Raw genomic sequence first — 125,758 nt, 5'->3', positions numbered from 1 at the left:
TTTTCTTTTTTCTGTATAGCTCATGACAGTAACTCGTTAGAATATTGCATCTCTTGTAAGTGTATGTCAAAGTTCATCTATAACTGTTTAAACAGTAAAATACCTTTTAATTCGCTTTACTACATTAAATGCGGTTGAATTATCGTGCCAGTTGCGATTATGATGTTAAATGTTCATTTTAGTTCATTTGAGTTCTGTTGCTGGAGGCTTTTCCTATCCATACTGAACAGAACTAATGACTTATCGTACTGATGAATCAGTATGCTTATTCTGATACAGAAGGAGCGATCATGATAAAAAAGAAATAAAAGGAAACTAGTCTAAAGTGATATCTAAGAAAATAAACATTTATCAAACCAATTCATACTTTTAGGACCGACAACATCACCATCTTATTTCACAATTTTACAAAATAATTAATTATTCACAGGCTAATGTCTGCAGAACTGCATCATTCATTATGAATCTCAATGGTTTGTTTATGAATCGATGTGGACTTTTCCGGAAGGACAGTCACACTGTCATCATCAAGATTAATTAAGATGTTTCCTGCATAGCTAATGCATCCAAAGCCATCACCATGACAACTGTTGAGCACCTCAAACTCGGTGTGTGTGTGTGTGTGTGTGTGTGTGTGTGTGTGTGTGTGTGTGTGTGTGTGTGTGTGTGTGTGTGTGTGGATAGTAATGTTGGCAATAAACAGCTCTAACTGCATTTTTCAGACGGTTGAGGTTTCCAGTGGAATTGAATGTAATGATCTTTCCTCCTCCGTGAGCCTTGCCGAAATAAAACTGTCCATTTCTCTTCCTCTGTGGTTTCTTATGGGAATAAACACAGTAATTTGTCTTTCTTTTGTGGTTTTAGTGGAGTAAATGTGAAACTAACATCTGACACCCACCCTGACCCCACTGCCGCATCGGTAGGGAAAGGGCACTACACTAAAACACTTTCTTTTACCATTAATCAGTGATTGGATTTTAAGCTCGCAAAAGAAAAGAAAAACGTTCTGGCTTTCATATGATGTACAAATATAGTAGTAAATTGAACATAGTGTGTGTGTGTGTGTGTGTATAATATTGTACCCCTAAAGAACAGTATGCTAAAAAAGCCTATAGTTTTTGGTTTTGAAAACAACATGTAGGCTAATATTGGGGAATATTCTTAATATTGCAATAAAAAATTTACTTTTATTTTTTTGGTTTGATCACTTCAGTAAAATATATTCAGGAAGATATACAGTATTTCTATAGCCTATTCTTCACTCGTTGGTCTTTAAATGTATACATTAAAATAAATTGTTCTAGTGTTGAATTATATACATTATCATGAAACAATAATTTGTATACATGTATACAAAATGGTTTAGCATAAGAATATGATAAAAAGTGACAGTAAGACATAGGCTAATGTTACAAAAGATTTGTATTTATTATTCATCATGAAATAAAAATGATTACAGTTTCCACAAAATTAATTACAAAAAAAAATTACATTAAAAAAAATATTCAAATTTGTCTATTGAAAATTATTTTATATATTTATTTTATATTGTAATAATATTTCACTATATTACTATTTTCGCTCAAATAAATGCAGTCCTGTTGAGCAAAAGACTTACTCTAAATCTAAAGACTTAAAAAATCTTACTGACCCCAACATTTTTAATGGTATTGTAGATATTTGTATCTATGGAAATAAGTTTGGCCTTTTCATTAATATTTTGACATTATATGTATATAGAAAAGCATAGAAAAATGTTGGTTTAGAGAGAAAAATTAAACACATCAAGCACTGATTGTCACTTTAAATCGTATCGGAAAGCTTCTGCGTCCTGTGTGAACCCTGATCACGGCTCCTGCTGGTGTTGAACGGGTTTGGCTGTGACCTGGTTTGCCTGGTTGCATGCTGAGGACTTATTTTAAGTCATGCTTAAAAACAGCCCAATAACGCCTCTGAGATATTGGGTCATGTTTTTTTTTTTTCCGGATGGCTCCATAGGGACAAAATGAAAAAAGTTGAGGAGACAGAAAGAAAAAATATCTCTTGTACATTCACACATCTGACCTTGCCAGGCTGAATATATGATTAATTGTTGTAGCGATCAAATTGTCAAATGTATTAGAAGAATGACTTAAGGGGATATACTCTGCCAGTTTATAAGTGAACAGCTGATAATGTTTCAGTAACTTACGATTTAGTTGGTTGCGTGTAATTTGCAGCTAGCCTCATAAGTTCTCTCATATCGCTCCACTATAGCATAATATTACATTAGTGAAGTAATTTAACATTTTCTGAAGCTTTAGTATGATGTTATATATCATATTATATTGAAGAATTTAACATTCACATATTGATGGATTAATGAAATCTTTCAATCATTTCTTGGCTAATATGACTATTGTGACATGTGCAATATGATGATTGTAATTTGAGATACCCTCTTGGCCTTGGTACCATCTAATGTCAAATAAATCTCTGGTTAAGTAGTTGGAGTGTCCTTTTTCCAAGATTAATGAGGTTATTGAACTTACATTGTATGAAGCAAACTGGAAGAGAGAGGAAGACAGTGGCAGAGTGATAGAGATCAACTCAGTGGCAAACGCTCGTGATCTGACACAGTCAAGCTATTTAAATTGCATTTCTGTCAGGACCACTATCGTCAAATATGATTGACAATTAGCATACAGTTTGGATTGGCGGTATGGTTCCGTTCTGGGCGATAACCCCCTTCGCATCCATGCAGCCTAGCACGGATAAGAGTAGAGAGAGCAGCAGTAACCTCCCTTGGGGTAAACAGAACGAATGTATATTCAAATGTATTTCATTCAAGATTTTAAAGTACAACATAATTCGAGAATTTATTCTGATTCAAGGGGAATCAGAATGCCAAATCCTGACTGGGCGAGAGGAGGAGCTGGGGATGGAGGAGGGTAATTTGCTCCAGAGAAACGCGATAGTTGCTGATAATACTGAAGGAGCTTATATGTATACGGTGATAGGCGTCGCATTCCTATAGGTAGACGTGGATCAGCTGAGAGTCAGCTGTTGCGAGCTTGACTAACGTGACCTGCCAGAACTAACACTACGCTTGATTTCTCTCAGCTTAAATTTACAGCACTTTTTGGATAAAAAAGATGAGGAAAAGAATTTGAATCACTATATCGGGACCATGGAGGAACTCCATGGAGTGTCAGGCTGGGAAACTGTCAAATTACCATAGTGTGTGATTCCATCTGTGCTGCTGACAAGTCTGCCAGAGATGGGATTTAATCTCTTAATAACCGTGCTAATGTTTTTTTTCTGCATCCCTGACCACATCTGTCCATGCTCACTAGTTAAACACACTTTGGAAGAAGAGAGAGAGGAGGAGAGACCAAAAAAAAAGTTTCACTCATGCAGTGCCAGGAAAATTTATATATATAAGCAGCAATAAAAGCAAACTTTACTTCCTGAACTTGGAACAGAACATATTTTGGAGTGCATTTTCTGATCATCTCTTAAACTTGCACCAGACTTTATATTATTGGTCACAAATAATCACAAAATATAATATGAATAATTGTTAGATGTTTGATTTTGTTTTACATAAAGTCATACTTGTGTCTTGAGTAATAGCTGAGGTTCCTAGGGTCAAGGGCTCCAGCCTTTGAAATGTTTAGTCACTAAAATTAAAAGACATTTTGTGTGTGTTTTCTCTGCATAATATTTCCTGTTAAACAAGATGGTCTTTAGCTAATCAGCTAATTAGAACCCCTGGGTTTAATTAGGGCAATAGAACACATACACTCACATGCACACATTTAGACCATCAACATCTCGCTGCTTTGTCAGAGTGCTTGTTAATTACTTCAGTGTTCATTAGTGACAGAGCCCAAGGCCTTAATTAGGGAACTGGATATAAGAGGCATAAACAAGAAGTATGGTTGTGATTACACGCACGCACACACTTTCACAGTCTCACTCAACATGCATGCACTCTTTGACCATGCATGTTTATGTGTATAAAACATCCATCATGCTGGTTGAGATTTGGTTTTGCTTTGGTTCCTCACACCTTCTTTAGTATATTGACAAACAGATCAGGTGAATGACTGACCAGATGACCAATTGATCGATTGATTTAGCAGTTGTCCTTGGACAGAAATAAATGTCCAGGCATTCAAATCACTGGGGTTAAAATGTATACACACACACGCACGCACGCACGCACGCACGCACGCACGCACGCACGCACGCACGCACACACACACACACACACACACACACACAGACACACAGACACACACACACACACACACACACATATATACTGTAATTAAAATATAAATAAAATATATACAAATTATAACAATTTATTTTTTACGTTTTTACCACAATTTTTTTAATTGTTAATATTTTACTGCTTCTGCATGAAATGACTTATATTGCATTGAAAGTATTTATTAGTTCATGCATTCTTGCAATCAAATCAGTGACTTTGGAATTGCTAGAGCCATTCTCGATTGTTTGAGCTTTAAATGCTGTAAATTAAGAACAAATCTGGGCACAAGTTCAAAGCAGAATAGACCATAAACGAAAAATTAGTTTATAAATAAGAATAAATTATTTTATGAGTACATTGTTGTTTTTCTCCTGGTTTATTCCCTTTCTTCAGGTTGTGTTATTCACAGCTATGAATGAGTTAATGTGCTCCTATGGACATGTATGCAAGCTAGCATCTGTGCTCATAGGCCTTTATATGAAAGATGTTCAACGGAAAAGCTGGACAGGTGGGTTCTGTATGTGGGAGTCCTGGTCCGTGTGTGTGTGTGTGTGTGTGTGTGTCTGGAGCTTTGAATTCAAAGCCCAGTGATAAATCATTCAGAACCTCCCTCTGTAATCACACACACACACTCAAGAGTTGTGATGTATGAGCCATGTCAAAATCAGAGGCCCCATGACACACACACACACACTTCACAAAGAACACAGGCGAACACACACACTCACACATGGTGTAAGAAGCAAGTGAATCCGCAGTGGTGCTTGGGTCTCAACAGGCCTCAAGCTCTCTCTCTCTCTCTCTCTCTCTCTCTCTCTCTCTCTCTCTCTCTCTCTCTCTCTCTCTCTCTAGTTTACTGTCTATGTCTTATTCTTTCTCTTCTCCTCCATAACTTTCCTCTACTCTCAGAAAAATATGAAAAGCACCACAATCAAGCTGTCTTAAATAGAGATATAATTGCCTTTGCAAGCTATAAAATCTGGCATACTTATATACTTATATACTTGTATAGAAAATGAAAATGTATTGTAGATGAAGAACCACGGTTGACAGAATGATTTCGTCTTCAATAGCTTTAAGTTTTGTCTCAGATGAAGGTCAGTTTGCTTCAACATACAGTATAACTTTTTAAAATTGATATATGGTAAAGGTAAGGTGCTGAAAAGAGAACACGTAACTGGTTTGCTCATTTTATGGCCTCTTGGTTTTTAGGCACTTTTCACTTGCCCAGGCTTGGAAACCTAGTGACTGTCCAGAGCTAAACAACAGCTGTACCAGGCTGGGAAACCAGTTTAAGATCAACAAACGTATAGGCTGATTTAAGCAGGTTTTCTTTTTTCAACAGTGCAATGACTTGTGGCAAAAAGTAGTTGAATAAGCTCTGCGAATTGCAAGAGCTGATTCCAAATCATCAGTTCTCATTCTGCTACATACAGGTGCTGGTCATATAATTAGAATATCATGAAAAAGTGGATTTAATTCGGTAATTCCGTTCAAAAAGTGAAACTTGTAAATTATATTCATTCATTACACACTTATTGATATATTTCAAATGTTTATTTCTTTTAATTTTTTTTGATTATAACTGACAACTAATGAAAATTCCAAATTCAGAATCTCAGAAAATTAGAATATTACTTAAAACCAATACAAAAAAAAAGGATTTTTAGAAATCCTGGCAACTGAAAAGTATGAGGATGAAAAGTATGAGTATGTACAGCACTCAATATTTAGTTGCGGCTCCTTTTTCCTGAATTACTGCAGCACTGCGGCGTGACATGGAGTCGGTCAGTCTGTGGCACTGCTCGGGTGTTATGAGAGCACAGGTTGCTCTGATAGTGGCCTTCAGCTCTTCTGCATTGTTGGGTCTGCCGTATCACATCTTCCTCTTCACAATACCCCATATTTTCTATAGGTTAAGGTCAGGCGAGTTTGCTGGCCAATTAAGAACAGGGATACCATGGTCCTTAAACCAGGTACTGGTAGCTTTGGCACTGTTTGCAGGTGCCAAGTCCTGTTGGAAAATGAAATCTGCATCTCCATAAATTCGCTAAACTCGTTCTCGCCGCCCTGCCATCGACGCCGTGAGATTCGGGGACTCTCTGGCGCTCTGACGTAGATTTTAGAATGCGTGATTTTTTAAAAACTTTATTTAAAGGAGCCGCAAAGCAAATAAGAACTGAACATAAATCATTATCATATTTTGTGCATACTGGCTACACGTAGGGTATAAGTTAACCTATTAAAATCTTTTAAATGTGAAAGTAACAAAACACCAACAATTTCAGACACCTTTTTCCATTTGTCGTTCTTTTTATTAATGTCCCTGTATGTAAACAGGGACACGTCGTACAATAACGGGAAACCCTCAACAGAAATAATTAACTTTTCCTCCATTTTCCTTAGGAAGTAATGTGGTCGGAACCAAAGTTTGCAGGATTGTGTTCTCTGGTATCCTCTCAGGCGGAGGACTTCTACATTCCGATTGGTTGCCGCCGAACCGCGTCATAGCTTATTATAAAGTTGACAATTTTTGAACTCTTCTCGCCGCTCTCGCCGCCCAAGACGCGCCGCGCCGCCCTCACCGGAGCTCGCCGCCGGCTCTCATTGAAAATGAATGGCTTCCGGCCAATTTGACGCTCTCGCCGCCGGCGGTGTGAACGCACAGTTACCCCACAGGGTTCAAGGTTGCCTTGGGAGGGGAGATATCCAAAACGCATTAGCTGGTCACCAGGGTACCCCAGGGATCAGTTCTTGGACTTCTCCATATACACCATATAAACTAACCTGGGTGTGCTCTTTGATACCAATCTTTCATTTGAAAGTCAGGTGTCTAGTATCTGTAAAACCGCATTTTTTCATCTAAAAAATATATCTAAATCACGTCATATGCTCTCAATGTAATGCTCTACTGGGTGGTTGCTCAACACGCTTAATAAACAAACTACAGCTTGCCCAAAATGCAGCAGCTCGAGTTTTTACCAGAACCAGGAAGTATGACTATATTAGCCCGGTTCTGTCAACACTGCATTGGCTCCCTATTAAACAACGTATACATTTTGAAATATTGCTGATTACTTACAAAGCACTAAATGGTTTAGCTCCACAGTTGCCTACTTGAGCGAGCTCTTAACTTATTATAGTCCTTCACCTCTATTGCGATCTCAAAATTCCGGCCAGTTGATAATACCTAGAATATCAAAATCGACTGCTGGCAGTAGATCCTTTTCCTATTTAGCACCAAAACTTTGGAACAATCTTCCTAACATTGTCCGGGAAGCAGACACACTGTCAGTTCAAATCTAGACTAAAAACTAGGGCTGTAACGATTAATCGCGATTAATCGAAATCCAAAATAAAAGTTTGTGTTTACATAGTATATGTGTGTGTATTGTGTATAATTATTTTGTATATATAAATATATATATATAAATAAACTATTTTATATATAAATAACACATTTTTATTAAATATATACATGCATGTGTGTGTATTTATATATACAAAATAATTATACACAATACACACACATATATTATGTAAACACAAACTTTTATTTTGGATTTCGATTAATCGCGATTAATCGTTACAGCCCTACTAAAAACACATCTCTTTGGCCTAGCATAAACATAACACATTATAGACTTCTATAATTCAATGTTAGGCTGCATAGTTTAGATCAGCCGGGACCGGGAACACTTCCCATAAATCCTGATGTACTTGGTACATCATAAGAAGGATGGTGTCTATGCTAATATTAGTCTCTCTGTTTATCCCGAGGTTTACCGCTTTCTGCCGGATCCAGGCTGTATCCAGATCTGATGGCGCCAGGACACGGTGACAACGCAGTCCTGAAGTGTCAGCTAGTCTCTCCCCTGTGAAGACCTCCTTCCCTTTACCTCTATACAGATAAAACGTTGTTGGGATAATTCCGGTTTGCGTGGCTACGCAGACAGGTCACATTTCTGAATTATACATTTTTAAGGCCTAACAAGTAGTTTGTTGAGGGTTGATTTGTGAAGGATTACATGCCTGCGCACATATATATTCAAACGCGCATTCACATTCACATTTATGCATTTGGCAGACGCTTTTGTCCAGAGCAACTTACTTTGCATTTCAGGATGCACATTTGCATTCTTGTCGGTTCTTGCTTTCCCTGGGAATCGAGCCCATGTCTTTGGCGTTGCGGGCGCCAGCGCTCTACTGTTTTAGCTACAAGGAAGCTTACCTATCGACCCAACACGTGATGCGCATGCGCGCGCCGTCTGCATTTGCGTTTTTGAGGTTTGCGCAGAGAAACCAGATAATCGTTTGCACCTTCAAGCCTATTTCGGGGAGTGCGTTCTTGAGACACCAGGCACTTTCTGTTATGCGGGCCCACAATCACAAAATCGTCGGTCTGATCAATAACCAGAGTTTATGGCTAAAGCAGTTTGACAATGCTTGCTATTGTTAAAAGGTACATGTAGCCCCCTGCAGTTGCCTACATAACAACTTAGTTAAAGCCCAAACAATAACCGGAGGTTATGGCTAGTACATTAAGATAATGCCGCTCCAATGCTTGCCATTACCTCAATAGTATTTTTTATCTATAGTATTTACCCCCTATAGTAATGTTACTGCATAACAACTTAGTTAAAGTCAAGCAGTTGGTCATAAATCTAGAATCCCACCTGATGTGCCTTATGCTCCATTTAACCTGAGTTCACGAGTTCACACTCACAAATAAGTCAGATGGAATAAATGGTATGCATATTTGGCGTGCTGTCCGAGGAGAGGGCTCCGGGCTCGGTATTCGGCCCGAACCCAGAGTACTCCCCCCGTATTGCTGGTTTAGGAAGTAACCAGGCGAGTGTGAGGAGACGGGGTGGTGGAGGGATGCTGAAAAACTGTCGAGGAACGTTGGTGAGTCGAGTGAGTATTTATATAGGTCTGCACTCATGCTGATTGGATAGAAATGTTGATTACTGATTGTTGACAGCTGGTTTGAATGATGTGATAATTGGATCAATTATTTGAACGTGCTCCTCCCGAACTTTGTTTTGGCAACTTTGTATTAATAGCACTTTTTGTATTTATTGCTAGATAAATCATTTGTTTTATTCCTCAATTGTAAGTCGATAATTGTAAGTGGATAAAACGGTCTAAATAAATAAATGTAAATGAATAGTGTTGAATAAGAAAAAAAAGGATGATGTTATGTTCTTATTCATGAACATTTTTTAAAATGTATAAAGGTTAGTGTGTCAAAAGGAGCACAAGGCAGACATGTTGACTCATCAGAGGAAGAGAGAAGCTATCCATGGGGACAGAAGTTCTTGGTCAGCAGTTTCCATAGTGATGCCTGGGAGAGGAGGAGAGTCTGACATGATGAATAATTTAAGATTCATGCTGCACACACACACACACACACACACACACACACACACACACACACACACACACACACACACACACACACACACACACACACACACACACACACAGGAGTGGAGTGAAGGACAGGAGTGTATGCTTGCTGACCACCAGAAAAAAGAGTGCATTTTGGGAGTGCACACTTCTCTCACACTAGCTACCTTCTGTTCAAAGGCATTCCATGTGACAAATCTTTTGAAAATGTTTTATATAATACATGGCTGGAATATGAGAGAGTCTAAAAGGTGATAATACTGGCTCACTAAGGCTAAGTGTCTGAATCGAATGTAAACAAAATCTTTCGGTAACACTTAATTAGGGCCCAAGCCCTGAAAGGGCGCAGAGCCCTATTGTTCTTCTAAGGATTTTTTGTTCTTCTTCTTCTTCTTCTTCTTCTTCTTCTTCTTTATAATAATTTTTTTTCAAGGTTTTTGCCACTTTTGGGGGCCTTAATTTGCTCAAAAACTCTTGAAACTTTGCACACGGGTCAGAACCTGCGGCCATTAGAGCCGGACTGAAGCTGGTACCCGGGCGTGGCAGGGGGGCTCGACAGCGCCCCCTGGAACGAGGTCCGAAAACTTGGTCCATAAATCAAACACGCTTGCGTGTAATAATATGGAACTCGGTACACTTATAGATCTCACCGGTTCATATATCCTTCATGCTCTGACTTTTTACCCCAGCCCAACAGGAAGTCGGCTATTTGGGGTAGTTAGAAAAATGCATTCAATGGAATTTAAAATACTCGTCCTAGACGATTCAACCAATCGCCACGAAACTCGGTGTGCATGAAGTCAAGACATTGAGGATGATAAATTGCCAGGGGATTTTTGATATCTCGAACGGTTTGGCCGTGGCGAGGAAACTAATTTATGGCGAATATTGGAAACAGGAAGTGTGTTATAACTTCTGCATACATTAACTGATCTTGATGAAACTTCAGCAGTGTGTTCGCTGTAAGAGGCCGATCACATGGATGTGACTATTGTGAGTCAAAGTTATAGCGCCACCAACTGGCAGCAGGAAGTGTGTCACTTTCAAAATGCTTTGAATTCTCCCTCTTTTTTTTACCCGATTTGCTTCAAACATCATCTGTATAATGTAAACACACGACAGATGTAGACCTGTGAAAGGATTATTGATATCTTTAATACTGTCGCCATGGCAACGCTTTAAACTTTTATATTCTTTTTGGATGCATTTGAGGCTCTTAACATACTTCAAATTGCATGAAACTCAACATGCATATCAAATTTATTGTCTAATAGACATGTGCGAAGTTTCAGAAACGGGCGTGGTAAGGGGCTCAGTAGCGCCACCTTTAGTCAAAAATGGGGTATTAGTTTTACCTACAGTAACCAAACTCGGTACGTATATTCTTCTCTTCGATCCGGACAACTTTCTAATTTACAGTCATTAGCTCCGACCAACAGGAAGTCAGATATTTTGGTTTGAATGTGTACTGTTTGGAGCATTTTCCCTCTGCTCCTCTGTGTGTGTGTGTGTGTGTGAGGAGGGGGGCTAGTTTAGTTTAACCCTTTCTCTGCTGTGTGCAAAATCTCTGGCACTTTTGAGGGCCTTAACGTGCTCGAAAACTCTTGAAATTTTGCACACAGGTCAGAACCCGCGGCCATCAGGGCCGGACTGAAGCTGGTACCCGGGCGTGGCAGGGGGGCTCGACAGCGCCCCCTGGAATGGGATTCGAACACTTGTCCGTATATCAAACACGCTTGCATGAATTAATATGAAACTCGGTACACATATAGATTTAATCGGGCCGAACAACTTTCCCTGGGTCAAGTTTTACGCCAGCCCAAAAGGAAGTCGGCTATTACGGGTTGATTGGAGAACGCTTGCTCTCGCATTTGAAACACTTCTCCTAGAGAATTCATCCGATGACCACGAAACTCGGTCAGCATGAAGTCAAGACATGGAAGATGATAAATTGCCAGGGGATTTTTGATATCTCGAACGGTTTGGCCGTGGCGAGGAAACAAATTTATGATTAAAAAAGGATGCATAAAGTGTGTTATAACTTAGTTATAGTTTTACCTACCAAAGCGTGTGTATTGATCTTATCAAGCCGAACAACTTTCTAATTTACAGTCATTAGCTCCGACCAACAGAAAGTCAGATATTGTGGTTTGAATGTGGATTGTGTCTCTCTCTGTCTCTCTGCCATTCTGTGTGTGTGTGTGTGTGTGTGTGTGTGTGTGTGTGTGTGTGTGTGTGTGTGTGTGTGTGTGTGTGTGTGTGTGTGTGTGTGTGTGATATTTTGGTTGGGTGACAGTTGTAGGTTACAGTTTGACAAGAGTTTATAGTTTAACAAAAGCACAATGTTGTGCTTTATTGCGAGTGTACACAAATATAGAGAAACACTTTGAATGATGTCCTGTGTGAACAAAATGACGGAGTATGTTTTTATGTCTCCATTCGATCGAGCCACACACACACACACACCACACACACACACACGCACACACACACAGCATTCCAATCTTGACATTGCAGCATGTTCATTATAGCCTTAATAAAATTTAATAATAAAATAGTCAACCTAACATAAAAAAATGACACTGCTCTGTTTAAATAGTCAGTTGTACAGTTCGTACCGTTCACAGTAAGCACCGCTCCACTGTGATGTTTCCAAGCATATATATATATATATATATATATATATATATATATATATATATATATATAATTAAAGCTGCAAGCAGCGATGGAGGGCCCAAGCCGGTAGCACCGCCACCCGGTGCCTTTAGTGCAACTAAAGGCACCAGGGTGGCGGTGCCACCGGCTTGGGCCCGCAATCGCTGCTTGCAGCTTTAATTTTTATTTATTTTTACTGTTACACATGTTATATGTAGTTACTGTAGTAATAACTATGCATAACAACATGCAATTAACCCTAAACCAAACCCTCATCCTTACCCTACCCTCAGTACTGTGGAATCGATACTGTGGAAATGTATAATTACACTGTAATACTGACAACTTAAAATAAAGTGAAACCAATATTTTTTTACTGAGACATCATCATATGGTTGTTTTTTACAAATGGAGCAGATGTGTCCTTGGCTGTCAATAATACATATAATCCAGTGCATGTGGTTTAAGGTTAAAAAAAAGAAAAAAAAAGAAACATGCAATCTGACAGAATGGTTCATTTATAAATGTAACTTGTTTTATTATTAGGGGCCAAGCACCGAAGGTGCTTCATTAATGTTCTTCTCCTCTTTGGAGTCTATGGCAGCCCATAAAACCTCTGGCAGAAAAGTTATGAAATTTGGCACACAGATAGAGGACAGTCTCAACATTAACCACAGTGATTTTGGAGTCTCTAACTCGATCCCTCTTATACCACCAACTGTCTAAATTTGCACTCACATTTATGCTAATAATTATTGAACCGTAAAGGCCATTGCACACTGAGTCCGAAATTCGCATCCGAAATTTCCGCACGTTAAAAAATAAATACGACCTCACGTTATGTCAATCACGTTTGCACACTGCCTCCGAAACTTTCGCCCGTCATAAAAAAAATCGAAACGGGTTCGATTTTCTGCGTTTTTCGCATCCGTAACAAGCAGTTTGAATGGTGTTTGAATGGTGCTTTGACAATTCAGAGCCACCGAATCACGAATACGAAAAAACGCATACGAAAATTTCGGACTCAGTGTGCAATGGCCTTAAGGCCGGTTGAAACATTTTCTGCCATCTTGAATTTTCCAAAAAACCTCCTAGGCTGTTCTTGTTTTCGAATAACGCGCAAATGAATTTGAATTCAAAGAGCACGACAAAATAGATGTGAGGCTATGTCTCCGAGACGCTTTAGCATATTCAGACAAAGCTTGGTGTGTGTTATGACAACCATGACTTGAGGGTACCTGCACAATTTCGTCACAGTAACACCTAGTGGTCAGGAGACATGATTTTTTTTTTTTTTTGCTTATAACTTCGGAACGATTTGGCCAAAAATCACAAAAGTCTTTAGATTTCATTTTGGTTGTTGGCCATTCTGAATTTTATCGTAAAATTCTATATTTTACAAACACATTGATGTCTCATTATGAACCTCAGTTTTTGCCATTGCCACCATGCAAGGTACTCAAAAAGTTTTGAGACAGCGCCACATTGTTATCAAAAGTTGCTATTAGCTTTTGATTAATTGTGCCTATTGTCCTGCCAAGAACATACCAATTTTGCCATAGTTGGCCAAACTTCTTGTCCACCATTTTAATCTTCTTTAAAAACCTACTTTTTATAACTCTTCCTAGACCGCTTCTCTGATTTTCTTCAAAATTCGAGTCAGATCATCTTCCAACCATGATGGCGAAAAGTTATGGTTTAACAAAGTGGATGGCATAATGACTAAACGACTCTGAGGCTGTATCTCTGCAATGCTTTGGTATATTGACTCAAATTATTATTAGGAGATCATGTGTGAAGGAGATCTTTTCAAAAATACCGTCAAATTGGCTATGGTAATTTACTAGTAAGGGAGGTTGTGACATTACCAGTAAATTACCATTATGATGTTGCGTTGTGAAGATTACTAGTATGAGCATGTACAAAGTCAGAATGCGCTGACGTAAGAAGTTTGCTTTGGGCCAATCATAAAGTTCTTATGGAGATGATGTGATTACTAATCAACAGTTTATTATAAATAAACAGTAGAAATAATCAAGGCAGGGTGGTCAGACGGTATAGTGCAGGAATGGTAGCAGGCCTTGGCAGTGTGGATACTGCAATGGGCTGGGATGCAAGCTTGCCGGTCAGCCAATCAATGATAATCCAGACACAGCCAGGCGGTAAATAATCCAGACACGAGCAGGAATCGAACACACAGGAACAGAAGACCAGAGAGGTGCTGATGAAAAACAAGACGGCAAGACCAGATCAATCTGACAATGAACACAGCAAACACAAAACTACATATACAGTAGGGAACGGTACACCACCGTGCGGCTGGTCAGATTAGCTAATCAGCGTAGTTAGTAGCAAGGCAACACTGACAAGCAATCAGACCAGTGATAAAACACAACAAGACAGTCAGAATTTACAGACAAACCTGTGAACCGTTACATTACCCCTCCCCCGAAGAGTGCCTATCTGGCGATTGTAATCATCGATAAGGGAGTGTTCCAACATGTCTCTCGCAAGAACCCAACTCCCCTCCTCTGGACCGTAACACTCCCAGTCCACCAAGTACTAGAATCCGCGCTCCCTCCACCTTGAATCATAATACTGGGGCAGGCGGATTAAAGGCAGAATGAAAACCGGGTTTTAATTTAGAAACTTGAAAGACGAGATGGATTCTCCTGTACGCACGGAAGTTTGAGGCGCACTGCCACCAGACTAAGTATCTTGGTGACAGTAAAGTGCCAATGAATTTAGAAATATTCGTAGATGAAAGCCACACTTTTTAACCAACAACATAAACGTGAGGTTTCGACCGGTGGCATTCGGCCTGGACTTTGGTCCGCAAGCCCACCAGGAGGAGGGTCTGACTGGCCGGAAACTGCTACTTCGGACTCCAGACTCTGAAAAATCGTGGCTGGTAACCTAAGCTACATTCAAACGGAGACAGGTCTGTGGACGATGCTGGCAATGAGTTGTGAGCATACTCAACCCATGAGAGTTGCTGACTCCAAGAGGACGGGTTCTGAGAGACCAAACATTGCAACACCCTTTCTAAATCTTGGTTGGCCCTCTCCATCTGACCGTTGCTCTGAGGATGGAACCCAGAGGAAAGACTGACATTCACCCCCAAGAAATGACAAAATGTTCTCCAACCTGCACTGAGGCGTTATCCCATGTAAGGCCGTGCAGACCTTCGACTCAATCTCCAAAGTCAACATCGAAAGTTTATGTGACAGGATGGGCTTGTGAAAATGCGGGCATTCAGATTGGTCAAAAACACGGGACAACGCGTCAAGTTTGATGTTCTTGGAACCAGGAAGTTGGGATATGGAAAATTCAAAACAACTGGAAAAAAGTGCCCCCCAAGCCTGCCTTTAGTCGTTTGGTGGATCTGATGTACTTAAGGTTCTTATGATTGGTCCAGACGATGAAAGGTACCCCCGAACCTTTCAACCAATGATACCATTTCTCCAAGGCAAGCTTGACTGGAGAACGTATTAACCTATTTGCGTTCAGCGGGTGAAAAACGATGAGAAAAATACACACAAGGATGCATCTTGCCGTCTGCGGAAGAGCACTGGGAGAGCACCATGCCAACCCCCACCTCTGATGCATCGACCTCCACCACAAACTGACGGGAAGGATCAGGGGCGACAAGAATGGAACGAAGCAGCTTTTGAGTTTGGAGAATATAGCCTGGCTGCCCTGGACCACCTGAACGCTGTTTTGGTTTCTCTACCAACCAATGAAGCACTCGTCCGACGTGCTGAACATGTCCCTAAAGAGAGATGGAGAAAATAACAATATGTCATCCAGGTAAACGTAAATTAACTGATCGACCATATCTCTCAACACGTTATTAACGAGTGCTTAGAAAACGTCTCTGAGAGGGAACGAGACGCTGCGTTGAGACGCGGTGGGAACGCCTTGCGTGATTGCGTCGTGAAGCACATGTAAAATCAGTCCAATGGAAACGGGAGACGTCATGGGCGGGTGACGTCACTGACCAGGAAGCTATAAAGCACTCCAGCGATCAGAAAACACTAGCTTTGAAAAAAGCCTGAAGCAAGATGATCACAGGCATGCTGGGAGTATGGCAAAGCAACGCAGCATCTCGTTCCCTCTCAGGGAACCAGGGTTACATACGTAACCTTAGACGTTCCCTTTCAAGGGAACTCGAGCTGCGTTGAGACGCGGTGGGAACCCTATACCCACGACGCCATATGACAAATGCCTGTACTGTATGAAGACCATGCGCACACAAGAAACAAGCCCCCTAGACCCTGGAGTGGAGTCTAGGTCCAAGTCATAAAAATAGACAACTGTATGCGGTAAGGACCATCCTGCCGCATTACAGATGTCGTGGAGAGAAACTCCTGAATTTAAAGCCATACACCAAAGGTGAAGGCTGTCCAGCCGCTACATAGGCAAGTGAGATAGCCTCAACTACTCACTTGCTCAATATCTGTCTTTAGCTTTTCCTGATTAAGGTGGAGGACAGAAGGCCTGCAGCACAAATGACCCGCAAATTGAGTAGGGACCTAGGAATACAACCTGGCCTGGGGTGAAGTAAGACTACCACCATACCAGGTGCAAATCCAAGTACATGCAGGCCTCAGCCTCAAGTACCAAGGAGAAGACGACATACGGATCTCTCCTCAGAGATAACCCAGCAAAGAAACATTCATTGCAGAAATCAAGTACTGTACCATAGGGCAGATAGCAAGATTCAGGTGTTCTCCGCACCAGGCAAAGAACAGTTTACATTTCAATGTATATTCAGTCTTCTCGTGGAGGGAGCTCTAGACTGGAGTATGGTCTCCACGACCTCAGTCGAGAGACCTGAATCTATGAGCTGGCCCCCCTCAGAGGCCGAGCCCACAGTATCCATGACTCCAGATGAGGGTAACTCCCGGGAGCAAAAGATATCGGGAAATGCGTACAGGTGTAGCCTAGACCACACCTAACACAATCGCATCCAGTCCAAGCGGAGCTGGATGCGTCAGGGATAACCACAAGGGCAAAGTTTTAACCGAAGTTCTCCCAAAGAAGCTCCACCACCTCGGGGTGAAGTCTCCATTCCCCGGGCCTCAGCCCCTGCCTCAACAGGATATCTGCTCTGATATACGAGACCATCAGTGTGCTGTCCAGAAGGACAGGCACATGGTGACCTCTCGGTTCTGACAGGAAGTATTGAGATTCTCGGAATACCACCATCACTTCTAGCCAATTATGTGCCAAAAGGAGATGGTCCTTTTGGCACATAAAGAAGACCCTTCGCCGAGTGTCCACTCATGATCACCCCCACTTGTGAGGGAAGCATCCGTCGATAGCATAAGCGTCGACAAGAAGCCCCCAACACTGGGCCTGGGCGAGGAACCAAGGTTCTTTCACATGACGAGGCACGTAGGCATGAGCTAGGATCAACCAATCGTCGATAGTATAATACGCAAATGTGCTGGAGTCTCAGAGGAGCCAGAGCTGCATCCACGCATATTGTAAAGGTGTGGGGTGATAAACCTAGGCCGAACGGAAGAACCCGATATTGGTATGCTTCGCCCCCGAAAGCAAACCTCAGGAACCTCCTGTGATGAGGATGGATAGATAAGCGTCCTTCACGTCTATTGTGACAGACCAGTCCTCGGGCTGAATCTGTGACACAATCATATTAGCGTAAGCATACTATGAACATGAGATTCTGAAACCTGCCGTTTAATTGACGCAGGTCTAGAATAGGACGCAACCCCTCATCCTCTTTCGGAACAATGAAGTAGCGGCTGTAAAACCCTGACTGTCAGCTGGGAGGAGGAACCCCTTCTATAGCTCCTTTTTGCAAAAGTGTCAGCACTTCCTGCTCCATAATCAGAGCCTGCTCGAGGTCCACCACTGTGGGAAATCTAGAAATCTGGGCGGACGAGAACCGAACTGGATTCTGAACCCTTTTCTATAGTGTGCAGGACCCACTGAGAAATATGTGGCAGTAGTTTCCACGCTGCCAGAAATTCTGCTAAGGGCACCAGTCTCTCGAGACTGGCCTCTGGATTTGGTTGAACAGTCACTTCAGAGCCCTGAAGCGGCGAACCGGCAGGGAACAACCGAACTGACCATTCTACAACCCTCCTCGGAGGATCGTATGGGGACGCTGACACCTCGGGGCCCTGAACGGAGGACCGGCAGGGAACAACCGAACTGGTAGCGGTGCGACCCTCCTCAGAGAGTCGCCCCCAGAGGGCGCCGAGGAGAAACGATTTCTTAAAATCGTTCCTGCCCCGGAGGAACCCTCAGAAGCCTGATAGCCTCAGCGTCAGGACTTCTTGTCTAAGTTTCATTAGAGATAACGACAGTCCTCAGATCTTGCCTACCTCTAACTATCTTAGTTCCAACGACCCTCCTCGGAGGATCGTTGGAAAAAGCAGGCACCTCGGCGCCCTGAAACGGCGAACCGGCAGGGAAACCGAACTGACTGCTCTACGACCCTCCTCGGAGGATCGTTTGGGGATGCTGACACCTCGGTGTCCTGAAACGGCGAACCGGCAGGAGAACCGAACTGGCAGCGTTGCGACCCTCCTCAGAGAGTCGCACCCAGAGGGCGCCGAGGAGAAACGATTTCTTAAAACCGTCCCTACCCCGGAGGGGACCACCCTCAGAAGCCTGCAGCCTCAGCGTCAGGGCTTCTTCTTCCAAGCTAAATTAGAGATAAAACAGTTCTCAGATCTTGCATATCTCTAACTGGCTAGACAGCGACCGCCACCCAGGTCCCTCTCGATTGTGGATGAGCCCGAATGGCGACGCTCTATTTTGCAGCATTTTATGCTGGGAGGAGCTTTAGTAGGCTGAGACTGCTCCCGCCCAGCAGTCTCAGGAACATTAGATCGGTGAGGAAGACACCTCTGGAACGCTGCTGGATAGTTTATATCTTATTTTTTGAAGCGAAGCGTTCAGAGAACAGACATATTTTTTCTTTATTTTTCTTTACATCAGAAAAACGTATATATATCACTACGTGGCCACCAGCAGGAAAACAACCGAACTGGCAGCGCTGCAACCCTCCTCAGAGAGTCGCCCCTCTATATAAGATTTATCTATTATTTATGATGGCTGGTGGATAACGTCGGGGTAATGATGACGCCGACTCGGGAGAGAGATAGCTAGTAAGCATGTCTTTAACCCGAGGCACTGTCATACTATGACATTTAATACTCAAAACATTACTTTAGTAAAAGTTTTGGGGATAAACACAAAATAGAAACACAAAAAATTCCACGATCTCAACTCCTCAGTGTGGAGATAGGGAAAAAAACCGGCAATCCTCGACGAGGAGGCTGAGATATAGAGATTTACTTATATATTCTCACTCTAATAATGTTCAGCTCGCCAGAAAACATTTAACTTGGCAATCAGCACAAAATAAAACCTCCTTTTATAAGCTCCTCTTTATACAACAGAGTTATGAGCTGACTTATTTATTTATTCATTGAAAACTCACATCTGCTTTAATCACATATATATATATATATATATATATATATATATATATATATATATATATATATATATATATATATATCTTTTAAACACTAACGATCACCAATTCCTCGGAACTGGAGATCGCAGCACGAGTGTCTCATCCCGGGGAGAAGAAAACGCAGCGCGTGCTTCTCCCCGAGATAAGCCACTGGATTTAACACGTGAAGGCAGAGATAGGGCGCGCCCGTCTCAAACCTCGCTGTTAGATCCATTTGCGCTCCCCAAGATGCGCGTCGCCGCTGTGCCTCGGCAGCAGCGGGACTCGCGCCTCGGGAAGCGCGCACCAAACGTCCTCCTCGAAGAACGCCCGGCGGGAGCGAGGTGATTAACAGACAACCTCTCGCAACTCAGTCAGCCCCCTCGAAAACTGACTGGGTATGCTCTACTCCCAAACAAGCAACGCAAAGCTGATGCGCGTCCCCACCCGATATAAAACGAGGGTAGGGAACAACACAACGTTTTGAATTCTTGTTTCTCCATAATATGTATCTAGATACTGAGACAGACAACAATAAATAGACATGGACAGACACAGAGAGCACTTGCTGAAGGCAACAAAGCTAGTGTTTTCTGATCGCGGGAGTGCTTTATAGCTTCCTGGTCGGAGACGTCACCCGCCCATGACGTCTCCCGTTTCAATTGGACTGATTTTACATGTGCTTCACGACGCAATCACGCAAGGCGTTCCCACCACGTCTCAACGCAGCTCGAGTTCCCTTGAAAGGGAACCGCAGGGGAGTTGGACATCCCGAACGGCATAACAAGATATTCAAAGTGCCCCCTGGGGAGGAGTTAAAGGCAGTCTTCCACTCATCCCCCTCCCTCATGCGGACCAAATGATAGGCGTTGCGAATGTCCAACTTTTTGAAAAGGGAAGTTCCCTGCAATCCCTCGAAAGCCGAAGACATCAACGGCAAAGGATAGATATTCTTTACTGTGATGTTGTTCAGTCCTCGATAATAAATACAAGGATGCAGGAATCCATCTTTCTTTTCCACACAGAAGAACCTGGCATCTGCAGGAGAAGAGGAAGGGTGGATGAGTTTGTTTGCCAGAGAATCATAAATATATTTCTCCAAGGCCTTCCTTTCCGGAGTAGCCTGGGTTTCCCCATACTGCCTTTGTGCACGCTGAAAGGCAGTCTGGATACCATGGACCAGATTTTCGCCTCATCTAGGGAACCAATCATAGAACAGGGAGGGAGCAGCAAGACGATGACGACATCTATGCGACAAAACTAAGCAGTTTGTTTATATCCATATATACATTCGACCATCATGTTTATCTTGCACAAACGGCAATAGTCGCTGAACGTCATTGTTTACACAAAAATATCTTACCCATCGTCTTCTTCCTTGTCTAATTTCTGTCGCTCTACATACGTCATCTGGTATAATGGAAACGATTGACTATGAGCTACGTACAGGCGCATTTGATAGACATTCTTAGCACCCAATAAACGGCACCGGGCATTCGTAAACCACGCCTCAAATACGAGAAAATGCACATGTGGTTCCCAGACCCAAGTCTCAACGAGAATTGGGTCTGGCGTTAGCCAGGCTATTTCCGGAGTGGAAATCGAGGATAATCTGCTCATAGGTGGAGACTTACGTGGCAATAAGTCTATAATAGTCACTATGTGACTATGTGGAGGAACAGAAGCAGCTCGAGACTTACTGAACACTTCCTTCAGGTCAAGGTATTCGTTGGGCACGTTTGACAGGTCTGTATGTTCATCCTGCAACTCAAGACACAGAGGAATAAGCAGACAACAAACAAAAAAGATGACAATCCTCACTCCAATCCAAATCAGTGTTCTGACGCCAGTTTATGTGAGGGTTATGCAGTGTGAGCCAGGGACGACCAATGTTGACTGGAGCCAGGACAGAGACGATAAACAAAAAATGAATGTCTTCAGTGTGGTTCCCTGATTGGGTAATGGATGATAGGGGCTGACCGTATCAATGGAAAAGGCAATGGAATAATTTTCCATGGTTGGATTATCCAAGCTTGTTGATCTCGACACTGCAGCCTCGAGTCTACTTGGATTGCTAGATCAATCAAACCATCTAAGGTCGTAGGTAATTCCAACGCGTAAATCTCATTTTGGATAAGGTCGGCCAACCCATGCAGAAACATGTCCCACTACGTTCCAATTACATTCCGTGACCATCGTGTGGAACTCGATGGAATATTCAGTAACCATTCTGTCACCTTGACGCAGGTCTGCCAACACTCGGGCCACCCTCTCTTCCTGAGACTGCGCGGTCAAACACCTTCTTGAGTTCGTCGTTGAAAGCCTGAAATGATGAGCAACACTGGTGTCTTTGTTCCCACACCACTGTTCCCCAAATTGTGCTCATCCAGATAACAGCGTTATCACAAAGGCCACTTTAGACTCCTCAGTGGGGAAAAGGGTCGAATGGAGAACATCTAGGTTACGACTGTAACCTCTGTTCCCTGAGAACAGGGAACTAAACACTGCGTCGATTGACGCTAAGGGGAACGCCTGAGGCGTGACAGGTATCTGAAATCATAATCAAATCATGCCAATACTATTGACCGGCGACAACCTATGAATCATTAACGTGCGACCTGGAAGTATATAAGGGTGCCTTGCAAACATGATAATCACCTTTTCGTCTGAAGGGACTGTTTGGTAGGCAGACCCCGAGGCTTGGCGAAAAGACGCAGTGTCTCGTTCCCTGTTCTCAGGGAACAGAGGTTACAGTTGTAACCAAGACGTTCCCTTTTGAAAGGGAACTCGCACTGCTTCGATAGACGCTAAGGGGAACGACATACCAATGCCACCATGCTAAGGGGAGTACATACCCATTGGTAGTGACAACTGTCAAAACCAGCAAATTCAAATGAAATGCCAGAACCACTTACCCTCGGGTCACACTGGGCTGTCAGTGACAGCATTCTCTACGGTCGTAGCCCAAGCTATACGTTCCACAGAAAAACCTCCATAAACATTATTTAATGAAAGTCCTACCAAGGTCTGCTCAAGGGCCAAGGGCCACAGCTTCAAATTTAGAAGGGGTCACTTCTAAGGGAATGTGGCAAGGGATCCCGAAGGAGCGCTTATAAGACTATTCAGGGGAACATACTCACCCGAAATGCCACCAGGAAGGCCTGAACTGGTGTCACTTACATTGGACATTTCAGTCTGGCCAAATTCCTGTCTGTCCGAAGACAGTGCCTCTGGACACTTGCCTTTAGATAAGGCATCCAACCCAAGGGACTGCGAAGCTGACAGTGAACCACTTGGCCCAGATCTCAGAGACGGGGTATCCAGGAGAGCATGACTCAGCATAAAGCTTACAACCCTTGTCAGCGAGGGGAGTTTCTCTGCTCGATTCAAAGATCTACCCAGCGCTTGTTTTTCAAAGCACTGAGGAGGCCTGAAAAGGCCTAATCAGTTAGACTGATCTAACTGGGAGGCCAAACGAGAGGCCTTCGACCGCCTGATCGGACTCAGGAGGCTAAGTACTCATACTGACCCTCGGTAGGCAAACCAGGCTGTAAGTTAGATAAAAGAGGTTCTGGGAGGGAACCAGTAGCAGGAAATTATCATTAGTCATGCTAGGGCACAAGCTTGCCTTCAGAAGCTACCTGCTAAGGCCAGCTGAACTTATAGCAAGCGGCCACTAGCTGCCAGAACCCAGTGTTGCTGGGAGACCACTTACAAGGAGGCCTGGTGAGGCCTACTACCTGATAACCAGAGGGCTGGCTACCTAGTACCCGTATTTGGGAACTCTCCTTTAGGGAGGCCTAGTGAGACCTACTACCTGGCAGCCAGTACAGCTAGCTGTGCAGTTGCCCATCCTTGGGACTTCGCCTTCAGAGAGGCCTGATGAGGCCTACCACCTGCCTTCAGGGAGCCCTGGAGAGGCTTACTACATGATAGCTACATCCTTGGGAACTCGCCTTCAGATAGGCCTGGAGAGGCCTACTACCTGCCTTCTACCGAACGGCACAGCCTTCGTTGGCAGATAAGCTGTTTACACAGCGCCTATAGCATCCTGGTACCTAATCACATTGCCCATGGCAGTGTACTCAGCAAAAAACGCAAACCCTTTTAGCAAGGGGAGTACAACATACACCACTCTGCCTCAACGAAGGCCAGAGTCTGGGGCCTACCATCTGTACACATGGGCGTCAGCTCATGGCAATGCTCTGGTTTCACGGGAGCGTACTTCGAAAACCAAAAAGTGAAGGTTAGAACTTTCCACTCGACCCGAGCCAATACAGAACTGAAAGTGAAGTACTCAGACCTACCCTGCATCACACCTACACCTCACCCTGAGATTTAACAGCGCCGCCAGCGACTCTAGAGGTGACAGAACTATCTGCGCCCAGCCTAGGGGAGTGGGGTTTGCTTGTAAGCCACCCATCTAAAACCCGACGCTCGAGCAGTATGGATTTGAGCGAGGTGTGTGGAGCCTATAGAGCTGGTAAGTCCCGCCCCCTCCGTAAAACCCCGCTGGACCTCAAAGTTGAAAAACCGTCAATGCAAGTGAATGGGAGAAAATTATTATTTTCTGGTCCCGTTTGAATTGTGCCATGAATGTGAACATATGTTGTCTGTGAATTTTTTATATAATATTTTATGTTACAAGTTTGACAGTATATGGTATGATTCGTCGGCTAGCAGTTGTGGAAAAGACTACATGTCGCCTATGTGACGTCACCCCATAAAGTTGACTTGCCCGTGGTTTTCGCCAACCTCAACGATTTTGTCCTCTCCCTGAAAGAAGGCGGTGAAGTGCACCAAAGACACAGCCATGTCTAGCGGGATCCGTGAGCTAGAGCCGTGAGCTAGTGGTGTTGACGTTTCAAACGCGCCGAAAGCAGCGAAGAGTTGTAGTCCACAAAGTGCTCTCACACAAAGTCTACCCGTAATCAAACTTCTACCCGCTAAATTGTAGCATTTTTCACACGAAAGATTATATAAAAAATTCACAGTCAACATATGTTCAAATTCATGGCACAATTCAAACGGGACCAGAAAATAATTATTTTCTCCCATTCACTTGCATTGACGGTTTTTCAACTTTGAGGTCCAGCGGGGTTAGCGGAGGGGGCGGGACTTACCAGCTCTATTCTAGTGGCCCAAATCCATATGCTTGTTCTGCATGGTGGGGTCAGGCAGACAAAACCCAGTCTTTTCCTGAGGCGAAAGACGGCCTAACCATACTCAAGAAAGATCCATTGTACCGAGTAGGCCTTATTGAGGCCTAACCCATGATCTTAACCCATGAGGGGACGGGCCTTGGCCTAACGACTACCATAGGAGGAGGCTGTCATATAGGGATGCTAAAAGTCTACATTCACAAATTGCAGGGCAAGAGACAGAAATGCTTTAGCAGAATGCCTCCACTATCCCTAGTATAGCCTCGCCCAGCTACAGAGGTAGCTGGTGAGGGCCAGGCTGTAAGCATAGATCTACCTGAGGGCTCGGAGGAGCCTCAGCCTTAAGATAAATGATTATATATTTTTTTCATACGAGGGGCTGCAAAATCGCTCAGTCTACTGAAAACCCAAACAGAGCTCAAAGGGGCGTAGTACTCAGGACCAAAAGATGTCAGATGGTCCTGTGGGCCAGACATAAGATCTGTCTGAAGCTCCAGCGTTAGTCTATACTCCAAAAATGTATTTATTTTTGGACAGAGACCAACTACTGTACCCTGAGGTGCCTAATAGCCCGAGGGCTAACACAGGTGTGTGTAGAAGAAAAACAAGCGGTAGCATAAACAGTCCCTTTCTTCTTTCTAGAATTATGCCACTTAACTCTCCGCTGATAACATACTTCATATGAATGAGTGGCGGACTCAAATGCTCTCATCATGAGAGGAAGCCTAAGCTATAAACATAGTTTTATAACTAGAATGAGCGGTGGCACACCTCGCTTTATCTTATGACAACACCGGAAGCCATCACATACTCACAAAAGAAGCCCATACAACTGGTGCTTGTCTCTATCGTTCTAGCCACCTGACAGGGGAACTTCAGGGCCCTAATACCAAAAAATGTTACCTTACCGTATGACATTGACATGACCCCATAACTCTACACAGGGAACGAGGTCTGTAGAGAGATACATTTTAGTGTTAGTTGCACACAAAAATTACTCTTAAAGAAGACCAACTCAGCTCTCCTGCGTCGTGCGAAGTGAAGACTCACAGGACAGTTCTTTATGAACATGGGGTCTACCACCTTTACATGCCTAAAAAAGGCACTCTTCAGAACATTGTTCTCACCATGGGCCCAGCCTCAGGCCTGATGTAAGAAGCGTCTGGGGAGTCGGGGAAGAGAAGAGAGGGCTAAGATATAATCACGCCCTCAGGGGAGGTGATCCATCACCGACGCTGTGTGTGTTTGTGCTGGATCACCTCCCTCAGATCCCTCTTCTTGCGGGAGTCGCGCCTCTTCTGCGACCTACTCCTCCATGGAGGCCGTGCACGAGAGAGGAGACTGGTTCTCTGGCCCTGTCTACGGTCCTCGGACCATGATGGGCCAGGCCCTCCTGTCTGTCTGGGGGCTGGATACGGATCTCAACGGTATACATGGTCCTAAATGCAGCTGAGCGCACCTTCGCCTCTCTGAACTTTCCAACCACTGCCTCCACGGAGGTGTCGAAAAGCTCAGAGGGCGAAACCGGCGAATCGAGGAGAAAGCTTTTCTCTTTCTCCCCTATGTCGACGAGGTTCAACCACAGATGTCTCTCCATGGCCACTATCACCGCTATCGACCGGCCGATCGCGACAGCAGTCTGTTTGGTGCCCCAGAGAACTAGATCTGTGGTGTGGCGCAGCTCAGTAACCGCCTCAGGGGCCTCACCCCCTGGTCAAAATCCCCCAGCAGATCGGCCTGGTATAACTGCAACACCGCCATGGTGTGCAGGGCAGCACTAGCCTGACCCGCTTGCTTGTGTGATCTGCCATTCAAACTGGTAGGGTTGGAGCTCTCAGTGTGAATGTCCACTTTCCTATCACCTCAAGAGACTTGCCCGCTGATGTTGGTGGGTACGAGCAGAAAATGGGTTCTACCATGTCCTCTCGATCTCAGTGTGGAGATCAGGAAGAAATGGAAGGCTCATCTGAGCTGGTGGTTTATGACCGGGGAGAATCCTCTCTTATCGCGAGCTATTTCTCCCCCAATGCGCAGCCATGGCAGCTACAGCCTGCCCGCGGCACGTTCCATAACACCAACCATGCTCAGCATACACGGGGCAGGGTGGCTGAGAAGATTCAGGATCCATCCGATTATCACCACACCCTCATCAGCCATCTCCTGTTCGTCCAGAAGAGCACTCGCTGCTGGACTAAGTTCTCTTTTTTATAGAAAAACTTTCATCATCCACCTGCAAGCTCATCCTCGTCAGCCGCCAAATCGTCTGATAGGATTACACCCCTCTCAAGGCGATCGTCGAGCTCCCCCCATAACGCACAACGCATCAATCCTATAAGCTTTTAAATAAACATTGTAAACTGGAGGTATAAATATGCAGCAACCCTAAATCCAAGATAAAGCCAATAATTTAAATACATTTAAACAGCATATTCCGTGTTTCACAAACTGGGCAAATAATTGCATTCTATTTCATTCTTTTCAAACATTTATTCATCCAATTGATCACTGAACCATTCGTGTAATTACTACAAACACCTATAGGGGTCAGTGCTAGCAGCTCCTGGGTTAGCCTACTTTCTTTTTTAATTCCCTCAGTTGTGAAATAGGGAAATTTGGCAAAGTTTAAAGTATAGTGTCCTGACCCTTCTTTCCACTTTTTACATCATCTATATCCATATAGCTGTATAATAGAGGTGAAATGGTTTAAAATAAAGCACCATCTGTTCTAATTCCACCACAAATGAAAAAATTGACTTGTCAAAAATTGGTTGTCAAGGTAACGTGCAATCTGGGGGGACAGGTGTAATGGGGCATTTTATTAGTGTTCTAGGTTTGTGTAACTGAGGCAGTTTTGTATCAGTGACAATGTGAAGCCATTTTATGTTGCTTTCACAGAAAATACATTTACAGAGGTGATTTGTTCATTTGCTTTGAGATTAAAGATTTTTTTTATATTTTAAAGAGGTATCTAGTGAAACATTGTGTTACATTGTTAAACAATTTCAAGGTTACAGGCTTTAAAAAAATAAAACACAAGAAAAATTCATACAGATACCAAATATACTAAATATACTATTTATAATGTCTTTTATTTTAATTTTCTTATGTTTGTCTATTTGAGCATAAGTGGCAGGTTGCCATAGCAATGCCCTGGTACCATTCCATCACAGCTGGGATGAGAGCAAAGACAGGGGCCTGACCCCTGTTTGAACCTGGTGGGGTGTGATGCCTTCAAAACACAACCCGGTCACTTCACAGTATGGGCCAACATATGTGTTCCAACCAGCCATAGGGGAAGAGCTGGAATATAAACAGAGACTGGTCCTTTACAACCTCTGTGTGTCCTTGACTTAAGACATAGTTTTGTTATTTAGATAGAGTGCATCTAAAGTGTATTTCAGTTTATTTGGTATATTTTTTTACTTCAGTGTCACATTCTGGTTTTCATATTATATACAGGCATGTATATTATATAGGCTACACAAGATGTGTTGAATTTTATTTCACATTATCATCTCGGGCTCTTTTATTCTCTCTCTCTTGTATGCAAACACACACCTGGAACTTATCTCTATTTACACACACACACATGCACGCACACATGCACGCGCACGCACACGCACGCACGCACGCACAGACACACACACATACACGCACACACGCACGCACGCGCGCGCGCGCACACACACACACACACACACACACACACACACACGCACACAGATGGTGGGCTTCCATAGACATAATGAATTTTATTCTGTACAAACTATGCATTCAATCAGCTCACCATAACCCAAAACAAAACCCTCAATGCATTCTGCGTTTTTGCATTTTCAAGTATGATTTATAAGCACCACCAGATCAAACATTTCTGGTAGTATCCTTATGGGTACATTTTGTCCCCATAATAGGGAATACCTGAACCCGACACACAAAAGACAACATCCCGTTCGTAAGATCAAGGTGTCTACCTCTATGAAACCAATATCAATATGGCTTACAACAAATAATATTATGGGTGAGAGGATGTGTTTGTTGATGAGATTGAACATGTAGACATATCCGACTTGTTAGCCTGTTACCATTTGCACCACTTCACCTGTGCAGTGTTTACATGCAGCATAAAGTAGATGCTTCATTTACAAAGCACACACACAAGCACATTCAAAGGATCTTTGCCATTATGATGTATTGTCAACACAAGGGGCAGTATTGCTCTCTTTGTACTCTCTTCCACCCTGCAGTATTTTAGAATAGAATTTGAGAGAATGTTTTAGAAAATATCCGATGTTCTGATGGTGTCTGATGGTACCATAATTAGCCTGAAGTTCATAATTTGCAACTTGAAGCCTAAGTTATCATGACACGCTGTTACAGTAATGTTGGATATACAATATCAGAGACAACTAGTAAAGTACAGCCCCTGAAAACATTTATACACATTTGTATATGTTTTTAATCCTCTTTGTTTGTATATATACGAAGCAGGCTGGTATAATATAATATATGGAATAATATTTCTTTGTCAAGCATGATGTTATGTAAAACTTTGTGTTATCTCTATCAACTGGTATTGTTAGAGGAAAGAAAATGCAGAACATTTTTGTTCAGGTCATGACCCACTGGAGTGATGACCTCTCATGGTTTGCTGAACGCAATGGATATCGTTCTTACAAAACAATACCCTCATGGATACATGCACACACAAAAAACATGCTGGCAAAGCACAACAAAACATTTACATATACTCTGATCAAAAAAGGAAGTGGAAGAGCAACTGTAGCTCCGGGCTGGTTGACAATAATTGACTTGATAATAATTTCTGCATTCCAATTCATGAATAACTGTACTCAAGATGTATAAGTAATGTGTCATACGAGTGTGGAACAAGAGAAAAGAGAGAGTATGATACACTGACAGACGATGGAATCTGCACTGAATACTGATATTAGTGAAAATTAGTAGTATATGAAAGTAATGAAAATGTTAGAAAATACTGGACAATCCCCTATATATTCATGATGGTCTTTACTTGAGCTGAAACAAGTAAAGTACAGTGAAGAGATGCATGAAAACCACATCAAGGAATAATCATTCAAAAGACAAAGAGGGGTTGAAATGAGGCATGTCCCTAAGGCATCAGACATCACAGCTGCAAACTTCAACAAGAGTCACTGTGGGTCACCAAAATGTATGAAACGTATTACCTCCATCTCTGCATTACATGTGGCTGCAGGGCTTTGAAGAAATTCCCATTTGAAACTGGTTCAGAGGTGTGGGGTTGGTTGTTCAGTGAATAGTTTAGGAGCAGTCAATCATTAAGATGTTTCCTATATGAGGAAAAAAATGTAATTTAACTCTCGTGTTGACCTGTCACACAAAATCAGTCTTGAGAACATGAGCTATTTTGCCTTCCACTAGTATACATTAACAGTGAAAACTGTGGAGCCAGCAGTAAAAACACCCAAAGCTAATTTAAGCATTGATGCATTCCTTTTGTTTTGCTCCTTTTCCCTTTAAAATCTTGTGAGGACCTGTTATCTGGACACAGACAACACTGGCAATTGCCTTCAGCATCTTCTTATGGGGAAACTTTTGGTTGTTTGAATGTGTTTTGTAAATTAATGTTTATTTATTAATGTAATGACCGAGCTATATTATTGATAAGATTTGAATCCAGGATGTTGTAACTGCGGAGTGTGAGGGGAATATCTCTGCCTTAACCTTCTTGTTTAACTACAAATTGATTGCCTTTCCAAAATAGGCCCTCTCAATTGTGACGTGAACCTGTGACCTAAGGATGATAAAAAAATATCCTAACCTAATGAGATGTTGGTCATCTTGGTCAGCCCCCTGAGACATTGGGAAAAGATTAAACCGCTGTTTACGTCGCTAAGCTAACAGGCTAACACCATGCTAATCCCACTAAGCGGCTGTTTATGTAAACGCTCGAGCCAAGGAATCCCTGATGAGGGCTTTATTGACCCAAGGCTCAGACATGTGCGCGCACACCTCCACGCATTTAGATCACTTCACAGTTCCATGGACGTGTCAATGGAGGGATGGACAGATGGTCCCAAAGGTACTGAAATGGACACACACACCCTGTCCGTTCCTCTGACCCTCATCCCTATACAAAAACAGAGAAAATGAGACTAAGTTAAAGGGATAGTTCAACCAAAAATTAAGAGACCTTACACAGAGAAGATATTTTGAAGAATGTTGGTAACCAGACAGTTGACAGTATAGCCAATGACTTCCATAGTAGGAAAAATAATAATACTGGAGGTCAATGGCTGTTTGGTTACCAACATTCTTCAAAATATCTTCTTTTGTGTTCAGCAGATGTGGGTGACCTATCCCTTTAAGTTAAGTTGTTTTCTGAAAATCAGGGACATTTGTAGTTCAGTGATCAATATAACAATATTGAACAATATAACCAATGTCATTGTGTTTAATAGTTCAGGGATCAATAAATATATAACTTCGAATGTCATTGTGTTTAAAAAAGAAAGACAATTCAGATTTGTGTACTTTGACCATAGTAAATGTACGGTGCTGAACTTTGTTATATCATACATGTAGTCTTAATATTCAACAATGTTATTGATCTGCCTGCATTGACACCATTGTATGAGAACTGAACTGAGCTGGACGATGACATCACTGTTTTGTCCAAACAATCTGTATTGTATAAAAAGCGTTATATAACGGTGATTTGACTTGACTTCATCAATGCACACTAGTTCAAGACTGTTTAGAGTTGTTCATAGAGCACTTTTATTCCCCCTCCCTAACCATTTTTGCTCAAAGAATGTTTTAAAAATGTTTATGGTTATGTAAAATGTATTAAATATGAATTCATATCTGTGTCAGAAAAACACTCCCTGCAATGTTCTGGAAATGTTAATTCACTTGGGTTCAAATAATAATTTTTCTGTATATTTTATTCGTTTTTTTTTTTGGAAGTTAAATTGTAAGTAAAATATTTTACTTTGTAACAAAATTATGTTTATAATATTTTCTGTCTATGCCATCTACTTCTATCTACTTTGCAGACAGATTGACAGACAGCCATCAGCCTCAGTAATCTTAAATATGAAAAAAATCTAATACTGATCTGTAACTTTAACTGTAAGTTAATAAAGACACATTATTAGTTTAGCATGATTACATGTCCTCTTCTTTAACCTATTTAGGCAGAAATATAATAGACTGTCCTAAAAATGACCTCTTGATAGTGCTTAATATATTATCAAACAAATGGTCTCTTTTGAACAATATGCATTTGTATGTGTTCAATTTTTAAATAATACTTTTTGAAGGTTTTATTTGTATTATCTCCTTCAGCAGCCTGCTGCCAGTTGGCTATTGGCGCTTGTGTCTTCAGCCTCTCCCTGTCCTGTCTTAGTATTGCCGTGACTGCGTTAAGTTCCTGTCAGGATATTGGCTGACGGAGTGTTTAGCATGCACGCTGGGGTCTGGTGTCTAAACGACCAAAATGCCAGTCTATAGATCATGAGGGGACTAAAGATCACATCACCGGCCACACAGACACATGGGTGACACGTCACGCTCCGATGGAATGATCCCTGCCAACGTCCGGCAGTGATGGTCAGGGTAAAGACAGCTCTGTCATTAAATGCTCGCTTGTACTGGGAATCACTTAGCCGCTGTTGCACAAATTATAATGCGGGGAGATAATAGTGCCCAGGTGTGAGCCTAAAAGCCCAAAGAGGTCAGGATCTGCAAATAGACCTAGGCTGTCTATGCAAAGTTTTTCAAAACGAGGAGCCTACTGAGGCTTTCTGGTCCAACACTAAACAAAACAGCAGCAGAGCATTAGTTTACTCATCCTCATGGTGAGCTGAAATACCTAGAACTAAGTGACAAAACAAGGGAAGGAACTGCCAGAAGGTTTCTATTAATCGCTGACCTCTCAAAAGTTGATAACTTCATATTGTCATTAGACATATTCCGAGGATCATGGCGGTCAATGGCCAACAATATTACAAGCTATATATATTTACTCCCGTATAATACCGTAATAATGTATACACCCATTTACTCATGCACCCTCGTGTTGTCCCAGCCCCGTATGACTTTATTTATTCTTTCGAAAGCAAATAAGATTCATCAGAATATCTTGTGTGTTCTACAGAAAAACAAAAAATCATACAGGTTTGGAATGACATGAGGGTCCGTAAATTATGAAAGAATATGTAACACTTTACAATAAGGGTTATTAGTTAACATTAGTTAACTACATTAGTTAGTAATAAACTGCACTTCTACAGCATTTTTTAATCTTTGGTAATGTTAATTTTAACATGCACTAATACTTTATCAAAATCTTGTTAACATTTCTTAATGCACTGTCAACTAACATGAACAAAAAATCAAGATCTTTCTTTTTATAACTTTAACAAAGATTAACAAATACAGTAACAAATGTATTGCTCATGGTTAGTTCATGTTAGTCAATACATCAACTACTGTTAACTAAAGAACCTTAATGTAAAGTGTTACCAAAGAATTTACTTTTTTTTTGGGTGAACTAGGAATCCCTCTATTTGTCTTATTATCCACTTGTCTATCACAGCTGAACTTGCAGACTTAACCAGTTTAATGTCTCTAGTGTCCTGTCTTCCCAGTCTAGATCAGCACCTGGTGATGATTCAGCTTATAACCTGTCCATCATATCCAAGCCATCAAGTCAACTATGAACACCCATTGCCTCGTGGGAGATGTAGTTTGCATTTCATTCCGGTCTCATGCAGGTGTGTGTTAGGTGCGACTTGGCTTTGCCTAGAGGGGACAGGCAATAATTACTCTAGCATATCTTCACTGTAGATGTCTGACAGCTTGTCTATCTTCGCCTTTCTCTGTTTTGTAAAAGACATTTAGTGTGAGAGTGAGTAGGCGTGTGAAAAAGACATGATGTTTCAGTTCATAAACAACATATAAGTGTCACCGCCTCCCCGGGTTTTATTTCCATTCTACTAAGAACAAGAATATCATTATTACTCAGACCCTGAGCGCCGTGACTATTGTTGGCATTAATGGGGAGCAGAGAAGCAGTTGTTAAAAAAAAACTATGATGTACAAATGATAACACTAATGTGCCTCCAGCCCACGGTCATTCTTGTCATTGAAGACCATACCTTAAAATGAGCATATCTGACCGTCATTTTACTGGTCTTCGTATTATTTATATGATCTTTATGAAAAAAATGCATTTCCTGAAGCTTATCTAAGTCTATGTGTATATACATATTTATTGAAAAAGCAAGATATATGCTTTTAAATGGATTGATTACCCTTGTGATGAAATCTCAACATCTCTATACATGTACGACAGAAAATAAAATCATCAAATCATCAATTTGTCACACAGAGGACTAATTGCACCAAATCCGCAAACAATGGTTAAATGGTAGGCCTGTCAAAAGGCGTGTGAGCGCCATTTTTCATTTTGATCTTGTATGCCTTGTGTATGTGTGTGAATTCTTTGCAAGGAAGGAAGACTATTTCCTCAGGGCTAATTGGTGCAGGTGAGCTGAACTTGAAACAGAATCAGTATTATCTGATGATCTTTGGTTTTGCTTGTAGGGAAAAACTGACTATGGAAATTTCCCCCACATTTCATCACCTATCCTTTTTGTCCCCCTCTTTCTTGCACTGAAGGGCATTAATAGAACAGAACATTATATTATATTATATTATATTATATTATATTATATTATATTATATTTAAAGTTGCTTATACAGGCCCTTTGACTGGACTGTTGACTATTGTAAATATATTTAGAACAATAATTTGCAGAATCTCCTTCAAACACATTTAAGAGCTCTGTGGAGTTTTGGTTTCAAAAGTTTTATATAATTTGGAAAATCAGAAGGCTTTAATTCAACTTATTGTCAATTCATGATTACTCCTCTCAGTAACAGGCACATTTTGCCCTACAGCCATTCTTATGCCATACATTTAAAAAAGCATCAAACAAGTTTATTACTAAATGTATGATCGGTTTAAGCATGAACCTTTCAGATCAGAAATTTTCTAAAATGAATAGGCTATTAGTTTGTGTGTGTATGAGCGCTCCCCCCCATATGAATGGTTGTGTTCTTATATGGATATGATCTAAGATGCTTTGTGTATTTAAGTTATTGTGGGTCTAGTCATTTCAATCAAGTAGTGGCACTCACATCAGTTAAGTTGTAGCGAGACGTTCTGGGAGGTGTTGACAGATCGCACAAAAAGAGCATGCTAAAACGTTCAGTCCATCTCCACGGTTACCCGATCTCCTGCACAGAGGAGAGGTGCCTCATTGGCTGCCAGGCTGGGGTCACCGTGAGGTTAAGACAGTGTGATGGATGGACCTCTCTCTTTCTGTCCTTTTTACTCTGTCTGCCTCTCTCTACCCCCCATTTCTTCCTCTTTTTCTTTCTGATTCTCGCTTGAACACCCCTCTGTAATGTTCTTCTTATATCAGCTTTGCTCTCATCAATTTTAAGGCTAAATTATAGGCTGCATGTATGACAATGAGAATATGTCTATGTCTAATATGTATATTCTGTGTGTGTTATCATTACACAATTTGTTTTACTGACAGGACGGTTACGTAATCACACGAACACTAAGGAAGACTGTAAAAGTTAAGGTGTTTAATGACCTGAGACAACATGTCTTGTTCATTGCTCTCTAGCATGCGGTTTCCATTGTCAGCTGCCTGCAGGGATGGACATTTGGAGATGTTTTCGTATATGCTATTGTTTTTAACGCAAGTCTGAAGTTTGAGTTGCACAAGCATCTTTTAAGAATATACTTGCCCAACTAGGTTGTTTTGCTGGCTGAATTTTATGAATCTTATGTTGCTAAGAGTGTGTCTGATCAAAGTAAGACCTCAGGAAAATAAAAGGTTTTAGTCTTGATTCTTCAGGTTTGCCTTATTTACACATATGAAAACAAATTGATTTAGAAATTTGGGCTCATTTCCATATAGAGTGAGTACATTATTTTATTTAAAAAAAACAGAGGTAACAGATTAGAACTGAGTGAAATGTAACTTTTTATAAACCAAACACACAGACAAAAAACTATAGCACTTTTTGAGGTTTAGAGCAATAGTTTTTTTCATAAGAATGAATATGTTTTAGGATCAGTCCACTAAGATAAAATGAATTCATGTTAGAGATAAGTTTTTAACGTCAAACCCACAACAGCGTCAGCATTAGACGACCTTACTGTTTTTTTCTCCCTCTTGCACTCTCTTTCTCTCTCACGTGCATAATCCAAAGTGACCAATAGGTGTTCCACCTTCAGAAACATGCCCAAACACAGACAAAGAAAAAGACTGTAGAAGACATGTGATTTCAAATGGGCCAATGCGTGGAGTATGTGTTGCAGTGTTGTTGTTATTTATTCCTAATTCAATGGTCAGTCACATAAAATCTTTTAGTTTTCAGTCAGATAGAAGAGAATGTTAATTGGCAAATATTTAATTAAATAGGAAAGGGTTTATGATTATATAAATATATCTATATAATAAATAGGTAGATTTTATTTATTTACAGGTATCATATATATTTAATAGCTAGAATCATTGATTGCCATATAGGCCTATATGGAATTCGTCTCCTTGGGATTATAAGGTTCTATCTGACATTTTTGTCAAAATTGAGTTATTCACATATTCGTATTCTGTGACAACTTATTTACATTATGTGATGTTGTTTTCTAAGTTGTGTATATTTTGGAACTTTTTATTTAGAAAATAAAATGGAAGGTTAAGAAATAACCTTTTTAGAAAATAAAAAGGTTATTTCTGCACAGTCGAATGGAATGTAAAAACTTTAAAGCTCAATATCTCAAAACCAGTCAGAATGCAGATAGAACCTTATAATTCCAAGGTGGCGAATTGCGTTAAACGTGCCATGACTTTTCTTTTCTTTTTCTTTTTTTGTTGTAAATTTGAATTCCTTGTATAAAGAGATGTAAATTACGGCCTCTTTCGCTTGAAATAGCCTATATTATGGTATGATAGCACTCACTCAGTGTTAAGATCTCAAAAATGTTATCTCTCAGTGACCGATAGCCTAGGCTAAATGACCCCGGGGTTTTCTTTCGAAGGTCAGGTCAACATTTAATGCAATGCCACAACAATTATTCTTTAAATAAATATCCACGTGAAAGAATCCATTTTTACCGAAATATATATATTTTTACAAAACAGAAACATTCTTATTATATTAGCTAATGAATAGAGTTGAATTTGCTCTTAGTTTAAAAGAGATCTTTAAATAACTCAATTAATAAACAAATGTACCACTTATATTATAATAGGCTAATAATAATCGTGTCTCATTTTAATTAACATTTCAGTTAAATAGGCCTATTTCAGTTTTTAATCCTTTGTTATCCGTCAAAATAACCTTTAAATGTCGCAAAATTTGACGATGTATATAGGCTATGATGAAGGTAACACAAACGTTTCTCACTTTTTTTGTAGCCAGTTTTTTTTTTTTTTTTTTTTGGTCATTGGCGTGCCTGAACGGAAATGATCGCATTTATGTTTTCACAGTCACGAGCCTTCCTCCTTAAGTCTGGCGATTAGAGACGCGAAAGGAAGACATTTAAATCTCATCATGGAGATAACTTGACTTTAAATTGACTTGGCTTTATTTCCTCAGATTTTTGCTTCGGTTTTATATAGCTAGGCCTAGGCTAATTGTAGCTAAATTAGGCCTATTTGTCAAATGTTGCTTTTTATTATTTATGGTTATTTTGATCAAATGATTTGGGTAACTTTGTTCAACTTTAACACAATGCAACCATAGCCCACATATTAAATATTTTACTATTGGTAATGCATAAAAATTGCAAAGAGGGTTATATTTTTGCGTTATAGTTGACTTTAACTAAAACACAGATTTTTTTTTACAATTAATATAAAAAAAAAGTTACATTAATATTAAATATTTTAAAATACATTAATACGATTATTGTTTTAAACATAGCTACAAACACACGTCGAGTCTTAGAAGAAATTACGCAACCGGACTAGAACATATTTAGGCAACCTTCATGTGCAGGTGGTTTTAAGGTAAAGGTGAAGCTCAGTCAAGACCGTTGTGTCAGCCTGTTCTCACGTAAATGCGTCTCTATAGCACGCAGTGTGTTTATCGCGCAAATTTGTATGCGAAAATTAGTTTTTACGTGAATATGATACGCAGTTTTCGCGTGCATTTGATACGCACTTCATTGCGTGCAATACACACGCACCCCACACCACTATTCCCAAACATAATACACACGCACCCCACACCACTACTAAACCTATACCCAACCAACCCATGCGTATCCTATGCGCGTAAAAACTAATTTTCGCGTATAAATTACACGATAAACACACTGCGTGCTATAGAGACGTATAGTGTGATCGGGTTGCAGCGTGCGTAATGTCGGACTGTCGCGCTCACTGTACTCAAGAAAGTAAATAAGATAACTAAACGAATTTTTTAAATGTAAAATGCAGAAAGTTTTGTGTGATGTAAGTGAGTAAGTTTAGGGGTAGGGTTAGTGTGTATAAGGACATGGGTAGGCTATTACACTGGTATTACAACATGAACGTATGGTGACATTTCCAGAGTCCTCGTAATTAAAATGTCTTAAAAGCACCAAACAATGTTTTATTAAAAAATTAAAAATTCTGAACGTTTTCTGTGATGGTTCTCAGTTTAGGGGTAGGGTTGGTGTGATAGAATATACAGTTTGTATATAAAAAAAATTGAGAGAGAGAGAGAGAGAGAGAGAGAGAGAGAGAGAGAGAGAGAGAGAGAGAGAGAGAGAGAGAGAGAGAGAGAGAGAGAGAGAGAGAGAGAGAGAGAGAGAGCGAGAGAGAGAGCGAGAGAGGGTGGGCAGATTTGTTGGTCAGACTTTTTGCTCTTTATATTGCTCTCTTACTGCTTCACTCGACACACTGTGAGCAAAACTGATATGATATGAGGAAACACACGTCATCAACACGGACTCATTCTTGTCGATAGTTGAGATGATTTAATCGATGTTCACCCCCCTGTCCTTCTTTGCCTTCGATAAACTAACAGGTCAATCGGGTTGTCATCACGAATGATGGTGACACCACTGCGCATCTTCTTTCGTGGATAAACATGCTTACCATGTGCCAATATATTTTTGTCCCTGAGGAAGAAACAACGCGCGGACGCATACATCAGTTACGGAGCCAGAGAGTTAGATTATGCAAATCGATGACTCAAACATAACAGTCCAGCCAAAAAAAAACTCTATAATGAACACATTTATCTAAACGTTAAATATTGTAGATGGTCGGGTTCAAATGTAGCCTATAAGCTAAAGGTAGCCTTGTCATGAATAGGTTTTTGAAAGTTAAATGTGGCTGTGTGCGGAATATGACAGGCATTAATAATCAAGAGTAAAGGACCAGTGTTCAAACAAATTGTATGATCATTTTTAGTTCACACTTTTAATTCACCCGTATCTTGATCTTTTTCTAAAGCATGTTTCTAACGGAGACTTGTGCTTTCATCTCCGACTGATAAAACTCAGTATGACCAACGACAACTTAAAATAATTGCGCATCATGTTCTCACAACACATTCACAACATCAGGGTTAACACTATGCACGGTCCAGAAAAGTTGCCAGTTTCTTCAAACAAGCAATTGCCGAGAGTTACAGTTGATTAATCTCTCTTAATAATTACTTAAATATATTGCACTAGGCTTATTTCTTTTGGTTCTTGAGGTAGGCATTTTGACAAGTGGTGTACAAGTCCGACAAAATACATGTGTAAAGGTGCAGCATTTGCTACTGTGCACGGAAATGCACAATCCACTTGATAGGTGCTTGACAAGGTGCCCAATACTATTAACAGTCATTTCACAATAACACAAAATAGCACGTAAATACACTGAGTGGTCAAAATGGTCCAGGTCGAAACAAAATTGTGCAATGGTCTCTGTATGTCATATGATGATTTTGACAATGACCTTGAAACAAGAGTAACAGTTCTGCAATAACAGGTTGGCAGAACAAACGCCGTTTAATTCGAGGAGTAGGCATCAACAGGCGGGGAAGTGGGAGAGGGCGTGGAAGGTGCGGAGACGGAGAGCGACTTTTCGGATGCGTCCTCGGCTTTTTCGAGACCATCCTTCAGTTCGGAAGGAGATTTAGGCAAAAGACCTTCCTTTTCGCGTTTCTTTTGCTTCATACGGCGATTTTGGAACCAAATCTTCACCTGAGTCTCGTTCAATTGGAGCGCAGCCGCGATCTCCACACGCCTCGCGCGAGTCAAGTACTTATTGAAATGAAACTCCTTTTCAAGCTCTGTCAGCTGTTTTGTGGTAAAATTGGTGCGTACAGTGTTTGGCTGCCCACCAAATCCATATTCCCCAGCTTTTCCTGAAGAGAGACGAAAACAGATTTTAAAAATGAGTGCGCATGCATTTCACATCAGTCTCTCAGTCTAGCCCCCCCAAAATTTTACATAACCAGGGTGTGTTTGGAAAATACTTTTCTTTTTCAATCGAGCATAAATATTATACCAGTCAAAAAAACAGACATTGACATTTGAAAGTTCTCCAGGCACTCACCTGTTTTTGGCGGGTTCCGTTTAACCTTCATCCAGTCAAATGTCTGCCCTGTGGGCACACCATCTGATAGAGGTGAACAACATGCATCGTGATGAGACACATGCAGTGGGGACAGCGGATTTGAGCAGCCCGCCACAAACGTCAGGTTCGCCTGATCTGCACTATTACCATATGAGGCTGAGGCGTACTGGAACTGGCCATGGAGGTGAACGTTTCCGCCACTGTAACCATGGCGATGGTGACGATGCTGCACAACAGTGGAGGAAATATTTCCAGAGTAAACTAAAGGGCCGCACTGGGGAAAGCTCACAGACGAGTCCACATCCTGATTTAGGGCATAGTGACTGTATCCGGAGCAAAAACTTTGAGTCCCGTAACTTGGATGGGCGCTGTAGGTAATTGACAGAGTCCCGGGGGACTGGTACGAGGCGGCTTGATGTGGCTGAGGGTTAATTGCTTCTTGTGATGATCTACTGGACATGAACCGCTCGTCCCCACTGCAGCTGTTTACCCTAACAGCACACGATGACTGGAATGTTGAAAGTCCGTGGTCGCCATGGAACGCTCTGACTGAGCACGAGCCTCCGCCACCTCCGTCTCCACCACCACTTATGGACGAGAAATCTAAGAATGTGCTCATTGTAGCATCTTCCTGTGCGTTTCTGCGCGTGGCTGCCACACTGACAGATATTTGGGCCCCGGGACTGATTAACGTCTCACCACTCACCCGGGGTTGTGCCGAGCCACCCTTCTGCCTCCTTCAATCAGTCGTGAATTAGGGGTGCCCGCGCGCTAGTGATATGAATGACCAGTGACAGTCACGTGGGCTGGGTCAGCCAGTGATCAGTTGCTCTGTCTCATCTTGATCTTAAGTGGCCTTGCACTGACAGGTTGTCGTTAAAGACCAGACTTATGTAAATGCCGACCTCTTGTCGATCAACATGACGTAGTCCAACCTTAACCCCCAATTGAAAGGATGGATTCGCTGGCAGAGGAGCAAGTGTCTCACAGACAAACGTCCAGGCAGCATCAACATACTGTTGTGGGGAAATATGTTGAAGACATGCGTAAGGTAGGATGAACCACAGGAAAATAATGTAAAGGAATGTCTTTTTTTCCTTATGGTTTATTATCCAGCCTGAGTAAATTGCGCTGCTTTGTGAGTCTGTTAGGCTGTAGCTGCATCATCTTTTGTCAAAAAGATAAAATGCTGAACTGATTAGGCTACCTGATTGTATTATTTTTGTTTACTATCTTTTCATTACAATGTTTTCATAATTTAATAAGGCTGAGCCTTAAAAGTCTGTGCCACTGTAGCTTATTACTGCTAAGCGATTGCATAGCGTCTTATGTGAATTTCAACTTCCGGCAAAAAGGAAACGGACTTTGTTACAAAGGCTAGGCTACTCGATAAGATAAATTATCTTTATTGCTTGTTTTGCTGAATGTGTGTTTTGTGATCAGTGGTCAAAAAACGATCAGTTATCATAAGCAAGAGAGAGTATAACTATATATACTAACTAGCCTGATGGAGCAGGAAGACATGCGCCCCCTGTGGATGAAAAGGGGAAAATTTCTTACAGATGTCCAATGTTTTTTTTATCCTCAAAATGGCGCTTTCCACACGCTTCCGACGGCCTAGTATTTCTCATCCCCTCTTTTTAGCACTCTTTTTTAAACTCATGGTCCTTTATAAACGAGCATTCCAGAGTATAGAATAGAAGAACATTAAAACAGCTTCACAGCCAATGGATTAAAGCAAAAATGTGACTACGAATCCGAAGTAAAAAAAAAACAAAAAAACAAGCCTAGCCTAGGCTATTGCAGTCAATTCACATGAGACAATATTTTTCTGGAATATTTTTGGGAACATAAAAATACTGCTTTTATTATAATTAGGCTATATTTGGTTAATATTAAACTATTTTTGAAAAGGGTTTTTTGTTATAAACCATTTCTATCACAATATTTCAGTCAGGTTAGGAGGACAAGAAAAAAAGCTTAAAAGAGACTAAGACAAACTGCGTATGGCACGCACAATGAAATAGTTTATGAGTGGTTTGTGTAATCCTAATGCCGGGTGTTAAAACGGCAATAAAAATGAATTATTAACCGTCCACGTGGGTTGTACTTCATGATCCAAAATCTTCTCAATGATAAACAGAGAGTGAAAACGCTTATTTGGGTAGACGTTTCACATGCAGTGATTGTCTTGGTGCTGTCAGCTTGCCTGAAAGACTTTGATTTATGAGCTCGTTGTGGAAAGAAACATCCTTGGCATTTCCCCGCGCGGAGCGGAGAAAAGAGTCTAAAAAAGACAAAGAGAGCGCACCATTGGCGAAGAAGCCACACTTGAACACGGTTTTACGACTACATTTGAAAGTTTACACCAGTATAGGCTACTATCACATGTGATGGGAATAATTATAGAGCTAATAATAATTTGCATTGTTTAAGGGGAAAACAAAACAATATAATTTACGTAGCCTAGTGCACATTCATTCAGAAGATTAAATAAACAATTACGTTTATTAAATAAAAACGAAATAAAATCGCCTAAATAAATAAAAGTTTTCTAGCTCTGATTTCATGGCCCCTAATTACATCGTTGCAGCATGTAGTGTAGAAAAAAAAGTAAATATATAAAATCAGTGTGCATTTCACTTGTGTGACTTTTCTTCACAAATTATCTGTATTGTCTGCTCGGAACATTCAGACGTGAATCTGGTCATTCATTTTAATTTGGTTCAAGTGTAATGATTATAACGTGTTGTACGCTATATACTTATACAAATAGGCCTATAGACTAGTTGTTGCTGTTGCAACGTGTGTGATTTTAAAATAGAATAGGCCTATTGTCTTGAAGTATTTACAAAGAGTGTTTATTCTTACAAAAATAAGCAACAGACAACATACAAAAATACAAGGAATTTAAACCCCTTCTGATATGAATTAGGCCTTTGTAAAATATTACTGATACAGCGCCCAGGTCTTATATCTTACCTTCGATATGTTATCTTGCAAATAACAACAACAACAATAACAACAAAAACAACAAAAACTCCTGAATTATCCGTCCATTTGTCCACTGATCCACTTTGGTAATCAGTATAGTTTGCATTTTGTAAATCAGATGTGGTAAATTAATCCGTTAAAAAATAAAACCCCGGGTAGCCTATATCACTATGGACTTTCCAGAGACTTATTGAAAAGTGTAGGCGAAGCTGCATCAGACAAACGTGAGTCGGTCGAAAAAATGTTGAAATCCTGCACAGCCGCGTCCATTAGCCTACATGCGGGGAACCGCAGTTGTCCGGTCTGGCACATCGGCTGTGTGTTATTGTCCCCTTGCCCAGAGCAGTAGGTGGCTGACTGGGATAGGTTTCAGACTTCTTTCCATAAAGCTGTTAGAAAACATTTCAAAAGTTTGCATGTCGTTATCATTACAGGACTGCCCGGACAGTGTTGACAGGTCGTTTTGAAAAGAGTTCGACTCTCCTTACACCCAGTCTACCATGAAGCAGGCCACAAATAGAGGCGTCCTCGTCGCTCAGTTCACCACTATCATCAACGACAGTCGTCTTGCTTAGCTCCCCATAGATGTCCGAGGTAGGCTATGGGTCTGGCGTTTATGTTTCATCCGTCGGTTCTGGAACCACACTTTGACTTGGCGCTCTGTAAGGTCGAGCAACGCGGCTATTTCCACACGGAGAGGTCGGCAAAGGTATTTGCTGTAGGCTAGTAAAACTCCTTCTCCAGCTCCAAAAGCTGTGTGTTTGTGTATGCTGTTCTCAAGCGGCGCGAACCTCCTTCTCCACTAGACAAGCCGCCCTCGGGAAGCGCGGGTGAGCCTGGAAAATAGTCCAAAAAAGAACACACGAATTATTTTATTACATAGTCAAAAATATGTACAATAACAAACAATGCGTAACATGAAAATACCTAGTAGCCTATTTGTCTATCGAAATGTTAATGTAATGTACCTGTAAAATGCGACAACAAGCTGATAAACTAAATAAAGTATTGTGAAAAACACTGTAGACCACAAACAGCATCGCCAGTGTGTGCGTGGTAGGCTACCGACCAGCATCTTCTAATGAATGCCTGAGCGTCCCTTGCGCAACAACGGCAATCTATCATTCTTCGTTACACGTCAGACATCAGAAAGACCTTATTGATTCGAATTAAACTAGATAGTCAAACATTTTATAGAATTTTCACACATAGACTGTGTAGCTACGAGGTAAACAGCGAGAGGATAGTGCAGATGTAAGGATATGACGATGCTATTTTTTTCTCTTGGACCTTAAATTACCTTATAGTTCTCTTTTCGGTTAGGTTTTCCTGAACTCACCTTTTGGAGATAAACAAATGACTCACTGTAGTAGTCAAAGAGCCGGTTGGTATAGGAGGACGGTTTCTTTTGTTGGTCTTCTTTTCGCTCATCCGCAGCTATTCCGGGGTCAGAGAATTGGCGTATAGTGGGCTTCCCCCATCTATGCTATACCGGGGCCCTACATGGCTTGGCTGACTCCTGAGGCTTAAGCTTGGGGTGGTGTGTTAGGAGGTAGGCTAGGATAAGAGGGTAAGGGTTCGTGAGCGCTGAGCTTTTGACTGATGACTTCTGAAATGAGTCGTCAACAGGGGGGAAAGAAGACACTCTGCTAGCGATGGCTGACTGTTGATGAAACCCGTCTCGCGCTCAAACTCGTAATTCATTGTAAACCTGTCGTCTCTTGCCCCGAGAGCGCGGGTAGGGAAAGTTTGGCTTCGTTTAAGTCTATGATTTTTCGCTCTCAATTAAATTATGCAGGCTAATTGAAGAAAACAATAACATTAAAACTATTTATTTTAATATAGCCTAACTATTCGTGCCATGCCACTCATCGCTTACTATCGACAATATTGAATTAAAAAATAGTCTGGAAAGTCTGAAAAGTCATGTCACATGATTACATCTACCCAATGAAATTTGTTACAAAAGGATCCAGCTTGACAGATCGATCCCAAGAACTTCTTCAAGAAACATAAAGGTCACTGTTATGTACATCGGTGTCATGGTGAAGGCAATGGCCCTGAAGCTTTTTAGTCAGACTCAAAACCGGTTGCGGGTGCGTAGGGTCTCCCTTCTGCCTTCGTGCATTCTATCTGTGTATTCGTATGTGTCACAAAAGTAGCCTAAGTGGATCAGTCTTGTTCCAATACATTAGCCAAATAAGTTACGCCTTCTATGTCAGATAAGTATATTTTTATTTATCTCATGTGACCTGAAAAGACAGCGGTTTCAGCCCAGCTCCTCTTACCATTAATACTGCACATAAATGCATTGGAATCACATATAGCCCTCCCCCATGCACCCAAATCTATTGACGTAACGTTCCGCCTATCGATTCGTAGGATACACTGGCTAGACAACAAACGTACAGCTTCATATTTAACAGAACATTCTCTAAGATGATCGCACTGAAATATATTCTAAAATACATTATTATCTATCCACTTATTTATAAAATACCGTGCAATATAAAATGCCAATTAAAAGTCTGTATATACGTTCTCTAAGATGGATACCAAAATATTTCATAAAGAAGCTTTTTCTTTTCTTTTCTTGAAAAGAAAAAACAATGTTTGAACAGTGTGGACAAGTAGGCTATACTGTAAAATAGTAAATACAGTAAATAGGCTACTAAAAACGTAATATCACAAACTCTGCATAATCTAGCTCATTCTACTAACCTTACATTATCTATGAATATTGTTGGCTTTCTGTGAAGTAAAACTTTAAATTATTATTATTTACTTTTGTTGTGTGTGCTGAATACAGCCTATATGCGGATTATGTTTAAACTTTAGTAAACGAGTAGCCTACTTGGTCGTTTGTTTTAGTGCTTATATACTAAACAAAGAGTTCTAGAAGCCTGCACGCGATCAATCTTACTTGCCAAAGGGTCTGACAGCCTCATGCCCCCAAAACACATTTAAACCTTCTAACTCTACGCGAATCAAATCCTGGTACGGGAGCCATTATATAGTTTTGCCTCTCTCTCATAAACACAGACTTAAAGTCCACATCCACTTTCGAGAAACAGTAATTCGCTATCGAAGAGTAAGTACTTTTCTACATTGCATAATTTGATAAAAGGACGCGCTATTTTTGTTGTGATAACAAACAAGCTTGGTTTTATTTCTTAAGTAATCAGGATTTTGAGAGTAGAAAAGAGGTGAGTTGGCACTAACTCCAAGTCAGTGAAAACATGGACCTGTTTCCCCCATGAAACCTATAACTGGCTACATCTTTAATTTCCTTAAATCGATCAACTTTGTTTTTCATACGGCGTGAACTAGATATCCCCAATGTCTCGCGCAAGCTCAAGAAAATCAGTTGTTCTGACTTGTCTTGCTGAACCATATTAGGGCATTTTAAGCCATATTTAACCATATTAAGTGTTGCAATGATTTATAACATTACATCGGACAGTCATGTATAGGCTTAACATATAAGCTAGTGAAAAAAGCTCTTTGCCTACCAATATTTTCTAAAATTACACTTTTTTAATATTTGGAAATTAAAATTGTTTCTTGGAATTTTGTTAGTGCGACCTGTAAGTGTACTGCACAACAATGAGATTGTTAATCAATCGCCTTTTCATGCAAAGTGAAATTACAAAACTACATTTTTGATATTAAAGAAAGCGTCTCTGCTGGCTTAAAATTGTTAACTGGAATAATTGTGTATGTCTGTCTCGAGTATTTTTACTGATGACTAGGTTAAATACAATTTCAATTGAATTGTTTCTGAGACCTCTGCGTTCTTATTAGCATTATTTAATAATAGCTATATCTTTTATTCAGTATCTGTCTTTTATTTTTCTTGCACTGTTGTTGACCCAAAAAGGGGCTGGACTTGAGCATTTCAGAGTTTTAAATACTTGTTTTACTCCCACAGGCACTGCTGGAGGCCTATCGAGAGACTGCCACATACAAAGGATGGAATTGGTTGCACTTTTCACATACTGCAAGACTGCAGGAAATGACGGTTCACCACTCATTAAATATATGCAAAAGTTGCTTGTTTGTGTCCTTTTTCCAAATGCCGTTCAGTTTCAGTCATATTTTTTTATTGAAAAATAAGTTTTACATTTTACTTACGTGACGTGCATTATGCAAATGATCTGCTGATTATGATTATTTTGATTGCTAATTGTCTGTTTTTGTTGTGTAACCCATTTTCTACTAAGGCAAATACATAAGCTCGTCAGTTAGTTTATTTTATTTCTTCAGAAGTGGAGCAGCATGGAATGTGTGACATCAAAGATTCGAACAAATAAAAAAGTATCTGATCGGATGTCTCTTTCGACTGTTTGAGCAAGACATGATTAACATTCGCAAACATTGATTAATATACGAACATACTGACCTTTGATAAACAGTCTTGCCTGTTAGCACTTGACAATATGTTTAAGCGCTGACATGACTGTGAAAAATCCCCGGATGCATTTTTCCTTTTACCTATTTCTGTATATCTGAAGGGTTTGGGCTACATAACACAAACAATCTACTGTCCATGGAAACAAATAAATACATTTCAAGGACTGAAAGAAACGAGCTCACGCTGTATAACAAAACTGTTGGAAAAAAAAAACATGTTCATATGCATCCTTCCTCAAGTCAAGTGCAAAATGCAAAACAGAAAAGAAATCGTGGACTATAGGGACAATTAAAAAACTTTAAAATCGAAATCAATTTAAATACATCATAAAACTGTGTTCTTATACCCTGTTTCAGATTAACTTAAAACAATTCAAATAGCCCTACATATATACCATGACATTTAGCCTACGGTTTAGGAACTTTAACTTATTTTTCTATATATGTAAAGTTGAACATAAAACAAGATCGTTTCAACTGAGGCTACGTCAGGAAAACTAACAAAATGGCAGAAAACGCAGTCAGAACGGGGACGCAAATGTGTGCCGTGGACGGGGAGAGAAATACATTGTATCAGCACTATAGATGCGTCAGTTTGGGCGCTTCCTGAATTCTTCCCTGAGAATAGTGCGGTGTAAGGTCTGTGAATGTGCATGGGTTTGGTTCGCACCCTCCTTGCTGATGGCTGTTTCCCATGGTGATAGCGCCATTGTAGTCTATATTGCCTTGAGGTGGATGGGGTAGATGTGTCAGGCCAAATACCGAGGCCCCCATACCTACCAAAGAATCCGAGTAGCCTCCACCGCCACTGACATAAACTGGGCTACCCTGCACTTGCGTTCCGTAATTGTTGTTGCCTTGAAGATGATGCGTGTCGTATTCAGGCGTGGCTGTGCCAGCCCCTGGATACCGCTTCTGAGGAGGCGGGCAGTTATTCAGAGGAGGTGGATATGACGTAGGCAGGCTATACGCATTAGGCTGGGGTTTGTTATACGATGCTGGAGAGGGTGAGTCGTAGGGCACGCTGTTAACCAGAGAATGCATTGAACTTAAATATGCAGTCCCACCCCCTCCTCCGCCACCAGATGACAGAGCAACGGGACTGTGAGGGGACTGTGCTCCAGGAGAGGGCATCATTCCAAGCCCCTTCTGGTCCTTTTTGTACTTCATCCTGCGATTCTGGAACCATATTTTAATCTGCCTTTCCGTAAGGTTGAGCAGATTTGCCATTTCCACTCGTCGCGGGCGGCAGAGGTAACGGTTGAAATGGAACTCCTTCTCCAGCTCTACGAGTTGAGCAGACGTGTATGCAGTACGAGCGCGCTTGGATGCGGCAGAACCTGGGGGACTCTTGTCTCCAGCGCAGCTCTCTACTGTTGAGGAAAAATGCAAAACGAAAAGCGTCATTGTGTATGTCCCACTAAATGGAGCTCACTGTAAATCATTCATCAATTAAAATATTATAGAGTAATCCTACCAGGATATCAATGGTAAAACAAGCACGATTACTGTATTGAAAACATAATTGCTTACTTCTTCGCAGCAGGTATATTCTACACATAGAATATTCTACACATAGAAGTATAGAAAAGTTTGTTGAAAAAAAAGTCTGTAGAAAAAAAGTAGAAAAGTCTGCTCCGGAAGTGGGGCAGAGCGAGAGTGCAATCACTAGGCAACTTGTTTTTTTTTTTACACAAATATGTTATGACTGAACTTTTCAGCACTTGTGTTTGCAACTCATAGTATAGTAATTATCAAATAAAATGGTTGCCTACAGAATGAAAGTAAAGCCGGTAGACATAGGCTGTGTGTGTGCACAGAAGCCTTTGAAATATGCTAAGCTCTGAATTGTCACTTGGAGCCAATTAAAAGTAGAAAATGCTAAATTCCATGTAGCATACAGATGCGTGTTGACATATTTTATATGACATTTATTTTAGTTGGCATCATAAGAAAGGAAAAAAACAAAACAAAAAACAGAAAGCTGCGAATACTCATCTAATATTAGATGGTATATGGCTCGTATGAATTTGCATCTTATGTTATAACATTTTATGTTTAGGCTATACATGTAATCACCTGAAATGGTACTACAGGATTTCTGCTTTGTGTTCTGACGGGATTCCTTCATCCACGGAAAAATGTGTTTCCTTGTAGCTGGCGTTGGAGGTGAGTGCCCAGGATTCTCGGTGGTGGTATCATTGCTCGGAATTTGATTCAGGGCACTAGGGGATGATGGCCCGGAAGGGGCAGTAGGGGGCTGGTTGTTATCGGGGATGTCTGGTACTGGGGCTTGTGTCCCGTTACTCCGTTGGCAGCCCTCGGAAATTTCATTGGGTTTGTGCAGAGCTGCAGAGCCACCAGGGGACTGCAGGGAGCAGGCCGGTCGATGGTACTCACTTTCCACATGAAGGGCCTGGAGATATTGCTGCTGATTGGCATCATAACCTAAACCGTTTGCGCTTTGATAGGGGAAGCCACTGTAAATTGCCGAGCCGTCGCAGTAGGTCGCTTTTTGCATCTCGCCGTTTCCCAATGTTTATTTCACTTTCTGACAAGGTCCTGACACCTTCGTAGAAGAACATTGGCTCAACGTAGTCACGTGACACCTCTTCGCCAATGGGCTCTACGGGTGAACCTACAGTGAGAGAAGATACGTTGAGCGGGTGAAATAAGGCCTATCCATCTTACTTTTCAAAGCTCAGTTGACACTGTGGCGAGACTGGGAGAGCCGGTCACCACTTACCTTATGGCCAGCTGCAACAATAGCCAACATAAGTGAAGAGAACTGAGAGCATGATAAAAACTGCTTGAATTATTAAACTTAATCACACTGTCCAATCAAAATAAGATAGGCTATATTCAATATTAACAGGTTAAAATAAATAAACAAATTAGCACATAACACTAATATTTCCTGTAAAAAAGAACATTGTGTTAATGTAAATGAGTAGTGTGAACCGACATAAAGTAGCCAATTAGGGCAATAAATAAGCAACAACCATTGCCGTGAATTTAATGCGACCTTTATTCCAACACGATCTCCTAGTAGGCCTACTGCGTATCTATAGCACGCATTGTGTTGGTCGTGCTATTTATACAGTCCAGAAATTACTTTTTGCGTGCTTGTGCTGAGTTGGTCTTAGATAGCATTTTAATTTTAATGTTTACTGTAAAAAATATGAATATATATATATTCTTAACAAAGGTCATTAATCAAGTTAATCTGTTCTTAAGTTCTTAAGGTGTTCCAGAACGTTTTAGTCTACATAAATTCAAGCCCCTGCGTGTATTGTTTGGGTTTGAAAGTTGTTACAAGAAACCTGAAAAACCGGGCAGACGCGCGTCTCCATAACCACACTGAACCCTTCCTCGCCGACCAAAAATAATGGTGTTAACTGGCATCAGTGGATGCACGAGGAGTCGTCAAGCCGGGAAAATGCTATCGCCATGCACGGCCCAGATCTGATGCAGAGCACGACAGTAACCACTGAAACGAATTACATTCGCCTGGTACAATGTTCAACTCCGAAGTTTGATAATTGAAAAGTTAACACCCTATTAAATATATCCCACAATTCGACACGTTATTATATAAGAAACAAAACGAAGATAAGATCACAAGAAAGAAAACCAAAAGAATCATGATCTACTTTGCGCACAATAGCTACAAATCATGTAGCCTAAATCATGGACTATTTCAGGAATTACATCGTTAATAATAACAAATAATACCAGCAACGATAATAATAATAAAATATACCAATACATTTCGGCTCAATAAAAAAAAAAAAAGGAAACAAGCGTTTTTTTTTTATTTTTTACAACCACCGATATAACTGTACTGAAATCAGGCCAAAATGCCATATCCTACATGAGACCACATAATTACATAAAACCAAACCAACAGGCCTCCTTATTTTCTAGATTAGCCATCCATGTTTGACTTCCAATAATTCACTCTCTGGCACTATCACAGGATAGCTAAAAGAAAAGCCACTAAAGCCACAATGCAGGAGACCCAGCTGCTGCACGGGAGGAATCTGGCTTGACTGTGAGTGAGTGTGTGTATGTGCGAGTATGAACTCTTCCTGAACCGAGATTTCAGTCGCGCGGTCATAAATCACAAACTCGCCATTTAACAGCCATGCGAGAACTCTGCCTCTGTCCCGCTTACCTTCCTCTCTGACGAGCAGCGCGCAGCACGGCGCGAGCTTCTCTCATTCAGCGGCAGAAATCGATCAAACAGCGGTCCAGGGTAAAGCTAAATCGGGAAGACAACAAAGCCAGAGCTGCACTTGCAGGAGTCATGGGACGTATCTGCAGTAAAGCTGCGACTCCGTCGCGCTCGAGGACTCAAATTCCTTCCTTCTGTCTTTTTCTCTTTTTGACGTAAATCAGTATAGCAGCCAGATAACGAAAGTTGTCTCGTGCGCCCTGGTCGTAAAGATTAAGCACCTTCACACATACACACATATTACATACTACTTAATGACCGCCTGTGTTCTCGGACCTATACTAAATGCCACCATGGGCTGCGCTCTAGTGAGTCTTTCGTGTACCACTAACGTGCACAAACTAGCACGTTAACACATACTCATGCACACCCCAGTGAACTCCCTCGAAACAGAGCGTCACCGTAGACAAGAAAAATTATGCAAATGAAGCGCCTTCTCAAGCACAGAAAGCTACTTTACTCCCCTGTGAACACAGTCAGGATGGAATACATACAACTTCACAAAATATTTATAACTAGCACCAGAACTAGACTATTTGTTGAAATTATGTCAAACCCAGTCGTAGCAACACTTTCAGCTATTAAAGCATTCAAAACTGCAATACAGGTATTATACTGAAAAAAATTAATTGCTAATTACTAATATAGGCTACAGTAATCACAAATTGTTTAAGGAGATTATAAATCACAGCAGCAAACAACCCAATAATCATAATAAAATTTTTTAATAATAAATAATAATAATACAAATAGCCTAGTAATAGTAATAGTTGTAGCAGTATGTAATAATAATATACTGCAACATTTCAATACACTATTTAACATTTAACAAAAAAATGGGTCACGAAGACTGAATCAAGGTCTATCGGCAATAAAAAGCAAAGGATGCTTCTTTTTTTTTGCTACACAGAAAAAGGTAATAAAACACCCGGACCTCCAAAGTAGCAGGAAGAAAAAAAGGGAGCCGCGAGCTGGGGACGGGAGGTTATGGATCAAACTCTTCTGCATACGAATGAATTACCAACATCAGCTTGTGTATTTTCTCGGTCAGACGCGAAGATTTATGTCCTTACGCAGCACGGCAGTAAACACAGAGGCAGATTCCTGTTCTCGCGCGGCCCACTGGGTTACAGATTGCCAAAACTAAAGAGAAAAGAGCGGGCGGCGTGGGTTGGTGAGTGGGATTTAAAAAATCGTTGTGTATGCGGTTTTCCTACAATTTCAGCATTTTGAACATTTGCACCATTGTTTCCTTTTTTCTTTCATTAAAACGATGACTAAGGGGTTTCATTAATGGCGCGGAAACCGATGAGACATAGATTAAATGATCGGTCGTTTTTGTCAAACATTTCAAATAAAAAATATTTTAAATCACTGCAATTTAACTTCTTATATTAGATGTGTCTCACAGCAAAGCATGTATTAATCCTTATGTTAATCCGTAGCCTTTTAAAAACATTTTCCTCACGTTAGCTGAAGAGCATTGAGTCCTTTATAATGACAATTGGACCATAGAAACGTGGCAAGAAAGAAATTATGTGTCTTCATTTTACATGTATAGCCTATAGTGTGTGCATGCGTGCATGTGTAAGCCTTTAAATAAATGGAATGATACTAAATAATATAGCAAGACATGGTAGTTGTGAAATGCAATTGAGAGCTCACCTTAAGCAAAACACAGTCTCTTGCAGGCTTAGTGATGGGACACATTCATTTATTTGGAGATCTACGACAAGAAATAAAAGTATTGTCAATTTTTTGTATTTTCTCATAACAATGCCTTTGTTTTGTGTTTTCTCATATCAACAAGAACCAGGAGAAATGTAAATAGTTGTTAATGTCAATGACACTTAACTAAACAATTCAGTGGGCGCACTGTGATACTCTCTAAATAAAATTAGATTAAACTCTCTTGTGTTTGCCACTCATTTATGTATTTTTATATTTTATTTTAAAATGAGTATGTAATTCAAAATAATTTAGACGATAACAACTTTTTTCTTTTCTTTTTTCTTTCAGCTGGGTTGCACTATATTTACTCTAAATCCATTTGCACTCATTTCGAATGGTTACTTTAACTTCAACTTATATCTGACACAAAGAGCGTACATAATTAACTGATATTAATAAAGAGTATTAGGCTACTACTGAAAACGATCTTGGTAACGTATCCTTAAGGTTTGCATAAACATGAAAAACAAACAAAAAAGCTAAAAAAAAAAAACATTAGTGCTGAATATCAATTTTAAAATGTAGGCCTATTATTGCTTTGCTAATGCAATTAATTACACTACTAATAGATCAAATGCATATAATAAAAATAGGTGGAAACCCCTAAGATTAACAGCACAAATAAATCAAATTAATGAATGCATTTTTACAGTTAAAGATAAATATTGATGCATGTGTGAAAATAAAAATGCATCATCATTAGGAATATCATAAGGAATAAAACACTCGGGCAAATGCATCGAGTTCTCCTCCATTGTGTTTCCTTCCGAGAGGATTTAGATCGAATAGTCATTAGCTCTCAAGCAGCGGCCGCCCTTAGTCCCCCAGCCCATAAATCAAGACTCGAGCGTCGTGACCTCGCGAGGCAGCGTGCTTCTGGATGATACTCCTTATATTATATCCTCGTTTCCCATGCGAGCTCCGCTACAATCCGGCCGCCACTGCTCTGTTGAGTTTTATTCGCTGTCTGGTGATTTATTCTTTCTGGGAAAACCCAGTTTACACACCCTCACAACCTAGAGAGCTTTACAGCCACGCACAAGTGTTGCCGATTTGAGTCCACGTGCAATACAAATATATTATCATGAATCATTCACACATTTAAAAAACAAAAAACTATAGGATAAAAATTAATAGTTTTATTCTGAAAAACAAAAAATAAATTAAATCATAATGGTGTGAGAGAAAATGTTTTTTGTTTTTTTTGGGGGCTGCAGACAAATTTTGAAATGTTTGAAATGTATTAGAAACTACATAATAGTCCATGAAGTACCATTTAGTTACATTTATATTAGGCTACATTTATATTTTATTATATACATGCAGACTAGTTATTGATAATAAACATTTGTTCCTCGGGATTTGTGAAATGAAGCAGATTCATTCTGATTTATATGACTTTAATAGCCTACATTTAATAATATTTAATACAAATTCAGTGTAAGTTTCTTAACATTTTTAAACAATATTAGTTTTGTAAAGTGTTGCTTAAAGCAATGTAACATTCGTGTAAATATTTGAAACACAAATAGATGTACATTTACGAGTGTAATGGTTGTTTCGGTGCCGGTTAAGTGATGAATAAAAGTTGATTCTTTAATATGCTCGAAGTTGAGTTTATTTGAATGATCTTGAGGTACTAGCTACTCTCTCCTGAGTTTATCCGCCATTGTACGGTAACTGACCTTCTCTTTGAGCCGCAAAAACTCACTAGAGTAATGAACAATCAACGGAAATACCTCAAAATAAAATCCATCCTCATGGTGCGCAGGGCTTTCTGTCTTTTTCTGTGTGGAAAAACATATCCGTTCATGACAGCTGTATAACATCATCCGCAAAACGTACCAGGCTCTTTCGTTCTTTTAATTTTTTTCTCTCTCTATCTCTCCGGCTTTCCAGCAAGTCCACAATGACCCAACCCCACTTTAGTAAAGTAGGCTAGCGCTATCAGCACAGCAGCAGACCGGGGTTCGCATGCCATCCACCCCCTTCATCATAATATCGCAACCATATTATGCGCCCCACTCACGTGACCCAGTGTCTATTAAAAAGGAAACCTTTTTTGATCAGTGAATCATTAATAGAGACTATTGTTGGGCCCCTTTGAGTAGGATCACAAAGATGGAAACGATGGAAGTCCTGTGCTTGGACTATAAGTCGAAATGTAAAATTCTAGTCTTTATTTTGGGCCTTTTTTTTACCAAAAGACCGCATCACAGATTAGCTGAAACGTTATGAGATTGTTTATCCGTTGCATGTGAGAACATTTGGTGTTTTTTGGGTTTGTGGGGTGTCCTAAAAGCATACCTCATAACATTATCAGTCTGCTTGTGTGTCAGTGTTACTTCCTAGGAAATACATGGATTCGCAGAGAACAAATTAAGTTCTTATTTCTTACTAATAATAAAATCAGATTTCCCCCCTCTCTGACTATCTATAAAAAAGGCACCATCCAAATTCTTGCTACCAACTAACTACATATATTAAAATCTAATACACCACTGTTATCCTGCTAAATAGCCAACCTGTAAAGAACTCGTGTGTGCAAGGTGGCCCTCTCTCGGTGATTACGGTGTATCAGTCAAACAAGACTGCGAATGGAAGTTCGTGTTATCAGCGGACCTACCAAGCATCTGCTCTCTCTGACCTTATAGAGTTTGCTCTTGTCAACTCTGCAGTACTAAAAATTACAAATGCGCTAATAGTGTATGTGTTAATACTAAGTTACTATTGTAGACATCATAAACTTTAGTTAGCCTACAAGAGTCATAATCGCTGTAAAGTTACATCTTTTTTTTCTTTTTTTTACAGGACGGTGATCTATCAAATCCATACCTCAACAAACAAAAGAAAGAAGACCCGTCCCGAAAAGAGGCCTACTCTTTACACCATTTGGTGCTTGTTTTCCGGCAGCAGAGTGTTTACTGAAAGCTCATCCACCAGACGTGGTGAAGCCTTAGACAATTAATCACCTCAGTCAGGCAGGACTGCTTCTCCCCCATGCACCGATGCTTTGTTCTCTCTAAAGCTATAACTTGAAGGAGTGCAAACTTTTTTTTCCAGATTTGAACATGAGCTGAACTTTGTTATCATTTTAACTCCATATTCATACAATAAGAATCTTTGGACAGAAGCCAGCGCAGTCCGCTTTTGAGTGAACAGTGCAAAGGCGATGCATATAATACGTCTTCATTTTGATGTAGCTGAGTTACTGATGTATGTGCTTTCAAGCGTGACTTATGAAAGTCAGATATTTTAAAGGAGTAAACCATTTTTAGTCGTACTTTTTTTTTAGGTGTAATCACCTGCCTGTTATAACTAGAAACCCTGGGGTGTTGCGAGACCCAACGCGAACCTGCTGATGTCCCTGGTGCTGTCTGTTTGCCTTGATACATATCAGCATGTCTCCATCCTACCCGAGCACCAAGTGCACTACGAACGCTTTAAAATAAGGTCAAAGCATAAGGGGTGCAAATATTCTTCGAATATTAAAAGGCCTATAATTTTGATAACATCACTTATTTTTATATGACTTTATTATTATTAAATGATTAACTGCATACAAGCATAAACATATTTCAACAATTTAGTGTGTTTTTTCCCCCCTTAACAAAGTGGCTTTAAAGAAGCCAACTACAGGCATGGCTGTATTTTCACTCTAAATGGATCGTGGAGAATCGCCAGGGGACAGAACAAATCTGTTCTCAATGCTGACATTTGGAGCTCTTCAAGCAAGCTAAGATTAGGCTACTACCACACGCAGACGAAGATAATAATTTTCCTTGGATTTACCGTGGTCATCATCAAAGCTAATAATGACGTACAGCTCAAAGCAGTTTGACCATGTTGCCAGTGAAAACGGCAATGATCTATGACCGCTTATTGAATGTAGCCTATGAGTTCGGATGACGTTGGTTGAATGTGAATGGAATAAAAAAAAAGTTGAAATATATACTTACGTTTCTTTGTATCCTGTGTTTTGTTCTTAATAGAAACAAGACATTGACACATACACAGTGAAATAATTGTGTGGCATACGAACAACACATTACTATTATCGTTAATGGTATACGTTGCACTGTTTACAATCGCCTTGTATATGAGTGGAAAACCACTAGGCCTACCACTAAAATAAGATTCACTATATAACGTTTGCAAATAAACTGACCATCTATAGCCTACTTGACCTCAAAAATCTCAATTATTTAGGGAAAAATTGCCATGATAATTGTTGGATAATGAGAAAAAGTTTAGTTCACATCAGTACAAACAACATCTGCATAACCTGTACTTCAAAGTTTAAACATGTTCTGCATAGTTTTTCATTCAAAATATTCGCTATATTTAAAAAAAGATTAGATTACTTACTCCAAAACCCGTTTTTGAAGACTGACCGGAAGAGGACCAGCTGGTCGGTTCTGAGAGGTCTGGCTAAGTCGACGGTCAACTGCGAAATGAAAAATCCTACCGAACCTCCTGTGTCTATTTCTAACCAAGATGTAGTCTATCTATTATTTAATAAGGTCATGTGAGCCAGTCAATTAAATTTTAAGCATGGTAGATTGAGAGGTGAGGTGCTAGTGTCATGATGGAAGTTTAAATTTCCTGTCTGTCAAGATCTGAATCAATGATGACGGACTGTGACTCTCGCTGCAGTTTAGGGGTTTTCTTTCGAAATCTGAATATTTATACAAACATGGTCATCTTTACTGATTTCCAAAGCCACAAACAGACCGCAACATATCATAAACATATCGTAAAAATACCAGCTACTGTTCAAATTCAAAATCCAATCTTGTCTCTGTGTAATATTAGTAGCCTATAATTAATAATTATATATTCTGGTGATAATTACACATACAAATTATGAGTGCACTTTAGATCCCTAAATTGGTATTCTTAAATGTCGATCATTCCTTTTAGTTTCTTCGATCTGTCTGTTTCATGTTGAAGTCTATTTCTTGTGTTTTCTATAATAAACCTTTTAGATTATCTTGTTCAATGGCGACACATTTAGAAGATTTGAACATTAAAGTAATATTTTGTCAAATATGGCACAAAGTAAACACAGAGCACGGGTTTGGTCTCCCCTAAATGTTCAAATAGGCCATTTTCAAGTTCCACTACTGCCCCATGCGTTTGAGAAATAAAAGGACCATGGTCTGTGAGGGTGCTGAATATGGCGAGGTCAGAGGTTAAGGGGTCGTACACAGTGCTTCAGTTTGATGATTGGACAGCTCATTTGTGTCCTTTGCTTGACCCCAGCGGTAGTTTACACCGGTAAGTAGCCTACTGTCCGTCTCTAATTTATTTCAATAGACTTCTATGGGGGAAAGAGTTAATGATATTTGTTATTTAAATAGCCTACATTTGGATTTTAGAAAGTGACTGCAAAAGAGATTTCGCTACAGTTAGGATCGAATTGAAAAATGTCTTTGTCCTGACAAATAAAAAGCAAAAAGATTGGGTACACAAACGAGGTCTGTTTGTATTGAAGATATCATTGAAATATAATAAGTGAAATCACGAATTAGTCAAATTTAAAACAAATGTATGGTATTTCATCACAATACCCTAACAGTTTGAATATTTAGAAAAAAATACTGCATTTAATCATATAATTCAACAAACAGCAATGGAAGCTCAGCTGTCGGAATTTTGTAACGTTTTATCGTATAAATTAGCTTGCAAAGGTGAATCTAAATATAACCATTAAAGCTTTTTAATTATTTTTATAAACAAAACCCCAAAATATTAGTCTACGTGAATAAATAAAAAACTCATATGTTTGGTGGAAAAGTAATTCGATTTGTGAAGTGCACCTTTTTATATAATGTTATAATGTCTTGAAAATCAAATTAGCAAACATAATACCTTGGTCTACACAGTATTGGTCTCGCAATATGCGTAATAAAAAATTCGGAGGCAAGCTTTTAGTCCAATGCGAAAATTTCCTTTCAGTGTTATATAAAAAGTTTTGTTTTTGGTATGGATTATAAAAATAATTGGAATAAAACGGTATTACGCCTCAGTCAACAGCTAAATAACAAAGGCCACCTTAGTCCTTTCTATGGATTAACCTAAAGGGATAATGCACAATAAAGTCATATTTATTATTTCCACGGGTAGCCTACAATTGCATACAGGCTTACTAAAACAACTTGACATCATTCACCAATATACAAATAACCAAATACACGAATATTCACAGCTTTGATGACGTAAATACACTTAACAATACTCTAAAATGTGTAACTAAGACAAATAAGATATCTACTCCAGGAAGATTGTTCCTATACTTGTGCCTTCATGTTAAAATGTCAGTTTGTACACGCGTCACTATAGCGTTGATCTTCACAAACAAGACTCGGTATGCCTCGGTTAAAGACAGAAAACGTAACGATCCATTGTCCAAGTTAAAGTACATTCTACTGTTGTTCCTTTAAGGGAGAAAAAAACTATTTTTACAGGAAGGATGTGATTTCCATCTCAAATCAGAGTGGAGGAAGAGGTTGGGAAGGCGAAGTTAGGTTGCCTCGTCGGACACTGAATAAAAAGTGACCCTGTGAAATTCCGATCCTAATACTGCAATGTGTTCTTCTTTCTTGTTCAGTTCCGTCTGTGTCGATTTGCTTCTAGCACTATAGGTTCGAGGAACACGGCGTGGGAAGCAGCGTTTGCTGCTGCTGCTGACTGGCATCCGTTTTCACGTGTTGGTTGGAGGGCGCAGAGCTCGAGGAGCGGATCTTTGTATTGGGCAGCTTGTGGTCTTTCTTCCACTTCATGCGGCGGTTCTGAAACCAGATTTTCACCTGACGCTCAGAAAGACACATAGTGTGTGCTATCTCCACTCGTCGACGTCGAGTCAGGTATCGGTTAAAGTGGAATTCTTTCTCAAGCTCAAGAGCCTGCTGTCGTGTGTAGGCGGTGCGAGACCTCTTGGGCACTCCTCCAGAGTAGCTGGCGGTCACTAAACACACAAACACACAACCAAGCAGGTGTTATTGACATTCTCAGGTATAAGTGAGATGCCGGATAATTAGTACACTTACTGAAATTTTCGAAGAGCACTAAACGAGAATATGAAACAATGGATAGGCGCGTCGTTCGCCGACGACAGAAGGCTATTCCATTCACACTCAGACTTGATGTAACTAATTTGGTAGCATTGCAACATGAGTCAAAGCCTATGGGAAAATAGCTCAATTAAAAGGCCTGTTTGGTGTGAATATGGTCATCGATAAACTTTCTTTTGATTCATAAGAAACAAAAGGCAAATGGCCCGGGCGGAACATCGAGGGAAATCAAATGTGCGAGAACTCCTTATCACCGGGATCTCGATGGCAGTAAATCCTCTAAATGAGCAATTACAACTGGGTATGTTCCCAACATGCCTTCCGACAAATGCCCTCCACAGGGCTCCTAGAGCTTTTATTGCCCGTGCACATTACTTACCAGTATTAACATGGACTTTTTTCATCCAGGGATACACCACCGGCTCTTTACCCTTCTGTGCGCCTGGGAGAGCCTCTGACACGAGGCTACAATCCTTGCTCGCAGTTGAACCAGCACAGCTCTCTGTGGTGAGGCGGGGTCCATGATTCTGCGGAACGGATTGAGGTTGCGCGTGATGACGGTCGGTGAAATCGTTGAGGCCGTTGGCTGACACATTACCGTAATCATAGCTCGGCTCTTGGTAGTTTGATCGCGGGTATGATGTCTCCTCGTGATGGGGGAAGCCCGCGTCTTTCTGCCGCTCATAATAATCAGAGGACACGGGCATGTATCCGTTCTGCTGATATTCCTCGCAGGGTGGGAAAGAAGGTTCGATGTAATTTGAATTGATCAAGTAGGAACTCATGATCATTAATTTGAAAAGTGCAACAATTCTAATTTTTATCGTGCTGTCGTTTTTCTGATCTCTCCAAAACCCACCTACTCCTCTGTCAAATGTACAAAGTTGGTCGGTCACGTGAGAAATGCGACCAATCAGCGCCTCCTGTGGGCATCGTGTAAACAAGCACCAATAGCAGGCCAGGCATCATCACAGCAAAAATGTGTTCGAGCGGTATGCGTCTCTTTTTGTTATCGAATTAAAATATGAGAAATTAATTCGATATAGTTACCATATACATTGAATAGAAAACGAAACAGCTGGCTGAATGTATGCGATCTATGTTAAAATGATATACAGTGATAAAGGATTGAGTGCAACAGAAGACGTGATTTATCACGAAAGCATCCCCTTCCAGTGTTAATGCCCTTTCTGATGACAAATGTACAAAAAGAAATCTCGTTTGTTGTGTACCACGACCTGCAGTTCTGTACCCTACAGGGACGTTCAAATTTCTATAGGTTCCCAAAAGAACCTTCAAGAAGGCCCATGCCATGACCACTTTCACAAAGCAACTAACACAGTGATAGTATGCACCTGTTAATGAATAGGACAAATACTATTTTCAAGCCAGCAACAGCATCAACCAATAATTTCACACGTCTTTTGTAACAGGTTTTACAGACACAATAAACGGACTTAGTTTTATGGGTTCTACCATTGGCATCGTCAATTATTACGAAATATTTGTGCAGTCAATAAAAACGAATGCATTCACGAGCCTTTTAGTTGCAAAAATTTGCATCTTTTGATTTTGACATTATTCTTAATAAAGAATTGGAATAAGAAAAACCCTCACATATGTCTTCATTAAAAGCAAAAATACATAAATGGCCTAGTCTAAATAAATAAATATGGCATTCTTTCACACACACACACACACACACACACACACACACACACACACACACACACACACACACACACACACACCCCTATATAGGCCTATAATTATTTTTTTACTAACTGTCCAGTTAAACTGGACAACTTAAAAATAACTTTTATGTTCTGCACAATAGCTTATATTCAACTATGTTTGAAGGTAGCCATTACTTAGTTGTATCAGTTGTGGACTATTTATTGCAGCAGGCTTTTACTATAATATACAGCAATAGCCTAGCAGTCTTGATGGAGTTATATTTGTATGAATGTTGCTTAAATGGTAATGAAAATACTTAAAAATCGTTATAATAATGGCTGCAATGTCACGTTTATGGTCTTGAAATATCTCTCTGGAACGCATCTCAATGTTAAGAAGTGTTAACTTAAAACTATAGGCTACAGATTTTAGTATATTTCCCCTTTCCTGTGAAATGCACAACAACGATTCTATTCCATAACTTTACAATATTTCTATTGGACTTGTTGAATTTCAATGTTTATATGAACACTAAAATATGAGAAGGCCTACCTTGTTTAAGTTCGTGAGCAAAATAATATTCCTGACATTGAAGCTGATAAGACTGCCCAGATAAACTAATATACAGAAACATCCCTCTTGCACAGGTAGTTCCACTGTAATGCTTCTTTATCCTTAATATTTCCATTTAGTGGTTCACCAGCCACCCCGAACGGAAAACTCCTGCTCAAGCATCCACGCAAGATTCTCGTTATTAGGACCCACCGCCTCAGAACCGCTCTGGCTACCTTTCTGTAGCTACACAGAGATAACTTCGGTTTGACCTCTCCGTGACTCAGCGTCCATTTCGTCCCTTATTAATCTTGTTCATTGACAGTCTTTGTTAAACAACAAGGCGTGCCCCGTGAAAAGGTGACATTTTCATATTTGTTAGACGCAGTGACCTTGCATTTACCCCGGCCTTGGACTTCATTTAGAACAGGGTCCTTATATAAATATATAATGCAACATTTATCATTAACTTAATTTTCAACTTCATTATAACAACATATTTAATAATAATAATAATAATGATAATAATAAGTGTTACTATTATTATAATAAATGTTATCATAAAGTAGTAGTATTTTATTTAACGTCTTGATAAAATAATATTTCTAACGTCTAAAAACTTTTACCCGCAAGGTTTTAACAAAAAAAGAAGAAAAAAGAAAGCAAAGGCTTTAGATAGGCTACCATGTCGTCTGTTATTCATTATAGCTACTTCACTCTATTGTGTAAAAAACTGGAGACCTAAAATCAAACACCAACACGCTGCAGTATTTACATATTTAAAGCAGGTAAAACAATAATGTATCAGAGGATCAGAAGAAAGAAAACCCTTATTATGGAGATTTAAATCTTACAACTATGTTATTCATTGATATATGAATCAAATATAAATAAGAGATATCGTGGTTAGTTGCCACATTTTTTACTCCAATGAATATCTATCTGAGTATTGAAAGTCAATTTCAGAAACGGCGTATGGTCATATTACATAGAATTATAAGTTGCCAATAAATGGACTATAAAGAAGCTTAAACATTAATCAAATTAACAGTGAATGAAACACGAAAAATATTTTAACACCTTCAGTTTTAACCCGTTAACAAAAATTATTGTATATTGTATATATTGCAATTTCCGATTTGAGGGCAGAATTCCAACATAAATATTCATTTTTATTGTTGTTTTGAACTTAAGTTGGCTGAAACCAAAATAAAATGAAATATATAAATAATATAAATCGTGAATATTTCAGTTATTGGACTTTAGACTCAAAACCTTATATTTACAGAGATCTCCGCAGTTTCTCCGTGTCACAACTAAAAGGGGAATTTTCGGCTATAGCAAGTGTCATCGGGTCTTCTGTAAACCGAAAACCTGAGGTAAGACCCGTAAATTAAGCTGTCTAAATGAATATAACATTGGACAAAATTATTCGAAATTACTTTCATTAAACAAATTTTGCCGATACAAATGTGTGTGATACAGCTAAATGAATCATCATATCATTATTACTATCACTAATGCCGTTTGTTGTTTAAAATTTCTGTAGGCTATTACACAATTATAGGCCTACTTAAGATTGTTTTTCAAAAAGGTCAGATATTGCACAAAATATAGCCTATGCATTCTTAAAAAGAAAAGAAAAAAAAAAGCACTTAATAGGCCTATTAAATGACCCAAAGACATCCAATAAAGATATTCAAAATTGAGGCTTTAGATATGAGACTAAAACAGAAATATAGAGAATTAAAACATATGGCGTCGATATCCAAAAGGAGATGGGGCTAAGTAGCCTACTAAATAAAATTATTTGTAAGACAATTCCAAGTCATTTTATTACAAATCTAAATACAATATTGGCCTATTTTATCCATATAACCGGTAAATAATGCTAGACAGATTATTTACCTATTTTTTTCCTTTTTTCTTTTATTTAATTAAACTAAACAAATGTTTGGTTTTCAAGAATCCAGACAAAGAGAAATCAACGCTTCAGAACAAAGAAATGCTCATTGCCTGAATATGATCAATCCTAAATGCAAATGTCCAGCAGAACTTTGAGTCATCAAATGCGATTTATTCAAAGGAAATTCACCAATCAAACCCCTTAATAAAACCTGAATGCTCAATCTCTGGCATAGGCGGAGGAGGTAGTCTCTTGGGGATGCTAACCCAGGGTCACCCAGCTTGCAGAGTTCATCGCGAGGTTAGACCAGAACTCACGGGATTCACAGCTATTCCATCTTTTGTGCCATTATAAAAGTGGCACGGCGCTCTACAAGAACAGATGACAGCTACTTGTTCTGCAGTAAACTTTTGACCCCGGCCCTCCCCCCTACCTTTAGAATCGCACTCTCTCGCTCTCTCAGACAAACAAGCACAAATAAACAGATGGACACAAACAAGCCTTCGAGCTCATCAACTTTCTTTTTCCCTTTCTCTCTCTCTCTCCCTCTCTTTCTATATATGCTATTGTTTCCCCAATGCACCTTTTATATCTTCCATTTATCATGACCCTTAATATTAGGCCAAATCTATTAATATGGCATCAAACAACCTTTATATCTGCAGACAGCTTGGCCTGCTGTAGCCATCAATTTCGTTCTGCTGATATCCATCCATGCTGTTAAGATTTGTGAACCATTTCTATTCTACTGAGAGTCTCTGCAATTAAAGGTGTGTGCAGGAGTTATTTTTCTTTCTCTTTCTCTCATTTCTATCCTTATATGGAAAAGGGGCGCCAATGCGGGTGACACTGAACTTGGCCAAAAGCGAGCTCTGCTGGTGGTTTACGGCGTGCGCACATTCATCTTCCTGCCGCCGCTGACCTCACGGTGAACCAGGAGCGAAGACATTTTTCTTCAGCACGTCTCTCTCCTTCATTGTCTATCGAATTCTGTCTATCTCCCACTCATTCTCACACATCGCTTTAAGAATGTGGAAGTTATATGCGCATTTTCTCATCTCATCTGCATTAACGTTTTTATTTTTCGACAATAGCCTACTGCGTTTTATGTGCCGTTAAGGTAAAATAAAACAACATTGCTGATCATGATAACGACAGTGTTCCTGAGCAGTAGTGTTGCTAGATTTCGTTGAATAATAATTACTCATTTTTAATCACAAGATTGTCAGTTGGTTAAAATATACAGACATATTAACAAATTATCCACATTGACAGTATAAAATGATCTTGCTAACAAACTAGGCAAAATAGCTTATATTTTTGCCATTATAGATAGATAGATAGATAGATAGATAGATAGATAGATAGATAGATAGATAGATAGATAGATAGATAGATAGATAGATAGATAGATAGATAGATAGATAGATAGATAGATAGATAGATAGAACAACTCCCTATCCTCTCTTTCAAAACTTTTAGGCAGGTCTGACAGGCGGTACATTTGTGCATTAACATCTAGCCTACCAAAAAGTTTTGAAGGGTGTGGCTGATATAGAGAAACTGACAAAAAAAGTTACCAAAAACGTCTTTACAATTCATAATTTTATGCAGTAGGAATGAAGCAATTATACAGTCTGTGAGCAATGTCCCCTATATCTGCCGGACAAGCAGGTCTTCACATACAAACCAACCCTCATTAACACAGTTGAAACTGAGTGCATTCATGTTCTGCTCATTGTTTCACTGAGGGCCTAAAGTAAATTATATCTCTTAACAGAACCGAAAAACCGAAACAAACCAACTTGAACTTACCAGGAACTGACTCTCGTCCACCCGAGTGAATCCGGTCGACGTGTTTCCAGTCCATAGCAAACTGGTGTGTCAATAGAAGTTGTGGTAAGCAGTCAATGAACACCTCTAAGGTCTGCAGAGAAAGAGAACGAAGCTCCACGTCAGTGCGATTAAACTTTATATGCGATATAGTGTCGACTCCCCAAAACCATAAAACTGACTTTAATTGCCACCACGTGACTGTTTTATGGCCAGTGAGCCTATCTGCCGTTTTACGATCTAATTCGTGGAGAAAACCTCATTATTTATCTTACCCGCCAATGTCACGGATCCAGAATGGCAAAGGGTCTAAAGTTTGCCGCTAAAACCCTTTTCAGATTTCCAGAGAAGAGAAGAGTGCGAGAGACTGGGCGTGGACGCACACTCATGTTGAGAAGTTGGCAAGGGGAACATAAGTACCCTTTCCACATTGGGTGAGTAAAGTAGTGATTAGTGCGTCTCATACCTGTTGAACCACTCAGACTTTTACAGAAATAAACAAATTGTAGAATTTGAAAATGTATTGCTACGTATTTTATTTAGGTTTAGAAAGTGGAAAAGCTGGGATTTTTGCAATTTAGGACTAATACTCACCCTTACATCAATAATCGAACAATTATGTGGCGCATTTTGTATTTGTATAGATTCACCTGTCTCTTTTATACACACACACACACACGATCCTGATAGGACAAACCTGACAAAAAAATTAGATCTAACATTTTCGGTAAAAACTTTATTATTATGAACATTGCATTTATCGTTGGCCACATTGTTTTCTGCACTTCCAGTTATCATTCAAATTTCACAAGAAGGTAAATTAAATAATTCTAGTTGAACAGTTCAGTAAAACACACAAACATATTCAAGTATAAAAATGAGGACACGACAAATATACGGACAAGTTTCAACATAACGATTTTATCAATACACAAAAATGACAGCAACACGAAAAAGAAACAGTCTTCTACTTCAGCTTTACAATTAATTAAATACAATCGATATTTAATATCGAATTAAAATAAATACATTAAATACCTACATCAATTTATATTTACAAACAGGAAACATAAAAAAACAACAACAAAACGCATTTAAGTTATGCTTCATTTAGCAAGAGTCAACAACTTCTACAGGTTGGCTTACCAAATGCACCAAACGTAAAGCATTTTTCGTCAAAACGTGTTATATTAATTGACACCTTTATGTGGCTTGTCTAAGACAATGCAAAGGTCTATCCACATTAGCAACATTACATGAAAACACAGAGGGGAATTGTTTGAATTACTACTATCATTATTATTCCGACAAAGGCCGCAGAACAGGGCGCAACACTCTCTCACGACCAGTGGAAAGTTCTTTTGTGAAAAGGGAAAAAACTTCATCCCCTTGTAAAACATACACTTAGACGTGTGCGCGCACCACACGTATTGAAACACTAACAGATTTAATTTATTCGTTATATGCACTTTTACAATATACACATTTTCAGGGCCGGTATCCGCTTCCTGCTGCCACCATATTCATACTCTTCAATTTGTTGTCCTTTTTCCATTTCATTCTGCGGTTTTGAAACCATATTTTGATTTGTCTCTCTGAGAGACACAGTGTGTGTGCAATCTCAATTCTTCGGCGACGGGTCAGGTACCGGTTGAAGTGGAACTCCTTCTCAAGCTCAAGTGTCTGGTAGCGTGTGTAGGCTGTCCTGGGCCTTTTCCCCTCCGGTCCGGTCAAATTGTCTGTTATACACAAAAGTGTGACATTTTCACTTTTATAATTTAATGTAGCCTACTATAATACATATCATCTAATCACAACAACACAAAACATGGTTGAAAGGACATGCCTCATCTTCAAAGTATGCGTGCATGGCACGCTCTCAATGACAGAAAGCATAACATTTAATTCGTCTTATTTCCTTAAATGATCGCAAATTAAATCAGATTTATAAAACGAATTTAATAGCACAGCCAATTCATTAATGGATAATAGACAGGGCAATTAATAATAGCTACAATTGGGTTCTTTCATTTTAATGAAATAAAATCTATTTTATATTATGTTCCGAGACATGGAGTCTGTAAACAACATGACAGCATGCTGAAGGTGACTTATTTCGATTTAACTGTCCAAAACCAAAGTAAACTACTTTATTTGCATTAGACGTCCCCAACTGAATTTGTGTAATTTGACAGAGGTTCATTCACACCTTATACTCCATCTTACTCCAACAAACATAAAAAAACAGAACTTTGTTTTCCATTTACCATGACTTAAATGAAGTTTTCGCATCCATGGATAAATCTGCGGCGCCTCGGATACATTCTGTGAAGCTGTCTGCGCACTTCCCGGCGCCTTTTCTTCCTCCATGGACGCTTTAGAGACGTCCTCGCGACTGAGAACCGTCCCGACGCTGTTGGTCGCAGAGCCAGCGGTGCTCGCTAGTGAGGTTTTCAGGGCGCGGTGTGACTGCTCGCTGACAGGAGAGTTGGCTAAGGATGAGCAGGGGAGAGGGTCAGAGGAAGTCTCGGCGCTGCTCGCGGTAACCGGTTGATTGTACCGGACAGACGTCGCAGTTGGACTGTCTGTGTAGCTTTGAGTTTGCTCACCAGATGAGAGAAAGTGTCCGGTGGTAGAGCGCCCGGTGCTGAGATCCATTCCATTGTAGCCGTAAGCATACCTGCCCGAATGCATGCCCGTAGAATCTCTGCATTGGCCACTAGAGCTGTGGTCTCCATAGTTATGTAAGGGATAGTCCGCGCCATTTGGATAGCGACCGCAAAATGAGTTCACAAAATAAGAGCTCATTGGTTGACAATTACCTTATAATTATTTTTAGTTACTACAACTACCTTGATGGAGGGAACAATGCTGCCGTCTGTGTTTGATTTGTATCTCTTGGTGGTTTTGAGCTTCTATTACACCCTTGCACAATTTATGATGAATTATGGAAATGAGTGAGACACAGACTTAATGCTCCCTTACGTAGGCTCCCAAATATGGGGTACGGCTTAGAGTCACGTGTTTTTGTTGACCAGTCGTAAATCCTATTCCGTGACCTCCAGCGGTAAACTCACGCGTAAGCAGGAAATCAGGGTGGAATTGTTTGGATACGGGAGCGCGCAACAAGAGTTTTGCCGAACTAGCTGTTGTTTGCCCCGCGAAAGATTGGAGCCGCGCGCCACCCTCTGGTTAAAAGCGGGACTACATAAACCATCAGACTGGAGGCGAGCACGCGATGGGGTCATTCAGAGGGTAACGACTCTGCGGTAGAAAAATTGTATCTGGTGAAACAATGCACCGTGACCTGCACACAAAACACGCACCAGAATGTCTAATGGATTCAGTAGATCCAAAGACAAATGCATCTAAAGGTTTGAAATAAAGAACCGACAAGGATATTAAATATAATACCAAAGGATACCATTCTTAGGTCTATAGCTAGCATAGCCTACCTACTTAAAATAATAGCCTAAGGAATATAAGGAAAATAAACAGTGGTTTATCAAATAAAGAGTTTGTGTAATACGAATATGTATCAAGTAGACCACACGCTCTTATATTATCTAATTTTAACAAATGGTGCATGATCATAATTAATAGGCTAGCTTATATTATAAAACAAGAACATGGAAATTGTCAAATAGCCTTGAGCTGTGTGTGTGTGTGTGTGTGTGTGTGTGTGTGTGTGTGTGTGTGTGTGTGTGTGTGTGTGTGTGTGTGGTCCATCATGCTCAAAGATGGCAATACAATCATTTTTGACCTTGTGCCGTTGACCTTTTTTTGGTTCCTATGAGGGAACAAGCTTATAAATCATACAGAATTATATTTTTGGAAAATCGAAAATAGCACAGCTTTCTCTAATGGGGTTTAGGGGTAGGGTAAGTGTAGGGGGATAGAATATACATAAAGACCACTGCTGAATTAAAATGTTTAATTATTCTTTTAATACTGTTAATTGATGGCCATCTGGTCTGGTTAAATTAAATTCACTTACATTTACTTTTTGTTGTTTGTATGCCAACTGTGATTCTATGAAGTCCGTGTTATTATGCAGCAAACTTACTTTCCCTATGGGGACAGATAAAACTGACCACTGATTTTTCAAATATGCTGCCCAATGGCTTCAGAGGGAAAATTGAACTAATATAGCTATATAGCTACAATATAGGGAATAAGCACATTCACGAAATGACAGTTTATTTGATGCTGCAAAAGGAGAACTTTCATAGAAAATGAATAGGCTACGTGTTTTCTACCGGTTTCCTTAACAAGCTGCTAATACCAACATGCAGGAATAACATTAGCAGGATCTTATGATGATGAAAAGAGCAAAGCGGTGACAAAGTAGATTGCCCTTTTATGCTTTTTGTAACATTGTAACCTCGTAATTAACGATGCACGGCACTAGTGCTATATGTCGTTATAATTCACCTAAAAAACAACTTGTCTTCTCCGCAGCTGCTGGTTCTGCATTATATAAAACCGTATTTAGGCCTCCTTTGACAAAATGACAAACAACTGCAGTGCTGAGATATTCATATTCGCTTAAGTTTCGGCTAGTTCAGCATCTTAAGATCGTAGACATCAAGCAATCTACTTACTGGTTTTACGGTGCTCGTCGTATGATTACGCACGAATATAGTTCGACCTTGAGGTCGAGATTCGTTAAAACACATTGTTTTGTCTTTGGCTGAACTTCGGATTAATTTAGCTAGCTTCAATAATAATGGAAATGTGGTGATAAAGATTAACTGTGAAATGTGGCGTGAAACTGTATAAAACTCAATAATAATAATAGCCTAAGTAATAATAATAATAATAATCATTTAAATATACTTAGGCCTATTTACATTGTATGTTTATTTTAGGCTATACTTGTTCTTCCGAAATTCAACATGCAAATTGTGACATTGTGGTAACACAAGATGCCTGCACATTCTGGCTATTCGAATAGGATAGATCCAGATGTTTCAGGCAACCCGACACAAGACCGTTCTCTGTATAAATGTAATGCTGTTACTGCTATGAAAAGTAATGTTTTTGAGCTGTATGCCGTTTCACTTCACATTTCAGTATGTTACACTGTAACAGCTTGAACAAGTGAACTTAAACCACTTGCTTGTGCAGCCAGTGAAGTAGATCACCATCTAGTGGTGGTTTTGATGTAACCATTATTTACCTCGTCATTCGTTCACAATTGAAGAGTTGTAGAATTATGCATATATCTTATGAATTGTCTTCGTTTGTAATAATAGATTGGGAAAAATTAAACATCCTATAGGTTCCATTTCCAATTAGGATAAATGCTATAGCTCTTCAACTCGTTTTGGGGAGATTATTACGCTTTGCTTGCATTGTTAACGTATAGGCTACTGAAATAAAAAAATAAACAATTAATATGAAATAAAATTAAAATAAAAATAAAATCTGAAACATTTAAAAGTAGGCTACCATTATAGTCTACCCATAGTATTGTACGAAGGCTAATCCGTTTTTTATTGAGGTGTAATTTTGCGGTTGTCCTACAGGTGACGGCATGTAGGCTATGCCTATATCATTATGTCTAGGCTACTTTAGCACTCGTACGACGATTTTCAAAAGTCCTAATGATAATAGCTTTTAATTAGCCTACTGTATTTCTAATGTATTAGGATATTCGTATTAGCCTTCCGTTGAAATACCTGAGACTTATTTTTAAGAACATGATCAATCTGATTAATTAACCTACTATTAAATTATTACAATAATTATTACTTAAAACCTCAAACTTTTCTGAAACGAGGACCACACCACATTTCTTGCCTTAACATGAATTATTACGCAAAATAACATAGGCTACTGAAAAGCAGGCTCTTATTCGAATACAAATAGCTTATGTAAACTTACTCCAAATAGGAAAATAATAATAAGCTATTCTTATCAAGTTTTTATCAAGACATGCCGCAAGACATTTTTTTCAACGTTTAGGCTACGGGCTACTGCAGTCAAATGACATACCCAACAGTTTTTAAGGAACAGCAGACATCATCTTGTCGTGGACAACAAACAACAACACAGCAGCCGCAAACAACAATAGCATCATCCAGAACAACGTCAACAACAAACCTCATTTTAAAATTTCCACAAAATATGTGCAATATTAGCTACATCAAAATCAGTTCGATAGTACAAAAACAACCCAAGTCCTTACCGTTCAGAGTGTCTGTTGGTCGACGAAGGCAAGAATCAAAAGCTGATTGAAATATACTTCACAGATTTTCGGAAAGCTTCTCTATCATGCCACAGTGTGCCAAACAGGATGAGCAGTTTTCTCTTTTCCGTCAGTCAATGCTCTCTTTGATGGCAGAATGTAGAATATTACCTCGAAATTGAAAGACAAGAAAATCACAACGACGAAATTGTGTGTAAAAGCAGAGGTAAAAGAATGCTAGACAAAGCAAGGTCAGAAGAAGTATGCTGCTCTATTTTGGGTAGGGATACATTCACATAAAAAGTTAACGTTCATGTGGCCTCAGGCACGTGACCAACGTGGCAGCCAATAGGAGCTAGCGGCAGCTCATAAAGTTGTATGGCAAAGTAGTAAATTTTCATAAACAACAACAGATTTATAGCTTCTCCAGGGAATAGGACAGAGGTGGGGGCTGGGAAAGCAATGTTTTCAGCCAGGCGCCATTTTACAGAGAGGAGGAGCTCACAGGAAAAGTAGCCTAAACTCTAAACACGTAGGCCTATCCGCAGTAGCTACAGTAGGCTATATTAACAACTTTGTTTAATCAATTGTTGAAATTGTCATATTGCTATTAATTTAACCATATAGACACCGATTTATTATTATTAATAATAAAATAATTTATTTATTAAAATAAAATAAAAGTAAACACATTTTGAAATCATAACGGAAACATAAGGATTTAAAATAATCCAAATATTGTGGAGGATAACAGATATATTCAGGTGTTTTTAAAAGAGAAAATAGAAGGGACCAACATAAATACATAATTTATAATATAATTTAACACATAGGCATGTCCAATTCAATTAGGGTAGCTATAGGTGCAGGGTTACAAGAGAAAAGGTGAGAAGATTTTGTATTATTTAATGGAAAAACCATTGTGCAGCGCAGTTGTTAAGTTTCCTTTATGCTCCCAGATTTTAGAAAATTCATATGGATGTTAACAGAGCAATAAAGAAGACGAGTTAACGCGTTAATTCTTAAATTGTGACCATTTGACTTAGGCTATATGAATGACTAACTGAAGGTGTTGCGACAAAAGCATCAAAATATGCAACACGATCTCATGAAAGTGCGTATACCACGAATGATATTTCTCGTGCCATTTATACGCCCCAAAAAAAATTTTCTTCGTGCATATGCTACGCACTGCAACCTTAGCGGTGGGGAGTGCGTGCATATTAGTAGCCTACACGCCATAAAGTGCGTATCATATGCACGCGAAAACTGCGTAGGCCTATCGCACGCAAAAACTATTTTTGGTGAGAAATAACATTCATGGTATAGATACGCACTTTCATGAGATGCTTCACATTTGGCGTTGGGTTGGGCTTTGTGAAGTAGCCTACCGCAGGTTGGTGGGTGTCATGTTGTTGGCCTGTCACCTTGTCAATACAAAATGATCGAAATTTTACGTAAAATGCGTAAATACGTAAAATAATCTAAACATTTCTAGATTTAATCATTTTAATCTGCACGATTACTACAAAGAGAGACACTCACTCTTTAGCCTTGTATTAGGGTGTCATGATCATATCATCGCTCCTAACTAATGAAAATAATTCTTGGTTTTGTGTTAATAGATTAATTAGCCTATATTAGGCCAGGCCTACAGTTTAAAAGTGTATATGCCTGTAAGCTGTAAATAGCCTAGTAGTTATTCGATTATAATGTAGCCCTCTGTTGCAGTAAGCTATAAGGCACAATAACATCGGAGATAGAATAGTTTCTTTAACCGAGTAGCCTATGCTATAAATCTTGCAAGCAGACACAAAGAGAGAAATCAATTATGCAACCAGATACGCATAGGAGATCCTCTAAATTAAGACACACTGAGTAATTAATTTATTACCACAGAGCCAAGACATTAAAACGTTTACGACTTCACACATGCATGAACAGCTGCATCGGCGGCTTTGGGTATGCAGTTACAGGACACGACTCCGAAGCTTCTGACACAATAATATAAGAAAACCTGCACAAGATAGACTGTACAATCTGTCTCAAACAAAAGTGAAAGTCATACCTTGCGTTCTCATTTGAAGATACACATCCGACTGGTCCGTGCCATATGAATTTGGGGCGGGATATATCCAAGTTCCTTTCTAAATCCCCGATGAGCCACAGCTTGGCCATGTCATGTGTAAGTAACATTTTAGAAAGTAATTTCCTCCTCCTGTATAGACGACCATTTGTTTTACACAAAGCAACATTTCTGGCCAGTGCTGAAGAAGAAGAGTGAGTGAGTGCGCGCTGCCCATGCCTGTGACAAATATTCCAATTTAATTCAAATTCATATTTTTTCATCGTGCAGAATTGTTGAGCAGGAATCCTTGCTGTCGTTTTTACGAGCCAGGGTGATATACAATCCCATTACAGCCAGAGTTCATATTAAATACCACTTCACTGGCATTGGGTCCATGAAGTCACATGATTACTTCGCAAGCACTTAAACAGCCAATAAGCATTGCTTTTGGCTTTTCTTCAGCTTGCAAGAGCAGAAGTTAATTTCCAAATCAGTCAATGATCCGCTGAAAATTATCATGGTGCGTTCACACCGGACGCGAATAGCGCGTCAGGCGCGAGTGATTTCAATGTTAAGTCAATGCAAAGACGCGTTACGCGCGTAAAATGCGTGTAACGCGTCTTTGCATTGACTTAACATTGAAATCACTCGCGCCTGACGCGCTATTCGCGTCCGGTGTGAACGCACCATCAGAATTCTTATGAAAATTAGTATTTAAAAATAAATAAATACTAATGAGACTTAAAAGAAATAAGACTTTCGATCATTTTTGACTAGGCTAGAAAACAGTCTTCGAAAAATCCATTGATTTGGCCGAACACGTTACATTTTAATAGGCTAATCATTATTTTTTTTTTCTATTTCCTTTTTTATTAGAAGTAGGCTATTTTACAGGTTCAAACCATTAAAAGGAGAAGTTTTTTTATATTGTAGTAGGCCTATTCTGTATTTAGTTTTATTTCCTTGTTGTGAAATAGAAAGGAGGAAAAATAAAGTATAGGCCTACAGGATGTTTGCATAAAATGCTATTTTATTTTAAAAGACGTGCCCTGAATAGGCTACACGTAACATATAACAATATAATAGAATTAATTTATAATGTAGATAATTCTGCCAAAAAAAACTGTTTTTGAATAAAACACAGGGTGTTCCAAGCAAGGACTAAACCTACTACGCTTGTAGACTATTTAAAGTAAAAGTTCATCAGAGCATTTTCAAAAGTGCAAAAGTTTAACGTGCGATATTTAAATGAAAACCAGATCTACACTCCAAAAACGCCGGCTCGAGCGTGTTCGTTTTTTTCCACAGGAGAGCACACAAGGTAATGACAAATAGCCCTCTTACGAATTGCTGTGATATTGTTTTGGCAACACTGTGTATTTTTATTCGACGTCACTTATACGTGAAAATTGGCATACAATTTCATAGCCTTGATCCTCAGATGCCACTGATTTTATATGCTCCTTTCCCCTCCGAAAATTTTGCTTTAATGCATTTTGTAAGACAAAGAAAACTTACAAAATAATGATTTCAATTACCAGTTATTAAGTGTCATTTTGGCTATGCATAGTAGACTAAATGTTAGTCTAAATTGTAGATGAATTTTAGATTAACTCAATGTTAGATCGACGTTAGTCTCAGAAGGAAACATCTTACAGAGATATAATGTGGAATTGTATTATTAACATTAAAATAGGTCTACTTAAATGCAAAAATAAATACATCTATTTCGGTAATTCAATAGCCTACATGACTAATTAAAAATAGAGAATACAAAACAGGCTTAACTCATAAACCAGACAGTGCTCAAATGATTTAGCTTCACTGTACAGTGTAAGTTGTAATTATTGCTTTACATTTACAATAGAAATAGAAGAGAGAGCATCAATAATTTTGTTTTGTAATTTATCAAACAAAAATTAAACAAATGAAACCATAAAAAAACAGAAACATGGAAGCTCCTATTGGAAATAGGCTAGGGCCACTCAAAACATTTCTCAATTATGAGGTTTTACTGACATCAAGTGGTCAGACTGTATAAAAATTCAAGCAACTGTAGGCCTCCGTGACCACGATATAGTTTCATTTTTTGCTTGGCGTCCACAATTAAACATTGTGTTATGGCTCAAATAATTCCCTCAAGAGAAAGCAAGAATGTATTTATTGTTTCATAATTTTCATTTTATTAGCGAGTAGCCTACCGTTTTTGAAACTTCTTTTTGGAGAATTTGCACTGACGCCTCCATTTTACCATGTATAGGACTACACAAAGGGTGCCGTGTAGGGTAAACTGCAATAAGAGACCAATAAAACTAGATTATTTCCGCTGGCTTTTTGTGCACGAAGTCGAGTCTCCCTGAAAGCGGAGGGTAACTGAAGAAAATAACAGTACCTCTCCAAATGGGTGTCGGGCCTCTGGAAACGGTCTAATTGTGTCTGGACGGCCATAAAGCCATTGAAAACGGAATGCCAATGTCTGTTGCCGCGTCTGCGATTCATTGCCTTGTCTCCATGAGGAGGCCTTTGAAGTCAAAGTCCATCCGCCAACCTATATCTGTGCCACTTATGGGGCTTCCTCCAGGCTATAGCCTAGTAGGCCTTACATATTCGTATTTATATTTTACGGGTTATATATGTTTAAACAGACAGAATCTAAGATAACACCCCGAACTCCAATTACCTCGTCATGGAGGTTCTGTTCTTTTAATTCCACAGATTCATGCACACATGGTGCGTTGTTCACTTAGTCCAGCTGTCGAGTCTCATAATATCTCTGTTGTGTTGCTTTCTCTCGCCTCGCAGCGCTTTGCACACCATAAACGGTTATAGCTGTAATTGTCTTTTATGGCATCATGCAGCTAACAACCTCATCTGCCAGGCCGGTCTACAAGACTGCTCTCCCCGACTCCAAACTCGCCCGGCAAACCCTAGCCTCAGAGAACATTCCTCAAGAGCTATAATGGCAGGTCTGTAAAATGGTTTGAGTATAGGCCAAAATTAGCGTATAAGACTTTAAGGTTTGAACACTCTTCTACTTATTTCTTCTTCTTCTTATTATTATTATTATTATTATTTTTTAATAATTTTAACGTTTTGCGTTTTTTTTTCTCTTCCAAAAACTAGGCTATAAGAAATCATCTTTCTCAATAAATCCTTTTAATTAGGGCTGTTTACACAGCATCCATCAAAGTAAAACAATAAACCAACAGCAACCAATAAAAATAAAACAATTTCAATAATTATACAAAAAAAAAATCTAATAGGCATAGGCCTATTTCCCTTCCCTTGATGCAAAATACAACTTTACGAAAAAGTCTGAAAAGGAAAAGCACAATAAAATCTACCAAAAATGACACAATTAAAACTTTACATGTAGCCTACAAGCAATGTATTATTACATCATTACATTACAACTTAATTGTTGTTGTTGTTGTTTTTTTAAATGTCACGAGGAATACAAAATATAAGGGAGACTTGTTTGGAGATATGAATTGCTTTTATTATTCAATAAATAAAATCACAAATTACATCTGAGAAAATAGGTAAACAAAACAAAAAATAACACAAAAATATGACGGTCAACAGACCATGAGGTATTTGTAAAGTTGCCTACAGTGCTTTTATATCTACAGCTCAGTATCTAATACTTGTTCCCTGAAGTTCGCAGACTTTTTGATCGAAAATTTTGGTCGATTCAAAACAAATAGGTAGTGAAGTGACTAGTGGTAATGTCATATTAAAAAAATAATCTAAGGTCACATGATCTCAAGTGATCTCTATTACCTTTACATAAAACGGGGCCCAATATTTCTAAGCAAATTATGAAGAGTTACAGAACAAAAGAAAATGTTAATTAGCGGTCTGAAATATCAAATACACACCTACAATCGAAGAGGAATAGCACATATAGCTCCGACATATTTATTAATTTCTAATTTATTAAGTCTAAATTAAATAGGCTACAGATTGTTTAAGGCTGCATCAGCGAACGTCTGAAAATGGATTTGTGCCGTATTCATTAAAATGGATCCATATCAAATAGCCTATAACTCAATAACACAACATAATCCCAGCATGCTTTAAGTCAAATGTGGTTTGTTTGAAAAGAATGACACCTAATGTAAAATCCCACGACAATCATTTCAGTAAAAGGATGCATCATCTCACATCCTCACATATACACGAAGTGCTTCATTCGTCCTTCGTTCCATCTCGTTTAAATTTTTTCATCTTCATCCTGCGGTTTTGGAACCAAATTTTGACCTGTCTCTCCGTGAGGTTCAGTAGACGGGCGACCTCGTACCGCCGGTCGCGCGTGAGGTAAGTGTTAAATAAAAATTCTTTCTCCAGTTCGAGGATCTGGTGCTTAGTATAGGGGCAGCGTTTTTTACGCGTTGAGCTCGCGTGAAGCCAGTTGGACACAGGGTTGTCTGGGGAAAGGTATAGAGGCATATGGGAAGGAGGGTTTCGAAATCATAAGCGAGTAGTGAATAGTTTTTACACAATACCCAATCTAAAATCCAGACGATGGCATAGCCTAAATCACAGTTACCCAAACATAGCCTATGTCTCAGAGCCTCGCAACAGTCACGTCTAAAAAACAATGTAAAATATTTCGCTTTAAAAAATATTACAGCAGTTAACTACGAGAATCGTGTTAAATACATAAGAAAGGTGCATAATATAAGTTTAATAGCATTGTACTATCGCACCATCTGGTCAGCCTTACCTGGATGAGCGCCCGGTTTCTCCTCGATATCGCCTCCCTTCTCAGCAGTCCGGCCAGATACTTTCTCTTTGTCGGTAGAACATCCTCCGTTGATGAAGCCTCCGGGAGGGAGTACAGCATGTGAACTGGCCTCTGTGCCGTCCTCGTTCGTTCTATTTGTATCGGGTTTGGTGTGATAGTGATGATGTACCGTCGGTAGCTCAGTGAAAGGCAGCCCACATGCAGAGTCCAAAAGCCAAGACTGCACGTAATCCCCAGGTACTGGAGGCTGTGTGTGCGGCTGATACACTGACGGTACACCACTGGAGAAATGCGTTGGGATGGGGCCCCAACCTGAGCCACCATAAACGGCTTGCTTTGCCGGGAATGTGCAGGGACCGATCTCTGTATGATCTGTGGGTAAAACGGAGGGCCTGTGCTGAATGAGCCCTGAACCTGAGGGAAAGCGAGTCTCCTCGATGTCCGGCATAACAAGAGAGTCAATATAGTATCCTGTCAAAGCTCCAGATGTCGACATGGCAGGCACGCACTCTCATGCATACACACACATAAAAACATTCACACACACATACAGTAACACGCTCACAAAATAACAATCTGTGAAAATGGAGAGGCAACTTCCCCCTCGCAAAGCCCCAGTCAGCTAATAAGTTGAGAGCAAACTGCCATTTGATTGGGTGAGGTACACACGTGACCATTGGGACGGCACAATAAAAAAAAAATCAATGGAATTTCTGGAAAAAAAGAAAAGAAAAAAAAAGATTTTTTTTTTTTTTGCATTGGTTCCTATTAAACTCTTCTTTACCCGTATAAACCACAATCGAATAAGCTTTACAAAGAATATACAAAAAAAAGCTATACAAAAAAAAGGGTTTTCTTTTCTTTCTTAAGACAAAAGCCACGAGCAAGAGACATTGCCAGAAATGTATATGTAATCTGACTGACACTATATGCTGTTATTTTTATTAATAGTATTCATATTAATAAAAGCTATTTCATTTTTCATAAGTGGTCTTTTCTACCAAGTCAGTTTGAATGTTATAACCATTTTGACTTTATTGTCTATTGATTGAGTTGATTGTTAATATAATAGGCCTATTTAATATAATGCATATAATGTATAGCCATTAATTGTCAAATAGTATTTTTTCCTGGTTCAGTTTGTTGATATTCAATAAATTTGCAAATACAGAAAATTCTGGATAATCAAGTTATCTCTTTTAGTCCACCATTACAGTATATGCTCATTCATACTGAACATTTTGGAATAATGTACTATGTGAAGAGTATAGCCTATATTTTAATGCATAAAGGACACACATTTCTTTACACCAGCAACAGCTTGCTGTTGAAAACCAAGTGAAAATATAAATGACCAGAGTTAGCTGACCATGGTAGCTTCCCGTTAATTCAGGTCGTTGTGTACATAACAATACATCAAACAATGTAACAATGTAACCATTTACTAACAACTGTAACCATTTTATTTTAACAATAGTGTAATCCCTCTAAATTTCTTTGGTCAGTAAAATAGTAAAGGTAACACTTTACAATGAGGTTTCATTTGTTATCAATCAGTTAGCTAATGCATATGAACTAACGAAATATTATTACAGCACTTACCTTTATTAATGTTAATTAATAAAAATGTTCATGTTCATATTAGTTCACTGTGCATTAATTAAAGTTTACAGATAAAACATTCGATCTTAAAAATGTAGCAGTAAATGTCGAGATTAACATAATTAATAAATTAGGTATTATTGTTCATTGTTAGTTCATGTTAACCGATTTAAACCTTATTGTAAATTACAATAGTATAGTAGCCTATTATAACGATGCTATGTTGTTGTTATTATTATTATTATTATTGAAAATTATTATTATTGATAATGTATAATAGGCTATAGGTAATATATTATATTAAAATATTATTATTATAAATATTGTTGTTTCGTGTACGTTTGGTGTACGTTTTGTGTACGTTTTAATCGGAAAAAATTGCCCATAAATAGATTATATTGTATACATAGTATGCTTTAGATATAAATCATGGTAGCCTAAAGAAGAAGAAGAAAACAACAACAACAGAATTACACGTTTAGTATTTAACGGCAAAAGCAAACAATAACACAAAATGCGTAATACAAGAAAACTCAAGTAAAAACGAGTGGCCTAATTAAAAAATGTTCAACCTTTTTTTCTTTTACTTTTTAATCATGTGTATTTTCAACAGCCATAAGTACAAATCAAGAAAGTATAATGTGCATCGGCTTAGTATTATGAGCCTCGTAGGTCTAATGACAATACAGACAAAGGCTAGCCTATTATTAAAACAAATAATATACACAATAGGCTATGTGTGTGTGTGTGTGTGTGTGTGTGTGTGTGTGTGTGTATTTAATATATATCCTTATATATTAAATAATTAAATAATTTATCGCATTGCTTATTGGTCCACCAGTGATTACCAGAAGGGTATTCAGAAGCATTTTACAGCAGGAAACACCACTACTTTTCAAAAAAAGAAGAGAGAAAAAAAGATACGGAAACAGCATGGACATTTGAAGCCGTAAACTGCGATAGGGTGTTTGTTAACACAACCGAGTTTTACCATAGGCGCTATTCATGCTTTTAGGTCCTTTAGCTGTACTGGAGTGCCACCATAAAACCAATCTTGTCTTTTGTGTTCAGCCACTTATACGGCGCTAGGCGGAAGCCAGGAATGCAATTTCTTTAGCTCAGTGGAACGCCACCGAGGTCGCTGTTGCTTACAGCAGACGTGGTCGGTTACGGTGTATTGGACGTAACCGAGGCCTTGTCACGGCTGTCTACATTGAGTTCGACAAATCAGTGTCTGCCATCAGCCCGGTTCACTAGCGAACGATACATTTTTCTTTAAAAAACCCATGGCGATTATGTTCAAAAGGAGGTTGCATTTCGTACAATTGAAAAAGCAAGGCTGTAAAATGTATAGGCCTACTGATCATTTAAATGCTTTGGGTTTCGATATCCGCAAAAAATATCGTAGGATAGCTACTGACGAATGAAACTGGGGCAATTAAGACAGTTTAATGTTGTAGGGTTTAATTATACAATCCCAACAACATGAAACTACCTAAACCACTCGACAGTCTTGTTCAAATCTTCAGAAAAAAAAACCCCAAAAAAACAATGGTAGGCTATCTAAACAAATATCCGGCATTATCTTCAATTTAATCTTTATAAACAACTATCAAACAACATGCATTTTCCGTACCAGCCAAGACTAGTAATGTCCGAATAGCACCTTACCTGTTAACTTGAAAAAGAATTACCAAAAATTGTCTGTTTTCCAACGCCTGAAATCCGAACGTCTTTATTCCTGCCTCTATCCAGTCTCTACTGAGGGTATAGTCACTCAGAAAAGTGACGAGCCTCATAAAGTAGCCAGCAATAAAATGTCACAAAAGCGGACTAAACTCGTATAGACGGTGTCTATACATGTTGTGGCCGGTCGCAGAAGTAGCCTATGTTTAAATACATTTCCGCCGGAGAAAACGGGAAACGAAAAAAACAAAAAAATATAGAACGTATTAAATGTTGAAAACCCTATATGTTCTCAAAGCGAAACTCAACAAATGTCAAGTAGCCTAAACACAAAGGTAAAAACACACACACACACACATTGCAAAAGCAACATTAGCACATTCATTAGCCCACTATTCAAAGTCAGACCCCCCCCCCCCCTCCCTTTTTTTGTCGAGGGCTTATGTCGTTCTTAATTAATTTCATAATTCGTCGTTCAACGACCTTGGTATTTTCTAGACAGACAGACAGACAGACAGACAGACAGACAGACAGACAGACAGATAGATAGATAGATAGATAGATAGATAGATAGATAGATAGATAGATAGATAGATAGATAGATAGATAGATAGATAGATAGATAGATTATATATAGATATTAGCTAGGCCTAGGCTAAATGATTCTTTGCAAAAAAAATGCAAAGCCTATCATTATACAATTAAATTCAAAAATAGACACACTAAAGGCCTACATTAATTTCAATATAATATGATCTTCAATTAGGCACTATATATTTTTTTGTTTTTCACAATGCTGGGTGCTGTAGGCATATTGCAAGAACAAAGAGAAATCGTTTACATTCCATACGTTGGTATAGGCTTTGAACCACATGATTACCATCCTCGAAAATCAAATACCAAAATCTCGAAGAAAAAGAAGATGCAGAAAACAAGAAGGCTAGCCTAAAAAATATGTCGCTGGACTTGATGAAAACTCATAACCGTGGTAGAGTTCGCGGGTCTTTTGTCTTTTCGCGGGGAATTTCTCCACTTTATGGCGGCTCTAATGGGAACTATTTTGACTTGCCTGTCGGTCAGGTGCACACTGCAGACAATTTCTAGGCGGCGCTCCTGAGTCAAACTACATACCCCATAGAGTGTAGAGGAACCTCTTCTCCAGTTGTAAGTTTTTTTGTTTAGTAAAGGACTGCTCTTCTTCCGGGAAGTCTTCCGTTGGACAGTTTGTTGAACACTCCTTGTTTCCTGTATGAGATATAGAATTAGTAAAGTAGGCTACAGCTGAACAAAGTAGGCTATCAATATTTTAAATCACGATTTTTAGAAGGCTACATGAACTAATATCAATAATCTTCAGTAGCCTACCTATTGGCCTGGATTAATAGCATGAATAGCCTATACAGTTTATCTTTATTTCTGTATAGCCTAGATGGCCTATTATAGAATAGCCTAGTTTTAACTAAAAGTGACGTTCTTTTTTAATGCATTTTACTTTATTTATTTTAGCAATTTATTAGCCTATGACATGATTTAAACCCGCACTCTTTCAGTTTAGTAGGTTTTAGTAGATAGGCTATCTAAATATTTTTTCTTGAGCCATGCAGATATAGCATGTCCGACATGTTTGTTGTTTATTAGGCTATATAGCCTAGGCCTATACCTTAAACTAAATAACTAGAAATATATTAGGCCTAGCCTAGCCTACATTTAATTAAATAAATTCATTATTTTCTGCACCATTCATACATTAATGCCTTTAAGTGTAAAGTTAAAGGTATGGAGAGCAGACCAATAACAAACCGATTACCTTACCTTTGTCACATTACACCGAACAAGGCTAAGTAGGCTATCGAGTTATAGGCTTGACATATTTCCCAAACGTGCTTTGTTTCTTGTACTTCTTCCTCGTCGTTTTCTTCGGCCGTTCTGACAACACTATTACCATCTCCATCTTGTCCCTTGGTAATACTAGCCTATAAGCAGCCATAGTAGAGACAGGATTCGACATATGGCCTATCTGATTTCTGCAAGATACCATGATAAAGTTATCGGATGTATAAGTCCGACGCATCCCGTGAACCATAATCCTCGATCATTGTGGCTCGCTGCTTATTTAGTGCACTTCCGCTACTCGAACAACATGCCCGTCTTCTTTGATGTCCTGAGGACAGAGGTAGAATCTATACAAGATGCGACACGAGCTTCTCCAGACCACATCACTATAGTGATCACAGAAGTGGTTTGGACAGCCCTTTTTGTTTAGTTTTGTTGGTTTGTAAAATTATCTTCCAAGTCAGATGCAAAACTCTAGCTGCTGATGATGGTCAAGCTGTAGGTTCAGTCCGCTTATGAATTAAAGAATCCAAATGACGCTCACTCATCCCCGCTAACTGGACACGCCATTACCGGAAAGTGTTTGGAGATGAGAAAGGATGGGCGTCATTTAGGCTATACTTCGTTTGACAAACTGGATGTAAAAAGGTGCCCTCGTTCAATTCAGTGCGCACATTTCAACCAGTGGAAACCTAGAGACACGAAGCCACACCCCTTCCATGCCTTCGTCACCTGTCTATGGTGTAGCAGCACATTTTGGACTGCAGAGAAGACCATGTGGGACGGAGCTAGATTCTCGAAGTAGCCTAGAGCTAAAATGTGTGTGTGGAATTACGGGTTGCCACAAACTTTTTTTCAGCATTTTTTAGAGTGTAAATCCGACCAAACAGCTCAAATGCACGCTAATTTTAGAGATTATTTTAAAATATTTCGGCCTAGCCAAATCGAAATCGGGAGAGTCAGTTTACCATCAGCGTGAGCGTTACTACAAATTAAATATTAATGTCGATTATTTCATTAATATTACAGCTATTTGTAGAATTATGTATGGGACAAATTTTCTGGTGCACAGTTCATCAAACTTGGCCAGAATAGGCCTATTATTAATTTTCCTTAAAACATCCACATGCTAAAATAAATAAAACAAACAAAACACTGACACAATGTTTCTGCAAAACACACCCAGTCCGAAATGACACTGCACTCTAAAAAAAATGCTGTTTCAACCCAACTTTGGGTCAAATATGGACAAAGCCAAACCGTTGGGTTACATTTTTAAATTAAAAATTTAACCCAACGTTTGGGTTCGTTCATATTTGCCCCAAAATTGGGTTAAAACAACCCAGCATTTTTTAGAGTGACATTGGCTTGTTCAAATTCAAGTAAAAAAAACAAAACTTGAAAACCCCACCATTTTATCTCTCTTTCAATATTTTAAGTTGTTTTTACAATAAGGGCTTAACCTTTATTAAGTAGGCTAAATGTAACAGTGTAATTTAAGGAACTATTGGTATTAATATAATATTCTTTTGCTTTCCTATTGTGCTCATTCTTCCTGAACCACTTATTTTCTATTATGCCCTGTAAACCTTTATTTTGGGGATAGGGTTATATACAATTTTTATTATTATTATTATTATTGATTATAAATTATTATCATTATTATTATAGCTATACACTCTAAAAAATGCTGGGTTGTTTTAACCCAAGTTTGGGTCAAATATGGACAAACCCAGCCGTTGGGTTACATTTTTAAATTACATTTTTAACCCAACGTTTGAGTTTGTCCATATTTGACCCAAAATTGGGTTGAAACAACCCAGCATTTTTTAGAGTGTATAGCCTATTGTTTCCATTGAGTACAGACCATATTTAATACACCATCCTAAGACAATAATCTTTGGAAATTTGTCGTAGGTGTCACATAGTGGTTAGATTCGTGCAGTCTGGAAAATAAATACTAGGTCTAATAACATAGTAAGGCTTAGATTGGGGACTACACACACTTTTAGGCATTACTATTTCAGGCCTCATCAAAATAACAACAGCTGACCAATTCCTTCTTTAATATTTGTCGATCTAAATCGTATATTTGATAGGCTATGTCTTTTAGTTATAGGCCTGGGTACCAAAGTTCAAATGTCAGATAAACTCAGCCCTTTTGCACGTTTCTTTATCCCCAAGATCGAGTTCGCTGTAAGAGAAACCTAAGAACAAAAATCTCTCATTTTATTGCTATCAGCGGAAGCATTTATTTTGCACCAGAGACAAATAGTCCACACGCACTGTAACACTACTCTCCTTTTCATGCTGTTACTGAATCCCTCTTGCGGAAAGTCGCGATAATGTATCACAATTACAAACACCATTTGCAATTTGTAAACCGGAGAGAAAAAAAGAAATGTGCAGACAGCATAGGCTACTCACTGTTATATTCTCCAGTTAATGTTCAATGATCGCTGAAAGCTCGAATGAAAATGTACGTCATTTCTGAGGCCACATTAAATCCTTGATTACAGCTGGCAATAAATCACCAAACCATTTTTGTAAAACATTAATCTAATCATTTTGGCTAAAATATAAGTGAAAACGCATATCTTTCGTATCCTTAATGGATTTCTTAAACGACGGAGCATAGTTCATTTGCCATAAACTTTTTGATTCAGTGGTACAAGTGAAATGTTAATGCCCTCATATTTTACCCTATCATATTTAATATAATAAGAACAGAAGACGTTTAATGCGTGTTCTGGATCCAGACAGTTAAAGTTGTGGAATGTTTTAGTGACTTGCTGAATTTAAGGGAGTTCGGTTGGAACACCTGCAAAGATCTCAAAAGATTTGAGTCTGCAGTCGATGATCCACGGCCATGACATTGATCTCACGAGTGCCTCCCAATGGAGGCCGTTTGAACATGCTCATGATGGGACAGTTATTATTGCAAGTGGCTAAATATAGACAAAATAATTTTCAAAAAAAGGAAATGAAGCAGATGAAACAGCACAACGCGTCTCAGGAAAAAAATAGTGTTCAATTAATACTAACAGATAGAAAGCACAAGAGCACTTTGTAATGTCGCCCCTCAATATCTCTTTGCTGTCCCCTTGGAATCGTGGCTAATAACCTTGGTTCTCAGACAGTTTATGGCACCACACTGCAATTGCCCAAATGCTCCAGACACAGACAGCTTTTATGGTCGTGTTGCTGAAGCAACAAGGAGGATGTCCCCGTAATTAGGCGGATATACCTCAGCGCCTCAAAGGATGCGCCAGCCAGGCCAAGTCGCTCTGCAGCAGCAAGCAACCATAAAGCTCAGTCTTTCTCTCCCCCTCTTATACTTTCTACTTTCTTTCTCCCTCCCTCTGACTTAGTTTATTGCTCGTAGGCTGCCATATATGAACGCTACGAGTACGGCCATAAACATTCAGATGATAACTGCAAATACTGTAACCACAGTGCTATTGTAAAACTGTCAGGTAACAATTGCTTTATCCCATAGTCCGAGAGAGTTCTTGAGAAAAAAGGAGAAAAAACAACAAAAAACATTGTTCTTCATGAATGCACATAATGCACATGTTTATGCTCATGCAAAATTTTACCTATATACAATTATAAGAAAACGGTGTACTACAAATATACTTTGTAACTCTTTGGTTATTTAATTTAGGAAATATAGCCTATGTTAAACAGATGATTTTCTGAATTACAATCGGCCAAACCTTATTTTAACCCCGTGAAAATTTACATCACGGTGTAGTAGAACATGGGCAAATAAGTGTCTTGTGAGAACAGTTATGTAAAGAGTCCACTTCTTAAAGATGAGCTTATTCGAGTCCGGAAATGTTGTTTAAGACTAGGATGAGATTGAGCGAGTTTGCATTTTCCGTGCAGTCAACGAGCTTATTGTCTTTGTTCAGAGTTTGCAAGTGAAAACTTTGGATATAACGAGTAACCTACATAGTTGCTTGTAATGAGTTTAAATGTACAATCCCGAGACGGCATGTAGAAGAAAGTGTTATTGCTTAAAGTGTTCACTAACAAACAACGATGGTGGAAATTCCATTTGCAAGCAAATCAAATAAATAATTCGAAAATTGGGTGCAGTCTGCTTCTGGCACTTTTTCTTCTATTTGGTCACACCAAAGTCATTAGGCCAACTTGCACAACATTCCTCCACCGAAATTAACACGCCACACGAATGGCATGTCAAAAGTCTTTCCTTGTTTAGACCCATATATTTCAGCCATTTGCACTCAATCTTCGCGTGTCCATCATAAATGCAAGGGGGAAAGTAGCCTACTTGTTTAGTGTGTATCACGAGCTAATAATTAAATAATTTCTGTTGGCCACAAAATTGTAGGCCTATACGTTTATTTATTACGAGCATAAAACAATCCGTATACTTAAATTATGTGAATTTAAATGTCATAGGCCTATATGCTCTCTGTAATTGTATACAAGTGAATGGTGCCTTGTCAGTCACGAACTTGAAGTTAACCGCTGAGAGTCTATAACGTCTCGTATGTGATCTCATTATTGAAGCTGTTGTATATTATCTGTTGATATTTCCTTGTTCTAGAGCAGTGGGTTGGTGTAGTACTGTAACCGGTCCCGATTTAGTTTCTTTTCCTTCATGCGCCGGTTCTGGAACCATATTTTTACTTGGCGATCGGTGAGGTTAAGCATCCGTGAGAGCTGAAGTCGTTTCTCTTTGTTGATGTACACGCTGAAGAAGAATTCCCTCTCGAGCTCCCGAATTTGAAATTTAGTGTAGGGACATCTCTTCTTGCGTACCCTGGGTCCACCTAAGAGACAATGAAAAAAAAAAAGTCATTGCTCTAAATTTAGATTATGAAAGATAAGAAAAACCTATATATAAAATATTGGTTATTGAGGTTATTAATGTCAAATATATAAATATAGGCTAAACTAATCTATTATTTATTATTATATGCAATATTATTATATATTATTAGCCTATGATCATTATTAATAACGGTTGTTTAATACGAAAACAAACAGTCGAACCGTTTTATTCTAGCCTACAAGCGTTGTAAAAAATTATATATATATATATATATATATATACACACACACACACACACACACACACACACACACACATATACATATATAGGCTAAAATAGCATATTCTTATTTTTTTTTAACCAGTGGAGAAACATGCATGAATTACCAGAGATATACGAGAAGCTTGCTACTCTAAATGTTGTACGCATTCCTGTGAAATCACTGCGGCCACTTAAACGCATTTTAAAGTTCAAGTTAAAATTGCGCTAGCTTTGAGTCTTTTCATGGCCAATTTCAATTCCAAGCACGTGATTCTCACAGTTTATAAGTAGCATAGGTTTTGTTGGGAAAATCTCAGGCCCTCTATAAACCTTATACGCTTATAAAACAGCATATAAAAATTTAACAGGAGCGGCAAGATTGCAAACTTTCTCGCATGACAGTCTCGCTGAGCTCATAGCCTACTTACTGCTCGCAGCGCTAGTCTTTTCCTCATTGTTTCCGGAAGAAGATTCGGGACTACTGGTCTCCTGTCGTTCCTTTCCTTCGGAGTCCTGCTCCGGCGCGGGCGCTGGCGTTGGCTGTTTGTTGGAGTGCGTTTTATCCCTCGCTGCAAATTCGCTGTTCGCTACGCTCTCCGAGCCGCCGTAAGCGTTGTCGAAAAACTGGTCAAATGCTTGAGGAAGCACCCCGTTTCTTCCAACACTGCCGTAGAAATTGTGCGCGGAGGTCGAGTTCGATGTAGAGTGATAATACGCAGATGCGTTATTTTTGGGGAACATTTCACCAACTGTCGTTGCCGCTGGTAAACACTCCCTGTGTACAATGTCCTCCGACGGATAACACTGAGCCAGTGGACCCCGGTGAGGCCATTTACTGGACGCGTCAATAGCATAGTCACGGAATGTAACCTCCCTGACATGCTGTACCTGAGGCAGGTTAGAGGAGTAAGAGTAGGTGACGGGACGAGAAGACTGACTTTGAGATAGAAAAGAGGGCAACGTGGAGAAATCAGCACCCGGAACGTAATAAGTGCAGCTGGGCAGATACATGTTGGAGCCAACGGAAACCCTCTCGTCAAAATCCATCATTGTACCCGCGCAGCGTCTAGCTTGGGCTAGCGAGACCTATACGCAACGCCCACAACATGCTCTCATGTGCGCGTGCCTCTTACCCGCGTTGTAGGGGTATCGAGACGAGGCAGAAATGTTGAGACGTAAGATGACGTGGAAATTCATCTCTGTCCACTCCAACTGAGGCCAGGGTCACGTGATCTGGAAAAGAAATTAATAGATCCTCGCTCACTGTTTGTATGACGAGAAAGCTATATGAATTACGAATGTATTTGTAATGTCTTTGCGAAAACTAGTTTGTGAAGATTAAAAAAAAATCTCTGTTGAGGCGGCAGAACAAATAATCAGGATTGTGTTCAATTGATAGGGACGTATGAATATATTTTAAACTGGAAAATAGACGTTATGATGTAGGCTATTACTGTTTTCTAAACGAAATTCTAAAAAATAAAGTATCCGCAAATAGCCTGTAAGCTTATAAGTTTATAAGTCAGGAAAACATAGTTTGTGACTGCGAGCGAGCAATGCTATTACAAACGGCATCAAAACTAAGAAAAGCAAACAAGTATTTTTATAGCCTAAAGGCTGTAGAGAAAAGTGTGGTTTCTTTAATCCAGAAATCATATAAGCCTTAAACAAAACATTTATAAATGTATTCACTATACCTTACAGTCTTTCAATCATTTTTCTTATTTTGTTTTCATTAAGTTATTTGACACAACAAATGCGAGCAGTGATAGTAGCTAGCATGACATTTAACAGTTAATGATTATGTATATAAATCTGAACACATGATTATTCATAATAATCAGGCCTAGATCGTCAGTATACTTCTCTGTTCAGTTTTTGCAATACTCATTCCAAGACCAATTTATGTATAAAGTACTAACGAACTACCTTCAGATGCGTATCACCGCGGCCACTTTGTAGTTAACGCCATAGGCCTAAAGTTTTGACAGGCCTAGGTCTACTAAAGAAGTGATACATTTAAACTTCAATTCAATAATTCCACAGTAGCTATATACCGGGACCTTTTCTGACAACTATCTCAGATTTCAGAACATTGTTATTGTTTTTTTTAAATATCATGTGTATGACATTTTGTTTTGGCAGGCTCTTCTAGAAAAGTTTTTTTTTTTTTTTTTTTTTTTTACTTTTACTTTTGAAAGACCCGAGAATAAACAAGTTTAACCGTAGTTTTGAAAGCTGGATTAGGCCGGTTTAAAGGCCTCGCTATTCCACAACACATTACCCTTAATCCCCATACGTGCCTCCGAGGAACGCAGAGGGAGGTGAGAAACATGAGCCTCGTTTAGTGCAACGTTCATAATGTTTGCACGGTGATTGTCCGGCTTTTTTTAAATATTCTGATACGATTCTATTACCAACAGTAATAGGTTCTTCACGACAAATAGCAGAATGACACAAACACAAAATTGGTAGCCACGAGACCAGATGCTCCGCCTCTTCGTCAACTCATGACACATTCCGCGCCGTGTGCTTTAAAGCTTCCAGCTTTTGGGACCCGAGTGCAACGGAAACCTGCGATGGGCAAGCAGATATTTTGATGCAATTTGTACGATCTATATAGTGCGACCCCTTTACATCTTTTTTTTTATTTTTTACACAACAGAACTATGCTGCTCAGCCAAGATGAATGAGTGGCACTGAGGCATATCTCTGCTAAAGACAGCTATTTCTCTGTAGCTACTACAAAAAAGTAAGTAACGACTCTATAGCGAAGCGCTACAGTTTAAGAGCAAGGTAAGATTAGTTTAGACAAATTACCTATTTATAATAACAGGAACATGGACTGAAATAATAAGAATATATGAATAATACGATATAATGCCACACGGACATTAATATCCAACTACAGCATACATTTAGTAAGAGATTATATCAACTTGCTATTATATAAAGTTATGACATAATGTCATTCTGTTGCTCTTTTGGCTTTTTCTTCCCCAGTGATCTATGTCTAGTCTGATGTTGCGGCCCGCACCCCCTCCCTCAGGGTCGACTTCAAGTTCGGGGAGGGGGACGGGCTACCGCCCACCGCGCAAGTCTGAAAAAGAGAATGAACAACAAACGCCACGCAAGCCACTCTATACCCCGGATGGAGATTCACAAATGTCGCTTTCACATAAGGGAACGACAGAAAGCAATATAACGTGACAAGTAGGGGAAAACAGCCACTTGAGGAAAAAAAGAGAGAACGGAACCACAATAAAATTGTATAGCCTAGGCTACAGTCTCTCTCACACTAATAATGCCACAAAGTAATTAATTACAAAAATAGAATAGGCCTATCACACGCAGCAACACGCCGTTTTTAGTAATCGTAAAAAAAGAATAATCAATGTGAAGCTAAATAATATTTAATCTAATAAAAAGAAGGAAAAAAAATAATGTTTTTGCAGCCAAACTGGATTTGGAAATGTATGGAGTGGACGATCCCCATGAAAATCACTTTAGGTACGAAAAAACTTTGTCAGTTGTATTCTAGAAATCCCCATTAAACTCAGCGAAACATTGCAAGAGCAAGTCTATCAAAAATGCAGAAACAGCAGAACAGTTAATGAGCCCTTTGCTTTTTTTTTTTTTTTGCTTGGGCATGCGGGCGGAGAAATAATGGTCTGCAATTAGCTTCAAATTAGATTACAAATGACTTATTTGTAAAATGTTCCTATATATTAAAATGCATGCAGCATATTACGATAATTTCTATTACATTACCATTGTTTTAAACAACAGTGTAATAGCCTACAAAATAATTACCAACAATGATAATAAAATAAATAATTTTATTGTCGTCAAACAATTGCAAATAACGCTAAATAATGCAATTTAGCGTCTCTTTACTTTGTACATTCCACTGAGGATCAAACGAAGCAATAAAAATTAATACCAAGATGGAATTAATTCTAAAAGGTTTCGATTCTATTTGGAACTAAGCTACAAAGGCTTTTGAAATTGGCATGCAACACCCGCTATACCAAACATCCTAAAACTACAACGGATTTCATTTCACTGATTAGTAACTCCTGTGTTATCTACAAAGCGTAGCCTATATATTATCTAGATAGATTATGCGTAATTTCAGGCTAAAGTGACCGCTTAAAACCTGTAGCCTATCTTTGTATTTTTTGACACTTTTAAAAATATATTGTCAAAGAAAATTGTTTTGAAAGTGCACGACAATTCAGGGGCTGACTAACGATGCAATAAATTCACTTAAACACATGTAGGCTACATTTTCTAGTCTAGAATAATATATAGGCTATAGACTAACTATTTGTTTAAAATGGTTAAAGCAAAAAACATTATACATTATAGGCTATATATAATGTTATTAGGCTATATAGAATAACATTATAAAACCTACATATTTACATGTATACACATTTACATATACACATTATGGGATTTTAAAAATTGTAAATGACTTTTTCAAGAGTTATATATTTTGTTAGATAATGTATTGATATTCAGTGATGTTGTTTTTGAGAACAAATTCAAATAAATAACGTTTTACCACATGAAGCGCATTTTAAGTTTTTTTCTGTGTTGTTTAGAATTGGGATAATTTATGTTTGAATTTGGATATTATGACCATCTCCTTCACCATTGGAAGTGTTTTAAATACGATATTTAAGATATTTAGCAATATTATTTGATCGAGTCGTGTTTTAAAAAGGAGCGCGATAAATGAGCATGCATCTAAGAAATATATCATTGTATCTAACAAAGACTTTGCGTCATGAAATTCTACATCAAACACATTGTCAAGAGAGTACTAAGGAACAGTTATCAAATATAAAATAGACATATAGGCCTATTTTTAATAAAATGTATAAACCAGACGTAGCCTACGCTTGAGATATTGTATGTGGCCTTGGCTTTCATTGTCTAGACGACCACCCCGAGCTTTAACCCCTTCTAATGGCTCACAGAATGAAACCTGAGAAATACCCGCGCCATTTTACCAGTCATTCACAAATCTCTAACAAATCTCTCACAACACATTCCGACATTCTCTCCTGAAACATTCGGGTGTTTGAGCCAAAGTCTTGGGTATCGCCGAATTATAGCTAAACTATATTCAATATAGGGCCTTTAAAATAAGTTGTCTATATTAAAATCATCTTCATCTATAATGCTTTCTATCAATACGGACATGTAAAAGGGTTTTATAGAACAAATCACATTAAAATGATTAAAACAAATAAATGTTTTATAACAGGTCCGTTTTAGGACTGAGAGAGAGAGAGAGAGAGAGAGAGAGAGAGAGAGAGAGAGAGAGAGAGAGAGAGAGAGAGAGAGAGAGAGAGAGAGAGAGAGAGAGAGAGAGAGAGAGGAGAGAGAGAGAGAGAGAGAGAGAGAGAGAGAGAGAATTACCGATTAGGTGCAGTTCAATTTTTGTTCTGTAGATGGCGCCAGAAACCAGATTTACTAGTAAGCAAAGGACTCGCGAATGGTTCAAATGCATTCACTCTTTCGAGACTACGTGCGCGCACTTGAGACATTACGTCAACACAACAGACCTTAAACACACAGACAGGCTGACGCAGAAAACTGAAACGTGACTTTGGAAGGCATAAGCATCTTTTCATCACCAGCGTCAAGTCAGTTTCCTACCTAATTATGAAAATCTAGCTAATATATAAAGGTCAATATCGGGTGTTGTGTAGACATGAGGGGCGTCGGGACCATACCATGGAGGTTGTAAGATAGGCCTATACATATATAGGCTACATGTATATACAGATAAGCTGCAAAATAAGGAAATTCTGGTTTGTATGTGGTTAAGAAATGTCTTAAGTTAGGCTACACCAGGGTGTTATTTTATTTTTTTTTTACTTTGAAATTTGCTTATGTAAATGTGCCAATCGCGTGTTAAATTAAGGTTTAAATATTTTTATAATTATCCAATATTTTGGCCAACAGACAAACCAGTTGTGTGATAACGATTCAGTAGTCAGCCGAATTTTCTTGATAAAATCTTGATAAATCTTGACCATCTTGATAAAAATTACTTCCTGTTAAATTTTGATCATAAGACACTACAAAGGATGGTTAAAATAAATAAGTTAAAAAAAAACTTATTTAACTTTGTCTGTCTATTTGTGTGCGTCCTATTTGCCAAACTAAAAAAAAAACTAAAAAAAACATGAAACCTGATCTAAAAATAATTCATGACATGATTATAAATAAAGTACTACAACAAAACTATACTGTACTCCAAAATGAAAAGCCAGAGCATTACAACATAATTCGAGAGTATTCAGCTGCAGTCGTTCTATTATAAAACAAAATGTATTCCAAATTCTATAAGCTTTCTAAAATTCTTTAAAGTTCTAAATTCTTAAAAATTAAAGAAATTGAAACTTAACATCACGTTAAATTAAATTACACGTTCTACCTTGTAGCTGTGTCATTAGAAGCAAGCCTGAGCAAATTGACAGTTTTATCTTCATGTTGTCCTAAATGTTCGATGCACATTAAAACGCCAGAGGCTTATAAACACGATATTCTTAGAATTCGTCCTCCTTGTCCGGCATGTGTAATTTGCACAAATTGACATTTATCTACAAGTCTTAATTTCAGTCTCAATTAATCAAATTAGTCTGCAACTTAGATGTTTCATGTAGGCCTATATAAAATACATAATTATGCAATCGTTAGCTACATTAAATTTTCTTGACCGAGAAGCAACGTGAACAGATTCAAGCGTTCTCAAAATAAGATGGTAACACTTTATTATAATTGTATGATACATTTGTTAAAAACAATATTGTCCCCGAGATCGCTTTTTTGTATAGGCCTATATTTTAATTATTTTGAGTCCATAGCCTACTTGTTTTTATTTTATAATATTAACCAATTTGCATGCGCTCTGTGGAAATTATGCGCCAAGATGCAAAATTAAACTGAATGAGTAATAGCCTACATTAATACATAACAGATCATTATGTGGGATTACAATTTGGACAAATGTTTCCTTAGGCTTTATTCATTTTAATAAGTAAAATGAGTAAGACCGGCTTGCTTCACTTACAAATGTATATCAGAAGATGGCGCAATTGCTCTATCCTACGGCTGAGGTACGCACCCACCTAGTTTTACATAACTCAAGAGCAAATCCGAATACATCACTTCTTGTTACAGCCTACGGACAGGGGGGAAATCATAGAATATGCACGCTGAAGACATGCGTCTTTTACAGTCCATAAAGTTTTGGATACCATCCAACAGGTCAATTACTTGCTTGCATCAACTGCTGCATTTACAAAGATTATTGGCGTGTTAAATGCAATTCAAGTTCAAGTTTTGTAATTTTGCCATTTGAATGGTTCATTTTTGTCATGTGGTTTGATGTTGCAATACAAGGGTATAAATTAATACGTCGCCATACATATTTTTCTTAAGAATGGTTTATTAGGACGGATTTTGCGCAAAACTATACAACGACAAAACACATATAGGCTACTCTTTAACACACACGTAAGTTTATAGTGTATATTATTTTGGCACAAACATGACCACAGATTGTACATGGACCTGATAAACTACAGGCTCCATGCCTCATATTCTCCGGCATGATACGAAATTCCATGAACTTGAGATTTCAAGCAAAGTATATATATATATCAATTATAATCGACAATGGGGGTGGTAAAAAAAAAGTCGTACCACACTGTAAAGAGTTACAGTATCACAATTTAAATATCCAATGTATTTCTCTTCATTAGATATTTTGGTGAGCAGTAAATAATCTCAACAAACAGACTTATCTTTTGGCCCTCTTTGTCCTGAGTTGGGAATATGGCCATACACCGTTTGCAGCGCAGAAATGACGCACCGCGTCACTATCACCCCTGTCCGATCCAAAGTGATCACTTCAAAGCAGTAGTCCAAGGAAAACATGTATTCGTTCAAACGTCTATAATTTCATAGCTTTGAGTGTGTGTGTGTGTGTGTGTGTGTGTGTGTGTGTGTGTGTGTGTGTGTGTGTGCCATCACTGTTTACAATTGTTCGCTTGCATTTACAAAAGCTAACTGCTGCTTTTCGATTTGTTGACGACTTTTTTCTCCTTTACCCTTCGGTTCTGGAACCAGATAGTGACCTGTCGTTCAGACAGGTTGGACTGAGCGGATATCCGCCTGCGTTTGTCCTTGGTGATAAACTTGTTGGCGGCATACTCCCGTTCCAGCTCCTTAAGCTGCAGCTTGGTGTATGGAACACGTTTTTTCCTCCCGCGGCGGAAGGAGCTGACGTCTGCCCCTCCATGAGACACTGCCTCTGAAAAGAAAATTGCAATAAGAGTATTGAAATGTGTTTAAGGATGAATGCACAGTAGCCTACTACTGTATGCTTTGTATGAACACACCGTTTTGATACGCTGGGGGGGGGGGGGGGGGGAAGTAGTAATAGGCTACTGTATAATACTTTTTCTTCCTTTTTATTTATTTTTTTGTTGTTGTTGCGCTATTCTGACAATATTCTGCCTTACCTGGTATAGAAGACTTCCACACGTTTCCCGTCTGTGGCTGCTCTTTGGTGCAGTAGACCTGCCCGTTCCAGCCACTGGTTGTGATAGCCCACGGTTGGTAACTCTCCATTGGTAATAAGGACTCATGTCGGGGCTCTGCAGGCCCGCTCACTGCCTGGACTACAGGCACATCCAGATAGCTCGGAACCGGCTGATACGGGCTCGAGGCGTAGCTCGAGTAGAAGGCAAACTCCTTGGCGCGCGAAGTGGTATAATCTTCCCCTGTAGAAGCGGACGTGTCCATGTATTTTTCCCCGTAAGGTGAGGAAGAGATGGGGGATTGGGTGCATGGCTTCACACCTCCACCGCCCCCGTGGTGGTGGGACATTCGGCAAGGATAGTATCCACCGCCACCGAAATATCCGTATGTAATTGAAGCGCTGGCTGAACCCTGGACAGCTGAGCATGGGCTGCATTGCTTACCAGGCTCACCCGCTCCAGCGGCAGCCACTTCGCTTGAGGGATAGGCAGCGCTGGGCGCAAGAGAGGCAGGGTGAGCCATCAAATTCCTGCACGGGCTCGGCGAGAAGTTACCTCCCGTGAACCCTTCCATATTCTTGCCGGTGTCGTCCAAGCAGCCACCGTTATCATAGAGAAACATGACCGGGTCAATCCAGCGCGTGCGGAGAAGCAGTGACGTTGTCATAGCCCGTCGGACATTGAGACGTGTGGCTCTTTTTTGAGAAGCCCCGAGACTGAAAAAGAGGAGACAGTCGATTCCGCGAGAGTCAAGCGACTCTGACGCACCCTGCGCACGTCCAGGATCACGCCTCGATTGGCTCAAAACTGGTCATGTGATATGTAAACTAGGACGATAATCACCTCAAGTGCTAACAATTAAAGCGAGGAAAAATGCCGTGATGTGAGATGACTATATGTCAACGAATTTTACCCGTTTAAAGATGTTAAAGAAGGTGAATAGATTAACGGAAAATGGTGAATCCAGATGTGGTCTTTCATGCGATTTCATCTCTGTATCCACTTTCATGGAACTAGAACAAAAAGGTTCATTAGTATACTGTTTTGTTATTTAAAATAGTCACGAGCGCTGGAGTAAACATTGAACGAATATTGTGTAATTGTAGCCTATAAGCGCACAAGATTCCAGTCAATTTTTTGCAAACAATCCATTTGTGCATGACCGCAATTTGTGAGCGGCTGCCACTGTTTAGCCTTTGGTGGCCCTGCAATCAATTTGAAGATTAAGATTTCAACAGAACTGCGTAAGATTTAAAATAATAATAATAATAATAATTGTTATGCTGTTAACTACTCAATAAAGAGGTTTAAAAAGTAGACCTACTTAATTTTCCCAAAAATAGGCTGGGCTACTCTCTAAATCTTCGAATAATTTTTACATTCTCAAACAACAGGCTATAGGCTACTCGTTCATCATATACAAGTGTGTGCTACAGCAAGCCAGGTGTGCCCTTTAACGGCTAACAACGAAATCTAGGCTACAGGTTATTATTATTTTTACAATACTTAGAAAATTGGTTGCAAGTAATGGCAGTTAAAGAAAAATGTCCAATTTTTTGAACGTGGCATGAAGTCCTGCTGCGATGGCTTCCGTTTTGTTTACAAGATGCGGAGACAGAGAACACCCCCCGTATTCGACTGTGCGGTTTACGTGCGGAGCTGACGCGTCTGCAGGCCAAGGTCAAGTTGAAAGTTGTCGTCTGACCGCGACACTGTGCCTGTTGGCCTATTCAGACTTTGATGGCTAGTCTCAAAGCTTACAAAGGAGAAGAGTCGAATGGTGAGAAATCTTTGGTGAATGAGATGCGTCACAGAAGCCTTTTACTTTTACTGGCCAGTCTGGCCTGCGACTTTGTATCACAAATGTTAGCAGATCTGTGGAGAATGAATAGCCTAGCCTACAATTTAATACGAGTTCATTTCGATTTTGTTTTTGGAAGAAAACGATGTAGCCTATTTATGTGAGAAGGTTGAAAAGCGTCAAACTAAATACCAGGCGGGCGAATACAATGTTTTCTGAATGATTGAATGCAGGAACAAATTAGTAGGCTATATGGTTCTGATGTTGCATGAAAACGAAAAATAACCCTGTTAATCTGCAGTCCAGAGCGCGCGAAATTTTCTTGAATGTAATTCTACATAGCCTATTTAAATTATTCTGATTCACAAAACAACATGTTTTTTTAAGTGTAATTACTTTCTGATGTGTAAACTAAGCGATTTTTTGTTTTCTTAGTAGCTCGAACATTGAGAGTTTGACACAATCGCATGATCCGATATATTTTCTGTGTTTTTTTCGGACAAAATAAAATATGCGTAAATAGGCTATTAAGAATATAGGCTACGTAAGGCCTAAGTATTATGGTGAGCGCATATATAGCCTATATAACACATTTGATTATTATATTACATATTTATAATTTCATATTTGATATATTATTTATTTATTTATTTTCCTGATTATTCCACATGCTCAACTAGAATGTTTTAATATGAAAATTCAAAGATTTAAAAGTGAACGAATTTGCCGAAGCGGCTTTTGAACCTCAACAACACAAAGCCTGCAGAATACTCATTCAGACTTTTTGTCCAGAGAAACACACAGCACGGGCAACAGTATTATTATTATTAATATTAGTATTATTAGTATTATTATTTGTAGTAGTAGTAGTAGTAGAAGTAGTAGTAAGACAATAGTAATAGCTACTAGTATTTAAATATTTATAAAAATAGATAATAGATAAACAAAATAGATAACACCGAAAGGCTTATTTTCACTGCAAAATCAAAATAATATTTTTATAAAATATTTGTTTAATATTTATGCATTTTAACTTGTTGGCCTCGACGTCTACTGCAAGGAATATTTAAAAACAATAGGCTGAATATTTTATAATGATTATTACGAAATAACAGAGGTAGCCACATGCAACATACAAATATGGAAATAAGTCTTTATCATCATTTGTACTGGGTCAATTTTCAAATTGTAATATTTAGCTGCATGAAACGCGTGCATTGCATTGCATAGCATTGGACATTGCTCAATCATCAAACATTATCGGTAGTTTAACATTTCTTTTTGTGTATAATGATAACGTTTCAGTAAAGATGAACACAGAAAAATAATGTTAAATAATGGTTCATTGCACAAGGCAAAAAACATTTATTTTCTCGATTAGAAAATCTAAAGATGCTGCCTTTATACTTTTACAAGTTGTATCTCAGTTGCTATGTTGCCCATGAATGAACAAATATTTAAATTGAAATGAAATTGTTTTTATATTTTAAATTAGCATTAAATCTGCATTTGTATGTTGAAGCATCCTAGAGAACGATAAAAACGACATTTCACAGTTTACACACTCGTTCGTCGAGTTAACCGTTGTCAGGCCCAAATTCAAGGAAGGCCTTGAAAATAAACCTGGTTGATAATTTCCTAATTGTGTAATAATCAACACATATACATTGTTTATATTGCATATATAGCCTATCACTTGTTTATATCACATTTTGTGATAGGCTATAAACGATTTATTATTAGGCTATACTTCTATACTCCCCTCGCTCTAATTTTTAACCCAGCTTTTAATTTCCTTCGAAGTTTTCAAATTAGAGACGATATTTCTATATAATTCGATTAGTCTTGTATGTATTTATCGACATTAATTATTTACACAAGTCATTTACAGGCCTAAACAAAATTAGCGCGTAAAGACCAATTCAAAGCATTTATCAAATACAAAATTCATAACAAAAAGCGTTACAAAATTCAGAGACAGACGATGAACGTCTTCAAATATATTTAACGCACATACAGGCCAGTGAGATTTCGGTTAGCCTACGGTTTAAATTTGGACAGCTTCCCAAAGTAAATTATATTATGATAAATGGAAATTAATGTGCACGTGTTTTGACATCCGTCTCTTCTGGTAAGCGTCCTTTAGTTGGCCACTGGATCACTGCAGATGTAGAGGGTGTTTTATTTAGCCTAATTTATTTAGATTATGTACTTTTTGTGCAAAAGGTCTGCTTAAAAAGTATTACGTGGGGAAGTGAAGTTGTAGTGGAGACTATTCTGTGCGCGTCATGGTCAAGTTCAAGTTGGGCACTGTTGTTAAACTTCTAGCGGAAGTTTGGGAAGCACTATGGGCGGACCTGTTCAACGCGCGACAAGGCCTAAAATTCCCCTCTGATCTGTGTTCACACCAGAATTACAGAAACCGCAACATCTTATGAGTCCATTTTGCTTTTTAATCCTATACTTAACATGACAAGGAAAGAGACTTGTCAAGAAGAAACCACGATAAACTAGACAGCAAGTTGAGTTCAGTGTTCCCATTTGACTAATAGATCACTTAAACAGTTTTAAAAACCAAAGAAAATAAACACTGTTGCGTGGTGCGGGAGCAAGGGGTGGATGAAATCTCTTTCAATGTCATTTCATTCAAATAATTCAGAATAATTTGTCGTCTAATCAATAAAATACGAGACGAGTTTAAATATTAGGCTACTGATTTATTACTTACTGGGCCTATTGACATGTGATGTACATCAGTTTCACACGCGTAGCTGAAAGCGAATGCTTTCGAGAGAAAAAACGGGAAAAAAACACGTATAGGCTACTTAACAGTAAGCTTGGTGGCAAAAAAAAGTGGAATTGGGATTACACTACAAAAGTATAATGGTCAATTTAAACTTGCTAAGATACGATTTCTATAGAGGAAACTTTGTGTTAAAATTTAAATCGTTCGAATGGCAAAATAGGAAGGAAAGATTCTTAATTTAAGAATGTGATAATCATTACTATTATTAGTTAGAGAATTAGTTATGATAAAATGCCAAAATATTGAACAGCAGCGTAAAGTGTGTCAGGAATTTATGCAACCAAAGCAAACAGGCCTAACCTCAAACTCGATATTTGCGAATTTGTCCATTGAATTTAAAGATAGGGTTGTGCAAAAAAGACAACAAGATGCAGCCTGTGCTTTCCAGGAGAGAATTACAAATATATGATTGTTTAAAGTTCAAGGACGCCTGCAAGGACTGCCCACAAAAAAAGTTTATTGGTGGTGTAGGAATGTACACAAAATGAGACATGAGGAATGTAAATCAGGGTCCATGTTGTGTGAGCCATAGTCAGGCCAAACATATACATTTATTCAAATAAAACTGTTCCGTTTACATCATTTTAATCAATTTAGGTTTGACTTTTATTCTCTACCTTATGACCTTGAAGATCGGATGGCACCTCTTGTTAAGAGATTTGATAGGCTACTTATTGTCCCAAAGTATTTGCACGGCCAAAAGATAGCCTAACTTGTGGCACTGATACTTAAATATCTTTTTGCAAGGTAAAAACATGACAACAAAAGGAGCGATACACAAGTTTACAAGGAATACCAAGAGAGAGAATCTACAATAAGAGAGAGAATGCATTACCAACTTAAGTCCCGGTGTTTCACTGACCACACTAACACTGGACACGACCACACTAGAAATGGACATACCCACACTGCAATCAAAACAGACAAAGCCCAGTTGGTTACACTTTATTTTCAGGTGACTTAGTTACATTGTACTCAGATTAATATTAATTAACTAGCTACATGTACACGTTAGGGTTTTGTTTAGGGTTAGTTACTTGTAATTATGCATAATGTACTGTTATTACTAAAGTAAGTACATGTAGTAACATGAAGTCACCATAAAATAAAGTGTTACCGCCTACTTTTCTGCCAAAATTCACAAATGACAGAATCATCCAGTAAATGTTTAAACAGATACACTGCACATTTGACAATCTTACAGCGAGAAACCCTCAAGGGAAACACAAGCATGCTGTGTGATTGTATGTCGGTCAACCACAATACAAGACAGTAAGTGATCTGAATCGGTCTCCATTACTAAACATGCTAATTGAAATGTAATTCGTCTCTTTTAAGTTTGGATTGCTCAATTGCTCGGGCAATTAATATTTCTTCTTTAAATTAATTAGCTTTTTCTTTTTTAAAGCATACACATTTAGCAGAATTGAAACCAGGACCTTAGGGTTGATAGTGTTATCTAACATTACTTTTTTTATTTGCATTATCAACATTTCATTGTAAGCAGCTATCTCCTGAGTCCTTGTCAAGAGAGAGAGAGAGAGAGAGAGAGATTTGCAGTGCTCTTATCTTTCCTAACAGGCGAGGGCGCACGAGGACAGCTTTGATGATTCAGAGAACTGTCACCGCGGCCACATAAACAGAGCGTCTGACGTCACTGCACAACATGCGCGTCCCATGCACTCCAGGCGCACCCGAAGCGCTTGTAAAACAACCCCGGATTTCCCATACGCTAAACCAGAGGAGAGAACGTGAAAGAAGACTGATGAGAAATGAGACGACGGAAGCGTTGAACTGCATACGAGATAATAATCACTGAGACAATAATCACTGTTGACAACAAAGCCTTTGAAACGCAAACTTCATAAACATAGCCTACTCTATAACCACCTCTTAACCTGATATGGTCACTTAGGCCTACTCTCTTGGTGTTTTTTTTAACGAACTAATGAATTCTTTTAATTAACTTAATTAAAATGAAATGATGTATTTTAATAAAAAACATTTGGGCAATTTAGCTTCTTTTTTTGGGTTTTCTTTAAGAGAGATGGGTGGTTTGTGTGCAATTAAGATACAGAAGTCGAACTAATTACATCCCAGTGGGTTATGATTCAATTGCTGCCTATGTGATGTATCAACAGTGTTACAAGGTTATAAGGAAAAGCCACACACTTGTAGCAGGTTATATTACGCCACCAAAAACGATGAAAGCCATTTGGTTTGAGAAGCAATATCAAGTTTAAAACTACTGAGGCATATTCTTTAAAGCTATTGAACTTCATCACAGCTTTGTTGCGATTTTTTACTGCCCGAAATCCGACATCAAAGCCTCCTCCCTGAAAGCAAGCAGTGCGCTAGGTTATCTTTGCAGCCTATATAATATACTCGACAGACTCGTCTCCTGGAGCCCGAAACTCATAAGCCTCACTATCATTAAAGTGTTGGTTTTGTCAACGACCAAGAGACAGAACAGGATTTTGAACTTTGTCCATTTCAGTCCGCTCATGCTTTCAACTATCTATGCTATATGTGAGACATGCAGATAAAAATACATCAAAATAAGTCAGAAATTAAACAAGACAATGGATTCTAAGATGTATTAAGAACACACTTTGAAGAATATCATAAACAACATAGGTGCAACAAAACATTTTATAATGCAGGGGAAATAACTAATTTGCATATTGTAATGATGGGCAGGATTTGAAGACCAATATTTTATATAGGCCTGTTTCTTCTTAGTTTATATTGTGGTTCATTTTATATTGGAATACGTGGAATTATAACATTATTAGAAAAAATGGGTAACACTTTATTTTAAGGTGACGTATTTAGGATCAAGGACACGTTTTTACATAGGTTACTATAATAATAACAACAGTAAATTATGCGTAATTACAAGTAGGCTAACTAACCCTAACTCTAATCCAAACCCAACCATAACTCTACGGCTACATGTTAATTATTATTAGGCTACTCAGTACTTAAGTTAGTAGCATACAATGTAAATACGTCACCTCAAAATAAAGTGTGACCAAAAAATGTACGTGTTAATAATTGTGAATATAGAGTCTAATCATCTGAAACCTAGAGTTCAAATTGAAAACATTCCAGAAATAGAACGGGAAAGCTGCTTCCCGCAAGCGGTGAGGGTATATGCATTGTTGGCGCGGCTCAAACAAATCTAATTAAATGTCAAATAGCCTGTTATTCTTACTCCTGGTCACGGGGGCCTGACCTTTTTGCACTTTACTTGACACCACTTTGGAAGACCGAGTTAGGGCGGGAGGAAAAGCGAAGGGAAGAGAGCGTGACTGAGATGGTGCGTTGAAGAAAGGATGGAACTTGTACACTTCAAATTACGCCACTGGCAGAGAGACAGCCCTCCTCATCTTTGGAATATTCCCATTCAGTCTGACGTCCTCCAACGCGCACTGACTGTGTTGATCGGTGAAGAACATGTGCTAATATATTCCGAAAGGCTGCCATTATGACTCCTTCCTATCCAAGTGGGCTTAAGACAGGGAGATAATAGATAGGGTTTTACCATATCTGCGTTCTATCACATTATTCCAACCTTGACTGTCCTCGTTAATGGACATTAGTTTTTTTTTTTAAATCCATCAAAAAGCCCTCAACCACACTTTCTTCTCTAATGCGAGAAGATGATCTGAGTTCAGTAAAACAAAAATACCATTGGTATTCTGGTTATCATATTGGTACCACTGTGGTCATTGTAATTAGCCTAACACAATAATAACATACACATTAAATTACGACATTTCTAAGGGAGAAATATGAACAATGCTGAGTCAAACACTTTATAATTATGACACAATCATAAAGTGTGAACATCTTGTAATTTAAACGTGTTAAAAAGGTAAAGCTGTTGCATCTTTATTCGGTGATGTAGCCTTGAATTCACCTCTGTCTCTGCTAGACTACTCTCCCACTCTGTTTATTCACTCTAAATCGACGCGTGGCGTCACTGAGCCTTCTATTATGACGACTGCCCTATTAACAATGACAGCGCGTGAGGAGAGAGAGGGCAATGGTGATCCCTCCCAGAGTTCGTGCAGCACTCTCGAGCGCTCGCATCGCACAGCTCCTCGTCTGCGTTTGCTGCTCCAAACTGTCTTACCAATCTCCGAGAGATCTGGCCGTCTGCTCTCGTCTAACGGTTATGGACAGCGCTAAGGACTTGCTGATGCGCGCCGAGGGTGGTCAGGTTGGCGCACTCTCTGCCAAAACTGGCTCCAATTTGACGGAAGCTACCGGAGACCTCATGCGCAAGTTACCGGACAAAAAGATTAACCAGAACAGACTAAGCCCAGTGCCTTATTCGCAAAACCTAGTGGATGACGCGACAAAGGGACACCGTAGCGCAAAGTACGGAGATGTGACACTTGCTTGCAAGCCCTCCGCGCCGGACAGAGACCTGTCAGACATTCCCAACAAAGAGGCCAGCAGCTCGGATGCGGAATCAGACCTCTACGAGGAGATAGATGTCAGCTGTACCCCAGAGAGCATGGATTACCCGGGTGGACAAGGTAAAAAAAAAAAAAAAAAAACACGGCTCATAGTAGGCTATTCTTGTTTTATTTGTATGTATTCATTCAAATTGTCTTCTCATGTTTGTAAATTCTCGCCGAGAGATAACACACGCGAGCATATTATCACGTTTAATCGATCTGCCGTGTAGCTCACTGCTTGTGAGCGCGTTCGATTGTCAGCTCCTGTAACGTTATTGCAAGCTTTTTGAATTAACGAGTCAATTACAAGGCCACTGTGTATCTGGGGTGTTGTCTGGGCTTTAACAAGTTGTTAAGTCATTTTACACCAATCTCTAACATCTCATTAACTTTTTTTCAATTTTTTTAAAGAATGTTCTTTGAAAATACGATTGCATTTAACTATTCAGTAGCTAGCCTACATAATACACTTTAAAATTCTTACGAAATCTCTCAATTTATACCATTTCATACTATTAAACATTATTTAAAGAAATAGTGCAAATATTAATGAAGGATATTGCTGTTTATTAAGTAGGCTATGCATATAATCCACAAATGAATGATTCAAATAATTTTCCTCGAATGTTCACATTATTTCAAATGAAATGCAATATCAAAGTCGAGCGTTTGTTTAGTTTATATTTTGAAAATAAATCATAATATGTCCAGAGATTGAGAGTGCATGTTTTATTCGATTTTCTACACTGGAGATTGATCAAGAAAAGCTAATAAAAACATGTAGTCTTAATCTCTGAAGCTGTTATGTTTTTTGTTGTTTTGTTTTTTGTTTTTTTGCGCTATCGTTTGTCCGAAATGATTCAGTTGCTAATATTAAAATATGGAACTGAATTCAGACTCATCTTAGGCTATATTTTTTTTCTGGGTTATCATGCAACCAAAAATCATTAGCAAGTGATGAAGTATGAACTCTTAATTAATACATCCATTGCAAGGTTTCTGCTTACCGATTTATGTCCTAAAATCACTGTTTATTTTCTGTAAGGACTGGCGATGGGCTCGCCGAACCACGGTAAAGAAGTCGGTGTGGACAACAAGATGGGCTCAGGCCCCGGTTCTCTCAACTATGCTTCTGACCAGATGCGAAGGTATCGAACAGCTTTCACGAGGGATCAGATATCACGACTGGAGAAAGAGTTTTACCGGGAAAATTACGTGTCCAGGCCACGTAGGTGCGAGTTGGCGGCTGCCCTAAATTTACCGGAAACAACAATAAAGGTATTGCTTTGCTCCACCGATTCTATATTGAAAACTGATTGATAAGGCTACCAACGAGTAATGAGTATAACAACTCTGCCAAGATTGCTCCAATCAATCAATGCGGGCAAGCTCATCAAACAATAAAAATGGTTTAAAATTACGATAAGAAATACGATCACAATTCTATATGAAATATGCATCATAGCCTACTTGTTATTTGCTTATGGGAGCATTCGTCTTGGTTTATTTCTTATCCAAATTGGCTTTGCTTATATGCACTAGGCCTCAGTCATTACTATTATTTTACGCCTGCTTTGCTGCTTTTGGTTACAGGTTTGGTTTCAGAACCGTCGCATGAAGGACAAGAGACAGCGGCTGGCTATGACTTGGCCGCATCCTGCCGACCCCGCCTTTTACACCTATATGATGAGCCATGCTGCAGCTACGGGCAGCCTGCCCTATCCATTCCAATCTCACCTTCCTCTACCTTACTACTCTCCACTCAGCGGTGTGGCTGCAGGTTCAGCCTCTGCTACTGGGAGTCCATTCTCCAATCCTCTGCGCTCGCTGGACAGCTTTCGGGTGCTTTCGCATCCATACCCGCGTCCTGAGCTACTGTGCGCCTTCAGACACCCATCACTGTACCCCAGCCCGGGTCATGGGCTTGGTCCTGGGGGAAGCCCATGCTCTTGCCTTGCCTGTCACGCTGCCAGTCAATCAAACGGGCTCCAACATAGGCCCAATAACGCAGACTTCTCGTGTTCACCCACGACCAGGACTGAGGCCTTCCTCACGTTCTCGCCAGCAGTCATCAGCAAATCAACTTCAGTGTCTTTGGACCAGAGGGAGGAAGTGCCACTAACCAGATAAGACGACAGAAAGAGGCCATGGATTCTTCGTGTATCCGGATCAGCTTTGGGCACTTTGGCAGTATTTAACAAGTCAACGCATGAACTACTCAAAGCAGCTTGCACAACACAAAAGCAATCTGCTTTAGTTAAGGTTTCGAAACTGTGGATGTTTTTCCAGTTAAGAAGCTATGTGTTGTGCAGAGTCTTATTTTAACACTGTCAGGTCACGGACTTTTAAATAATCTTTGGAGAAATTAGATACTGATAACAGAGATATCATATTAACTCAAATACATTTTAAGTAGCCTACACCCTATAGACACAAATGTGACAAAGGAGACAAGGACATGTATTTGTAAAAAATGACTGAAGGATATAGCGCAAGAATCTATGATAATTTATACTCTTTCATAACCATACAAATTGACCCACATGCAGTTTTTCACATTAAAACGATGTTTTTCATCTAGCTTTTTAACAAGGGGATTTGTTAACCGAGCACGGTTGGCTCATTATTCCTCCTCCACGAACATCCGGTCCCGGTAGCACACCGAAATGTGCAGATGCGAGGGAAATTAAGGAGTGATGTATTCGGAAAGGAGAAATTTTGAATGTTGAATTAATGATAATGCTGCACGCTCAGAGACTTGTCTGCCAAACCGGTAACAAGGCGCCAGGGGAGCGGATTAAGAAGCTCCATGCGAGGCTTGCTGGCTTGACGGGAGAACATGCGCTAGAGATCCATTGGACAATCACATGCGGCAAATTGGGGCGAGCCAGAGATGTCTGTCTTACCCGCATACCGTCAGCTGAATACCATCCCGTAGCCTACCGTCTCTTCCCGGCCTTAATGTCGGCTTCCTTCACCTTCACTCTGAGACACAATAGCCTACAATAGCCTAAATATACACACAAGTAAAATGGCAAATCCCGCAAAAATAACGCTAATATTTATGGACATAATCAGATGGCATTATTTATTGATTTATTGACCATGATGTTTTTCCATTTATGTATTTTGAATTCAACTCTTGGATCAAGTTTTCTTTTATGTATAGTTAGGCTAGATAGGCTACTCCTATTCTGCTCAGTTAGGTTGATTTCGGGTTGTGGAAAATGCGCGAAAAATGGGTCAGTGTTCTGGTTAAATTGAATTTCATAATAAACAATTTCAAACGAAAAGTGACGAGTGACTAATGTTTATTCTTAAACCGCCAAAGGTGTCATTTGAAAATATTTGATATTAGTGATGGAACACTGTAAGTAGGCTAAGTTACTTTCTTCCAAGATTTAGATGAATTTATTTTATTTTGCAAATGTATCTTTCTAGACTTTCTGAAAGACAAACAAGCGCCAAATCATTCAGATGTGAATAGGCTAATATGAGAATGAAAATGAATGAAAACCGACAAGTAGGCTATACGACAATAAATGCAGAACTGCAGCAATCTTAAATATGACACAACTATTACTTTCAAATTACAGTTTGTCACCTTTATCTCTTATAGCCTCTATTTTTCATCTGAAACACTGAAATTATCTAATAGCGTGGACATAACTGAACAGCTTTATCTGAACGAGCTGTTAAGAAGTCCCCGGGCCGGGCACCGTACAAGCAATATCCCGGCGCTGTTAATAGAAAGATTGGAATGGAATGTCTTGTGGAAATGTTGGAATGCAGAAAGATCGATGATGCCTCCACCTTACCAATCAACTCACGTTAATTAGCTGGGTTGTCTGCGCAATTGTGGCACCTGGAGCGGCAAATTGAAGCTTTCTTGACATAATAGAGAAGGTTGGATATTGTGTTTAACCATCACATGTCTAACTGCCCAAGCAAAAACTAGAATATAAAAATATATATAGGCTATATATATATATATATATATATATATATATATATATAGCTATATATATATATATATATATATATATATATATATATATAAAGAACAATAGTGACGGCCCTGTATCAGTAAAAACAAATAGACAAACTAAAAGGCATTACAATTTGCAGAATTCCAGTTAGCTATTTAATTATTTAAAAAAACAGAAAATAATAATCTTGTTTGTTTGTTTTTAATTAACCGTGTATGGGTTATAGCATGTTCAGTCACTTTTAGGCTATATGTTTTAAAATAAGTATTTGTTCTATGTATGATCTTCTATTTGTTTCCATTTTGCTTTTTTCATCTGATATGTTACAAACAAAATGTCAACAACTGCTTGTGATCGCTTGCCCAAACAATTTACCTCCTCCCACACTCGAGCCCCCACCAGAACGTCCTGGTTGCGCACGTGATTGATGGCCTTATTAGAAGCAGTTCTTGTAAGTGTGACCAAGTTGATTAAAATGCATATGTTTGGAATAATACGCCATTTAAACCAGAGCAGTTAACTCAAAGTCGGATTTATGTCCGCTTGTTACATTAAATTACCAAAGGCAAAGGTAAGAAATGGCCAACGACTCAATTGACAATTAATAATAAAAGGTAAAAAATACCACATGGGGCTGATAGTTCACCAACGTCTAATACATTTCCGCATGTTTGATAGCCTACTTAAAATGTGACATTTTATGCGCGTAACCAACGCCGGTTTACCTGCACCAATGAGCATGTGGGATAAAAAAATAAAAATAGGCCTAATAATAATAATAAATAAAATAAAACCTATGTCCGTTCATATAGTTATTTTCAGTCTCATACAAGTATAATTGCTTACTTTCAGCCCTCGGACTAATTAATCTGTTCTCTGATGTAACCTCTGCGCATGTCACCTCTCCATCATCTTAATAATGTAGCCTAATAATAAATGAAAACAGTCAGATGATAATATCACACACCAACAGTATGCTACTACATCTTTGAAAAAGAGAGTGTTGAACATCATATGACTGTAATAGTGAGAATAAGGTTTGACATCTCGTTTCCTTTTTTCTGGAGCGACAATACTCCGTAGGCAGGGGCGGTCCCGCGCATCTGTCCGTTAGAGCGCATCTCAAGGCGGCGACTGTTTAAAAGGCTGTTTACGTTCTAATTTACAGCAGGCAGAGCAAGGCGTGAATGGACCGCTCACTGCCTAATGATGATGAATGGGGAATTAATGCACAAGTGTACGGGACAATCTGAGCCTTCATCTGGTTAAATAGGCATCCAGTGGTATTAAGAATGTAGAGGTCACATTAAATCAATCGGGTGTGTGAAAGTCATATTCCTCTGGCGTCTATCCGCGTTATTTACGGTGCACCGAAGACAGGCCAGGCTGAAGAAACAAAGCACCGTCAGTTGCGCCAAGAAAAAAAAACTGTCCGTTGTAATTTTCTCAAAAGGGAGCAAGCATGATGAATACCGTTGTATTGGTAACTGGTCTGGTTATTTAGCGTAGGCCTATGTTTTTGAAGTGCATGTCTTTATTTATAGCATTTCAGCACAGCTTATTCTGTTCATTTTTTTTTACCAAGGCAGCCAAGATAGGCCTGAGATTGGCTTCTACTTCAGGTCAATAGCGTTGCTTAGTATATTAAAATTCCTCCTCCCAGATGAAGAGGGAAGCTCATGTCTCAAAAGCAGTCTTGATCGGCTAACTCAAGAATCAGATTTTGTTGGTCATTCCTCAAATTAGCAACCTCCTTGCATATCTGAGAACATTTTCCAAAAATTAATCGTATCTTTCACAGCATGATCATTTTAATAAGATTTGTTTAATTAAAAAAATAGTATTAAGAGGATGTCTTGAAGAATATTAAATGGATCTGCACCATTTACTGTAAGACCGTTTTCCCAACCCTTCTGCTTTAGTCTTCTAGCCTCATTTGAAATGTGAGTTATCTTGCAACGAGATAAAAACTAAATATTTCAGAAACATCACTGAATATTAGGCATTCAGCACTGGCTATTCAGTCCGTCAAAGAACCTATCTTATTATATGGATCTGTTATATTGGTAACAAAGCACTCAAACCTTGGAGAGCTCAAGGACAATGTTGTAGAAACACAAAGGCCAGAAGGAGTTAAACATTCTGATTATTAATACCTGAACAAATATTATGATTTCAAACAATAGTGCTGTGGTACATGTTCACTAAGGTGAAAAACGTTTGTGCAATTTAATTTAATATCTTAGGTAATCATTAATATCCCAAGCATTTCTTTGTTCTTTGCTTTTGCTCTACAAGGGAATGTAATAGCACTTCCTCTCAAGCATATGAGAAAATCATGTTGCTGAGGTGTTTTCCTGCCTTCAGAATGTAAATCCAAATCTTACTGAGCACCCGAATTATCATTTCAAACATTGGTTTTCAACCTGGGTACTCCAGCATTGCACAATTTAGATGCATACCTTCAATACCTGAATTGGATGTGCCCGATAGGTGGAGATATCCAAAATGTGCAGTGCCAAGGTATAGAACCAAAAGCCAAACCTGATATATTACAACATACTTAAATGTGAGAAGGTAAACATTGTAAAAAATAAAAAATAAAAGATTCTAAAAAAGAATCTAAATGTTTGTCAGCCTCTTAGCATAATTGTTGACAGTGAGCAATATTTTTTAGGAATAAAATATATATTTTTTTTACTTTGAGAAGGAGACTGTAAATCCCAATGATGATTACATTACCTCTCTCTCTCTCTCTCTCTCTCTCTCTCTCTCTCTCTCTCTCTCTCTCTCTCTCTCTCTCTCTCTCTCTCTCTCTCTCTCTCTCTCTCTCTCTCTCTCTCTCTCTCTCTCTCTCTCTCTCTCTATATATATATATATATATATATATATATCTACTGTGTCCATCAGTAGATGCAGTAGTAATAGTGGCTCTGTCCAGCTCTTCATTGCCTATACTGATGGATTCCCATATCAAAAGAGCGTCCGGTCGATGCCCCCACATTCTTCATTTACCAGTGAGAGAGAGAGAGACAGAGGCCAAGCAATGTGTTTAACCCGGTCAATGCTCAGAGCTGAGATGAAGCCAGAATCTCTCCTGCTAGGGTGCAAGATGGACCACTGGATCTTTGGCTCTTGCTTAGAAGGCTGTTATTAAACTATCCAAAGTGGACATATTCCATGTATATCTACTAACAAACCTCAGTAGTAGGGCTGGGCGATATGTCCAAAAATATTATAACAATATTTTTTTCCATAACATTCGATATAGCTATTTATCACAATATTAATTTACCATTAATTGGGAAGGAAATGCTTTCCACATAATTGTTAGACCTTGTGAATGCATCTAAACGTAAACTTTACAGCACCGTCCACAGAATATACTTTTTAATTTAAGGCCCCATGAAAACCATTTTATTTTCCCTTAAATTCTGTTTTCCATTTAGTTTCCGTTGTATATGGATTTAATAAAAATGCAATTAAGCTTTTAAATTGTAATCAAATGAAAATATAACAGTTAATTTACAACAAAACAAAACTTTACATTTTTATTTTTTTTGTCAAATAAGATACTGCGCATACATTTAAAATGTATGAAAAAATATCCTGGTTGTATAATATTCTTAAAGGGACACTAAGTATCTTTTTAGGTATTTTATTAACTAAAATCAATATTTTTATTCATAAATATGTCCTCAATGGTGTACAAATACCTCGGCCAATTATCTGACTTATCCTTATAAATGAAGAATTTATTATCTTTATATACATGGGACGGGTAGGTCCACGGAGGCTTCCATGTAGTTCCGCCATCTTGCAAAACTATAATAGCAGAGAGGGACAAAAAGTACTAAGCCAACGCTTTTCCGCAACGCGTTTTGCGTTCAGAGCCAGCCGAAACCAGCAGAAACGCAGGTGCAGAGCAGTGAGAGGCGCTTGAAACTGCACCGGCAAGTTTAAAAGTCTGGATTGCATTGTTATTATGGACCATACATATGCCAAGCCACAGGAGAAGAAAACATCGTCGCCAAAAAAGTCAAAAATAGAACGTAAAATGCGTGGGATTTCCCCCTTTCTGGTCAATGTATCCCTGCCTCTGCTTAATTATTTTTATCCCAGGTGGGGATAAATTTATCCTCCCCTCAAAGTGATCATAGTGCTACTACATAGTGGCGAGACGGATCACAACTTATCACGGATCCGTGGTTTGATTAAAGTCAATTTTATTTTAAAATGATTACTCACTCACTCTTGAGCGTCTGGCGCGAGTGATTTCAATGTAAAGACGCGTTTATGCGCATCTAGAGGTCCTGCGGCGCGGTGTTTAGCGCGGCGCAGTAAACGCGCAAGCCTCATTCTACTCCAGTTTGCGCGAATGAGGCGAATTGCTATCACAGATAATGTCTTTTCTATCATTTCACTGAAGCTCAGTATCGCGATGTAAAGTTAACGTTATTGCATGATCACAGTTCATATGTGTGGGGAAAGATAAGCTATCAGAGTAAAAATATTGCGTTAGGCTACTTCAGTTAATACAAAAAAGATTTTACAATTCCTGCAAATGCAGTGAAGTTCATGTTCTCATGATTTATTTTTATGAATAACAATGTTTCAAAACATCTGTTTTTTTTCACAAATCGCACCCTGGGCATAACTACAATATTTCATGTTTTTCACAGTCAGTAATTCATACTGTAACATTCGTTTGTTTGTTGTCATGTTGCAGTTTGTTTGAAATAACACACCTGTTCACCTGAAGGAAAACTCGACGAAGTGCTATTAGAAGACATCCTGTCAAAGCTTTTTGGTACATATCGCCTACCGTAGATGCAATGGGCATTTGAAAAAGCGAGGTGCTGGAGAGCAAAATTAGTTTGAATGCAAAATACAAATTCACCACTAGATGGGAGTAATTTCTACTTATTGTCCCTTTAAGAAATAAAAATAGTATTATTATTACTTTAAGAAGTATACACTGTTAAACATTTTAGTGTGAAATTACAGTATATTCTAGGTTAATTTCTACGGTATTTCTACAGTGCATATGTACTATGAAGGTACCCAGCATGCAGTGCGGCATGAGTAGATTATGCTTTGGAGTTTCTTGATTCACATTGGTTTTGTGCTGCTGAACTTATTTTTGTTTCCCTTTAGAAGTTTGTGTTGTTGGTAGATTTGGTAATGTTGGTTTATGTTGTATAAGTGTTTTCATTATTTGTTTAGTGTCACCACTGTTGTGTTTTGTATGTTAAGGTTTGATGTCTATGCATCATAAGGTGATGCTTATAAGATGATGTCCTCTTTCAAAGATGAATCTCAGCAGTTTCTTCACTGTTGTGAAAGATCATTTAAAAGTTATGAATTTGAAAAAAGTTTTTGGTAAATCATCATGCTTAAAGCTGCAGTCCGTCGTTTTTCCTCTTTGTCGCCATCTCTGTTAGAAATCTGCAATTGCAGTTATTCGTGGAATTATTAACTGTGCGTGGGTAGTAAATCGGCATGAAACAGCGCGGATGAACACAATGTATTGAGGAGAACCTGTCGCTGCCGCGTCGCTGTGGATACTGTACTGTCATCATCAGCAATCTCAGAGTATACTTTTTGAAAGTGTCAACATTAGAATTTTCATCGGAAAATGTCATCTGAACAAGTAAGTAACATTCACTTTTGTTCTGACCAAATTTGGGGGGTGGGGGGAAGCATTGCAGTAGGCTATATCATGCTGATTAAATCTAACGATTGCTTATATCACGTCAAAACGTGAAAAATATTTTTTTTTCTGTAGCCACTCTGAAGTCCGAAGTCTTTGGGTTTTACAACTGGTGAATCTCTTTAGTTGACACTGGTGATTGTCTCTTTAAACTTTAGGGGTCCGCCATACCAAGTGCTAAGCTAAATCTCCACCATCATCCACACACGCTAGCCGGGGACTCCTTCTCTCTGTGTACAGAAGTGACGTAATGACGCAAAGACATGCTCGAAATTCCCGCGGAAATCCACCAGTACCACTGGAATTAAAATCATTATTACAAGCTTACCGTTTTGAATCGAGGGAAGGCAAGCAGATCGTTTTGAACACTGGCTGGTTAAGTTTTTTTTCAAAAATGTCTTTTTTTATATTTTTAAACCCCAAAAAGTGCCGGACTGCAGCTTTAAATAATACTAAAACAAAATCTTCATATTCTTGCTAAGAATAGTTTGACTGAACTATTTCATATTCTAGCTTGTCATCCTTTTAACAAATGTTTTTGTTTTTTTAATCACATATTTGACTTGGGTTTGAAACAGAAATTTGAATATGAATACAGATGCCAAGACCCACATTATAATTTGAAATCACAGTAAAACAAGAGCAGTAAGTTACTGTAATGTTAGCATCCTTCTGCATTTTATTCACAGTAATTTGTAAGAAAATGATCCCGCGTGCATTGATTTCACAATACATTTCTGACTACAGTAATTTATTGTAAAACAATTCTTTTTAATACAGTAAATTCCCGGCAACTTTTTTTACAGTGTACATTTTAGTACACAGTAGTGATATATTTCTGTCATCATTTGTTGAAGTTAAACTTTTATTTTGACAGTTTGTCGAAGATCTTCCAGTTTTAGTTTCAGTTTCAATGAGTATTTGACACTTGTTTTTCTCTGTGAAAAGCTTCTGACGTGACTCTATAAGCAGCTCTGGAGATGAAGTTCATGTGTTGACATGAGACGGCAGACGCTGAAAACACGGGCGGCACAAGTGTGAGTTTGTGTATCAGACGAATCCGCGCTGTTCATTCACGCAGAAGCACATATTAGCGAATTGCACTGACGGGCTTTTGTCGCGATCATTTCTGCTGTGTGATAGTCCGTTAGATTATATCGAATACAAATATCCAGAGCTTATCATTGTTATTGATGTAAATTTTATCAATCTCGATATGAGCACTAAATGTGTATAGGCTAGCTTCTAAAAACAACATCCACAAAAAGGAATTACGAGCATATGGTACTTTAACATTTTTGGCTCAGGATGTAGAAGATACAAATTTGGTTCGTCCACTGTGACAGTATGATGGTTAATTTCACCTTCCAAGCAGCTTATGGATGTAATGTAATTCTGGATCCAGATTCATACCTGAGTTATGAGAAAACATTGTGTTTATCAAATGTCAAAACAATCTTGTTAGATAAAAGATGGAATCCAAATTGAATTATTAATACAGATATTTTTAAGCGCTATATTTAATTTAAATCTTTATTTTTAAAAGGAAGCATACACGTAAAGAGCACAAGCTTCATATTATTTATTAACCTTGGTGACTTGGTCAATACAGAGTTGAGGAAATCTTATAGTCCAAATACACTGCACAAATGGAATGGGATTAAGATGCTTTAAAAACTGTTATTTGGATAAGTTGGACTTGTAAGTGCACACTGGTTAAGTCATTAATAATTATGAAGACAGAAATAGTCAAACATTTTCATTTGAAAATAAACCCATTTTATTTGAGGCTCTAAGGACATTTAAAACAACCACGAAAATCGTTTAGTGCCATCAACAATATAAAATCAATAGTCAAGGTCATGGTTGTCTGTTTTTTCATCTAGTAACTCCACCCCTTTCTTATGTCTCTGCACTAGTCGGCTAACACAAATAAATTGAATGGTGTGAACCCAAATATCTATTGTAACAATAGTCCATTGCAAACATCCATCTGACCGGTTTTGTGTCAAGTTATAATTAGCTTTTATTAAGGATGGTAGATCTATTCAAGTACATCAGTTCAGTTTATTATATTATTATGTTTCATTTATAAAATTACTGTTATTAACAAAAAAAATTATCACAGCTCAAAAAGATTAAACCTACAACAACTGAATTGTGATCACAATTAAGAATATGTGTAAATATCCTATTGCTTTCACATTCACGTGCATTGGTAAGTGCCAATGCTGCTGAAGTTACTCTTCAATTTATTTTCTCACGCAGCTGCAAGAGTGAAGCACAGCTGAAGTGCGCCCAAATCATGCGATATTGTCTAAAATAATTTAATAAGCACTTTGTTTTATGGGAGTGAGTTATTGTTTTATGATGACTCAGGGAGCCAATGGCTTTGCAGTGCTCTCCAGCTCTCTCCACACCTCGTTTTATTTTACAGCACTATGCTTTATTACTCGGCAACCATGCCGCCGAGCTGCACGGCAACCATGCCAAACCCTGAGTTTTCCCATCCGTTCTCTATCTGAGAAATCTATAGCATTGTGAAATATCAAAATAACTTGATGCATGCTGAAGAATATCAATGTATATTGTAAAAATGTACAGTTCAATGAATGTTCTCAAAAACAAAGCTTGTGAGTGTTTATACTCTATAGCAATTGCTAATAAAGATGAATATTTTACCTAAACTTTTAGAAAGTATGATAAGAAGTGGTGAATAGAGAAGTGTGTATGTGAGTACTGTATGCGTGTGATGCTGTAACCCTGGGAACAAGTGATGTGTTTTCATTACAGCTCTCTGGCCCTTTTACTTGTGTCCGATATGCTCCAACCCCCAACCCCCAGAAGGCAACAGGACAAGGCGCGCACACTGACAGGAGAATCATTGGCGCATGACAGGGGTGTCCTGGTTTTCCCCCTCTACAACGCTGGCTGCTGTTAAAGATTCAAGACGTGAGCTATGTGCATTGCTAAGCTGCGTTCTCAAGCTTTCATTAGATTAAGCTATACTCATTATAGTATATAGACTTGTTTCTTCATATTAAGATGGAATCAAGCAAGAATAACAGATTTCAGCAAGCAGCATAACATTGTCATTTTCACTGTGTCACATTGAAAACATAAGAACTAATATTGAATTGAATTCATCTGGCCACACTCCACATAAAGAATTTCAGGAATTTGACTAAATTGCAATTCAAATTCACACATGTAATGCATTCTGCTAACATATTCTAATGCACCCCATGGTAAAAAAATAAAATAAAAATTAAATGTGATCAAGTATATTAACTAAATGCAAATGTATAGGTGACTCACACAGGGATTTTAAAGTTTACCTTGACAATCTTCACTTTAAAAAATACAGTTTTGAATTTCTCTCTAATTTAATTCTACTCATCAAACTCGAATTGGATTTCCACATTCTGTTTGTAAAATTAAAATTCAGGAATTTAAAGGCACACCGCATAACTTTTGGCCACTAGGGGCGCTAGACCTGTAACTTTCACATCGAGCGCCCCTAGAGCCCATAAGCGCCGCAGCACTGTCGCAAAAGTCAAGAAGACATCCACGATCCCTCTCGCGTTTTCTCTTTTTCGCCTCCTCAGAAGCAGTTATAAACTTTTTCCTTGCCTCAGCCATGGCCAGGAGTCGAGCAGGCGAAAAAATAGTAGCAAAAGCGTTAGCTCCTTGAGCATATCAGAGCTTGTGGTCACGTGACGGTCGTAAAGTGATCCGTTCTCCAGGCATTCTCCAGGTCACATGTATATTGTAGCGCTGTATATTGGCCTGAGGAATCATTTAAAATAACTCATATGCTTCAAATCTTTAGGTCACAAAGTTAATTTAATTTAACTGGCTTTCTTATCTCAAATAGACCACAACCCTTAATGATACAATACAGTAGCATTTATTCTTATAGCAGCATGACGATAACTTTCTGAAGTAAATCTTTGCCAGTTACAAGACTTGCATGCCATGCTATTTCAGTGACACTGAAAGAATGTTCTATGATGGACATCAAGACCACAAGTGCACATTAAGTGTGCCATTTGGGACAGGGCCGGACTTCAGTGTGCGTTACAAAACTCAAGTTCGAATGGAATAAGAATAGATTTTTTTTGAAAAGGAAGAAGAATAGGAAAGAAGGGATGAAAGAACAAGGGATGGAAGCACAGAAGGTGGATCTGAGTTTCCATCTTTAATGGACAACTTTAAAGATAACTCATTGTTTGTGTTTGAGCCACTCACTTTGAGAGTAGGAGTCAAGCACATTAAATCATGCACATACACACTTCAACACACACACTGGCGTCTCTGTGTTGTGACTCATTCAGAGGAAATGCACGGCTTTAAGCTCGACCAGATCAAGTATGTTGAAGATAGCAGGGCCCTGAGTGTAACCTGTATGCGTGTTTGGTTTTTATGGTGATGTTCTGTTTGTGCTAGTTGTCTGAAGCCAAGCTGAACAAGCTCTTAACTCTGAACAGGTTAATGGAACTTTTATGGGTCTCACTTACAATCAGTTGACCTCTTGAATTTCCCTCTGTCTATTTTACTCTCTCTCTCTCTATTCTGTCTCTTTCACCAAATGGAAAATGTTGTTACAAAAACTGCAAGATCATCCCCTTTCAAATAATACATCCAGGGTCAGTTTTACAGACAGGTACACACACCACATACTGCAAGCAGATTTACAGTTCCCTTACATGCACAAAATTCATAAATGACAGAAAGTAATACTTCGAACAATAAGGTATATGGGTATTAATGGCTGACCTCCACTTTGATGGATTTCGCAGATTTTGAAAGTGTCAACGGCATTAGATTTATCAGCGACAGCTGAAAAAAACCCTACTGAATATGAGCTCCCAACTCTCTTTCTCTCACCATTGCACTCTATTCTCATTCCCTGTTCTCTGAATGCCCCTGTCCAGTACTCAGACACACACTCACTCACACACATACACACGGGTGATAAAGGTGGGTGAGAGATAGCCTTGTAAAAGTCTTATCTCATCACAGTCACTTTTATTCATGTCCATCATCAGAGTGTCAATAGTAATCATGGACCAATCAGAAACAGTGTGATGGAGCTCCAACCATGAAAGGACACACACACACACACACACACACACACACACACACACGTTCTCTGGAGTAGGCTACATTTAATATATATTAAGATTGTGCATGTCATGGCTTTGAAAATGTTAATTTAATGCAATACGGCTAAAATGGTAACTTAGCATATAAAGTTACTGTGCGATTTGAACACATACACACCTTTCCTCTCCTCACTTCATGAAAGAAATCAATATGAGCTGCCTTAGGTTGTATGTCTTTCTTTCTCTCCTCCTCATTCTCATTTCCCTCGCATCCTTCTTTTCTCTTCTCTTGGAATTTATGCGCACTGATAAGTAGTAACTCCTGCACAGTAGAAATGATGATGATGTGAAATAAAATACAGCTATGCTGCCTCGCTTCTCTCTATGCTGCAGCCGAGACATGACTCTTAAAAGATAATAATCAATATTGATTTTTAGTGAGTGAGTGGGAATGAAAGGGGGGAATAATAGAGGAGAGCAAAGGAGAAGGATGCATGGAGAGGTAGAAAAGGAAAAATAAGTGTGCATGTTGGGGTGGTAAAGGCAGGAGGGCGAGAGAAAGAGAGAGAGAGGGTTGGACTCCTCTCCATTTGAAGCTTGACAGAATCAATGAGCTTTAGAGGATAGATAGAGCCTCAATGTGCTCTGTTAAATAGGTGTGTGTGTGTGTGTGTGTGTGTGTGTGTGTGTGTGTGTGTGTGTGTGTGTGTGTGTGTGTGTGTGTCAGTCCGCTTAGTTTGCGCCATAAGTGGACCATCATAGTTACATGAAACCTAACCTAACTTAAGAACCTAATCCGTTCATACTAACAGCAATTTGCTCCCTAAAGCTATATCTGGTCACATGGACCACCGTCATCTCAGGAGATAATTATGTACTGTATGTAAATGAGCAATAACACAATGCAAAGACTACCAATGGGAATGCAGACAATGATTCAACGCAATTCAATACAACGACAGAGTATGACCGCCTAAACCAACAGCAGAGTGAATTCGGAATTTACAGATTTCAGAATATAAAGATTTTTGCCTTAAGTTGTGTTTTTTTCAATTAAAGTGTTAGACATGTTTTTTAGGTTGCAGTGCCTTTACAGCAAAAACTCTACGTGAACAGGCTTTTTGAATTTAAAATGAGTAACAGCCCCGCTGGAAATTTTACATTCCCAGAACGTTCTCAAAACATCCCTAGTGGTGTCAAGGACGTCGCCTGGTAAAATTCCTAGAAGTTCTTTGAAGGATTTGGGGATGTTATTTAGCGGACCTTCATGGAACATTCAGAATGTTCTCGGAACGTTTAGGGGACCATATTTTATTTGGAAATGTGATGTTCCCAGAACTTCCTCAGAGCGTTCCCGCTGGTGTCAAGGACGCCGCCTGGTGATATTCCCAGAATGTTTAGACGGTCAAGATGTTGAGTTCTTTTAAGGGTTGGGGGACGTAACTTGGCGGACCTTCTGGGAATGTTTAGGGGACCATTACTATAGGACGTTCCATGTAGTTCTCTACACTACGTTCCCATAACGTTTGCAGGACCTTTAGGGGACCAACCTAGAATGTTATTTTTGGTCCTATTTAGGGATCATCACGTTTACTGAATATTAGTAACATTACAGGAACCTTTAAAGGGGTGGTAAAGTATGATTTCACTTTTCTAACTTTAGTTAGGCTAGTGTGAAATGTTGCTGTTTGAGCATAAACAATATCTGCAAAGTTACAACGCTCAAAGTTCAAAGCAAAGGGAGATATTTGCTTTTAAAGAAATCGTTTTTTTAAGGACTACACTCGACATTCCTCCGGGTTTAGTGACATCAGCAAGTCTAAAATGTACATAAACCCCACCCCGGGAACACGCAGTCCATGTTGAGAAGAGGAAGAGTTGTTGTATGCATTACTGCACACGACATTCGCATACGATTGTCGCATTTCGCCCCCTAGTGTCAGTCGCACGGAACTTTGAAATTGGTCGTGAAGCAACAGTTACCATCGGAATGGTAAAATTAATGATTTTCATGAATGTAATGCAAGCATGAATATATCTACACAAAACAAATGACCCTCAATACATCTAAAATAAAAACATAGTAGATTTTATAGAGCTAATCAATATAAATATTGATTTAATAATTATAAAATATTTTTTCTGCCATAATTATTCATAACCGACATTTAACAGAAATAGCGTTTACAGAAAAACATTAAAGAGTTAAAATATTGGTAATTCTAGCCTCGCGCTCATAGTTTTGATTAGAATACATCACATCCGGTCGACCGGTCGCATAGGGTCCAGCCGCAGAAGGTCAGATATTTCAACGGTTCCAAAGCTCAAAACGGATCCGAATTTTCTGCATACATTACGCATATGATCGGAACTCCCCGCAGCTCCCGTGCAATCAACTCTCCATTGGAAATGAATGACTTCCGGTCCGACGGCTGTCGTTTGTCGTGTGCAGTGGAAAGGCGGCTTAAGGCTACATTTGTGAGTCAACTCAAACTTTAGCATCCATCTTTTCACTTGCAATAGAAAGTCACTCTGTGTGCATCTCACAACAGTTCATTTCATATACGAGCGATTTCTAGATTATCATGATGACAGAATATCCTAATTGAAGATAGTTAACTCCACATCAGCAATATAGCCTACATTCATCAACTAACCTTTCATAGACGTCCTGTTGCATTCTACATGTTGTGTCACTTCTTCTTGAGTCGCTCCATCTTTGTCTGACTCAGTTTTGACATTAAAGGCAGAACAGTTTCTGTAATTTTAGTGTGTCTGCGTGAGGTAATCGCAGCTGCTAACACGCGAGCTCTTGAAATCCCGCCCTCTGTGCAGCTCATTTGCATTTAAAGGGCCAGGCACACAACGGTGCGTTTTTGCAAATCCTCAAAAAGTGACAACTTTAACATGCTATTAAAGTATCTGTGGGGTATTTTTTTGTGCTAAAACTTCTCACACACACACACACACACACACACACACACACACACACACACACACACACACACACACACACACACTCACTCTCTGGGGTC

At 39.0% G+C, this 125,758-nt stretch overlaps 8 protein-coding genes and 1 pseudogene across 20 annotated transcripts; 1 reads left to right on the top strand and 8 right to left on the bottom strand.

Moving 5' to 3' along the window:
* Positions 1-39,410: 39,410 nt before the first annotated feature.
* Positions 39,411-41,274, bottom strand: hoxa1a (homeobox A1a). Its single transcript, XM_079589962.1, has 2 exons — positions 40,627-41,274; positions 39,411-40,435 (listed from the first exon to the last, which is right to left on the bottom strand). Exons 1-2 carry the CDS (start codon positions 41,264-41,266, stop codon positions 40,077-40,079), a joined length of 999 nt encoding a protein of 332 aa, XP_079446088.1. The 5' UTR covers positions 41,267-41,274; the 3' UTR covers positions 39,411-40,076.
* A 2,938-nt stretch (positions 41,275-44,212) lies between these two features.
* Positions 44,213-47,743, bottom strand: LOC306986509 (homeobox protein Hox-A2a-like; annotated as a pseudogene). The gene is made up of 2 exons: positions 45,145-47,743; positions 44,213-44,495 (listed from the first exon to the last, which is right to left on the bottom strand). The product of its transcript is annotated as a homeobox protein Hox-A2a-like (transcript).
* A 142-nt stretch (positions 47,744-47,885) lies between these two features.
* hoxa3a (homeobox A3a) lies at positions 47,886-75,706 on the bottom strand. 10 transcript variants are annotated; one of them, XM_079589956.1, is made up of 6 exons: positions 75,328-75,706; positions 73,260-73,430; positions 67,049-67,160; positions 53,957-54,017; positions 50,134-50,692; positions 47,886-49,427 (listed from the first exon to the last, which is right to left on the bottom strand). In XM_079589956.1, exons 5-6 carry the CDS (start codon positions 50,573-50,575, stop codon positions 48,634-48,636), a joined length of 1,236 nt encoding a protein of 411 aa, XP_079446082.1. In that variant the 5' UTR covers positions 50,576-50,692; positions 53,957-54,017; positions 67,049-67,160; positions 73,260-73,430; positions 75,328-75,706; the 3' UTR covers positions 47,886-48,633. The 10 variants fall into 10 exon arrangements, with proteins under 10 accessions (XP_079446082.1, XP_079446078.1, XP_079446083.1 ...); XM_079589952.1 differs by lacking the exon at positions 75,328-75,706 and having other exon boundaries at positions 73,260-73,683; XM_079589957.1 differs by lacking the exons at positions 73,260-73,430; positions 75,328-75,706 and adding an exon at positions 67,342-67,418.
* Positions 59,884-63,813, bottom strand: hoxa4a (homeobox A4a). The gene is made up of 2 exons (XM_079589965.1): positions 61,478-63,813; positions 59,884-60,992 (listed from the first exon to the last, which is right to left on the bottom strand). The coding sequence occupies exons 1-2, from the start codon at positions 61,887-61,889 to the stop codon at positions 60,664-60,666; spliced, it is 741 nt and encodes a 246-aa protein (XP_079446091.1). The 5' UTR covers positions 61,890-63,813; the 3' UTR covers positions 59,884-60,663.
* On the bottom strand, positions 67,784-70,096 carry hoxa5a (homeobox A5a). The gene is made up of 2 exons (XM_079589963.1): positions 69,334-70,096; positions 67,784-68,805 (listed from the first exon to the last, which is right to left on the bottom strand). Exons 1-2 carry the CDS (start codon positions 69,872-69,874, stop codon positions 68,555-68,557), a joined length of 792 nt encoding a protein of 263 aa, XP_079446089.1. The 5' UTR covers positions 69,875-70,096; the 3' UTR covers positions 67,784-68,554.
* Positions 75,707-78,440: 2,734 nt separating the features above from the next.
* Positions 78,441-83,097, bottom strand: hoxa9a (homeobox A9a). The gene is made up of 2 exons (XM_079589964.1): positions 80,057-83,097; positions 78,441-79,757 (listed from the first exon to the last, which is right to left on the bottom strand). Exons 1-2 carry the CDS (start codon positions 80,571-80,573, stop codon positions 79,519-79,521), a joined length of 756 nt encoding a protein of 251 aa, XP_079446090.1. The 5' UTR covers positions 80,574-83,097; the 3' UTR covers positions 78,441-79,518.
* A 4,871-nt stretch (positions 83,098-87,968) lies between these two features.
* Positions 87,969-125,507, bottom strand: hoxa11a (homeobox A11a). Of its 2 annotated transcripts, XM_079589950.1 has the most exons (3): positions 125,381-125,507; positions 90,696-91,500; positions 87,969-90,003 (listed from the first exon to the last, which is right to left on the bottom strand). In XM_079589950.1, the coding sequence occupies exons 2-3, from the start codon at positions 91,315-91,317 to the stop codon at positions 89,774-89,776; spliced, it is 852 nt and encodes a 283-aa protein (XP_079446076.1). In that variant the 5' UTR covers positions 91,318-91,500; positions 125,381-125,507; the 3' UTR covers positions 87,969-89,773. The 2 variants fall into 2 exon arrangements, with proteins under 2 accessions (XP_079446076.1, XP_079446077.1); XM_079589951.1 differs by lacking the exon at positions 125,381-125,507 and having other exon boundaries at positions 90,696-91,664.
* hoxa13a (homeobox A13a) lies at positions 98,322-99,516 on the bottom strand (the record flags this gene model as incomplete). Of its 2 annotated transcripts, none has more annotated exons than XM_079591250.1 (2): positions 98,322-98,605; positions 98,817-99,516. In XM_079591250.1, the coding sequence occupies 2 exons, from the start codon at positions 99,499-99,501 to the stop codon at positions 98,358-98,360; spliced, it is 933 nt and encodes a 310-aa protein (XP_079447376.1). In that variant the 3' UTR covers positions 98,322-98,357. The 2 variants fall into 2 exon arrangements, with proteins under 2 accessions (XP_079447376.1, XP_079447375.1); XM_079591249.1 differs by having other exon boundaries at positions 98,322-98,599; positions 98,817-99,501.
* evx1 (even-skipped homeobox 1) lies at positions 107,625-110,043 on the top strand (the record flags this gene model as incomplete). Its single annotated transcript, XM_079590941.1, has 3 exons — positions 107,625-107,991; positions 108,959-109,191; positions 109,507-110,043. 3 exons carry the CDS (start codon positions 107,625-107,627, stop codon positions 110,041-110,043), a joined length of 1,137 nt encoding a protein of 378 aa, XP_079447067.1.
* Positions 125,508-125,758: the final 251 nt, after the last annotated feature.

The sequence above is a fragment of the Phoxinus phoxinus genome (assembly GCF_949152265.1).
Source record: "Phoxinus phoxinus genome assembly, chromosome: 19".
Lineage (NCBI taxonomy): Eukaryota > Metazoa > Chordata > Actinopteri > Cypriniformes > Leuciscidae > Phoxinus > Phoxinus phoxinus.
This window is presented reverse-complemented; position numbering and strand designations above follow the sequence as displayed.

Bases quoted from the DNA above. Each gene is read 5' to 3' on its own strand.
- hoxa3a (XM_079589956.1), bottom strand. From the start codon at position 50,575: ATGCAAAAAGCGACCTACTGCGACGGCTCGGCAATTTACAGTGGCTTC. The intron at 49,428-50,133 runs GTGATTACATGT...TTTCCTCAACAG, and splicing joins ATCCTGTAGTACCATTTCAG to TAGAGAGCTGCGCTGGAGAC.
- hoxa5a (XM_079589963.1), bottom strand. From the start codon at position 69,874: ATGAGCTCTTATTTTGTGAACTCATTTTGCGGTCGCTATCCAAATGGC. The intron at 68,806-69,333 runs GTAAATGGAAAA...TGTGTATAACAG, and splicing joins AAAACTTCATTTAAGTCATG to ACAATTTGACCGGACCGGAG.
- hoxa11a (XM_079589950.1), bottom strand. From the start codon at position 91,317: ATGATGGATTTTGACGAGAGGGTTTCCGTTGGCTCCAACATGTATCTG. The intron at 90,004-90,695 runs GTAAGTAGGCTA...ATTGTCTCTTAG, and splicing joins AAAGACTAGCGCTGCGAGCA to GTGGACCCAGGGTACGCAAG.
- hoxa9a (XM_079589964.1), bottom strand. From the start codon at position 80,573: ATGTCGACATCTGGAGCTTTGACAGGATACTATATTGACTCTCTTGTT. The intron at 79,758-80,056 runs GTAAGGCTGACC...ACCTTTCCCCAG, and splicing joins GAAACCGGGCGCTCATCCAG to ACAACCCTGTGTCCAACTGG.
- hoxa4a (XM_079589965.1), bottom strand. From the start codon at position 61,889: ATGATCATGAGTTCCTACTTGATCAATTCAAATTACATCGAACCTTCT. The intron at 60,993-61,477 runs GTAAGTAATGTG...TTGTGTGTTTAG, and splicing joins AAAAGTCCATGTTAATACTG to TGACCGCCAGCTACTCTGGA.
- hoxa1a (XM_079589962.1), bottom strand. From the start codon at position 41,266: ATGAGCACATTCTTAGATTTCTCGTCCATAAGTGGTGGTGGAGACGGA. The intron at 40,436-40,626 runs GTGAGTGCCTGG...GTCTCTCTTCAG, and splicing joins ACGGAACCCGCCAAAAACAG to GAAAAGCTGGGGAATATGGA.